Source organism: Panthera onca, chromosome X (genome assembly GCF_046562875.1).
Source record: "Panthera onca isolate mPanOnc1 chromosome X, mPanOnc1 haplotype 2, whole genome shotgun sequence".
Taxonomy (NCBI): Eukaryota; Metazoa; Chordata; class Mammalia; order Carnivora; family Felidae; genus Panthera; species Panthera onca.
The window spans coordinates 119,382,486-119,494,335 of NC_138357.1; the positions used below are offsets into that span (position 1 = coordinate 119,382,486).

At 46.9% G+C, this 111,850-nt stretch overlaps 4 protein-coding genes and 1 long non-coding RNA gene across 17 annotated transcripts; 1 reads left to right on the top strand and 4 right to left on the bottom strand.

The window, feature by feature from the left end:
- Positions 1 to 297: 297 nt before the first annotated feature.
- Positions 298 to 42,218, bottom strand: OFD1 (OFD1 centriole and centriolar satellite protein). Of its 4 annotated transcripts, XM_081794180.1 has the most exons (23): positions 41,846 to 42,218; positions 41,562 to 41,660; positions 37,450 to 37,650; positions 35,374 to 35,442; positions 35,256 to 35,286; positions 27,625 to 27,732; positions 25,524 to 25,660; positions 24,844 to 25,017; positions 22,694 to 22,800; positions 20,815 to 20,934; positions 18,805 to 18,878; positions 17,449 to 17,540; positions 16,160 to 16,349; positions 14,884 to 15,014; positions 14,222 to 14,333; positions 13,095 to 13,688; positions 12,480 to 12,603; positions 8,378 to 8,478; positions 7,347 to 7,466; positions 4,072 to 4,229; positions 1,314 to 1,466; positions 739 to 803; positions 298 to 443 (listed from the first exon to the last, which is right to left on the bottom strand). In XM_081794180.1, exons 1-23 carry the CDS (start codon positions 41,966 to 41,968, stop codon positions 401 to 403), a joined length of 3,126 nt encoding a protein of 1,041 aa, XP_081650306.1. In that variant the 5' UTR covers positions 41,969 to 42,218; the 3' UTR covers positions 298 to 400. The 4 variants fall into 4 exon arrangements, with proteins under 4 accessions (XP_081650306.1, XP_081650307.1, XP_081650309.1 ...); XM_081794181.1 differs by lacking the exon at positions 7,347 to 7,466 and having other exon boundaries at positions 41,846 to 42,215; XM_081794183.1 differs by lacking the exons at positions 35,256 to 35,286; positions 35,374 to 35,442; positions 37,450 to 37,650; positions 41,846 to 42,218.
- Positions 42,219 to 42,308: 90 nt separating this feature from the next.
- TRAPPC2 (trafficking protein particle complex subunit 2) lies at positions 42,309 to 53,617 on the top strand. 3 transcript variants are annotated; one of them, XM_081794194.1, is made up of 6 exons: positions 42,366 to 42,440; positions 44,874 to 44,941; positions 48,078 to 48,187; positions 50,617 to 50,760; positions 51,192 to 51,278; positions 52,514 to 53,617. In XM_081794194.1, the coding sequence occupies exons 3-6, from the start codon at positions 48,095 to 48,097 to the stop codon at positions 52,610 to 52,612; spliced, it is 423 nt and encodes a 140-aa protein (XP_081650320.1). In that variant the 5' UTR covers positions 42,366 to 42,440; positions 44,874 to 44,941; positions 48,078 to 48,094; the 3' UTR covers positions 52,613 to 53,617. The 3 variants fall into 3 exon arrangements, with proteins under 3 accessions (XP_081650318.1, XP_081650320.1, XP_081650319.1); XM_081794192.1 differs by lacking the exon at positions 44,874 to 44,941 and having other exon boundaries at positions 42,309 to 42,440; XM_081794193.1 differs by lacking the exon at positions 42,366 to 42,440 and having other exon boundaries at positions 44,923 to 45,010.
- Positions 53,618 to 57,496: 3,879 nt separating this feature from the next.
- On the bottom strand, positions 57,497 to 80,027 carry RAB9A (RAB9A, member RAS oncogene family). Of its 8 annotated transcripts, XM_081794187.1 has the most exons (4): positions 64,373 to 64,432; positions 63,869 to 63,896; positions 63,250 to 63,374; positions 57,497 to 58,605 (listed from the first exon to the last, which is right to left on the bottom strand). In XM_081794187.1, the coding sequence occupies exon 4, from the start codon at positions 58,572 to 58,574 to the stop codon at positions 57,969 to 57,971; it is 606 nt and encodes a 201-aa protein (XP_081650313.1). In that variant the 5' UTR covers positions 58,575 to 58,605; positions 63,250 to 63,374; positions 63,869 to 63,896; positions 64,373 to 64,432; the 3' UTR covers positions 57,497 to 57,968. The 8 variants fall into 8 exon arrangements, with proteins under 8 accessions (XP_081650313.1, XP_081650311.1, XP_081650312.1 ...); XM_081794185.1 differs by lacking the exon at positions 63,869 to 63,896 and having other exon boundaries at positions 64,373 to 64,465; XM_081794186.1 differs by lacking the exons at positions 63,250 to 63,374; positions 63,869 to 63,896 and adding an exon at positions 63,414 to 63,444 and having other exon boundaries at positions 64,373 to 64,454.
- An 18,027-nt stretch (positions 80,028 to 98,054) lies between these two features.
- Positions 98,055 to 99,112, bottom strand: TCEANC (transcription elongation factor A N-terminal and central domain containing; the record flags this gene model as incomplete). Its single annotated transcript, XM_081793928.1, is given in 4 exon segments — positions 98,055 to 98,267; positions 98,270 to 98,435; positions 98,437 to 98,878; positions 98,880 to 99,112. Coding segments are annotated over 4 exon segments (1,026 nt in total), but the record flags the coding sequence as incomplete, so codon positions are not given.
- A 2,271-nt stretch (positions 99,113 to 101,383) lies between these two features.
- LOC145714428 (uncharacterized) lies at positions 101,384 to 108,889 on the bottom strand. Its single transcript, XR_014136862.1, has 3 exons — positions 108,771 to 108,889; positions 103,585 to 103,862; positions 101,384 to 102,969 (listed from the first exon to the last, which is right to left on the bottom strand). It is a non-coding gene; the product is annotated as an uncharacterized LOC145714428 (long non-coding RNA).
- Between the last annotated feature and the right edge of the window lie 2,961 nt (positions 108,890 to 111,850).

Sequence of the window (111,850 nt, forward strand, 5' to 3'; positions counted from 1 at the left end):
GTGTCTATTTCCAGCGCCAGATCAGAAGGAGAGCGTGGGGAAGATGGCCTCCTGTTTGGCAGGGGGTAGGCAGCCCAACTCTGGAGAGGAAAGCAACAGAGGAGACTTCCAAAATGTAGGTCCGGAACTTGGCCAGTAAGTTTTCGAATACAGATCACACAAGACAAAAATGGGGAGGTGAAAACAAACCTACCACCCCCAGCTCCTTCTAGCGTCATACAAAGCCTGAAGAGGTGTTGCCAGACTAGATGATTTTTCGTTTATAACCCAAATAAAATTATGAAAAACACAATCACATGGGATTTCACGTAAGATTTTTATTGAGGATTTTGTGTCGTTACAGAAAATCAACAGGCCTCAAGTCACATTACATGGGTAAGGCAGTCAGCAGCAAACATGGTTACCAGAAGTCATCTGGCCCTTCGGGAGAAAAGCCTGTGAAACTAAAGGAAAAATAAAATATTTTTATTAAATTTTTGTTAAATTTATTCAGGGATCTTTATCATGTTCTCATTCTTTCCCTGTGGGCTTTGTGCCCTTGCTTACTATTTATTTCAGAACCAATTTCACAAATTAAAAGATGCTGTATGTTTTTTTTTTTTTTTTTTGAAGTCCCTAAATTTTGATTGTTTCACTCATTTCTCACAGACAGACTCAAACATCTGAACACTTCCCTTGGCTGACACAAGCCCCCACGCGATGGTTTGTGCAGGCAACGTCACGTTGGGGGAACCATACCTTTCGTCTTTGTTGCTAGATGGCAGTGTTTCCACTTGGGAGCCTTCTCTGACCACCTTTGAACTCTGATACCAAGAGGGAAAAAGAATTTTGAAATTACACATGTAGGAATTTTATTCAATACTTTGATGTCTCTAACAACTCTGAGATAAAGGTCATTTAAGAAACTGAAAAAGAGGTGACTTCTAAACATCAAATTTAGTAGGTGTATCAAAATAAACCACCTGCTACCCATTCTCAACACCTAGTGTCTGAGACTTAAGTATTTAGGTCTCAGCACTAATGCCTTTTTTATTCATGAATACACCTTTCATTTTTTCTTTCTTGTTCTTAAAATAATGAGACACAGGTCAACTTTTATCAAATTTGACACATCGAGATCTCTTCCATCTTTACCCAAACAAAAGTGTTGAAATTTGGCCAAGAGATTCAAGGCTCTATTTGAACTTTGCATCTTCTACGCCTCTACTTTTGGTCTCCGATGGAGAAGGCAGATTCTCATCCTAAGGTCTTCAAACAAACCAAAGCATCCCCCGGCACCCCTTCCACAGACAGCCGGTCCAAAGCATCAGCACCTTATCTGCAGACTCCTGGTCTTGATGTTGCTGAAGAATTCTTATGTACTTCTCTAAAGGATTTTCACCACAGACAGGCTGGTCTTTCGTTTCTTCAACAGTCATTTCCATTTCTTTTTCCATTTCAATCTTCAATGATTCTTCAATCATCCTCTGTGGAATACATAGGCACCAGCATAGGAAACACAAATACATCACAACAACTTTTAAACGTTTAAAAATGCATAGTAATATAATCCTGATCCTTTAAGTACAACCTGCATGCCAAAGAACAATTTCCTTAACTGAAGTCATTGCCATGCAAGAGAAACCAAACAAGCCATCTCAATGAAGGAGGGGATTAATTCGCCTCACGTGTCCTGTGCTTTAGGCCAAATTAACCAGGAGTCCAAGAACATCCATATGGAAGATTTCAAGAAGACTCAGCAGGCGTGTAAAGTGACAAGAGTAATCCACACGCCTGGAACCACAATCAGGACCAAGAAGGCCAGAACAAACCCAGAGGAAGGAGGAGGACGAGGGAGCCCCAGGAAGGCACCGGTGACCAGCAGTCACTTCCCCTGGGTTACTCTCATCCCACCTAGCTGACCTCGGAAGCTTTCTTTAAACCCCATTTAAAGAAGGCAAGATCTAGGGGCGCCTGGGTGGCTCGGTGGGTTAAAGCGTCTGACTCTTGGTTTTGGCTCAGGTCATGATCTCATGGGAGTTCAAGTCCCGAGGTGGGCTCTGTGCCGGCAGTGCAGAGCCTGCTTGGGCTTCTGGCTCTCTGCCCCTCCTCCCCCGCTCATGGGCGTGTCCTCTCTCCCTCCCACCCTCTCTCACAAATAAACTTTATTTATGGCTTATTTCCAGGACCAGAGGAGAATGCATGCCAATGAGCTCGTAAAAGCTCCTCTTTGTTGTGAAACTCCTAAGGTCTATGTTATACACAACCTCTCTCAGTCTTTTAAAGGAAAGGAGAAGATTGGGACGCCTAAAGCAGGTTTTTAGTAATACTAAACCTACTAATACTAAGATTTGTATGGAACCGTAAAAGACCCAATAGCCAAAAACAATCTTAAACAGCAAAGCCGGAGGTATCACAATCCCACATTTCAAGATAGACTATGAAGCTGTAGTAATCCAAACGGCATGGCACTGGCACAAACAGACACACCGATTAATGGAACAGAATAAAAAGCCCCAAAATAAACGCACACTAATATGGTCAATTAATCTACAACAGAAGAGGCAAGAATATACAGTAGGGAAAAGACAGTCTCTTCAATAAATGGTGCTGGGGAAATTGGACCACGTTATTATGTTTATTTTGAGAGGGGGGGGGCAGGCAGAGACAGAGTACGAGTGGGGGAGGGGCAGAGAGAGAGACACACACACACACACACGCACAGAATCTGTAACAGGCTCCAGGCTCTGAGCTGTCAGCACAGAGCTCGGTGCGGGGCTTGAACCCTGAGCATGAGATCATGACCTGAGCCGAAGTCGGATGCTCAACCGACTGAGCCACCCAGGTGCGCCTGGACCACATTCTTAAAAACAAGCTCAAAAAGATTCAAGACATCAAGGTGAGAACTGAAACCATAAAACTCCTAGAAGAAAGCATAGGTAGTCATCAGACATTGGCCTTTGACATTTTTCTAGATAGATCTCCTGAGGCAAGGGAAACAAAAGCAACAATAAACCATTGGGACTACATCAAGATACAAGTTTCAGCACAGCAAAGGAAACCATCAACAAAATGAAACAACAACCTACCGAATGAGAGAACATTTTTGTAAGTGATATATCCAATGAAAGGTTATCCAAAATATATGGAGAACTTACACAATACCAAAACAGGAAAAAAACAAAACCCCAAACAATCCAATCAAAAATGGGCAGAAGACCTGAATAAACATTTTTCCAAATACATTCAGATGACCAGCAGAGATATGAAAATATGCTCAACATCAATCATCAGGAAAATGCAAATCAAAGCAACCAGATAGGACGTCACACCCATCAGAATGGCCAAAATTGAAAAGGCAAGAAACAACCAACCCACGCTGGCGAGGATGTGGAGGAGTCATCACTGGTGCAGCCACTCTGAGGAACAGAATGAAGGTTCCTCAAAAGATTGAGAATACCATTACCACAGGATCCAGTGAATCCGTAACCGGGTCTTTATACAAAAAAGCCCCAAAACGTTCATTTGATAAGATATATGCACCTCTCTGTTTATAGCAACTTGATTTACCATGGCCAAGATATGGAAGCAACTGACCGTCCGTCCAAAGACGAATGGATAAAAGAAATGTAGTATATACAGACAACGGAGTGTTAGTCATAGAAAGGAGGAGATCTTGGCATTTGCGACAAAAGATGGACCTAGAGGGTAGGAGGCTAAGTGAAGTCAGAGAAAGATACCCCATGATTTCACTTCTATGTGCCATCTAAAAAACAAACCAATAACACCCAGGCTCAAATACAGAAGACTGGTGCTTGCCAGCAGGATAGGTGGGTGGCGGATGGGTGAAATAAAGGGGGTTGAGAGGTACAAACGTCCAGTTATAAGTTACAGAGACGTCAAGTACTGCATAGAGAACACAGTCCGTAATACTGCAAGAATGTTGTATGGTAGAAAACCAAAACCAGACAAAGTTGCCGCCACTCCTAGGACTTTGGGACACAGCAAGGACCTCCCTCCCTGAGAGCAAGGGACTCAGGAAGGGCACCGTGCCAACGCCGGTAGAGAGAATTGGGTTGCACTGATCGTTACCCGCTCTTGATCCAGCTTCTCTAGTTCTCTTCGTTCCCTTTCTAAAGCTTCTTGCAGTTCACTCTTCCTTATGTCTTCTCTTTGCTTTTGTTCTGTCATGTGCTGTTCCCATATTTTTTCTTCTTCCTTCTGTTCTCCCATTGGTTTCTGATCTACACCTGATGGGACAGAAAATAAAGAGCAAGTCGTTTCCAGCATCAGATTTTTCAGATGTAAGCAGGACTGCTTCGCAGGGGCCCTTCCCAAGCCTCAGGAAGAATCTGCCGGGTTCTCAGAGGGCTCTTGGCCTGTTCCATCTGTGAGCCCCCAAACCCACTCCGAGCACCGCACCCCGCCTTTACTTGGCTGAGATGCAGATAAGCCACCCTGACCACGATGACTTTAGCTGCCTCCCACGCCCCCCCATCACATCTTCTCCCCGTCTTTGCCCACCTCCTCACTGCTTCCCCAGGCAAGCCCTACCTTTCCACTTCTGCCTCCGGTTAGGAGCCTCCCCCCATCTCTAGGATTCAGACTTAACCGTTAGTCCCTATTCATTTACACAGCCCCCACCCCCCCCTTTTTTTTTTTTTTTTAAGTATACTTATTTGAGAGACAGAACGCAAACGTGTGTGTGCACAAGTGGGGAAGGGTCAGAGAGAAGGGGAGAGACAGAATCCCAAGCAGACTCTGTGCGGTTAGGACAGAGCCCCACGTGGGCTCAAACCCACACAGGAGATCATGACCAGAGCGGAAACCCAGAGTCGGATACTTACCTGATTGAGCCCCGCCCCCCAGGCGCCCAGACACAGCCCTCTTGTAACTCCCCGCCTTGCTCCCGTGCAGGGGTGCTGCAGTCTCTCCTGCACCTCCCATGGGACACCACCACACCCTCCCCCTGGTCTAGCCAAGTAACTGCCGCCGCCCACCTCCGCCGGGCTGATCCCCCACCTTTCCCACACCTCCCTCTCCGGTCCTGACCTCTCTCCATGTTTGCTCACACCCATGTTTCTACCGGGCTCCCTGCCATCGACACAGGAGATCCTGCAGCCCTGGCTTCCTAGCTGAACTCCTCATCCTTGTCCCTGGAGTCATGCTCTTGGCCACACCACGTCCACTCGGTCACCAGGGCTTACACTTTCCTCTTCCTCCTCCTGCTGCAGTTCAGGTCCTCATCACCGTTCACCCAGGTGGCCGACATCACTTGGTCGAGGGTCTCCGTGACCAAGGTCTCTCCAGGCAGCCCACCTTCACCTGCGTGAGCACCAGTCACTTCCGGATGTGCTGTGCACACGCTCCGCTCCGGTGGAATCCAAACCCGTGGCGGTCGAGTGCCAAACTGCCTTTTCCCTTCCTGCCTGACCTCCTGGATCACCTGAACGTTCACGTCCGAAACCTCCCGTCTAGGCGCCGGCACGCACACGGGTGCCCGAGTACAGCGCCGTCTGCCCTGCTACCCGCTCGCACGTCCTCCTCAAGCAGATGTGCTCCCTTCCCCCAAGCCCCACCCAGGATGCCAGCCCTCACCTGAATGCCACATCTTCTGTGAGCTCCTCATTCCTACAGTGACAAGTGGCCACTTCGGCGCCATATTCACACAGTACCTTGTCCCTGCCTTGTCAAGACCCATAAGCACCCGTCTCCCTACTTCTGTCCCTTCCGGCCAAGGTCCGGGTTTGAATCGCCTGTTCTCTAGGCTGCCAACACACGTCCCCACGCCTCACGTGTTTAACTTGATCTCAGTTCCACAGAGGACTACGCTGACCTCTCTCCTCCAGCTCTGGTCCAGAACCTCAGCTTTCCCAGCAAGGCTAACACACAGACAAGCACAGATTCACGACGGGACTTCCAGCCTCGTGGCTGTGCTCTAGTCACCAACCAAAAGTTAGCGTCTCCCACAGGAGAGCGGCAGCAGTCTCCACTTGATCCTGGTCATGAAATTCGAACCCCAGAGGCGGCCGCTGGCCACTTGCACAGGCAAAAACGCAGCCTCCTCGCTGGAGGCACGTCACTCGTACGGAGTGGCGACCTCAGGGCGAGGATGCCGTTTGGGGGAAGATTTCAAGAGACAATGAGGAAAGGGCTCCTTCGCTGCGAGGTGTACTTGGTGGCTCCAGAGTGGCAGAGGGAAACCTTTTCGGATGGAAGAGCCAAGAAAAGCACGGTTTCCACTGGCACAAAGATAGTAAGTTTTAGGCTTTACCTCCCTTGGCGCCCAGACGAAGACGTGAAACAACAACAGACCTGAGAGTTCCTCAACGATCAAAACGTAACCCCACCGTTTAAGAGTAATTTAAGAAGCCATTTATTGTAACGTACAGTACCTGTCACAAACAGAAGGCCCGTCAACTCAGTTCGTGTCCCTTATTCTATTGCATTATTTCTATTCTCTACTCACTCCAGTGTCTGCCCATCAGAGCTGCTCTAGGGCACCACTGTCCCCATCAGCTTCCTATCGGATGCCATCAGCCATGGCCTGCTGACTGTCCTGCTAGAAGCTGCATGAAGCAGGGGCAGCTTCCAGAAAAGCATCCAATATGCAAAAGGCTCTTGATTGAGTCTGAGTGAGCACTTTCCAGAAATGACTTGCTCTGGAATCAGCAAAAACCAACCCTCTTGCTCCTTTCAGTGATTCCTCATATTCTCAACCGCGCCTGAAACCAACAGACTGGTTTCAAGAAGCATCCCATGGGTTTTAGGGATGATGCTCTGCCGATGTTTGGGAAGGACCTACGGGTGGTTTTACTTGAGGCATTTCCTTTCACCTCTGAGGCTAAAACACTCTGGTTCAAGGAGAAAAGGACACGCCTGTCGGCTGAGCCCTGGGGCAGAGCTCAAATGTCTCCACTGGGGAGGGAAGCAGGCGGTCTGGAGAAGGGAAGAGGAAAGACCAGGTGGGCCAGGCCAGACAAGTCTGATACCCAGTTCTCCTCCAATGTCATCAGCTTCCCTGAAGATTGAAGTAGATCAACTTTAAAAAAAGAAAAACCTTTATGTATTTTGAGAGAGAGTGTGTGAGGTGAGGGACGATGCAGGGGGACCAGAGAATGCCAAGCAGGCTCCAGTTTTCAGAGCAGACCCCGATGCAGAGCTGGAACCCACAAAGCAGGACATCGTGACCCGGGTGGGAATCAAGAGTCAGACGCTCAACCTACTGAGACCCCCCAGGCGCCCCGGGAAGGTTTTTCTTGTCCGACTTTAATGCATGGAAGAAGCAAATAACTAGAAAACGAAGTAGTATTAACTATCACTAACTCGTTAATTTATTTTGTGAGTACAAACAAAGCAAAACTTGCCGGGGTGGCAGCAAGCGAGAGGTCCGGCAGACACCGCGGCGGCGGTGGCACCCACGTGAGGCACGTCGCCAGCAGGATGGAGGCCATCCACCTCAAACTGCCTCGGCGTGCTCCCTGCATCTGCAAGAGGTGTGAACGCGAGTCCTCAGGAACCACAGCGAGGGAAGGGCGTGCGGCGCGGCGGGGGAACCGCTCGCTCCCGAGCATCAAGTCTCGGCCAGAGCAGCCGGGCCAGCTCTAGAGTCTGCATCACAGCCGCCTGTCTGCCCGTGTTCACGTCTGCAAGTGTTCTTTAGCTTTGAGAATCACGTTCATTCACACGATCAAATCCGTCACCCAACAGGAAAATCAGCTGAGTCCCAGAACTCACCTGGTTGCTGCTAATCGTTTGAACTGTATTTAAAATCATGATTTAACGAGCCTAACAAGGGGGAGTCACAGGGATTTTGAAAAGTTTACTAAGCCATTTAAATGTTCAAAATATTCTACCTTTCACACTTAGCGATGAAGCTCACGAAACACGATGACAGCTTATATACAAAGTGGGGCCATGGCCAGGATACCATTTCTAGACTCTTTAAGCTTGTAGTATTTTACCTCTATTCTTTAATCAAACAATGGGCTTTCTAAATCTGAGGCAGTCAATGGAATCAGTGTAATTCAAACAAATCTAACTTAGCATGCTCGTGTTCCATAAAAGGAGAAACAAACAAAAAAAATCATTTTAAATCTGAGGCAATCCCAAAAGTGGTAAACTGAATTGAGGATTCAATTAGAGGCTTAGCTCCCACTCTGAAATGGTGAACTATCCAGAAACATTTAACGAACAGAACTCCGAACAACCCCCCACCCCCCGAAAATCTTTGTGATTTAAAAATGAGGCAGTATGTTAATATCTGTGGTTTTACCACAAAAATCAAAATGTCCTAATCTGTAACAGCTTCGCTTTTTATGACCGTGGTTATGTTTCACCAGAACTAAGCTTTCTACATTCTTAACTTCTAAAAACCAGGACTCCTATTTGAACTTACATTCAAAAGATGATCCAAATTCCTCATTGTCCTTAAAAGGTGGCTTGTCTGGATCTGAAAGTTCTCCTTGTTCTTCAAGTTCTGTCTGTCTTTGATGAAGACTGGATTGGAAGAATAAAATTCAAGGATGTCACGTTGAAGGAATATAAAACCCCAGAGCGCAGGATGACGCAAACTCTTTGGGACTCAAGAAACTGTTGCAGAAGAGCAGTTTTCCTTGGACTCACAGACAACAAGGGCTACGCTGCAGTGGGCACCCCCCACGCACTGGCTGGGAGAGAAGTGCTACCCTCATCACCATGCTGTTCCCGGGAGCAGTTCATTTCTTAAAGAACCCGAAAGCGTTTTGAAAACAATTGTGCACACCGCCAGCACGTGCCGGCTAAGAGTGCTACACTCCAAGCCCCCTGTAAACTAAACAGCCCTCCCTCAGCACACGTGTCTCGTCTTTCTTTTTGGCTTTATTACAAGAGTGATCTAAAAACCATTAACACGATTTAGGATAATAGGCACACGTGGCAATTTTCAACTCTGTACAAGAAAATGGAATCCACATGCAGAAGCCCAGAACGAAGGAGTCAGCATCTCCTGCTATGGGGACTAGGCATCAACAAGGGTCCCACAGGAGACCCGAATCCCAGACTGAGCCACCCACCCCTGTGCTCCTGAACACACCCACCCACGTCTGCTTAAGCAGTCGTACCCCAGGACCCACTACCAATTGAGGGTTTACTTCCATTATATGCAAATTGGAACTTCTTAAGATCAGGAACAAGCCAAGGAGGTCCACTCTTCCCACTTTGACTCAACATAGTACCAGAAGTCCTAGCCACAGCAATCAGATGAGAAAAGGCATCCATGGGGCACCTGGGGGGCTAAATCAGTTAAGCAGCTGACTTTGGCTCAGGTCATGAGCTCATGGTTCGTGAGTTCAGGCCCCGCGTCGGGCTCTGTGCTGACAGCTCAGAGCCTGGAGCCTGCTTCAGATTCTGTGTCTCCCTCTCTCTCTCTCTCTCTGTCCCTCCCCGACTTGCACACATGCTCTTTCTCGGTCTCTCTCAAAAACAAACAAAAGGCATCCACATTGGAAAGGAAGAAGTCAACGGTCACTCTCTGCAGACAACATGATCCTATACATAGAAAACCCTAGAGACTCCACCAAAAAACTATTAGAATAAATGGATTCAGTGAAGTTGCAGGATAGAAAAATACCCAGAAATCAGTTGCATTTATGTACCCTATTAATGAAGTAGTACAAAAATATAACTCCATTTACGATTGCACCCAAAATAGTAAAATACCTAGAAATAAATCTAACCAAGGAGCTGAAAGACCTGTACTTGGAAAACTATACAACACTGATAAAAGAAACTGAAGAGGACACCAACAGAAAGCCAGTCCATGCTCATGGATTGTGAGAAGTAACGTTGTTCAAATGTCCCTGCTACCCCAAGCAATCTACAGATTCAATGCAATCCCTATCGAAATACAAACAGCATTTTAAAAATAATCTTATAATGTTTATTTTTGAGAGAATGAGAAAGAATCCAAAGCAGGCTCCAGGCTCTGAACTGTGTGCACAGAGCCCGACATGCGGCTGCAACCCACAAACTGTGAGATCATGACACAAGCCAAAGTCGGATGCTCAACCGATTGAGCCCCCAGGTGCCCCCCCAACAGCATCTTTAATAGAACTCGAACAAATACTAAGATTTGTATGGAACCACAGAAGACCCCAAAGGGCCAAAGCAATCTTGAGAAAGAAGATCAAAGCTGGTGGGATCACAATCCCAGATTTCAAGATATGCTGGAAAGCTATAGTAATCAAAACCATATGGCACTGACAGAAATAGACACGTCCATCAAACAGAATAGAGAGCCCAAAAAGAAATTCACACTAATATGGCCAATTAATCTGACACATGAGGCAACAATATACAATGGGGAAAGACAGCCTCTTTAGTAAATGATGCTGGCAAAACTGGACAGCTACATGCAAAACAAAGAAACTAGACCACTTTCTTATACCCAACACAAAAATCAACTCAAAAGAAGCTAAGGACCTAAACCTTAGACCTGAATCCATAGAAATCCTCAAAGCAAGCACAGGCAGGAATTTCTGTGACAGCAGCCTTCGCAACATTTTTCTAGGTAGGTCTCTTGAGGCAAGAGAAAAAAAAACCACTGGGACTACATCAAAATAAAAAGCTTCTCCACAGCTTAAAAAAAAAGCCATCACCAAACAAAAGGCATCCTACCGAATGGGAGAAGAGATTTGTAAATGATAAATCCAATGATGTCCAAAACACGTAGGGGCACCTGGCTGGCTCAGTCCGTTAAGTATCAGGACTCTTGCTTTTGGCTCAGGTCATGATGTCACAGTCGTGAGATCAAGCCCTGTGTAGGGCTCTGTGCTGGCACGGAACCCGCTTAAGATTCTCTCTCCCTCTTCCTCTGCCCCTCTCCTACTCTCTCAAAAAAGAAAACTAAAATATGTAAAGCACTTATACAACTCAACACCAATAATCCAAATAACCCTACCAAAAAGGCCGGACTACCTGAAGAGACAGCTCCCAGAGACGACACGCAGATGGCAAAAAGACACAGGAAAAGATGCCCAACATCACTCATCATCAGGAAAACGCAAATTAAAACTACAAGGAGAGATCAGGTGACATGTGTCAGAATGGCTAGAATCAAAACACCGAGTACCACCAAGTGTTGGTGAGGGTGTAGAGAGAAAGGAACCCTCCAGCACTGTTGGTGGGAAAGCCAAGTGGTGCAGCGACTGAAAAACGATACGGAGCTTCCTCAAACGATTAAAAATACAATTACCAGATCATCTAGGAATTCCACTCTTGGGTATTTATGCAAAGACAACAAATACTAATTTGCAGACATCTATGCACCCCTCTATTCACAGCAGCATTACTTACAATAGCCAAGATCAGAAGCAACCCGAGTATCTACTGACTGAAGAATGGATAAAGAAACGTGGGCGTGTAAGCATGTATACACGCACCTATACCTAACGGGATATTAGCCATAATTAAGGATGCGATTTTTGCCATTTGCAACAACGCGCATGGACCTAGAGGGCATGATGCTAAATGAAATAAGTCGGACTGAGAAAGACAAATACCCTATGATTTCACTTCTATGTGGCATCTCAAGAATAAGTGAATAAGAAAGAGTAAGACCTCTAAATACAGAAAACAAACTGACAGTTGGGAGAGGGAGTGGAGGGGTGGGCAGAAGGGTGAAGGTGGGTGGGAAGTAAAGGCTTCCACTTAGGAAACGAGGAAGCCACGGGTATGAAAGGTACAGCACAGGGAATTCGCTCAAGGGGAGTCTAACAATACTGCGTAGCAGCTACACTCGTGGGGAGCACAGCATAACGTCCAGAGTCCAATCACTATCCTGTACACCTGAAACGAATCCAACATCGTGAGTCAACTATACTCGGGTCCAAAAAAAAAAAAATTAGAACGTTGTTTATATTTTAAATGCCGAAATATTTTTGAGTGACTAACAATGTGTGAAAATGTTTTCAACTTTTTTAAAATATTTTTTAGAGAGTCAGAGACACAGAATGAGCAGGGGAGGGGCAGAGAGAGCAGGAGACCCAGAATCCGAAGCAGGCTCCAGGCTCCCAAGCTGTCAGCACAGAGCCCGACACGAGGCTCAAACTCAAACCGTGAGATCATGACCTGAGCCGAAGTCAGACACTTAACCGACTGAGCCCTCCAGGGGACCCAAAAATTGTTTTCAACTGCATTTGTTTTTGCATGTTTTGTACATTGGTTTTATCTTTATAAACTGAGTCTACTCTTGCAACTATGAAGATGTTTATTGACCCCATCATCTCTATTCTACACGCCAAGCTTGGCAAACCAGTAGAAATTACTTACTTGCTAAAAGGAGTTATTTTCTCCAAGCAGGTTATTTAGAGGATTCTCAAAGATCGTACGTCATCTTACAATTTGATTACAAATTCTGTACTGCTACGTGGTCTTTCATATCCCCCAAACCCCCAACAAGTCCAGCGTGAGACCAGTGAGGCTACCCAGAGTGGGTGTGGCCGAGGGGAAGGCGGGGTTACCTGGCCTGCTCCGGAGGGCTGGGCAGCAGGTGGAGGGAAGGGCTGTGCCCGGACTCAGAGGGTGATGGCTGGGGCGTTGTCTCAGGACCAGGAATGCAGCCAGCAGCACGGGATCTGTCCCCACCTAAGGGGCAGAAAGCTTGACCATTACAAATTGCAAGGAGAAGGTAGCAACGTCGTTTCTGAACAGTTCTGTTACCTTGAAAAAGCTAACATTACCCTTGCAAACAGTTGGGTAGGACACATAGATGATCTACCAAACGGATGATTCAAGCACCTAAATACAACTACAGCAGTGACAAACATATGCAACTCACCAGAGGTAAAGGGAAAGCCGCCGGTCACTCAGCACAGGTCTGCCCGCCGAGGAAAATGCTAAAATGGGACACTACCCCACTACCTCCCTCGGCATCCCCGCCCCGTGTGGGAGATGCCACCGTCAGCCAGACAAGGCAGGTTGAGACCGAGGACATGACTGCTGGAGCTCGGGCCCTGCCAGGCTCAGCTCCTGCTCCTTCCTGCCGTCCCAGGCTGCACTCTCACTCGGTTCAGAGGCCCTCTGAGCACCAGAAGCTTCCAAATGCAGAGCACCCCGCAACCCTCTTGGCAGCTCACCTTCCAGATACACTTTAGCAAGGAGGCTCCTCTTGGCCTTGGGCAGGGAAGTGGAGGAGAGGCGTCTGGAGGGCGTGCCCTTGCGCGGCCGCGCCTCAGAAGCCGAAGCGCTGCTCCTGTCCTCCTCGGGTGTGCCTGCCAGAGGCTGCTCAGGGACAGCCGCGTCCTCTGCGGAAGTACGTCTTCCAGGGAAGCCGGAAGTGGTCTTTTTGAGCGTTCCTGTCGCATGCAGGGGTGGCGGGCTCTTGGCTGAAGACCTTCCCGTGGGGCGTGGATGAACTCTTGGATGGTAAGTTCGGAAAGCTTTCTCCAAACGTTCGGCCTCTTGCTCTAGCTCTTTCACCCTTGCCTTGGTCTTGGCTACAAACTCCAGGTCAGAATCGGGGGAACTACTCCTGGCGCTCACACTTGGGTCACTTGCGATCCTCGACAGAAGCATGCCTGCCATCAGCCTTTCCAGTCCGAAAGCATCTTTCAAGAAATCCCCGTTCAGGTCACCGTTGTGAGGTACCACCACGTTGCCACCCATTAATCCGCTGATGGGCCGATCAAGCAGAGAGTTCTTTGGGTTGCGGTACACCTCGTTCTCTAGGGCTATGGGTTACAAAACGACAGTGTGAGAAAGGATGGGAAAAGGTGGAGGATAGAGTTAAAAGAGATCAAGAGCATTATTTTGCAAAAATCAAAGTATTCAGGACAAACTCGCACATTCAACACTTTCTGAAGCTGCAGTCATGATCAACATTTATCAAGAGAGTGCATGTACCAGCTATGGCTTCACAGGCCTGCTTTCTTCACGCAGAGCGGGGAGGGGGAGATACAGAATCCTAAGCAGGCTCCAGGCTGAGCTGTCGGCACAGAGCCTAACATGGGGCTCAATCCCACAACAGCAAGGTCATGACCTGAGCTGAAGTCGGACGCTTAACTGACTAAGCCACCCGGGTGCCCCAAGACAAGAGTTTTACTTCTAAGGTGACACATTTCTATAGCTGTTCCCTACTGTGAGAATTACAACTTCACTGAAGCATCATCATTACATGTTCACAAGCATCAGAAGCTGCTCGCATTCTCTCTCCCACGTGTGCACCCACACACCCACCCACACACAAGTTAAAGAGGTGTCTAACCCGTCTGGGTTTGTGTCAGTTGCAATTTCAAATCGGCCACCTCTCTCGTTAATTTCTTTACGGAATCTTCATAATCGAGGATCTGGGCCTTCAGCTGTGTAGAACGTTCAATCTGCCAAGATTTAGAGAAGGAAAAGAAATCAATGTAAAACCAATCACACAGCATACTTCCAAAGGCACAATTCTCTCATCGGGCTGATGTTCTTTGTCGATTTGGCCAATTCTCAGCAGCCAGACACCCATCACCCCCGGGGTCCAGATGAAACAACAACAGAACCCACTAGCAAGTTCCACAGCTCCTTTTTCACTCCTCTCCAACAACAGCTACTCCAGCACAAGAGGCAGACGTCAGAAAGAGCATCGATACTGTTGCATCACAGGGGGGGAATCAGGTACTTTTACCAGGGAGCACCAACAGGGATTCGAAAACTGCGTGTTCAGGGGGGTTTACTTTCCTCTCGGTTTTATTACTATGGGGAACCTAAGGTCACACAACAGCTTGAGAGTTTTCTCCAAGGACAAAGAACACTGGGGGAGTAATCAGCAGACTGGGGGCTCATTTCTGATGCCACCGGCTGACTGGTGCCGGTGTGGCACACACCGAGTCCCCAGGCCCACAGAGCGGCCCGCCCAGATGCCTGGGTGAGCCAGGCAGTACTCACTTCACTTTGCAGCTGCTTTTGCAGGGCCTGCCTGTGGGTCTCGAACTCCTTATGCTCACACACGATAGCGTTCTCTGCTTTCTTTAGTTCTTTCTGAAAAGCCACCAGCTCTGGAGAAGGCTGAGCCAGGTCTGTGAAGGTAAAAAAGCCTGCTCGTCACCAGCCTCACGTTTTCTCGTTTCACCTAACAAAAGCAGCTCAAGAGGCTTTACGTTGTTCTTCCCTTTGTACATGATAGTAATTAAGGAGACTAAGAGCCATCTCGACTCACCAACTTCCCAAAGAATTACTTTAAAAAAAGTTTAAGTTTACTTATTTTGAGAGAGAGGCCGAGCACGCGTACGCACGCAAGCACTGAGGGACAGAGACAGGGAGAAAGAAAGAATCCCAAACAGGCTCCGCGCTGTCAGTGCGGAGCCCGGCGCAGGGCCTCCAACTCATGAACTGCAAGATCATGACCTGAGCCGAAATCAAGAGTTAGTCACTTAACCGACTGAGCCACCCAGACGCCCCAAGAGAATTTAATGCACATGACTGCACACTTTACAGCTCTCCAGGATTGTACTCCCAGTAAAAGAATTCTTTCAAATCCAGAAATTAACATGCAAGCCCACCTATCTGCCCTGTCAGAACCTGCCAACGACTGCCCCGAGGTCCAGTCCGACCTGGGCATCTGTCAGTGGCACTTAGGGTCCAGGCAGAAAGCAGATGGTATCCCCAGTTCGGGTCACCAGAAGATCCTTCAATAAAGGGACTCACATCGGGTAGCCACGAAGGACAGTGTAGTTTCCCGGGCTACCGGGGCCCTGTTGTCAACACTCCTAGGGCCTGGAGGGTCAGGAGGGGAGGAATTCCCAGACCCGGAGACCGTGAGCAGGTACAGAGCCCTGAAAAGCCAAGGCCTGGGCTCCTGCCTGGCTGAGGCCCACGGCCCGCCCCGGCCTACCGCACGGGAGGAGACGCAGAAGGGATCACAGCCACCTCGACCTCACTCTTTTCTCTCCCTCCAAGCACAGGAGTGTGTCCCCGCTGGCCAAACCCAACCAGCATTCAGAGGAAAGGAGAGCCGAGGGCCACCCAGAGAGGCATATTTATACAGTTGAAAACTTGTTAGTGATGCAATTTCGTGGCAGCGAGTGAAAAGAATGTACCTTCAATCCACGAAATTTGAGAAAATCTTCTCAACTGAAGCCTCCCTTACAGGACAGAGCAGTTTCGGAATACTGAGCCAGTGTCAATCACAAAGTCACGCCAATCCGGACAAGACAAGACTTACGGTTTAGAAGACGCAAGTTCTCACTTCTGGTCTCTTCCAGCTGTTGTTTAAGTAATTTATTTTGCGCCTGAAGCTCCTGTTTCCCTTGTTTCAGTAGCGAATAGTCACTCATTTCTTTCACCTTTTCTCTCAGCAGGTGGTTTTGCTTGCTTATCGCCAAAGACTGGGTTCTGACCGACTCTAACTCCAGCTGGAATCGAAACAGCAACACCTGTGTGTGAACAGTGGGTGGCTACAGTCCCGCCTACGTCCAGGCTGCCAAGCTGCCTGAGGCTGGGCGCCACGATTTAATGAAGGTCATCTGACCCAAGTCTGTTTCTCTGCAAGGAGACGCGAACCACAGTAGAAGTCCTCTCCTCCAGAGGCAACTAAGGGCCCCCCAAATCAACCCCAGATTGCAGCAAGGCATTTAAGTATCAAAGGGGGAGATCTCACTAACGTACTGTGGGGTGCTTTCCTCTTAGTAGTACAATACAGCTCAAGTGTGGTTACAGAAGCCTACAGAGTTCTCTAATACACAAGTCCTTACAAACTATGTTCTCTAAAATGCTACAAAACAAGCTACAAAAATAGGTTCTGTGCCTAACATTTTATGTACCTCAAGTTCCACCTCTGTCCTTCACATAGCACAGAAGTTTTTATTTTTTTTGAGAGAGGCAGAAAAAAGAGCGAGAGAGGGAGACACAGAATCCAAAGCAGACTCCAGGCTCCAAGCTGTCACCACACAGCCAGACGCAGGACTCGAACCCACGAACTGTGAGATCACAACCTGAGCCGAAGTTGGACGCTGTAAACGACTGAGCCACCCAGGTGCCCCGCAAACACACAGCTTAATCCAAGTGAAGTAACAGTGGCATGTGACAAGCGCATCTCATCGGGTTTTAAGCTGGGAGATCCTGACATCCTGACAGGAAGTTTTCCTGCCCTTGATGGGAAGGGAGAAGAGGCTGAGGTAGAAGCTAGTGCATACAAGCCGCATACGACGTGCAAAACTTAGCTCCCCGAACTCCCTCCACAACCACGCATGGCGGGAACATCCCAGAGTTTACACAGGAGTCGTCTGAGGTCACAGAGCTTGCCCCAAGGCACACATGCAGAACGGGAGAGACACAGGATTCAGGCAGGGATCTAGGCCCCAAAGGACATCCTCTTGCTGTGCTTTCCCAGGAGACTAAGATGGAAACAAGTCCCAACATGTCAAGAGGACAACGTAAGATAAATCACGCAGGACTAAAGCTCTAGGTTCATATATTGCCTCATGTCGATTTCAAAACACAAGACTTCATTACCTCGAGCTCTTTGACACGTTTTACAGAATGACCAAATTCTTCCTTTTTCGCATTAATAGCTGTGAGCTCCTCTTGCAAATGTATAGCTTTTTCTGAAAGAAAAGAGCCAACCAATTAACATCATTAAGTTTTCCTAGTGAATACAAGTCGTTTAATAACTTATGGCCACTGTGTCACACCTAATGACCATTATTTCATTATCTGAATAGCAGATGTCAAGGTCAAAACAAATCAGCAGCCAAGTAAGAAACAAGCCCCGTTACTCAACATGTGACGGCAAGTAACAGTCAAATACGCGGCAAGCCTAGTCCTGCTGCACAAAAGTCACCACTTACACCATCGGCTCTGAGCACAGGGCCCGCACGCCGTCAGGTCGGAACTTCCTTAAAGACAGATTTGTCTGTTGGGATTCTGTATTTACGATTTTGTCATTTTCACTTCATCTCACACGGTCTATGGAGATGTAACATCAAAACCCTGATTTGCCGAACGCGTGACAGCACATAGAAGTATCAGCCTCCATGGGCTAGCTGCGAGCAGATGTACACGGGGTGACCTCGCCGGTCAGCATCAAGTGCTTAGCCCTGGTTTACTCCCAAGAGTCCATTTGAAATCGCCACTAGAAGTTTAACTTCTTTTCATCGACAAATTCCCGGAAATATATTAAGATGTCAAGTATCCCAAAGACTAAAAAATTATCCAGCTTTCCTACTCTTGGGCTAATGTATTCAAGAATTTAAGGGATTATAGGTCAAGTAGGGACACCTGGGTCACTCTGTTGGTTAAGCATCCGGCTCTTGGTTTTGGGTCAGATCGTCATCTCACAGTTCCAGGAGTTTGATCCCCGCATCGGGCTCTGCACTGACAGTGTGGAGCCTACTTGGGGTTCCTTTCTCTCTCAAATAAAAAAAACTTACCCAAAAAAGATTCTATGTCACGTGAAAATATCATGAAGCATACGAATACATTAGAAGTAGAAGAAATAAACTAGATCACAGGGACAGAGAAGTTACAATTTTCCGGAAGTAAAAATTGTAGTGTCTCGTGGTTAAGAGTAGTATTTACCCGATGGCAAAAAGTCGCTGCCACTTTCTTGATAGTCACATCTATCAAAATACACTGAAAGAAAGTTGGATAAAATCCTGCTTGTGAATCGCTAACCTTTGCGAATATATGAAAGGTTAAATGTGAAGATTCACAAAAATGTATTAAAAAACCAATTTTGTAAGATTAATAAAAACCATGTACTTTTTGCAGTAACACCAGGTGTAAACGCTAGGTTTTTTAGAATACAGAACAGGCACTCGCAAGCTAATAGCCTCTGTCACAGTGAACACAGCTTGTCCCCAGAGTCACCTTTATTCTTCCTTTCATCTTCTATCAGCCTGTGAGTTCTAGCGATATAGTTGTCCTGGAGTTCAAGTTGATACCTGCAGGTCAGAAAAACTAAAATGAGCTTGTCATTCTCCTGGATGGACTATCAATACCCGAGCTTATCTACGGGACCGGGGCACTGAAAGTGACCACGTGCAAACCTCAGACTCTCTCAAGAAGAGAGCCAAGGATCTGAATTCCAAACGTGAAAGGTCTGGAGAACTGTTGTGATCCTGTAAATTTGGTCCCCAAACTCAATCACACAAAACGAAGGGTCCTGTTGTTGCGAGGTCACCAAGCACAATTATTTCTCCCTTGGTCTCGACCGACACCAAGAAGTCAATTAAGTTAAACTTCCGGTGTGCGTGACGGGCCCTAAATCCCAAATGATAACCAAGTCGGTCACTTGCAATTCACCCGTCCCGTCTCTCTTCCCTCAGAGAGGAACTTTTGCCCTTAGGGGCTGAGCACAGTCCTGACGGCCGACCGCCAACAGCGTGAGATCTGAATTAGAGACACCCAAAGGCTCATCTTACGGGGTTTCAGCCACCTCCACCAGCTGTTGCCAACTGACTTTGCGGTTCAGAGGTCAGAGAAAACAGAGAGGCACTCCCATGATGTCCCCCCAAATTCAACACTGGCTGAAACCATAGAAGGACACCCGAGGCCTCCAAGGACACACCAAGACAAACGATACCCAACAGTTCTCTGTATCCACGGCTATGCTGAATTCACATGTACGTGTTTCATTTATTCTGCATTTAATGACTAGAGCTACTTCAGTGTTCACTAGTAGGTTAGAGGAGTGGACATAAAATACGTACTAAAATCCATTGTTTCAAAAGTCATACAATGAAAATGGTGTTTAAGTTTTGTTTTTAATTAGACAGAGACAGAGACAGACAGAATCCCTAACAGGCTCCACACTGTCCGCGCAGAGCCCGACGTGGTGCTCAAACTTACCAACCATGAGATCATGAACTGAGCCGAAGTCAGACGCTTAACCGACTGAGCCACCCAGACGCCGCCTACTTATCTTTAACAGCAGTGTTTAAAAACAACCTCCAGGGGAGCCTGGGTGGCTCAGTTGATTGAGCATCTGACTTTGGCTCCGGTCATGGTCTCATGGTTCATGAGTTTGAGCCCCATGTCAGGCTCTGTGCCGACAGCTCAGAGCCTGGAGCCTGCTTCAGATTCTGGGTCTGTCTGTCTCCGTCTCCATCTCTCTCTCTCTCTCTCTGCCCCCTCCCCTGCTTGTCCTCATTCTCTCAAAAGTAAAATAGCCTCCAGAAACCCTTGCAGGTATGATGTAATGGCACAATGACAAATTAAGAGCAAGGCAATAAAAATGAGGTCAATTACTAATAAATACCCTGAGAAGCTGAGTTGAATCCTCTCTTCGCTACACATGCATTTACTATTAACTGAGCACTTATTAATTTCAATGTTATGACTTCTTGGCTGTGCAAACTGAGCAAGTCGTAAAGTGCCCTAACAACTTAAAACAAACAAACCACAGGCACTCAGAAAGTGTCAGAGAAGCTAGGAGTAAGAATGAGAGATGCCTGGGTGGGCTCAGTGTGTTGAGTGTCCAACTTTGGCTTCGGTCATGACCTTGTGGTTCAGGAGTTTGAGCCCTGTGTTGGGCTCTGAGCTGACAGTTCAGAGCCTGGAGCCTGCTTTGGATTCCGGGTCCCCCCTCTCTGCTGCTCCTCCTGCTTGCACTCTGTCTTGCTTTCTCAAAAACAAATGTTAAAAACAATTTTTTTTTTTTTTTTTTTTTGTCAAATGAGCAGAGCAGGCTATTCTCTGTACCTTTTTAAACCCATCTTAAATGCTCACAGGAAAGGCTGGGCTACCAATGACAACATAGATGTTTTTCAACCCTCAATTTTGCCATCAACCATCGGCTCTATCTACTTCATCAGAGTGGCCATGTTTCCAGCAGCTTAATTCAAACACGGGATTTCTTTAACAAGGCCAAGCAATTACTTGAGCAGCTCATTCTTGAGCTTTTGGTCATAGGTCTCCTCGATATTCTGGACATTCAACTCCCGTTTCCTAAGGGCGCCAGTTGCTCTTTTATTTTTTTCTTCTTGTAGCCGCTGAGCCCTGCAATTAGCCAAAGAGAAAGAAAGCAGGTAAGAAAACCCCAACATCTGAAGTAACACATTCAGAGGGAAAGAGACGCCTTGTGTTTTTAGCTCCGGAGTAAAACCTTTACAAGGCTTCCCTGCTGGGAAGTGAACTGAAAGAGCCAGAAGTCCCTCTACTTTACCAACTTCAGCTCATCAGCTAGCAGATGGCACCTGGCTAAGGGGAGTGTCAATGTGTGGTGACCAAAGTGGTTTCTTACTTTTCTACACTTACAGGAGAAAACCCACACTCAAAACGGGGGTACAGGGGATCAAGGGCCACAATCAACTGAGGGGTCAAAGAAGGATGCTTTTAGTCACAAAGCCACAAAGCCAACTTTAGTGTACCTTAAGTGTTTGTTTCTTCTAGAATATTATTTCTAACTGTGAGACTTAACTGATTGGCCCCTAACAATTAGAGGTACAAGATTCGTTTTTGGCATTCAATCATCTATTGACTGAAGAGGCCGAAAACGGAAGATGGGTCCATCAGAACCTCCACATTCGAAGAACGGAGTGCTTTTCGTGGGGAGACCTTCAAACACCTACAAAACCAATTCCAGAGCCAGGAATCAGGTTCACAGGCACTTAGACCAAACCACAGGGATGGGAGGGCTCCCAGCCAAGCATAAAGGCTTGGTGTTAGAGCTCCCTCTGCTGCCCCATCTGTACAGCAAAGGACGAGTAAATCCATTCACTTCACTTAAATGTGCTTACAAGAGAGAAGCAGGGCAAACAGAGGTTAAAGAAGTGGTTACATAATCATGATTATACAATCCAGAATCTGCCCAAACTTTGTCCCTTTTCTTTTCTCTCACATTAGCAAACTGCCACTTGAGAATTTCCAAAGAGAGTAAGGTAGGAAGAAATCAAATGAACGGAACCTACGTAAATAAAAAACATTAAGACAAAGACAAACCTCTTAAATAAAATAGGGTTCCTGGAATATTTCGAGTTTCAAGACGCCAAATGGGAAAGAAAGCTTAATTCCACCCACCACAGACTGGGGAGCTTGCTCTTAATCCCAGCTGAGATTTGAAGGATACATATGTGAGCACTTAGGGAAAGGAACACACACACCAAGAGAAATGGTCTCACCCAGGGGTGCCTGGGTGGCTCAGCGTGCGGCTAAGCGTCCGACTTTGGCTCAGGTCCTAACCGTGCGGTTCAGGAGTTCAAGCCCCTGGTCAGGCTCTGTGCTGACAGCCAAGAGCCCGGAGCCTGCTTCAGATTCTGTCTCCCTCTCTCTCTGCCCCTCCGCAATTGGTACTAAGAAGAAAAAAAAAAAAAAAAAACCACCACCAGTAGTTTCTTCGCCCAGTAGGAGTTGAGTCGGAGCCACCGTCTTCCCCCTCCCCCGACAGCAGCAGTGCAGGAGAGGGCGGCAGGTCCAGGTATCTGGAATTGTTACTTTGCACACATGCAGCTACTGGATGCGAATGACCAGATGTAAATGAGAAACATGGCATTTGTTCAAGCATTATCAGCTTCTTCAAGTCACGTGTCTGGTCACACTGTAGCCCGATGATGGCGTCTCACTCTGCTTTTCATTCTAATGTGTACCAGTTCATAAGTGAAACCCTAGTCTTTCTCTTCTTTTGTGCCTTTTAAAGCTAGGTGGGATCCCCTTTACAAGTGAACACTCTATTTGGCAGTTAACATCAGACTATTAAGACGCGTATTTAGTTCTTGTGAATCGTCATTCTGAATATCCCAGACGAACACACGTTACTCACAATTCAAAAGCTTCCATTCTTTGTTTCAGCTCTGCTTCTCTGCCTCTTAGCATGTCTATATCTTTGAGGAGAAGTTGTCTCTGAGCATAAATCTCCTTGGTTTCAATCTGTGTACAGAAGCATTAGTTTTCAGCAAGCAAGCTAAAGAAGATACAACAGATCCGAACTAATATAGTGCTTCCTCGATTCCAGAGAACTACAGATACTTAGGGTTACAATTTCACTTTCAAGAGGTTCCAATTCAGCATACTCTTTTTGCCTATTTAGCCACCCAAACATGCATTCCCTCCTTCGATGACTGGCCCCATTAGCATATATTCCTAACACCTCTGCTCTGTTTAATCTACCTAACTGACATCTCCCAGACACTTAACATTTCGACAAGTGCGTCAGCAAGAAAAGGACACGAAATGTGCATGTAGCGATAAAAGTTCCAAAGAATAGAATGCCCCTGGTTCTGTCGTCTCAAAGTTTCAGTTCATAGGTCATTCTGACTCGGTTAACAAGCTGAATGAACGGGCCACGCTTCCATTTGTGTGTTCGCTGAGCAAGGCTTCACGGAGTACCTGGCATGTGTCTAACAGCACACTCAGAACTAGAGAAAGACGAACAGGTAGAGTTCCCATCTTTCCAAAAGTCAGTGTAGTCAAGGAAAGCGAAATGACACACTAGGATGTGATGACTTTTCTAACTAAAATACTTCAGGACTGTGGCAGGAACAGGACCTGAGGGAGTCAGTCAGGGAAGGCATTACAAGGAAGGGACACAGAAGCTGGATTGGAAGGCCAAGAGGGTTTCATCGGGGGCACAAGAAGGGCATTGCAGGTAGCGGAATAAAGCCAGGATGCTTGGCATGAGGATGGCCATCTTGTCCAGAGCCTTAAGAGAATCAGCGAACTCAATGAATATTCTGGTCTGGTAACTGATCTGAACTAGTCAGTCACCCGTCTTGAGGATGCAGTTGTTAACGTAAACATCCAATCGTCTCAAAGACAGTGGCTCCAACATTGATTTTTTTCTAAGAGCCCCATCACCAGAAACGGTACACGAAATCATAGGACATGACTGGGTCTTTCTGAGCAGCTGTAATCAAGGGTGGGCGCTGGGAGGGAGCCCTCCAACTTTCGAGGTCACATAGCAGCGCTTCTGGCTGGACACGGCAAACAGTGTCCCGAATCCAGGCTCGTCTAAGACAGCCCCTTGGGAAAGGAACCAGTTTTTCCTCAAAGAGTGGACCCCATCCCTCCTGCCACTCCTCACCCTTTCCACTTCCTGTCCAGTCACTTTCCGGGAGAAATCTAATGACCACCTTCCACAATCCTAGACTCCACAATTCCAGGGACCCTCAACCCCTGTGACCCAAGGGCATCATACTGCATTTTGTTTCTAGTCTTCACGCGACATCTCAACCCGCAGCCCTGTCCTATGGGCCCACGCTTACTCTTCCATCCATCAGTGTCCCGACATCTTGTCCTGGATGCCTCCGAGAACACCACACAGCCCTGTCTCCCACCCCCACCCCAAGCCCCCCTGGGGTAGTAGCCACCCACCATCCCCTCCGGCCCCTTTCACCACCCCACTGAACCCCAATGTCCTCAAGAGGCTGCCCTTCTCAAGCCAAGTAAACTCAGCTCCGTCAGGTCCACTGCCCAAGCGCCTTGATCTTCCCGCCCTCGCTAACCTGACTGTACCACACCAACTGCCTACAAGCACCTGGTTGGGTCCACTTCGGCTGCGGGATGCCCGTGTCACGACCAGGGCCTCCACACAGCTCCGCCAGTCCGGCCTGCTTCGGAGGGCTGCTCCGCCCCCACCCCCACGCAGCCATTCCACACCGATCCTCTCCTTGAGGCTGCCCCCCAACCCTCCCATCTGCCCGAGAGGAGGGAGCGTATTCAGCGGGGAGTTTCGCCCGCTCCCAACATGGAAGCTAGCACCCTCAGTCCCTTCCTCCCGGCGCTCTCGGGGGAGGAAGTCTCCATAACCTTTTTAAGGCCAGTCCTACCACTTGTGCTCTTGACCTCCATCCCTCATACACCTGTAGGGCTTGATCTTGGCTAACCAACTGTCACAACCCACTCTAGGGCCTGAAGCCCATCTACAAACAGCCGTAGGAAGTAGACACCTGGCAAAGAATTGTAAAGTCTTACCTCTTGGTGCTTCTGAATTCTCTCAAAAGCCAACTTCTCCCGAGAAATAAGGGCGTCAGATTTTGCTCGACAAGCTCTCTCCAATTCGTTCCGGAACTCAGCCAATTCCCTCTCAGACTTTCTTTTCTCTTCCATCTTAATTTTTGCTACTTCAGTATCTTTAAAATACTTTAACTGCCAATCGATCACCAATTATTGTAAATACCAAAACTACACTAAGAAAATAACTTCTCTCTTCAGGGTTAGGTTTAACACTAATGCTCTGATATACTTAGTTTAACTCATTTTTACTTTCATCTCATTCATTGTACCTGTAGGATTCACTCAAAAGGCATAAAAAATGACATCAGTTGGAAAGAAAAATCACGCGTAACAGTGTATCACATTTGTTAATAGAAATTCTCTATTTTTCCCCCCCATACCCAAGATGAAGACATCACAGGACACCTGGGTGGCTCAGTTGGTGAAACGCCTGACTTCTTGATTTCAGCTCAGTTCATGATCTCATGGTTCTTGAGCTCGAGCCCTGAGTCAGGTTCTATGCTGACAGCGTGGAGCCTGCTAAGGATTCTCTCTCCCCTTCTCTCAGCCCCTCCCCTGCTTACATTTGCTCTTAAACCTTTTTTTTTTTTTTTTTTTAAAGACATTCAAGACAAGCACAGCAACAAGATACAGCTCACCTTTTGACACATTTCTGCCCGAAGCTGCTGTTCTATTTCTCTTTTATATTCATTTAACTTTACTTCTAAGGATTCTAACTTTGGACGCTGAGGGTAAGCACCTGCAAACTGATCATCAATAAGCTGAAGCTTCTCCACTGTTAAAACAACAACATAGGAAGTTAGCATAGGGAACTGCTGTCAGTTGAGCAAGAGGCTGGAGCTCTGTTCAAAAGCACAGAGTATACTTAGGGGCAACGGGAAGGATGTCTGCAATTTACTTTGAAACGCCACAAAATTAAGATGGATTAATGGATGGGTCGGATAAGCGATCAGGCAAGGAGGACACAAATTTACCGGGTAAGTCTAGGTACACAAGTGTTCACTGTACAACCGTTTCCACCATTCCTTACATCGGAAATTCTCACCATCCAATGTCAGGGGGAAAGAAAGCCAAGAGTGCAACTTAAGTCAGAAAACACTGGCATCTCTTCCCAGTCCCTAAGTGCCAAGGCAGAGAGTGCTTTTATTGGACTGTGGTTAAAGTCGACTGACACGTTCAAAACACGGACCTTAAAATAAATTAAAGATCACGTATTTTGACTCCTCTGCTTTGCAGAGAAGGAAGCAGATGCCCATATAGTTTAAGTGAGTCCCAGAGGGCTAAGCAACTGTGTAAGGGCAGGATTGGGGCTGCAAGCTCGTCTGTTGCTGGGCTGTCGTTCTAGTGCTCTCTCCAGTAGACCCACAGCCCCCACAACAGCTGCGGGCCAGCAACAACCGACCACAAACCCTGACTTGCAGGATGAGCTCAATCGTGGAGAACACCACCCGCCAAAAAGGATGCACCGGACAAGGCGGCTGACACAAGTGGTTTGAAGAGATTGGCAGCGTCCGTCTTTTTAGAGAATTTAACAGGTTTTCCATTTACTTTTCTGGGTTTTCCAAATGCTTTACAATTGTGTCGTCCAATACAGGACTCTCTAGCCACACGTGGCCATGGAGTACATGAAGTGGGACCAGTTCAAATTGAGAGGTGCTTTAAGTGTAAAAGACACACCAGGTTTCAAGGATGGAGTATGGAAATTTTATATAGAATAATCTCATGTACGTTTTCTGGATCAATTACATGTTGGAATATTTTGGACATACTGGGTTAAATAAATTATATTAAAATAAATTCACCTGTCTCCCCCCCCCCCCCATGGCTACTAGAAAATTAACAGTTACACATGTGGCTATTTTTGGACAGTACTTCTCTAGAATAAGCATATACCATGCTCCCAATGGAATAAAACCTAGGCCAAAATGAAGGCCTCATCATATAGCTTATGTTTTACTAATAACAGACTTCTCTTTTTACTAGTTAAAAGTATTATTCTCCTTAAGACTCAGGAGGTGCCAAGAAACTGATTAATCATGTAATTTTAGAAAAATTTGGACTCTAGGGGTGCCTGGGTGGCTCAGTTGGTTAAGCGTCCAACTTCGGCTCAGGTCACAATCTCCCGGTTTAGGAGTTTGATCCCCGCGTCGTCATGCTCTGTGCGGATAGCTCCAAGCCTGGGGCCTGCTTCAGATTCTGTGTCTCCCTTCCTCTGCCTATCTCCTGCTCATGCTCCCTCCCCCTCCCTCCCCCTCTCTCTCAAAAATAAGTTTTTAAAAATTAAAAAAAAAAAAAAATTTGGATTCTACTATCCGTTCTGACCCAGAAGGAACGTTTCCAAGTTGTGCTTCCTCTGGGGACCCCCATTTCCTCAGCTCTAAACCAAAGGGATACGCCACTGACTTCTCTAGTTTTCTCCACAAGGCACGCAGTCAAGGATTTCCTCACTTAGTGGCCATAAATTCAAGTTAGAGGAAACCTAGAGAAGAACCTCCCAGTTATGAGAGGTTGAACCCAACACACAGAGGAGCACGTGGGCCTTCAGAGAGGGGAGGGTGGCGCGGGCGAGCGGTCCTGGCCGCCTCCCGCGAGGCTTCCGGAGGAAGCAGGCACCTGTGCCCCCTGCGGCTTGCACCCCTCCCAGTCAAGGAACAGACCCATAGTACAGCACATCAGGTCCTTTCCTTCACTCGAGGAGAAGACAGAAACGTTAAAATTCTGAAGGGGAGCCACAGTTACCAAGTGAGTCTTGGCCAGGCAACGTGGAACTTGTCTGAGTTCCCACATCACAGCTCGCTCTGGACTGATGATACTCTGCCACTTCTTTTAAAAACTCCATGAGAAAACCTACAAGACACAAAGTGCATAATACAGTTTCGGCGTGTAACTTTTTTCCATTCAACCATTGCATCAACCCTGTTTCTAAGATCTTGGCTTTTAAACATTATCCTTTCTTACATTCTAGATCTTCTGAGAATAATTTCTAAGGAAAGGACTTTGCAAACATGACACACAACCTAGAAGCAATAACGAGCAGTATCAATCTCACAACATAAGAATTAGAAACCTAGATGGCACGAAATCAAGTCAAAAGACAAGTGATAGACTGCAACAAAGTACTCGCGAGGATGTGGAGACAGGAGTAATTTTCATAATATCAAAGAGCTGTTACAAGTCAAAAAAAATGGAGAAATTAGACAAGACATGGACCAAGTTTATACAAAAAAAAGTCAGATCAACAGGATATAAACCAACAAACATTGCACTGCTGGTGGGAATGCACACTGGTGCAGCTGCTCTGGAGGACAGTGTGGAGGTTCCTCAAAAAACTAAAAATTAAACTACCCCATGACCCACCAATTCCAATACTAGGTATTTATCCAAAGGACACAAAAATGCTGATTCACAGGGGCACACGCACCCCAATGTTTATAGCAGCGCTATCACCAACAGCCCAATTATGTAAAGAGCCCAAAGGTCCATCAACTGACAAAGACGGTGGGGTGTGTGTGTGTGTGTGTGTGTATGTAATATTACACACAATGGAATATTACTTGGTGATCAAACAAGAATCAAATCTTTCCGTTTCCAACAACGTGGATGAAACTAGAGCGTATTATGGAAAGAGCCTAAATGTCCATCAACTGATGAATGGGTAAAGAGGTTGTGGTTTGTATGTACAATAGAATACTACTTGGAAACGACAAAGAATGAAATCTGGCCTTTTGTAGCAACGTGGATGGAACTGGAGTGTTATGCTAAGTGAAGTAAGTCATACAGAGAAAGACAGAGACCGTATGTTTTCACTCTCATGTGGATCCTGAGAAACTTGACAGAAGACCATGGGGGAAGGGAAGGAAAAAAAAAAAGTTAGGGAGGGAGCCGAATCATAAGAGACTGAAAAACTGAGAATAAAGTGAGGGGTGGGAGGGAGGGGAAAGTGGGTGATGGGCATTCAGGAAGGCACCTGTTGGGATGAGCACTGGGTGTTGTATGGAAACCAATTTGACAATAAATTTTGTATCAAAAAAATAAAAAAACTAGAGTGTATTATGCTAAGCAAAATAATCAGTCAGAGAAAGACCAATACATGATCTCACACACATGGAATTTAAGAAACACATGAACAAAGGGGAAGGGAAGGAGAAAGAAAATAAAAACACAAGGAGGCAAACCATCAGAGTGTTGGGTTTTTTTGTTTTTTTTTAAGTTTCTTTGGAGAGACAAAGTGCAAGTGGTGGCACAGAGACAGTGAGAGAGAACTTCCAGCAGGCCCCACGCTGTCAGTGCAGACCCAGATGCGGGGCTCGAACTCACAAACCTAAGATTATGACTGGAGCTAAAACTAAGAGTCAGATGCTTAACCAACTGACAGAGCCACCCAGGTGCCCCAAGATTTTTTTTTTTAATGTCTATTTTTGAGAAAGAGAAACATGGCACAAGTGAGGTGAGGGGCACAGAGAGGAAGTCAGAATCCCGAACAGGTTCTGCGCCATCAGCACAGAGCCCAATGCGGGGCTTGATCTCATGACAGTGACATCCTGACCTTAGCTAAAACCCAGAGTTGGACACTTAACCGAATGAGCCACCCAAGCACCCCACCATAAGGGATTCTTCAAGACAGAGAACGGAGGGTGGCTGGAGGGGAGGTGGGTGGGGAGATGGGCTAAATGAGCGACGGGCATGAAGGAGGACACTTGTTGGGATGAGCATTAGGTGTTGTGTGTTAAGTGATGCATCACTGGGTTCTACTCCTGAAATCAGTATTACACTCTCGGTTAACTAACTTCAATTCAAATAAAGTTAAAAAAAAATAATAAAGGCCATAGATAAAAAACAGCTAACCTCATACTCAATGTATGTAAACAACTGAGCGCTTCTAAGATCAGGAAAAACAAGGATGTCCTCTCTCACCACTTTGATTCAACATAGTACTCAAAGTCCTTGCCACAGCCATTGGACAAAAAAACATCCAAATTGGTAAGAAGTAAAACTGTCACTATTTACAGATGTCATGATAGCATACACAGAAAACTTCAAAGACTCCACCAAAAAAGACACTAGCACCGATAAATGAATTCAGTGATGTCACAGGATACAAAGTTAACATACAGAAATCTGTTGCACCTCTATACAGTAATAATCAAGTAGCAAAAAAATGCCATTTACCATTGCACCAAAAAAAAAAAAAAATTATATATATATACACACACACACACACCTGTAAGTAAACCTAACCAAGGAGCTGAAAGACCTACACTATGAAAACCCTAAAACACGGATGAAAGAATCGAAGATGACACCAACAGAAAATATTCTGTGCTCAGGGACTCAGAGAACCAGTATTGTTAACATGTCAATGTTACCCAAAGCAATTTACAGACACCATGCAATCTCGGTCAAAATACCAACAGCGTTTTTCACAGAACTGGACTACCACTAAAATTTGTATGGAACCACGAAAGACTCCTGAAGAGCCAAAACAACCTTGAGGTAAAAGAACAAAGCTGGAGATACCACAATTCCTGATTGCAAGATGTACCTCAAAGCTGTCGTAATCAAAACAGTAACGCAGTGGCACGACAACAGGCACATAGATGAACAGAGAGCCCAGAAATAAACCCACGCACGTATGGTCAAATAATCTACAACAAAGGAGGCAAGAGTATACACCAGGGGGATAAAGCAGTCTCTTCAGCAAATGGTGTTGGGGAAACTGGATGGCTACATGCAAAACAATAAAAGTGGACCACTTTTCTTACACCACAAATAAAAATAAGCTCAAAATGAATTAAAGTCCTAAATGTGAGAGCTGCAATCACAAAATTCCTAGAAAACATAGGCAGTAATATCTTTGACATCAACTGTAGCTAAGTGTTTTTCTAGATAGTTCTTGCTTCCTTCGCCTGAAGAGACCTATCAGGACTACAAAATAGTGAGCTTTGGCACAGCAAAGAAAACCCTCGACAAAACAAAAAAGCAACCTACTGAATGGCAGAAGATATTTGTAAATGATCTATCCAGTAAGGAGTTAATATCCAAGATATATAAAGGACTCCTACAATCCAACACAAAAACCAATCAACAAACGAGTCAAGGACCTGAATACACACTTTTCCAAAGATATTCAGATGGCCAACAGACTCACGAAAAAAAGGCTCAACATCACTCACCATTAGGGAAATGCAAATCAAAACCACAGTGAGAGATCAATCACCTCACACCTATCAGAACAGCTAAAACCAAAAAACACAAGAAACTAATGCTGGTGAGGATGTGGAGAAAAAGGAGTCCTCTTGCACTGCTGGTGGGAATGCAAACTGGTACAGCCACTGTGGAAAACAGTATGGAGGTTCCTCAAAAAGTTAAAAATAGGAGTGCCTGGGTGGCTCAGTTAAAGAACGTCCGACTCGATCTCAGCTCAGGTCATGATCTCATAGTTGTGAGATCGAGCCTCCTGTTGGGCTCCACACTGGGTGTGGAGCCTACTTGGGATTCTCTCTCCCCCTGTTCCTCCCCTGCTCACATGCATGTGCTCTACGCAAAGGAAAAAAAAAAAAGTTAAAAATAGAATTACCATATGTTCCAGTAATTCCACTACTGGGTATTTGTGCAAAGAAAACGAACACTAACTTGAAAAGACATATGCATCCCTAGGTTAACAGCAGCATTGTTTACAACGGATAGATGTGGTATGTAAGTGTGTGTGCACACACGCACAGACGGGGGGACACACACAGTGGAATTATCACTCAGCCATAAGAACAAAATTGGGGTGCCTGGGTGGCTCCGTCGGTTAAGTGTCCAACTTTGGCTTAGGTAATGATGGGTCTGTGGGTTGAAGCCTCAAGTCAGGCTCTGTGGTGACAGCTCGGAGCCTGCTTCAGATTCTGTGTGTCCCTCTCTCTCTGCCCCTCCCCCGCTCATGCTGTGTCTGTCGCTCTCGAAAATAAATACACATTAAATGAACAATTAGGAGCTTTAGGATCTTCCAACAGTTGAAAGGACTCAGCTTCTGCATGAACGAAGGTAAAGGCCTCCCACCTCCCTTTTCCCCAAGATTTCCAAGTCTGGTTTTCACTTCCTCTCATTAGACATACACTTGCAATTCGTCTCTGGCTCATCCGCTCATCCTCTCTTGCCCGTTTCTCTTCCCCCCCCACCCCCAGTCAGCTCGTTCTCTCCTCACACCTTCCTGCTACTCTTATGCTCAGGCACGCCTGCTCTGCCTCTGGAGACAAGGTAGACATGCCGCAGGAACTTTCTCGGAGATGCTGCAGTAGGGTCATCTTTCCAGAGGTGCTCCTCCCCCTCGCTCACTGTAACGGTCATCACCGTTTCCCAGGTCTGCAGGGCTTCTCATGGGTCCTAACTGGTTCCACTTCCCCTCTCCCCTCCCCGTATGCATACCCCTCTGAGAAGGATTGCTCTGGTCTCCCCATTTATTCAACTGTTCTAGCTTTGGCCCTTAGGAGCTCCTTCACAGTGCCTTTTTTCCCCCCCCTTATTAAGCATTTCCCTATGTCTAGCATTAGACAACACTCCGGGCTCCTCTTGTACCTTCTCTGCCCCAGTCCTACAATCAGTCATCGCTCCGGGGAGCCCTGGTTCCTATTATGGAATGGTCTTCGAAACCCTATCAGTGTTCCAAACCGGGCACTAGGCGTGCACACAGTTACTAGGGTGTCCTTGCTTCTAGGCCCTCTCAGCCTGCACAACGAAAGTTGAGTGTTCTACGAACCCGTGCAGATACATCGATCTATAGAGATCCTCTGCATATGTATGAAGCTAAACCTGAGCTCACAGTGAGGGGTCTAACAAACCCACTATCACACACATCATTCTAGCCTCCTCCCCTTACCCAACTGTAAAATCACACTCTAACAGGGAGAAACTTGGCTCTCGCCCTCTACTATCCATTGCGTTAGTTGTCCAAATCCAGCATCCATGTACAATGGTTTCAGAGCAGTTAACCAGTACCCCCATGAGCCAGCTATCACTCCACATCCAGGGCCTATATACAGTTTCATTTGCCTTTAGTCATAAAATCTTCATTTCCAGTGTTGAGGAGCTCAGCATCGTTTCTTCTCCTTGGGGGGGGGCGGGGGGACTGGGGTTAGGACAGACCATTTTGTCACTGTCTGCAATCCATCCTGGGGCACCTGACCTCCTAAAATTGCATACATAGGGGCGCCTGGGTGGCGCAGTCGGTTAAGCGTCCGACTTCAGCCAGGTCACGATCTCGCGGTCCGTGAGTTCGAGCCCCGCGTCAGGCTCTGGGCTGATGGCTCGGAGCCTGGAGCCTGTTTCCGATTCTGTGTCTCCCTCTCTCTCTGCCCCTCCCCCGTTCATGCTCTGTCTCTCTCTGTCCCAAGAATAAATAAAAAAACGTTGAAAAAAAAAAAAATTAAAAAAAAAAAAAATTGCATACATTAAGCTTCACCCTTTGTGCCAGGAGGTTCTACAGGCTCTGACCACTATAGTGCTATATAGATCCTACCACGATCATAGGAAACACACTCGCTTAAGAAATTCCCTGTGCTTCACCTATTCAACCTTCCACACCCCCATTCCGCCAAATCCCCGGCAACCACCGATCCATTCAGCAGCTCTACACTTATGCCTTTTTCAGAAAATCATATATGAAATCACACAATATGTACCCTTTACGGACCGGCCCCTTTCCCTAACAAAATGCATTTAAAGGTAGTTTGTTTTTGCGTGGATTAACAGTGCAAAATACCGTCACCAAAATCCTCATTAGTATTCCCTTGTCTAGATGCACCTCAGTTTCTTTATCCACCCCTCTTAGTGACATTTTGATTGCTCCCCATTTCTGGCCATCACTATCAAGTACCACAAACATTCCTATCCGGGATCTACGTGGACCTAAGTTTTCGAGTCAGTTGGGTAAATACCTAGGAGCATCACTGTTGGATGGGAAGAGTATGCTTAGCTTTGTGAGAAAACACCCATCTGTCAGAGTGGTTATACCATTTCTTAAGATCCCTTCAGGCCCCAAGTTTCCTTCCCACAGAGTTAAGCTACAGATACCCACTATATACCTGAGGCCCGTGCTATCCAATATGACCACTATGCACGTGTGGCTACTGCAACTTAACAGTCAGTTCGTTAGCCACGCCAGCCACATTTCAACCCTTCAACTGCCACACGTGGCTAGCTCTATCAGATGGCACAGGGAGAGCCATTTCCATGACTACAGAAAATTTACATGGAACAGTACTGCCTCGGCATATAGAATACAGGATCACTTACCATACTCAACTTCAGTATGGATGCCCTACTTTGCAGGCACTCTAGGAGGTCTTGTGATCTGATTCACTCATCCTCTGCTGACATCACTCCCAAGAGACTAGGCAATTCAGTCACAGACTAATAGTTGGCAGAAGGTAAATACTCAAATGTTTGCCGAATGCTAAATTTGAAAAGAACGCCCGACTGGGGAGGATAGCAATGCCGGCGACAGACAAAACCCAGGGGCACACCAACACGAAAGGGCCGTTACATAACATTACGGGTTATTCAAAAGACCTAAAGACTATGTATTACAGGCAAGTTACCAGCTGAAGTTCATGCTACGAAGTCCGTAGGCAAGTCCAGCCCACAGTCTGTACCCGTGGCAGTTACAGAATGGCCTCTAGGATGGTTCTTATCAAGGCCAAAATTAAAGCAGTTTACCAGGCCCATATCAACAGTTAATAAATATTTATGTAACACTACTAACCAGTTATTTCATTCTTTAAGCAATTAATTTTTAAGTTGTACTTTATAGACATGTACTTTATCAAGGAGGAGGTCTAGGATACAAAGCCTTAACACTGTCTAGAGCCTTAACACTGTCTGGGTGTGGGGCAATGTTCCCAACAGTGGGTATGTTTACAAAAAGTACCTTGCAGATCATTTGTGGGGCTGTATCAACTACTGTCTACAGTGGGTTTTTTGTGTGCGAGTATCTAAGAGTAATTAAGAGGACTGAAATTTGGAGAAGTGATGTACATTGGTCAAATTAGATTTTTTTTTTTTTTTTTTTTTTTTTTTTCCTAAAGCTAGGGTATTGGGGCACCTGGCTGGCTCAGATGGTGGGAGCGTGCCACTCCCGCTGTCAGGGTTTTAAGTTCAAGCCCCATGTTAGGGGAAGAGATTACTTAAAAAAATAAAATCTGTAAAAAAACAAAAAAAAGCAAAAAACAAAAAACAAACCAAATAAATAACAAGGTATTGTCACAGCAGGGAAAATCAAATTCCAATTCAATTCCCTACTCTTACCCCTCAAGATTACTTTCAGAGTTTTACAGGATAAAGTACATGACAAAAATGTTGCTATTTTCTACATATATGAAGGCTCCTACCTTTTTTCTTTTTGTTATCAAATCCTGACATCTGTTAAAAGAAAATATTTTACCTTTATTCAACTGTTCAGTTACAATTAACAGACCAAGGCAGATTATAACAACTCAACAATCCTACCAGTGATTTGTAGAGACCGGATTCAGGGTAGATTTTGAGGAGTTCTAACAGATCTTGCATAGTAAATACCTTAAAGAAAAAAAAATTAAGTTGACATTTTACACTGATGTTTAAGCGATAAATTAGGATGTTCCTAAAGTTTAAGAATCACACTAACAACGTAAAACTGAAGCGCTTTCTTATACTATTGATAACCTATTCAAGTCACAAGGATAAAATATTTTTCCCCATCACAGAATTAACCTCCAAATACTTCACAAAGATAATGGGTCTAACAAATGGTTAATGCCTTACAGATTACACTCAAGTATCTGATGAACCAACGAATACACGTGTGAATCCCAGGGTCTTTCAATGGTAATCAAGTTTTTAAAATACTACTGGTTCAAAATACCAAGTTTTACCGTCTTTTTTTTTTTTTTTTTTTTTTTTTTTTTTTTTCAAGTTTTACCGTCTTTACAACCATGACTGACAAAAGCCTATCTAAAATAGTTTTAAACATTTTGGGTGGCTATTCTTAATCTGTATTTCTACTACAACACGCATCATGTACTAGGACTTCCCTCGGAACACTGACAGGGTTTTCCTTTCAGGAAAATATTCTGCACGGCATTTTATAGTAAACACCTTTAAGTATATAAGCAGGTTAACTATTGCTGGAACAGCTATGTAACTGCCTATTACTCATGCAACATGCCCAACTGGGTCATGTAATTAGAAACTTCAGGGCACCTGGCTGGCTCAGTCGGTAGAACACGTGACTCTTGTTCTGGGGTCTTGAGTTCAAGCCCCACGTTAGGCACAGAGCTTCCTTTAAACAAACAACAGGGGCTCCCGAGTGGCTCGGTCTGTTAAGCATCTGACTTCGGCTCAGGTCATGAGGTCACAGTGCCTGGGTTCGAGCCCCGTGTCAGGCTTTGTGCTGACAGCCCGGAGTGTGCTGGGGATTCTCGATCTTCCTCTGTCCCTCCCCAGCTTGTGTGTGCACGCGTGCTCTCTCATGCTCTCTCAGACATAAACTTTAAAAAGTAACAAAAAAACAAAAAAGCTTAAAGATTGAGGGACCCAAAAAGAACTCCTAATGTTAATAAAATTTGGTCGTTAATAAAGCATATTAAGATTCTCAAATACTAACACTGTTCTTATTTTGTTAAAACCTCTTAATAGGAAGCTTTTGGACAATTATAGACAAGATCAAGAGTAAAAACACAGAGACAACACCAACCGTTAAACTATGGACTTCAGTGAAGATGTGACCATGTAGGTCCCACTGTGGAAATGTATCTAGTTATGTTGCTAGTAGGGGAGGCTGTGCACGAGTGGGAGCAAGGAGCACATGGGGTACCTTCCTTTCTGCTCAATTTTGCTCTGAACCTCAACTGCTCTAAAAAAATTAAGTCTATTAAAAAAAATAGGCAGTTTGCTGTATCAACCCTTAATATCAAGCAGGGCTAGATTTCTCTACCATTCCCATTGAACAGAAAGTCATTAGGAAAGTGGTAAAAACAGGTGTTTTAGTATTTGAGCATGCCACATATTTTTATAAATGATTGTACCCTTCACTTCTCTAGTGTAATCCCAAGGAATGTAAGTATCTGCAGAGACTTAGTAAAAAGAGCATGTTTTAGAGATCTAGATTTACTGCCCAGCATCGTTATTTACAAATCACGTGACCTTGAGCAAACTACTTCACCTCTCCAGAGGCTGGTTCCTCCTCCACAATGCAGAGGATACCTGTGGTGTCGCCACGACGGTGACAAGCTTCCAACCGTCAACATAAATGGCAACTCTGCGTCTTAGACTACACAGATCGGGAGACCAATTCTAGCTCCAAAACTTAGTGACTGCACATCATGATTTTACCCAAGACTAACGGAGCTTCCATGGAATTGGTAACGATATACCATCTAGTACAGTACTCCTTTGTTCCTTTACAGAATGTAGGACGGGAACTCAAAGATGAGGGAGAAATGGACGTAGCTAGCCAAGGAACACTCGGCTATTACGCAGCACTTACTATTACCTAGAAAGAAGCTGTTAACAGAAAATTCAAAAACAGAAGACTCAACACTTTACCTTTTCTTTGGCCACACCAGTTTCCGGAAAGAAAACAGAAAGCGAATACTCATAGCCACATCTCTTCAAGTGATCTGCCACCAGAGAGTTAGAGGTGCCTATCAGGAGGGCACTCCCTTCCACTGGAACGGACTGGGGCTGCACCTCTTCGTTCACGACAGGGTGCATCAATTCGTGAATCAGCTGCTTCCGGAGTTGTGTCTAGCTCAAACAACCAAAACCAAACAGGAGGGAAAACGTTTTGAGCAGAATCGCTCAACTGGAGTTATACAGGATTGACCCATGCGTTAGAGTCCTCATTTCCAGTATGGTTCTAGGTCCAGGACCCAAAGTCAGGAGCCTTCCCCTGTGACACAAGTAGCCCACGGGGTTCTGAAAAAGAAACTTGTTTCACAGCTTCTGAGCTCAACTGGTGGTCAGCCCAACGCAGGCAGATTCTAACTTCACTTCCCCAGGAGCCCATCTCAGCAGTTTTTAAATCAGGCTATCAAGTAGAGGAGACAATTCTGCCCATTTCTCACCTCTGTGGACTGTTGGAACGTACGAAAATATCGGGCATATTGGTTAGTTAAAATAAGGTTGAGTTCCCATAAGGGAAATCACATATGCAAGTGAATGAAATGAGTCAACCCCAAAACTTACTAAGATGTACTTTCCCATCGAGTATTTACATCTCAAGACACTCAAGTACAGGAATTCTCACTTTGTGAGAAAGTTAGGGTTCAAAAGCAGGTCAGTTTCTCAAGGTTTTAACACTAACGTTATTCATTTGGGCTTTAACAAAATTCCCTAGGTTACTCAGACTACTGGTATTTGTTCTCCTGTTTTGCATATCATCTGGAAACGTACAATTGGACTGAGCTTAAGAGTATGCTGCCTGGGGCGGGGGGATGGGCTAAATGGGTAAGGGGCACTAAGCAATCTACTCCTATAATCATTGTTGCACTATATGTTAACTAATTTGGACGTAAATTTTAAAAAATAAAAATTACAAAAAAAGTACGCTGCCTGGGGGGGCGCCTGGTAGCTCAGTCGGTTAAGCGTCCGACTTCAGCTCAGGTCATGATCTCATGGTTCCTGACTTCGAGCCCCATGTCGGGCTCTGTGCTGACAGCTGAGCCTGAAGCCTGCTTCGGATTCTGTCTCTCCCTCTCTCTCTGCCCCTCCCCCACTCACGCTCTGTGGCTCTCAAAAATAAACATTACAAAAAGATAGTTAAAAAAAAAAAAAAAAAAAGTATGCCACCTAGACTTGTGGGATTCAGCAGTAGATATTCCCTAATCAACTCATATTAATAGAATCCAAGAAACCAATTGAGTTCTTGTACCTCTTTTATCCTTCAGCTCAAGGGTAGAACGGTAGGTCATTACCAGTATAGAACAGGACTTAGTACACACCTCAAGTCCCACAGTAAAACAAGACATTTTTACTCAGAGTACACATGCCCTGCTTCATCTAGTGTAGCTCAGTAACAGAAATAGAACGAGAAATTATAGCATCCTCCACCAGTTAAATTTAGAGGTGATTTAATGAGATTTATAACATACTGAGTAACCTATTTAGACCCAGCTTCATTAATATAATGATTTAGGGGGTCTTGCACACAAGTACTAAAATAGGATAACATTTAGAGAAGGGATAGAAGCAGAAAGTAAAATTAAGGTGGGGGGGGGTAGAAGAGGGCATTACAGATGAATCCCCAACTCAACAAACACAAAAGCACGCCAACCAGCCCTTGCTGGAAGAATTGCAAAACTGGCCGGGAGCTCTCCAGCAGCCAATGAGAAGAGGGAAATCCATTCAGAATTCATGTTCCTACAACAGAAGTAAGTACAATTATTGTGGGTGAGGAAGAGTAGGGACTTGTGGATCCTCAGTATATCTGCCTCACAAGTTAACAGTAGACTCAAAGTAAGGAACAAGAGTTGATAAAGCCCATTTAAGAGATCCAACTTTGTACTTCACCGCAAATACAAATTCTTTTCAAATACCCAAAGGGAATGTGAATTAGGCCGCTAAAAAAATCAGTGGGTTTTAAGAATTAAAACTCACTCAGGCCACAGTCATTGAATGCAGAAAATAAAAATGACCTTAGACTTAGGAGGTAAAAATCTGTCTTGCCATTGCTTAGGCTGGAATAGAACCTGACAGCCAGCTGCAAAAAAGTAAACAGTAGGTCTCCAGCAGATACACTCCATTTGTAAAGTGAACAAGGCTAGCATAATCCTGATACCAAACCCAAACCGGGACAGCTTAAAAAGGTTCAGGACAGATTAGTATCAGTTGTGACTCTAGATCTGAAATAAAACACCCTCAAATCAAATCCAGAAGTAGCATTAAGAGAAAATATGGCTTGGCCAGGAATCCAAGGACCATGCCATATTAGAAAGCGTATTAACGCATCATATATGACAATTCCAAGTGGGTTAAAGATTTAACAGTTTAAAAAAAAAGGGGGCTCTTTAAAAACTTAAGAGGTGAACATCCATTTTAGTGGAGAAGAACTGAGAATAATCAGCAAAAAAAATAAATAAATAACAGATTTGGCCATATTAAAAATATAACATCAGGATTTTTAGAACCAAGTTAAAATTGAACACCGAGATAATGTATTGCTGCAAAACTGGAACACAGGTTAAGTTTCTATTAAAAGAAAACGCCCCGGGGGGGGGATGGGCAAGGAACAGAAGCTGCCAATCCACAAAAAAACATGAATATCCAGAAAATATGTGCAACCTCAATAATCAAAGGAATATTAAAATAAGGGTTTTCTGGGGCACCTGGGTGGCTGCGGTGGTTGGGCATCCAACTTTGATTCAAGTCATGATCGCACCATTCCCAGGTTTGAGCCCCAAGTCAGGCTCTGTGCTGAAGGCTCAGAGCCTGGAACCGATTTTAGATTTTGTCTCTGTCTGCCCCTCGCCCGCTCAAAAATAAGCATTAAAGAAGACTTTTAAAATAAGGGTTTTCCAATGTTTAAAAAAAAGTCATTGTAGCATTCAAGAAATAAGCATTACCAAGTTGCTGGTGAAATATATACTATTACTACCTTTCTAGAAAAAGACTCCTACCAAGAGCCTTAAAACTGCTCATCCTTTTGAGTCAGTAATGCCACTTAACCTATCCTAGACCAAAAAAAGACAATTGAAGGAATGTGTACACCTGGGTAGAAGGTACATCTTCAACAGGGGCCTGCTCCATAAATTACCCACACATTCAGACAGGCCTGTTATCATTGAAAATGAGGATTTCAAGGAACTTTCGAGGACACAGGAAAATGTTCACTACATAACATTAAAAAGGAGGGGTGCCTGGCAGGCTCAGTCAGAGCGTGGGACTCCGAGTCTCCGGTTTGTGGGTTCGAGCCCTGCATCGGGTATAGAGATTACTTAAAAATAAAGTCTTTAAAAAACAAAACCACAATTAGCGGTTGTGTTACAGATGACGTTCCTCCATGTTTTTCTCTCTCAGGTGAATCTAAAGCTTGAGGTTACCAAAACAATGAGGGAGAAAGATTTTTTAAGAAGCTCACTTTTCCCTAGTTTGACTTTTTAAATATAAAATATACTTTTGAAATGTATACAATGAAAACACGTGAGCTAATCCTACTCCTTGCTGTTCATACAATGTGTACTAATATTTGCCGCCCAAATAGTAATACATTTCAATCCACCTTAAGGAAGAAATTTCTCATTCCCTAAATTATTCTATGGTAAACAGTACACTTAACGTTTCCTGTAGAATGCCAATATCCCTCATTCAAAAGGGAGTACTATTACAAAACCACTTAGCCATTCAGGACTTGCAAGCTAGATTTATAAACCAAGTCCAACTTTACCAAAATGTGTTCCTTTTATAGTTACCTACCATTACCTTAATGTCAGTCCGGTAAAGCTATTATTTGAATAAGCCCTTTTAAGACGGCTCAAACTCTACACCATCTTCAAGACTTCTGTTCCAGAACAAAGAGTTTTGCAGGAACGTACAAAGGTAACTCACCAATACAATCTATGTCCTATTTTTAAAACCCAAAAGCTGGATAGGTTTAAATGGGGACTACCGGTTACACGATTACACTCGTCAAAGTTATGTGACAGGCCCAAAACGGATACCTTGAGCATGTCCAGTATACCCCGATCCTTAAACGTCTGGTATAGCTTTTTTCGCAGTTCATCTTGACTCAACACGTCAGATGTGGGGGGCATGGCGAACTGGAAGAAAGAATGGTTACGGGTTACCCGGCGGGAGGAGGAACCATGAATTTCTGACGACAGACCAGTGGCCTCCGGGGAAACCCTAAGAGGCCAAGCGGGGAGGAGGAGAGAAGAAGCTATAAAGAAAGCAAACAAGAGGCCACGTTTCCTCTGGTCCCCGAGGAGGAGGCCAGTGTAGGTACCTGAGACATCAGATGCCGGCTTCCCCGCGAAGCCCCCTCCAGCCCAGGCTGCCTAGGCCCAAGTTGACAGCCAGCCCCAGCTGCAGGCCCAGGACGAGGCGAATCCCTGCCTTCGGAGCCCATGCTCTGCCTGGGTGCGGGGGAAAAAGGAAGGCAGTCGGGAACGACAAAAACGTTCAACGGTTTAATCGGCCTCCAGCTCTGAACCAGGAACTCCGGCAAACACGCACTTCCTTTCCCCCGAGGTTCTCACGGGTGGGAGGGGCCGCGGTTCACGCGCGGCTTTCCCACGCAGCTGGAGGGCGGGGACCGGTAGTGAGGCAACGAGAGAAAACGAGGTACTACCAGGGTTCGCCCGGCTCAGCGCTGATCCCGCCCCTCCCCGACGCTGCCAAGCCCAACGGCCGTTGCCAGGAGGACCACGGCGCACGCGCGTTGCGGCGCGGTCCTCTGGCCGGAAGTCCCTCCCACTTCTCGTGAGACCTCAACCGCACAGTCTCGCGAGCATTGCCTAGGGAGTTCCCATAGAGGCTGCCGAGCGCGGGTCTGCGGCAGGAGCGGAGTGGCGGTTTCCGTCGTCAGCTTCTCCCAGCAGGTAGGGGATGGAGTAAGTAGGGGGCGGGAGCTCCCAAGGACGTTTCGGGGCCCGCGTGACGCGGGTCTTGGCCTGGTCCCTCCACCCCGCCCGCGGGCAGCCGGGACGGATCTGGTCAGCCCCGGGGCGGCTGAGCTTATCACAGGCCGCCCGGCCAGGGCACATCGCGTTTCGGCCTGCAGGCGTCGGCCAGCTCAGGAGCTTGGCTTCATCTTGCCTTTTTGTAGGTCATTCAGCTAATCGGATTTGGTTTTGTTTACGAGGGTACGGTTGTCGTTTGGAGCTGGAAAATTCATCGTGGGCCCTGTCCTGTGAGAGGAAGGGTTTAGTCCTCTCAAAGGCAGCCTGGTAGTTCTATTTTAATTGTTGGAAAGTGCTTAGTAACATTGACCCAAAGGAGTTTCCACTTGGCCTCAAAGGAGCAGCCCAAGACTCGGCCTCCGGAGCGATTTGAAAGAGGTGTTTAGTCCAGAGTTAAGTACGTGGCACTCTCGTAGCGTACTGCCCTTTCCCAAACCCCAGAAGATGTGGATCATCGATCACAGCTAGCTTTCGTGCTAGAACTTTGTCTCCATGTTAAATCAGCACCAGGTCCTGGCACTCACTACTGGTTAATGAGAGCCGCACCAGCAGGGGCCAATTTGCCATCCCTAGTCAAATCTTTGCTTTGAGATGGCATATATTCTATTTGATGGTAAGATCCTGCTCTTTCTCACTCCCCCCCCCCCCCCCAGCTTAAACATCCTCTGTTCCTGCACTAGCTCTTTCCCGAGCATTCCTTCCAACCCAGTTCAGAGTTAAGTTTTTAGAGGAAGACTGCACTAGTGGGGAGGAGCTGAGAGAGGGAGACAAAAATTCCAAGCAGGCTCCGCACGGTCAGCAGAGCCCGATCCCATGAAACCACGGGATTGTGATCTGAGCCAAAGTCAAGAGTCAGAGGCTTAACCGACTGAGCCACCCGGCAGCCTCTTTAAAAAAAAACAAAAAACATGCTTTGGGGGGCGCCCAAGTGGCTCAGTCAGTTAAGCTACTGACTCTGGATTTAGGTGCAGCTCATCATCCCAGGGTCTTGAGCTCTAGCCCCATGCCAGAGGTCGGGCTTTGCGCAGGGTGTGGAGCTTGCCTAACGTTTTCTCTGTGCCCCTCCCCTGCGTGCAGGCACATTCTAGAGACAGACAGACAGACAGACACACACACACACACACACACACACACACACACAGGTTGAAAATCATGCTGATTCAGCAGACCTGCATCTTGTTACTTCTGTACCAGGTGACCTTTCTTCCGTTTTCCTGATGGTAGTGTAAGGTGACTTTTGTTTTTCTAACCGGACACATTTCCATTCGTTTTGTGCTTCTGCCCTTCTGATGCCAGCCTCACAGATTTGTGGTCTCATTTTTATATTAAAAAAGGGCTGGGGGCCCCCGGGTGGCTCAGTCGGTTGTGTGTCCGACTTCGGCTCAGGTCATGATCTCACGGTCCGTGGGTTTGAGCCCCACATTGGGCTCTGTGCTAACAGCCCAGAGCCTGCTTCGGATTTTGTCTCCCGCTCTCTGCCCCTCCCCCCCCCACCCCACTCATGCGGTCTCTCAAAAAAAATGAACGTTAAAAAAAAGAAAAGTTAAAAAGAAAGGCGTGGGAGGGGGCACTAAGGTTTAGATAAGCTGTACACCTAGCTTGGGACTTGAACTCACAACCTTGAGATGAAGAGTCGCTCCTCCGGCCGAGCCAGCCAGGCGCCCCATCATCGCCCTAGTTCTTCCATCACGTAGACACCCTCTCTCCGTTCAAGGTAGTGCGGAGCTTTTTGTTATCACTACATTAATTTTAGTTGTCCGTCTCCGAAGCAGCTCAGGTCAGCATAGCCATCAGTGACGGCTGCTGTTCACACCCCAGGGAGAGTCCAGTCTCTGGTCATGGAGGGTTTCTTCACGAGCGCCTCAACTTCAGCTTCATACAAAGGTGCAGTTATTTCATCACAGACTTCTATTAGGCCTCTAGGACCAGGAGGGGCTCAGCACTAGAACATTCAGGAGATTCTTTGCTGCGTCGAGGCTAGTTAATCCCGGCCTGCCTCTCGTTCTCGTGTTTTCAGCTTTGCCCGACCGCTCGCAGCTGTTGTCCCTACCCGCGCAGCTCCCCCCCTGCAGGCGTGGAGCCCTTCCTACGTGCCGGGCTCCCCTGCAGGCGTGAGGGATGGGTGCTGGGAGACAGACACAGCCTCCGTTCTCTACGTCATCGTCCCCCAGCTGCCTAAGTAGCTTCCCCTTGCCGCACCCCGGCCCCTCATTCCCCTCCCTTGGGCCTTTCCTACAGTGCTTTGAAAGCTTCCTCCCGTGGTAAGCGAACTCCCTCCGTCCTCAGTCTCCCCATAGAACGCACCTACCTTCTGCTAGTACTTCAAGTATTTCCTTTTTTTCATTCCTGCAGGTTTTTCAGCCTCGACGGCTGTTTTCTGCTCCTGAACAAATCCTCCCCAGTTGAGCGGCTTCGCCAACGTGAATTTATTCTTCCAGTTCCGTAGCAGCCTAGAAACCCAGCACGGGCCTCCCCGGGCTGGAATCCAGGTATCCGCAGGGCCGTGCTCCCCTCTGGAGCAGGAAGCGTGGCTCTCTTTGTGCTTTCCAACTTCTCGAGGCCGCGCGCGTTCCTTGGCTCCCGGCTCTTTCTTCTATCTTCAGCCCCCGCCAGCGTGGCGTCTTTGTGACCCTCCTTCTGACTTTGCGCGTGGGCCTCTCTCTTCCACTTTTAAAGAGCGTGGTAATTATATTGGGCCCACTTGGCTCGTGCAGGCTCCTTTCCCGATCTTGAAGTCAGCTGACGAGCGCCCTCAGTTCCACCTGCAGCTTTCATTCCCCTCTGCCCGTACGTTAGCACTCGAAGATTTTCGAGACTAGGATGTGGACACCGCGGGGCGTGCTGTTCTGCCTGCCACCACATGTTTAGAAGCGACGTGTTCGTTTCATCCCTCTTTTTTCCCTTTCCTATTTCCTTTCTTGGCGAATCGACTCATCTTGATATTCTGCTTGATCATCTCAGGCAGGCATTTGGGAACATCCTTGGTTCTTGCTGCTTCCTCAGTTCCCCAGTTTAATCCGTTGCCAAGTTCCGTGTAGCCATTTCCTCCACACCCCGAGACCTAGTCGTCCTTGGAGATGCTTGAAGGGCCCCTGTTTTGGGTGATGGGAAAATCGAGCAGACACATACACACACACACACACGGCAGTTGCTTTATTTGTATTACATACTGTAGCTCTAAGTAATACTTGCTTTGCGGATGGAGGGAAGGTTGAAGAGGTTGGAAGCTTTAAAAACGTTTCAAATCACTGTTCTAGAGCTGCACCGTCCAATACAGAAGCCACTAACCACATGTGGCCTTTTCAATTAATGAAAATTAAATGAAGTTCCAGATTCAGTCTTGCAGACACAGTAGCCACCAGCGGCTACCACATCGGACGGTGCAAACATAAAACATCCACCCCGCCGCCGGCCCCCCCCCCCCCGAAACTTGAGTGTATCAGCACAGAATTCTAAAGTGCGTCTCCCTTTTGCCTACCACCTGGGCATAATAAGCCTCAAATACTAAAGGAGTAACCTTCCAGTTTTTCCCCATAGAATCCGGTAATTACAGTACTCCTTCAGCTGCTGTGAAATTCTTGGCAGTTCAAGTTCTGCCCAGCGGGACGGTTTGTGACATAACCTTTATGTGGTTATGGTTCCTTCGGTCCCCTTTCTGTTTATCCTCACCCTGTACTGACACTCTGCAGGTATAGGAATGAGGCTTAGCTTCCTTCTACGTGTATAGTGTGCTGCTGCTGCTTAAGTGTTCGTACCGAACGAATTAAGCCCTTCCCTTGGCACACTCTAGCCGTGAAACCTATTGCAATTAATGAGATCATTGTCGACTTTGTTGACATTTCCAGCTCCCATCCCCCTTCCCCTTGAGAATTTCTTTCTTTTGAGAATCACTGCTGATTCTCCTGGTTCTGCGTAGCTTTTATAGCATTCCTGCTTGTGTTTGTTACTCAGTTTTACCGTTTGGGCCTTTTTCTCATCTTCCCCCTCAGACTTTTCTGTAAAGGGTCGGATGGTCTCTGTCGGAGCTGCCCCACTCTGCCGTTCTGTTGTCGGGCAAAGGCAGCCTTAGACCGTAACGAAAGGGTGGACAAGGCCAGATTTGGCCTGCGGGCTGTGGTGTGCCAACACCTGCCCCAAATAACGTTTGAAGTCCTCTTGGCCTCATCGTGCCCAAAGAATGTTCCCATCTGCTTTGTCTTCCAGTCGTGGGCCTTCCAAATCCAGAGGTAGAAGTGCCAGCTGTCCCTCGATTTCCTTAACAAAGGTTGTACTGGTTAGGAAATACGTTTCAGGTGTTCTGATGTTCTCTGTGAATGAGCAGGAGTCCCAGTGTGGCTCGATGAGCCCCGGGCTCTGACATGTGTCACCGTACACTCCGTGAGACTGTATACTCTCAGGTAACCAGATTGCTGCCCCGTGTGGAGGCCGTAAGGGTCCACACACCTCCATGTGCGTACGCTCCTCCATGCTGTTCTAGATCACATTTGCTGAGCACCTCCCGTGAGCCAGATGTTGTTGTGCCTGGTGCTTCGCACCCCCGATGTTGGGGTGGTGAGTTCAAGCCCCAGGTTGGGTATAGAGATTATTTAAAAATAAAATCTTAAAAAAAAGAAAAAAAAACAAAGGAAGACACAATTTTATATTCTAGAAAAGATGGAAGAAATCATAATCCAAAAGGAAAGACATCTGAGGCATTAAGAAGTCTTAGAACTAGGATTAACAGGTTTGCTGAAGAAATAAAATGAAGACAAGGTCAGGGGGGAAGCAGTCGCAGGGGAGGATCCGTGCTTCTGTGGCTTTTAGCATCATCAAAATCTGCATGGACGGACAGATGGGCGGAAGGATTTCTGTATGTATTTTTAGCACAGGGTCTCTGGAATCAGACAAAGCTAGGTTCAGGTCTCGCTCTGCCACTTACTGATGATGTGACCACAGGCATGGACCTTAACCTCCCAATGTCCGTTTCCTTCTGGTGGAAGAAACAGAACGATGATGGATCCCTTAGAGGGACCTTGAGGATTACACAGCATCGGGAGTTGCACGCTCCGTGGACTGAGCCAGCCGGGGGCCCCATGTCTTCCTTTCTTATGAATATTGCCGGAGGAGGAGGCATATCCTAGGCTCCTGTATTTGCAGAGACTTAGATTTGTAGTATACATACTTCAGGTAGGAAGAGGACAAAATCACCCTTTATTCGTTTTTCCCATTGTTCGTGCTAATAATGCTAACTGGTCCAGTCCAAGTTTGGCCCAGCTTACTCTGAATATTCTAAACTCTCGGGTCACGAGGATGTTGTTGTTATGATTTGGTATCAGCGGTCTTCCAGGTTCCCTGTGAAAACTCAAGTACTGGCTTCTACAGGACATATCCCAGGCATGTAATCTGTATAGTCCAAAAGCCAAATGTCTATGGCAGTAGAGTGGAAAGCACGACAAGCTTTGTGGTCCCTGCTGCAATGTCAAGTTTAAGGAAAAAATTGAATTCTAGACTTCTTGTTAAACCTTTTTGGTTTTCAGTATGGAGTACTAAAAGTGTGTGTTATTTTCATTTAATTAGGAGCTATATTGAAGACAATGTCTGGAAGCTTCTACTTTGTAATTGTTGGCCACCATGATAATCCAGTTTTTGAAATGGAGTTTTTGCCAGCTGGAAAAGCAGAATCCAAAGTGCGTAAGGAAACATAAACAATTTCGTAAGCGTGATTTATGCTGTTGCAATTATAAGGGTGTGGTGTGATTTTACAGCCGGGGGAGGTCTGGACCCGGGAGGTAGCTGGAATCCACCACGGTTACATGAGGCTTGCTCCCCAGTCCCACAGGGTGATAGAAGCCACCGAGGGACCGTCCTCTGAGTCGTCGACTCACCCTTACATTCAGCACACCCTTGGCACGGACGAGCAGGAGGCCCTGGGTCTCTTCTCTGACGCGTGCTTCCCCGTGCCCCCCCGTTCTGAAAAGCTGCTCCGTGAGCGCGTAGAAACACACTTCCAGCTGCTGTGGGGCTGGAGGAACAGTTGCTACTGACCGGAAATGCCACGGAAGCGCATTCCGCCCAAGTGCCATTTCCATCAGGACCTACGCGGCAGGTCCATTTACACCTGGGAGGGTTGAAGGACCCTTGCCTCCGTGTCCCCCCGCTGCCCCTGAGACTGGCGCGGTTTGCAGGGACCTTCTGCACCACCCACTGACTGGGTGCCCGCATGCCGTCCTCCCCGGCGACGCCACCCGACTTCCTTGTTGCCGTTCAGAGTAAACGTAGGGTCTGCAGAATCCCTGGGGGCCTCCCGTCTCTCTGTACTCGTCTGTGTTGCTGGTGAACTGCCGGCAGGTTATGCTGTGTCTCTCCCAGCTTCCAGAATAAGCTTTCACGTCCTTCAAGACAAGAACTGAGTTTTGAAATGAATCGTAACGCGTGATGTCCAGCGTATGATGCTTTTCAGCTACTTAAATCTTGCCACTCAAATGCGTAGGAATTTGTGTTCTCTGCCAGGTGCTCTGTCGCCCCAGTATTTTCCCACATCCACGTGAGCGCGCGGCTCATTACGACTCTGTGTCGGGGTGTCTCCGTACAACGGTTGCCCTGTGGCACAGGGCTGCTTATGTGGTTTCTCGGGCACGTAAAAACACTTTGTGGCGTGACTTGACCTTAGCCCTTCTGTTACCACTCACCTTCTTGAGGCAGTTCTGCGTTTTTCTTCTGACCTCGTGACTGGTCATCCACGTAAAGTGAGGGAAACACGGCGGTAAGCCGGACACCAAATAATCTCTTTCTCTAAGGAGTAAATTCACTTCGTCACGGTGACGTGCGCGAGGTAAACCTGCCTGGCTGCGCGGGGGATCCCGAGGCAACTGGCGGCCCTCCCCCAGCCCGGTCCAGGAACCGCATCCTCAGCAAGCAGGTCATATTAAGGTGCCTCTCCCAGGGCCCACCCGACCGAGCACCGCGGACCGGGCAGCCTAGAGTGACCGAAGCTCGCGGCCTCGCGGGTCCGAGCACGAGGCGGGGGCAGGGCCAGCGCCCTCCGAACGTGCCAGGGAAGGCCTGTTCCAGGCCCCTCTCCTAGCTTCCGTAGCCCCTGGGCTTGTGGCGGCCTGCTCCCCACGCGCGCGTCTGTCTCTAAACTGCCTGTTTTAGAAAGGCACCAGGGATCCCGGGTTAGGGGCTGTCGTGCCCTAGCATGCCGACCACGTCTGCAGTGACCCTCTTTCCAAATAAGGCCACGTTCTGAGGTACCGGGGACGGGGGGTAGGACTTCGGCATAAGAATTCAGTTCAGCCCATAAGAAGTGTGCTTTGAAAAATCTATCTGGAAATAGAGAATTCCACGGGAGTAAGACCATTCCAGGTTGAGAATTCCCGCTCCGCACTGTGGTGGGACAGTCCCGCCTCTCCCAGTGAAGCCCACGTGAAGGACGCTCCGCTCTGACGGGACCGTGTCCTGCCGCTGAGACAGGTGCCGGCTCACAGCCGAGGCGGAGCGTGGCCTCCCGCCGCTCCCGGGTCCCCTGTCACGTGAGCTCCGTCCGCCTGAAAGAGGCCTGTGCCAGGCCTTCGAGAGCCCCACCTCAGCTGTCTCGTGTCCCTGCGCTTGCCCTGTGTCCCCCGCCCCCCGCTGACCCTGAGACCCAAGCCAAGGTCACCTCTAGCTCTCCACCTCCTCGGCTCCAGCCTACCTAAACTGCCCTCCTTTATCCATAACCACTTACGTATTTTTTCGCGTCTTCCTCTAAAAAGATGTGAATGTCTTTTTTTTTCTTTTTAACCTCCTCTTTCTTCACATGCTTCAGTGGTTACTGAATTTGGTAACTTCTTTCTTGCAGAATTAGAAAAATAATCTGTATAATTTGTTGAGCACATTCCATTTATTAGTGGGTTGGCTGTTCCTACTCGTTGACTTTTAGCTACCAAATTAAAAAGCAGACTGTGAGATGAAAACACTTAAGATCTTTTGTAAGTCCCATGACAGTAATAAATGAAGTAAAAGCAGAAAATGCTCCCCCACCCCCGAAAACTGCGTAGAATTTACAGAATGAGATGGTGGCGTTCTCGATGCTGTCTGCAAATATTAATCTGCTGCTACTCACACTTTCGTCTAGGATGATCATCGTCACCTGAACCAGTTCATAGCTCATGCTGCTCTCGACCTCGTGGACGAGAACATGTGGCTGTCGAACAACATGTACTTGAAAACCGTGGACAAGTTCAACGAGTGGTTTGTTTCAGCGTTTGTCACTGCAGGTCATATCCTTACCTTTGTAACGAAGGTCTCCAAAGGTTGGGGTGACGAACTAGAACAACATGGGACCTCGATGCCAGACTACGAGTCTGGGGACTTCAGAGTGTCGGGTAGAAATTGCCATTTAGGGGGCTACTTTTATTTTTTTTAACAGGAAAAAAACCCCACATTTTGTTTAACGGATAATTTTAAAACCAAGTCTCCTATAAAACTAAGGTTAATCTGAACGATATGGTTGATTTTACTTTATTTTATAGTTATTTTCTAACTTTAAAAATTATGTTTTCTTTAAGATAAAACCTAACTTCAGACCCAGTTTACGTATTTTGCTTTTCCGTCACAGAATAATACAGTGCGTGTGACTAATTGGAAGGGTATCCTATCACCTGAGTACTTTTCATTTTTCATTTCTAAGATTATGCCTTAATTATTTTACATATGAGATTCATTATGCTTCATGACATAAGGCAAGAAGATGGAATAAAGAACTTCTTTACCGATGTCTACGATTTATACATAAAGGTATGGTGTGTTCTGTTTTCAAATCCGATTGTAGAAAGGGATTGCAACTGTGACCGGAAACTGGCCCGTGGCAGCAACTCCCTTATATACGGTGGTTTCCAGCTCAGACTAGCTCTGCCCCCGTCAGAAGTAGCCCTTGGTAACTCCCCTGTCGGGCATGTCTTCCCCGCCAGGCTAACGTGTGCTTAGGACAGAACTCGTGCTGGTTATTTTTAAATTGGTTTCAGTTTCCCCCTTTTGGCACAGAGTTTTGATTTTATCAGGGAATCCTAAAAAGGAAGGAAGCAGGCTACATGCATAAGGGAAATTGCTTCGTAATTTTAATCTAAAATGTTCTCCATCTGCTTTACAAGTAAGTTACAATGCAGTGACTATATAGATCATAAACTGGTGGGAAGTTTACCAGTCACTCAAGGAGAATGATGCCACTCGCCTATCTTGAAGCTTAATTAGAAAAAATAAAATATTACTAGGACGTCGGTGGTTAAACTGCACTGCCAGAAGTATGTTCTTAGTAATTTAAGTGTTCTGTACTTCGACAGGATTTTTTTTTGCATATCAGCACAGTTAATATTCCTAGTGAGAAGTAGCAGATAAGAATCTTTAGCCCTCTTATAAAGATGGACAACATCAAGTGATTTAAGCTGGAAAAACTGGTTAACTCCTTTTCCTTATTAGTGATTCCATTTAACAGTTTTCTCCCATATATTATGATATAGTCACTACACTGTTTGAGAAACTGATCACTTAGCCATGTGTTAAAGGACAGTATTGAAAACCAGATTGTTGAAGAAATTACATGAGAGTAACATAATAGCAATGTGGTATAACTTCTTTTCTTTACCTGTGAGCATATGGTAGATTTTCGTTTCATGGCCAAAGGGCCTTACTGATTAATCCATATATTTATAATGAATGTGAGAAGATCAGTATTTCAGACGCAGGGTGAATCCTGAAAGTTTGTTTAGCTTCCATGGGCAACACTTATCCTACCACCATTAGTTTGCCATAAGTACTCCTCAAAACTAAAACCCCAAGGCAAAAATTTCCCCAAGGGGGTGTTACTGTTAACAATGGAACGTTTTCGTGCAACTTGAAAACATGATCTTCAGACTTTCGTTTTGGGATGTCTTTGATGATTTTATTTAAAACGTTAAAGTAATTTCCTTCTAGAGATCTGTGATTTGTCAGCCTTTTTACTTTGACAAGCTCACTGATGCCTTCGTCTTTCCTAGTTCGCGATGAATCCGTTTTATGAACCCAATTCTCCTATTCGATCGAGCGCCTTTGACAGAAAAGTTCAGTTTCTTGGGAAGAAACACCTTTTAAGTTGAATGCAGAACAATTTGGAAATAAACAACGTCACTACAATGGGGTATTCTCAGGAATGTGTACATTGTAAGTAACTTGAGTAAATAGCCTGGAAAAGTTTTACCTGTGGTCTAAATTTATCTAAACCTAATGAAAATCCTTATATATTTCAAAACAGTACATTCAGTTTCTTAACGATTGTCAATCGATCGATATTTGCTTGGGAACAGTGTTATTTATAAACTCTTTATAACCTTGAAAATACCTTTATTCTAAAAATTAAGAATGAGCTTTTGACTTGACTCATTCAGATAGCTCGATCTTGATGTCGCGATCCGGAACCAAATGTCATTGTCAGGATTTGGTAGACAGATTTAAAGCTAAGCTTCTGCAGCAGGGAGTGAAGCTGACGGCACGCACATGGGCCTCCATACGTGTAGAGATGTTGTTACGAAACCGCACAGGCGGCACACGTAGCGCTGCCCAGGAAGCCGGAGCGGTTTTCACGGTGCCAGATGCCACACGCCTGCCTCGGTCGACGACCGGGGATAGTGATTGTGCTATACATCTAGAATCCCGGGTCCGGGTCTGTAAAATGGGGGGCCGGGACCAAAGTAACAGGTTATGTTCTCATACTGCCTTTCCCTCAGACGGTAAACTAAAGATTAAGTGAACCGGTGGATAGTTCGACTAGTAACAAATTGTATCTGTCAAACTGTTAACAAAGAAACGTTTACATTGCGTTAACGTTGGCATTCTTTGCTTTTTAGGCTGTACGCCAAGGGGGAGGGGAGAGCTCTGCTGCGATAAGTGGGATCTTACTGTAAGCTGGTAAATGTCCACTTAAATACAAGTAGTGTGACCACATCTGTTCCGTGCAGATGGCGAGCACTGGCAGAATTGTGTTCCATCCCGAGTAACTTGGGCGAGTACTTCTGTTTGGTCTCATACCCTTGTGTGAAGCTGGTGCCGTAATTGCTTGCCCCATCCGTCTCTTTGGTTTCTTCAATAAAGGTGTTTGTCCGAGAGCGTGGAGTCTCGTAAGCGCCGCTCACCCGCCACCGCTGCTGCTGTGGTCCTCTTTCCCCCAGTGAAGGTCCGCAAACCGTATCTTAACCCATTTTGCAGAGTTCGGAGCGCCTCGGACCGGGTGCGGGAGCGGAGCTGTGGGAGCGGGGGGGACCCCGCTGACCGGCTGCCGGCCGGAGCCCGTGGGGACCTGCTGCGCCCTTAATTAGCCCGGAGCGTGCGGGGAGGGGAGCGGCGCCTTGGCCGCAGGGGCTCGCGGGGCACCCCGCACACAGGGTCCTTCCCTCCAGGCTGTGAGGCGGGGCTGGGGACAAGGAGCGGGAGCCCCGTGGGAGCGGGTTACCGTAGTCCGGTGTGTCCGCCTGTGCGCGTGACTGCCTTCGAAGGGGAGGGGACGTGGGCCTCGAAGGCGCGGAGAGAAGCGGCGCCGGGACCCGGGGCAGGGGCAGGCCATCTGGCAGGGGAGCCGGCAGCGCTTAGGTGTGGTGGGAGGGGAGGTCACGCTGAAGGCTCGGGAACAGAACACAACGGCCACGGGTGACGTGAGTGGCGCCCTACCGAGCAGAGGAGGTCAGCACTAGACCTGTCGCGTGTGTGAGCGCTCCCAGGGCGCCCCGAAGGGAGCCCGCAAGTCTGCCGTCCGGCCGTCCTTCCCCGGGCCCGCGGACGTGCGCGTCCACTGGGGCTCGGCGGCCCTTCCTGCTTGCCGGCCGCGGCGGGGACTTCTCCGCGCCCCCTGACGGTACAAGGGCCGCTTTCCTCCCCGCGCTCACTGCCCACGAGCCACTGGTATTGTGAGAGAGGTGGCGTCGCGGGGTCACGATCCTGAAGGGAAAGCGTAACACGCGTTTCCACAGAAATGTCCAACTCGAGGTTTTCTCAAGAGGAGGACCGTCTAGGGGCGCCTGGGGGGCGCTCGGTAGGTTAAGCGTCCGACTCGATTTCGGCTCGGGTCATGATCTCACGGGTTCACGAGTTCGAGCCCCACATCGGGGCCCCGTGCTGACCGTGCAGAGCCTGCTTGGGATTCTCTCTCTGCCCCTCCCCCGCGCCCTCGCTCACATTAATTTAAAAAAATGAACATCTAGGATATTTTAACTTCAACTAGGGAAGTCTTCACAAGGCGGTGACAAAAACGTTACCCCATCGACGCAATCGTACGTGTCCAGCCTCCACACCGCACACTGCGTTTGCTACACCGGCTTCAAACGTCCATTTGCCCATTCTCCAGGTTCCGTTTTGCCCTCTAGCGATGACCGGCCTCAAAGACGTCCCACCAGAAGACACAGAAGCGCGGGTGCCCGCCGCCGTGTGGCGAGCAGCGGCACTGCAGCGCCGCCCGCCCCCACCGGGCCCCCCTCCCCGGACCGGCCGCGCGCACAGTCCCTCCCAGCCGCCCGCTTGGGGGCTCCGCAGCTGCTTCCACCAGTCCGGCCGCCCGGCCGTCTCGCCTGCCCCGCCGGGGTCACCCGCTGCTTTGTTCCCCAACTCTCGTTTCAGTATTTCTCGTCTTTGTTTAAGCAACACCAATCAAAGGACCTTTTCCTTCCTTCAAACGAATCAGATCTGCCTTTTGCTCCTTGTTAAAGAGCTTTACCATCAGCTCCTTCTATTTCTGTTTGAAGACTGAAGACATCGGGTCAGGTTTAGTTCCTCCTCTTAGTTGTCACATGTCAGTACTGTGCTCGGTCGGGCAGCCCCCGGATCCCTTTAAGTCACGGTGTTAAACTGAATTACTCTCCCTTCCCACCCGCCGGTCTTCACACGCGTGAAGATCTGTTCCCTGGCCCATTTTTTGCTTCCCAGCTCTAGACCCCTTGACCAACTAATCCCCGAATATTCTGCTCAAAAAAGGTTACAGAAAAGCTGTAGTTTTTTAAAAACCTCTACAAGTATCAAAACCATACACCATGTAAATACCTACACACATATATATGTATTATGGGGGGAACTGTGTCCCCCTCAAAATTCGTATGTTGCAGCCTCAGTCCCTCAGAACGAGACCGTATTTGGAGACGGGGCGCTGTAAGAGGCGATCAAGTTAAAATGAGCCCGTTAGGGTGGGCCCTAAATCCAATCTGACCGGTGTCCTTGTAAGAGGAGGAAACTTGCACAGAGAGACATGGGGGGTGTGGGGGGAAAGAGTACTGCACACAGGGTAAGGTTATCTGCAAGCCACGGAGACACTAGGAGAAACTTAACCTACCAACACCTTGATCGTGGACTTGTAGCCCCCAGAACTGTGAGAAAAATTCCCACTGTTTAGGCCACCCAGAATGCATTTCGTTATGGCAGCCCCAGCAAACTAATAACAATATGCTTTCCTCACATACTAAATAGCTTGATACCCAAGAAACTGACACGTGCCGCCTCCAAGGACAGGAACTGGGTGGCAAGGTTAGAGATCTCTGTCCCTTATGCCTTGTGATTTTGAAACCCTTATGCCTTATGATTCTGACACACGTGACTCATCTATTCAAAAAATGAACAAGGGGTGCCTGGCGGGCTCAGTCGGTAGAGCATGCGACTCTTGATCTTGGGGTTATAAGTTCAAGCCCCACGTTGGGAGTAGAGACTACTTAAAAATAAAATCTTTTTAAAAAGGGACAAAAAACTTACTCCTAATACCCAATGTTGAACAAGTGATATTGATAGATACTAGATATCAATAGAGAATGGTTTCTGTACAGCTGATAAATGAGGTGGGTGTAGTATAATGGAAATATATCCACATATACTGAGAGAAAACAGCAAATCACAAGACAACGGGTACACTTTTAACTGAAGAAAAAAAAAAAAAAAAAAAAAAAAAAAGCAAATCCCCCAGAGAAAAAACAAAAGGAAGAAAGTATCATAGGCACTAATTTATTAATGGTGGATTCCTTAGTTTTTTAATGGAGGGTTAGTTTGGGGAGGGGAGGATGTTTTTCAAGAACACCTTTTTTTTTTTTTTTTTAATGTTTATTTTTGAGACAGAGTGGGAGCAAGGGAGGGACAGAGAGGGAGACACAGAATCCAAAGCAGGCTTCAGGCTGTGAGCTGTCAGCACAGAGCCCAACGTGGGGTTCAAACTCATGAACCAGGAGTCCGTGACCTGAGCCCAAATCAGGGCGCTTAACCGACTAGGCCACCCGACTAGGCCACCCAGGCACCCGGGGCGGCGGGGGGAGGGAATGCATTTTTTATAGATAAAAAAAAGAAACTACAACTCTGTCTGACCTGAGAACATTATCCCCCCAAACTCAACGTGTTAAAATGTTTTGCTTAGAGCCAATTTGTTAGGAAATTAGACTTTCAAAAGCTTAGCTTACTGAATGATGATGGTAACGCTTTTTCGGTGGCTCCCAATGAGTAGCGCACGACAGCCCCGCCCGGGCAGGTCCCCTGATGACCCCCAGCGGGTGAGCTGGCCTCCGGAGGACGGCAGAGGCACCAACGGCGCAGCATATGAACTTTATCCACGGAAGACTGCGAGCCGCTCGATCAGTAAGTCTGAGGATGAAAAAATCTCCTTGAGAGCAAATCCCTACAGAACGTTCAATGATGGAGAAGGCACTAAATACGCGACCGAACAAAAGATGTCTTCATTTTCCCTCACACAAAGGACAAACAAGGCTTAGGATTTCCTCCAAGAGTGACAAAGTGCGCTTCTGTGTTGGGGTGGGGTTGGGGGCACACATGTGGCACGCAAATGACGAGTGGTTGGTTACCAGCGAGCCCGACTGTGATGTGGAGAAGGAACATGTGAAACACTTAACCATTACTGCGCTAGATGTTCACTGACTTGGATTTAAATAAAATTTAAAAAATAATAAAAATATGAACACCTCAGTGATTTTAAAGAGAATGAAGAAGTCATGAAATAACTGCAACGCAAATGCATTTGATTTTCATCTTTAATACTGAACATTATTGCTTTAGGGAATATTTCTCCCTCAACCAGGAATTGACTGCTAATTACATAAAATATACATAAAAAAGTAGTTCTCCATTTTCCCAGGGGGGGGAAAAAAAACACCAGTAACTTCTAGAATATTCAAGTGTTTTGTTTTAATCATAATTAAAGTCTCGATCATCTCATTTATTAGCTCTGTAACTTACGTATTTAAATTAAACGTTATTAGACAACCATTACCAATTACAAGTGTAAGGTGCCACTACTGAGTAAATTGATTCTTCCAGGAGTGGATGGATCGATCCCTCCTCCCACCCACTAACGAGGCAGCAACATGGTTAGTTTAATTTTGTAAGTGGATGGTCCGTTGCTGCAAACGCTAATTCTCGTCCCCAGCCCGTGTTTTCGTGTACGTGCGGGAGTTGGTTACACCGCACGGGCGACCTCCCGAACGATCAACAGCAGGACGAGCTAGGCTTGGGCTTGCGGTGCAGACTGACGGTGTCGGTCTGGATCAGGTGGTCTGACCTATCCTCGGTCGCAAGCACTCTTCGAACTGCTTCCTCAAAGGCTGCCGCGACATTCGTGGCATCTTTTGCACTTGTTTCAAAGTAAGGATAGTCGCCGTTGTCCTTGCACCAGGCTTGGGCTTCCTCGGTGGACACCTGCCGTTCGCTTATGTCAATCTTGTTGCCCAAAATCACAAAAGGAAAGCTTTCGGGCTCTTTCACGTCTGCGTAGTAGATGAATTCTTTCTTCCAGTTACTCAAGTTCTGGAAGCTTTGAGAATCATCGACACTAAAAGTGAGCAGGCAACAGTCAGAACCTCGGTAAAACGGCGTCCTCAGGCTTCTGAATCGCTCTTGACCGGCCGTGTCCCAAATCTGCATGGTAACAAAATGTCCATCCACCTCCAAATCTTTATTTAAAAATTCCACGCCTATTGTATGGAAGAGCTGGGTATCAAATTTATTGGTCACGTATCTGTTCATCAGAGAGCTCTTCCCAACTCCACCATCTCCAAGGAGAATCACTTTAAAAAGCGACGATTTTCCTGCCATTATGACTCTCAAGATCTTTGACTTTAGAACCCTGTAAAATAAAAAGGCACCATTACATTCCTTCCGACCCGCACGTTGCCACGCACGAGCGGACAGATGTCCGCGCGAGGGAAACAGAACGCAGAGTCCCCACTCCCTTCTGCACAGAAAGTCATCGGGTAGCAAGAGCGGTCACGTACTGAGCGCTCAAGCGCGTAGCAGGCACAGCCCTACTGCCGGTCCCTACGGCGGTGAGGACTCGTTCTTCCCCGCCCCCTCAGGTCGCAGCTGACCGAGGTGGGCACTCGAAGCCAACGGCCACCCCGAAGACCTTGCTCTCAACCATTCCCCTCTCCTCACTTTAAGCCCTGCCACCGCGTGTTAGATGCAGGAGGAGACCGAAGCAGGCAGGTGTCCGTGACAACTTCAAAGGGCCCTCTGCTGGCACAGTGACGGTTTCGCCGATGGCTTTCGTCTTGTGCCAGGGGTTTCCTCAATGACCTCCCCTTTCTCTCTTCCAATGCTATCACCATAGAAGCCGGTAACCAGGAGACCAGAGACAGAAGCGGACTGATCTGGCTGTGAACAAAAATAAGCCATCGACCGAGTAAATGGACTCCATTCTCTTCATTAGGAACGCTATTTGGAGTTTGCTAACATTAATGTCAGCAGGAATGTTTTTTTTTTTAAGTTTTTTATTTTGAGAGAGACAGAGACAGTGCAAGTGGGGGAAGGGCAGAGAGAGAGGGAGAAAGAGAGAATCCCAAGCAGGCTCCTTGTTGCCAGCCAAGAGCCTGACGCAGGGCTCGAACTCACGAAACTGTGAGTCTAAGATCATGACCTGACCCAAAACCAAGAGTTGGACGCTTAACTGACTGAGCCACTCAGGCACCCCAGCAGCAATGGAATTTTTTTTGGAGAGAGAGAGAGAAAGAAGGCGTAAGTGGGCAAGAGGCAGAGAAAAAGGGAGAGGGAGAGAGAGAGAATCCCACGAAGGGCAGAGAGAGGAAGAGAGACAGAGGGGAAGGGAGGGAGGGAGAGAGAGACAGAGGGCGAGAGAGAGACAGCGGGGCTCGAGCTCACCCAATGTGGGACTCGAACGCATGAACCGTGAGATCATGACCTGAGCCAAAGTCAGATGTTCAATGAGTGAGCCACCCAGGCGCCCTGGAATTTTTTCACTTTTTTTATTTATTTGTTTTGAGAGAGAGGGAGAGAAAGAACGAGCTAGGGAGAGGGAGAGGGAGAATCCAATGCAGGCTCCACGCTGTCAACACGGAGAGTGAGTGACACAGGGCTCGATCCCATGAACCATGAGTTCATGACCTGAGTTGAAATCAAGAGTCAGACGCTTATATGCTAACTAATTTGGATATACATTAAAAAAATAAAATTAATACATAAAAAAAGAGACACTTAACCGACTGAGGCACCCAGGCGCCCGCAGCAATAGAATTTTTAATAGCATATCGTCATCTAGCACATTCTGCCCACAAGACTCATTTGGGCAGTTCCAACTCCTAATAAATGTGAACCTGGGCTGTCACTCGTGTGTTCTGAGAGGGAATGAAATAAACCTTAAACAAAAATGTGGTGCTCTGCACACCCTTCTGGGGAAGCCCAGGTTCAGGACTAAAGCTCTCCCAGCAGCCTGTGTGGGGTGGGATTTCAGATGCCCATTTACAGATGGCTACTTTTTTTACATTTTTTTTTTAACATTTATTCATTTTTTGAGAGACAGAGTGAGACACAGAGTATGAGCGGGAGACGGGAAGAAAGAGGAGACACAGAATCCAAAGCAGGCTCCAGGCTCTGAGCTGTCGGCAGAGCCCGACGCGGGGCCCGAACTCCCCAACCGTGAGATCATGACCTGAGCCGAAGTCGGACGCTCAACTGACCGAACCACCCAGGCGCCCCTACAGATGGCTACTTTTAAGTGCTGCCAGAAGCACTGTTCCTATTAAGGGCTGTTTTCATTCTTTATTATGGAAAATTTCAAACATACACAAAATTTCTGAATAATGAGAATATAAATGAAACTCTGTGGATCCTAAACCTAGCTTCACCAATTATCAACTTACGGCAAATACTGTTTCTTCCAAAACTCCCCAATATCATTTAATCTGTAAATATTTTACTATTACATAGATTTTAAGTATATATATATATACATATATATATATATATATATATTTTAATGTTTATTTCTTTTTGAGAGAGAGAGATAGAGAACAAGCAGGGGAGGGGTAGAGAGAGGGGGACAGAGGATCGGAAGCAGGCTCTGTGCTGACAGCAACAAGCCAGACGCAGGGCTCGAACTCACGAACCGCGAGATCATGACCCGAGCCGGAGTCTGATGCTCAACCAACCGAGCCACCCAGGCGCCCCGTGGCTTTTAAGTATATTAAAATTCGTGAAAGAAGACCACCTATGAAGCAGCACTAACAAATCTTCTTCCATCTGCACCATCCAGTACGGCAGCCACTAGCCACGTGTGGCCACTGAGCACTTGCCGTGTGGCTGAAGGGAATGAGGAACTGAATTTTAATTTTTTAAAATTTTTTATTAAAAAAAATGTTTAAATTGTTTTATTTTTGGAGGGGGGAGAGGGAGAGGGGGAGGGAGAGGGGGGAGGGGAGAGGGGAGGGGAGAGGGGGAGGGAGAGGGGGAGGGGAGAGGGGGAAAGGGGGAGAGGAGGAGAGGGACGGGGGAAGGGGAGGGGGGAGAAGGGGAGAGGGACAGGGGGAGGGGGAGGGGGGGAAGGGGAGAGGGGGGAGGGGAGAGGGGGGAGGGGGAGAGGGGGAGAGAGGGAGACCAAATCTAAAGCAGGCTCCAGGCTCTGAGCCGTCAGCACAGAGCCCAACGTGGGGCTCAAACTCACGAACCGTGAGATCACAAACTGAACCGAAGTCACACGCCCAACCGACTGAGCCACCGAGGTGCCCAGAATTTTAATTTTTTTTTTAAATTGTAACTGATTTGAATAGCCACATTTAAAGACACAATGACTGTAGTGGCCAGTACAGTTCTGGAGCAAAAATGGTCACTAACATGAAAGTGGATACTGGGAATCCCTCGACGGGAAGGCAATGAAGCCATGAACAATAATGGTTAAACTGACTAGGATGAATCTGCAAAATCAGTGCAGTAAACATTATCTGGCTATCTCCTGGTTATGTGCAAACGTGAGCCGGTATTATGAAATTAAACGCTTCCTGTAATGTGTAAGAATTCTGCGCTCCCAACTACATGTTACACGATCCTGGTAAAACCTGTAGCAACCTGTCCCTCTTACTGGTTCTTTTACATTTCTACTAATTACCACTATAACTGATACAATTTAAACCGGCCAACAAAACTGTGAGGCAATCGAAGCACATACCTCTTGGAGACGTTTTTGACTTCAATGGATCACTCTGCTCAAAGCGCAAACTAGGTTGGTGTTAGAGGGGAAACTGAGACAGTCTCAAGGCCCGCCGCCCACCCCCCCACCCCCGACACATGTATGAATCGGTCCCTTGGCTTAATTCTTTGCAATCCTGCCTGAACGGTTTCGATTTACAGAAAAAAGACTAACAAAACCAAAAATGCACACCGGCTATTCTGACATGGGGAAAGCGTTGGGCTAATGCCCCATCCTTAACGTTCCTCGGTGGTTCTCCAGACATTCGGATCGGAGTCCAACTTCTAAGACAAGACACCTAGCCTGGCTCCCCATCTTTGGCTTCAGTCATCTGGAAACGCACGGTCGGGTGGAACTGAAATTCCATTCCACTCGCTCGGCTCCCAGGCTCTCCCTTGCCTCTCGCCCCGGCTCACGCTGCTTCCTCTGCTGGTGACCCTGCCCCACTTCACCCCAACCACCTCGGAACCACGCGGCACCGCCACCACCTACACTGAGAACCTTCCCCGGAGGCCCCCATCCCGACCGAGGTTGTTCCTTTCACAAGATTTTCAAGATACGTGAACACAAAAGTCCCATGCTGTGGTATGGGGACGTAGAGATGTGCGTGATTCCCAAAGACCATTCATCCCAGTATTCGAGTAAGTCTCCAATTATCTTACCAGACACAAAGTTTTACCGCACGGCACTCACTGAATTGTTAGGATCTCCACATCGAATTACAAACCAGACGGTGCAATCTAACAACCTCCACCCCGGTGACCGGTTGCACGTATCTACCAAGTTAAGCCTTAGAAATTCCTTGCGATTTGCCATTTATCATTTTATCAGCATACTCTGACACAGTTCTTTTCTTTTTTTGTAATAATGTAGGATCTCCTAGTTTGTGCCATTACTCTGATTAAACAAATTTGGGGGATGCTGGACCCACGCACCAGGAAGGAGGGTACGATTCTGTACATTTCCCATGTATGATTTGGGGCCTCCCGGACATCCTATTTGCAAGTACGCTGGCATTCGCTAAAACAACTAAGCTATATACAACCATTTCTGATTCTCACTGTACAGTTGTCTACAGGCACACACGTGATACAGATAATTATAAAAACTATTTTCTTTCCCACTGAATCGAACAAAAGCTAGCTTCAGACAAGCTACACAAGAACATAACCATAATTGGCTTACAGACCCTAAAAATGTCCCTTTTCTTTTCCAAAAATAGTAAAATGCTTTGAAACTTCAGTATAAGCTGAATGAATAAAGGTATACTGTTATGTTATTTTCAGAACTCACCTGAAAACGTAATGTGAAGTCTTTTATACGTCCCAGTTTGGAATGACTGCCCCAGGGCAATAATAATAATCCTCACCAAGGTTAAAACATGACTTTAACAATTCAGCTAAATTCGATAAAGAAACCTGAATAAGAAAGCATATTACATAGGTCATAAATGTTACCTTAATTGTTCAGTTCAAGCAGCATCATTATCTGCAACGAAAAAATTAGGAAGCTCACCTTAGCAATGCACTTTCAATTTGCTTTCATAGTTTTAAGAGTAAAAACAAAAACTAAAATGTAAATAAATATCTGGCTGTATTAGCAGCTAGATTCTTCATTTAAAAGGAAGACCAGCAGTGGGGTGCCTGGGTGGCTCAGTCGATTAGGCGTCTGACTTCGGCTCAGGTCATGATCTCACGGCTTGTTGAGTTCGAGCCCCGCGTCGGGCTCTGTGCTGACAGCTCGGAGCCTGGAGCCTGCTTCAGATTCTGTGTCTCTCCCTCTCTCTCTACCCCTCCCGGCTCACACTGTTTCTCTCTCTCCAAAATAAATAAACATAAAAAGAATTTTTTAAAGAGCCTACATCTAACTAAAATAAAATAAAATATAAAATAAAATAAAAGGAAAACCACACCTGAAAGCTGTCCATGACCTTTCTCAGCCTAAAAAAAAAAATCCTAGAATCAATATTACACTTTACTCATCATTCTTTCAAGAAGTTTTTTTGCCTACCCACCCTTCTTTTCAAAGTTTCACACTCAGACAACCATAAAATTTTATTAGGATGAAAATGTAAAATATTTCACTCATTCTTCAAAACTTGCCCAAATTTTGAGGGGCTTAGAATATAACCCTATTTCAAAGAATTAAATAAACTGAGCACAAACAAGGGAAAAAAAAGGGTCTCGAGGGGGAGGCGCACCAATGCGACACAGGCAATGCTGGGCTAAGGCTAAGGCAGCGCATTGTCCAGAAGCTTCTGGACAGCCAAGGCAGAGGGGAAAACTTTCCCGCGACAGAATCTAGCCCACCGTCAGAACGGAGAACAGTTCCTGGCACAGAGGCCAAGGGTACACACCCCGGGCCAAGCTACGTGCCCTCCTGAAGCTCACGGGACAATGGCCACAACAGTACCCACCTCCTAGGACCGTTGGGAAGAGTCACTGGGACATGGACAAGGGAAAGGCGTTTCACCAAAGTGCCAGGCTCATGATAGGAGCGCAGGAAGTTTCTGTGGAACAAACACAAGAAGAAGTCTTCACAGGCGGTTTTAAGGAAAGGTTGGTTTCTTTCACGACCATCTCTCACATCAAATTGCACTAAAAGCCCCGGGCAGAACAAATAAAGAGGATTATGCAGGCAAACACGAGGAAGCCCTGGAGACCAAATTCAATGTGAAGGTTTCGGAGTGACGGCCTGCCTATGCGAAGCTGGGCTAGCGCACCAGCCTCTCTTGATCTAAACCAAAAGTTTTACACCCCCCACACACATCTTTTTTAAGCACAGGGCATCTTTGTGGAACTTACAGACAGCAGCTCGTAACTTATAAATGCCATCAACAAATAAATGAGACTCTACAAAATGCTGACATCTGGGGTTCAAGATACACTAACGACAGCAACAACAAGCACAACAGCTACCACGGACGAAGCGCGTAAGCCATTTACTCCGCTTCACCGCATCCATTCTCAAGTGTCTCCCTATGCCTACATCACAGACTAGGACACCGACTCAGAGAGGTCTACGACCTTGCTTGAGGTCACACAGGTAGGAAAAGGTGGGGAGGGAGATCTCAAGGCAGCTGACTTACTCACCCCTTAGGTACAGCTGCCTTTGCAGTTATTTGCGAGGGTTTCCTGTTAGCTGTTGGAATGTTAGCTGCAGGTGGAATGAAAATAAGCAGCTGCAGAGCTAAGGGTCTTTCACCTGTTTGCTTTATTTCAACAGCTGCACAAAAACAACTTAACCTGGGCGCGGCGGGGGGGGGGGGGGGGGGGGGGGGGGTGTCAGTCGGTTGAGCGTCCCTCTTGATCTCGGCTCAGGTCGTGATCTCATGGTTCATGGGATCGAGCCCCGTGTCGGGTTCCGTGCTGACGGCATGGAGCCCGCTTGGGATTCTCTCCCTCCCTCTCCGCCCCTCCCCCGCCCCCACACGTGCACACTCTCAAAATAAACAAACCTTAGAACAAAACAGGTTAACCTGACAGACTAGGAGTATTCAATCCATTAGCATGTGATATAAATAAAGCGCATCTAACTGTGGCTAAGTTTTAACAGTTTCAGTAGTTTAATCATGTTTTGAACGACATGTCTGCAGAACTCTGAAGCATCTCCCCAGAAGCCCAGAAGTTCCACGGAACGAGCGGGAAAGCAGTTTTTCAGCAAGCACTTAGTGGGGCCTCCCGCGTGCCAGACACTGAGGATGGGGCCACACCTAGTCGCTGCCTTGTGCAACCGGGGTTGGGGGAAGTGACAGCCTGCACGCAAACCCGTATGCGTTACAACGTGGCAAGACCCACAAATGAAAGGTACGTGGCAGACAGTGCAAGTGTTCCTCCTCAACCAAAAACCGAAGCCCAGCTTAGTGCGGGGGGTTCTGCCCAGAGTCCCCCTCGGTGGGGGGCACGCCGTGTGCACACCTGTGGCTCCCTCAGGCCCAGGCCCCACGTGTGGCATGTCAGGGGGCCCCACGTGATCCCAGGCGCTGGGGGACTTCATTTCCGTACACCACCATCCTGTGATGCCGCCAGCTGCGTCGCCCGCTGCTCAGAGGCTCAAGGCCAGAGGGAAAGTTGTGTGTTCAAGTGTGTTAGAGCCTCCCCGCCAGTTTCCAGGGTGAGCTCTTCCCGAGCCACGTCTCAGTGATCGTTTTGGCCACATGCTGGTCCTCAGAGCGCAGCCTCACCACGCCCTGATTCTGCCGCAGGGGGATCTGATCCAGGGTAAGTGGGTCTGATCACAGGCTAAGCTCAGCAGCAGGAGGAGAACACTCCAGAAAGGTGGAGGGGGCCGCGGGGCCGAGGCAGCCTGGCCCAGTGGCTCCAGGCAGGGCCTGGGAAGGCTTTCTGCCGCCACCCTCACAGCGACGACAGCACCGAGACAGCTCCGGCAGCGGGCCACCTGATGGGACATGGAGTCCACAAAGGTAAGTGGCTGAGGGGAGGGGAAGAGGACGGCCTCGGGTAGAGCTTCAGTGGATGCCCTTAGATCCCTCGACTACCGATGGCACCGGCCGGCTCTGGGACTGCAAACTGGCTTTCGTGCCTTGCGGGGGATCCTGTAGCAAAACGTTCACACCGAGGCTTTGCGCCTCACCTCGCTCCCTCTGAACTCTTCCTCTTGCTCCTTAAGTCGTGCTCACCCCTGTAGACGCAGCTGATCCCCCACCGAAGCCGCCTCCCCCACATTCCTAAGACCCTGCACAAACCTCCAAGTGCAGAGGTAACGATGCTGAGATCGCCATGCCCACATGCCTAATAAAAAGGAATCACGCTCTCTAAAACAGTTCGGTTTTGTGGAAACGCATTATACCATCATAAAAATGCCCATACTTTCCCCCGAGTTATCAATTTTCTCAACTATAGCAAAAAATATATCCCTATACTCTTCTCAAATCATCTCAAAAAGAAAAAAAAACTTGCAAAAATGTGAATGATAGGGCAAATGCCGATGCCCTAAACGCCTAACTGGGGGTGTCCTGCAGCCCCGAGGAAGCACGGGGACGCGGGACGGTTAGAAACGGGCTACTGCCGAGAGAGAGAAAATAGCACGCGCACCGCCATCACACCATATAGAAGCTTACAGTTTATACGAAAGTCTGCAAGAAAACCCAGACCATCAATACTGAGTTCAAGCTTCAAAGTTTCGATTTGATTGCAAAGTCACTTTTGTTTATCAAAAGTATTTTTTTAAAGCTTCATTTTCCCTTAAAGCCTAACCTTGACGGTATGCTGCGATTAAAATGAAACGGAAATCATTTTCTTTTAAATTTTCTTCAAATACTGCTATCCACCAGACCTCAAGTACAATGGCTTCCTAAATTTTTCTGTAATTCAGGTTATATTAAAAAATAACTCGATGACACAAAAAACAAAAGGAAAAAAGATAAACTGAACTTCACCAAAATTAAACTTTTTAATTTGTTTTTTAAAGCAGGCTTTATGGCCAGCGTGGAGCCCAAAACAGGGCTTGACCTCATGACCATGAGATCAAGACCTGAACTGACGTCATGAGTCGGGTGCTTACCTGACTGAGCCACCCAGGCACCCCTCAAAATTTAACATTTTTGTGCTTCAAAGGACACTATCCAGAAAGTGAAGACAACCCACAGAATGGGAGAAAACATTTGCAAACCACGTACCTTATAAGAGACTTGTATCCAGAATATATAAAGAACTCTTACAACTCATCAAAAAAAAAAAAAAAAAAAAAAAAAAATTTTTTTTTAAACAGGCAAAAAACGGTCAACATCATTAGCCAGTAGGGAAATGCCAATCAAAACTACAATGAGACATCACTTCATACCACCAGGATGGCCACAATCAAAGAGACAGACAATAACGAGTGTTGAGGAGGAGGATGTGGAGAAACTGGAACCCTCATACACTGCTGGTGGGAACGTAAAATGGTGCAATAATGGAAAACAGACCAGCAGTTCCTCAAAAAGTTAAACATAAAGTGGGGCACCTGGGTGGCTCAGTCAGTTGAGCATCCGACTTCGGTTCGGGTCATGATCTAGTAGTTCAAGAGTTCGAGCCCCACCTCCGGCTCTGTGCGGACAGCTCGGAGCCTGGAGCCTGCTTCAGGGTCTGTGTCTCCCTCTCTCTCTGCCCCTCCCCTGCTCGTGAAATGAAAACATAGTCCACACCAAGACCTGTACATGAAGGTTCACAGCAACATTATTCATAATAGCCAAAAAGTGGAAACCATTCAAATGGCCCTCAACTGAATGGATAGTAAAGTGTGGTGTATCCATACAATGGAAGATTAACCAGCCATAAAAGTGAAGTACTGATACAGACAACAATGTGGATGAACCTCAAAAACATTATAATAAGTGAAAGAAGCCAGACACAAAAGGCCTCGTATTACATGATTCCATTTATGTGTCACGCTCACAATAGGTAAATCCATGGACAGAAAGCAGATTCGTGGTTCCAGGAAATGGGAGTGGAGAGGTAAATGGGGAGTGACTGCTAATGGTACGGGGATTCTTTTTTTTTTTTTTTGGGGGGGGGGGGGTGGATATCCCGGAATTAGTGGTGAGAGCTGCACAAGTTTGTGAATATACTAAAAGCCAAGGAATTGTATACATTAAAAGGGTAAATTGTATGCTATGTGAGTTATATCTAAAGAATAGTTAACTAGAATTGAAATAAGAATTTGGAAGAAAAACAAACTATAGTATGCATATGGCCTAAGAATTAGCAATAAGACCCTAAAATCAGATTTATGCAAAGCCACAAAGGATCTTTGTCCCTTCAGCAGTGTCCTTTTAAAGAAACCAGTTATGCACACAATAGGTCCCTTAGGGCTACAATACCATGTACTGGCACAAACACACTTGTATACAGCACACATTACTCTGAATGGGAAAATGGAGAAGTAGGTCATGGCAGGAAAGAAAATGAACCATGTTTTTGGAAGAGCCCTCAAAACTAAAGGTAAAAAGAGAGCTTTGTATGTCAACCCTTTTCTTTTTACAACACGATTTTTCCCATTTTTCTGCTGTGTACTTTCTTATCTTAACTATCAGTTGTTTATTAAGGGCAGTTTATCGGCAGTACCATTTTCGCTGGCCTGTCCCAATCCCTTGCTGGTTTCCGAAGCCATATACTACAATAAACGGGGGGGGGGGGGGGGGGGGGGGTGTCAGATCCAAGCCCGGAGAATATCTAAATCTCCACTAGGAATACCTGCAGGGATTAAAGGCAGACATGTTTTTTATTGTTTGTAGATCTAACTGCCTCCATTCTAGACAGAGAACTAACTCCATTTATTTCCTCATTATTATTATTAAAGGTTTTGAGCATGGCATCCACAGTGCCATCCAACCTCACTTACAAGCATGTCCCAGTTATATGCCTACAAGTCACTGTCCCCACACCCTTCAGAGGCATTTGCAGTTTACCTTGCCTGGGAGTTCCCTCCCTACACCTACAGAGCTATGAAAATCCTAGTCACGCAAAGGCTTCGTTCAGATCACCTCACCCAAAAAGCCCGCTGTGGCCCCAAAAGCCTAATGGTTCTCTTCTCTTCGCCATCCCCACCGGATTACAGCTTTCACTCACACCCTAACCACTGTCAGTCGCGCATCTGTCTCTTTCCTAACTCCAAACTCAACTCCCTGGGAGGGACACACAACACCTAATTCCATCCATTCATTTGTCCTTTCTTGGTTCTGCAACATCTCGTACAAAACTTTACATGGGGTGAGGTAGCAAATAAAGGCAAAATCGAGAACAAAGAGTAAATTACTTCCTCCTTTATTCTCGTTATTCTATTCTTATTCTTCTAATCGTACTTTCCACACTTAACAATTCTTTGTTTCTCTATTCAATCAGTTTTTCCCCCATTCTATTTTTGAAGTCTGTTACACTGTGTGGGAAGGGACCAAAAAATTGATTCTTACTTGCAAGTCTAACAAAAACGCCACTTTAAAATAAGTACTTCTGACTGCAACAGGGAGCTGGTGAACATTAAAAAACAACGTTCCTCTAATAAGCGGCCAAAAGGAGAGTAGGCTGGGTTTGTGAACTGCTCTTCTCAAAATTTCAGATTTGGAACACATAACACATACTTTGTAACCCCTTGACTAGTTCTCACTTCCAAACACTCAAATTGAATTTATCACTCTTGGTTTAAATTTAGGAACATTTTTTTCCCTCTCAAACTCACACATTCCTTTTGCATTTACCCTGAATGTCCTACTTAGACACATACCACTTACTCTGAGGCTGAAAGGAACTAACCCAGGAAACAAAAGCACGGATGATCCCTGAATGATGTCTATTGTCGCTTAGAGCTGTGATCGTTTCCTTGTGGTTTAATATCGGTGTGTCTCACTTAACAGCCTAATTAATCAGTTCCACTCTGTTCCCAGTCTTCCTGGGTTGTCTTGCTGAAATGCATGAGCAAGAAGCAAGCCAAGGAAGTCTCTAAGTCTAATGGGTGCTCTAGCTCTACAGCAACAGGTCGAGACGCGCGCGCGCGCACACACACACACGGAAGAATTAAGCAAAATACCATAGGAAGAGACCAACTTGGAGGCATAACTTGCCAACTGAAATAAATTACCTAGCCGACCACTGAGCCGACCACTGAGCCCAGAGAAAGTGAGAAGGAAAAAACTGTAAACCAAACTACACTATCACGATGCCAGAGCAGCACACCCTGTTCAAAGAACTCGTTTCAATAAGCACTCTTTTTTGAAGATAAGTCCTCTAATTAAACTTCTAAGAAACACATACTCACAATTTTGTTTACAACAAGGCACCCCTGTAGTTAGCTATACAAACTAATCATTAACAGTGGTGGAGAGAGAGTGGAGGGGAAAGAGAGGTTAAGGAACAAGTCTTCTTAAACCATCCTGAGAACACAGAGCACCGCGGTCGGACGTAACTTTCTGCAGTGGGAATACTCTAGAAGTGCACCATCTAATCTGGTGATCATCAAGCACACGTGGCTACTGACCACTTGAAATGGGACTGGTCTGAGGAACTGAACTTGCCATTTTATTTCATTTTAATTGGTTTAAATTTAAATTGCTACATGAGTACTGGACGGCGCGGGTACAGACTGCTTACTTGGGAGCCCATGAAGGAGCTGCAGGGGGAAAACGCACCTTCTAGAATGACACGTGAAAATAAGGATGAGTGTGTGGACTCAAGCGTGTGCTTCAGCTTTTCTCCGGAAAGAGTACAAAGGGTTTCATCTGACTGTTAAAGGGATCTGGAACGATCAATACATGTCCAGATCATTTGTGTGCGCTTTTACGTTATATCTATACATATATATGCATATGTATCTCTCTGTATGTATATGTACCTATCTATAGATATATTGATATATTGTTTTAAGGTAAACTCTACCCTCAGTGTGGGGCTCAAACTCACAACCCTGAGGTCAAGAGTCACATGCTCTACTGACTGAGCCAGCCAGACACCCCCACATCATTTGTATATCATGTGTGATCCATTTGTGTAACTCCTAACACCCTCCAGACTTTCGTCTTTACTTGGCATCACCATTTCCCCATGCTCCCCCTCACCTGCGAGACTTTATTAATATTACACTTTGACCATGAACTGTGACAGTTCAGTGAACAGATTTACTCATGGGAAACTGTTAATCCTGGAAGTGAGGATTCTGTTTTGTTCTGTTTAATGAGGTCCTGAAAAGGAACACGCGTAAATCAACCTGTAATAAGACACTGACCTGTGAAAGGCACTTAAAGTGCTTAATAATAAAGAAAAGAGTAGGGATAGTTGAAGGTTGCACTATGAGGGGCAGAATTCAAAGACAAAGAAACGGATAAAGGTCACAAGATAGAAATACTGGAAATTCTGGCTAGGTATTTCCGGAAGGAGACTGCATTGTGAAAGAAATGAACTTAAATATGCATGTTAGAAAAATGCATTAAAGCAGCAAAACACAAATTAAATGTGATCTGCAATGATCTGCTGTAACTGAAGAGAACACTGACTGCCTCCTCAAGTCAGATAAGAAACCAGGGGTCTGTAATTTGGAGCAGAAAAGGGTAAGGGCTGGAGAACTCGCCTAGAAGCCCAGGGAAGAGTGAGTACACAAACAATGCCCACAAGACGTGAAACCACAGCGAAGTAAAACTTCTTGGCTGTTAAGAAATTAAGTAAGAGGAACGGGGATTTCCCAAGATGTATTTCAAGAGGACAGCTATATGTCTAGCATGTAGGACTCAACTAGACTAGACGCTCCCATTCTGCGGGGTAGTTGGCACCAGGTCAAAAGCAGAAGAAATGGAAGAGCACTGCAGGCGGCTTTCGGGAAAGTTCACTTCATCCCACTTCTCCATCAATCATGCCCGTTTGCCCCAACCAAGGTACCGAAGCGGACTTGGCTTACGAACAGGCTCCCGAGCCCAAACTCACTCTGCCATCAGTATCTGTTTCACCTCGACACGTGACCGCCCCTCTACTCCGCTCCCCCCACACAGGCTGCCAACTTCTCCATCCCCATGAGTGGCAGCAGAAGTGACCAGAGACCTCCTAAATGCCAGTCCAAGGGCTTCTCCTCAGTCATCATCCAAACGCCCTAAGGTACATGCAGCCCTAAAGCAAAGAGAAAAGTGCTTCTCTTAGGACTTGGCTATGCACGCTTCCAGAAAACACCTTCACAGTTGACCAGTGTTCCCACGGGAAGCCCACCTAGTAAGCAATGAATTCTCTCAGACGTAGCCACTTGTCTGGATGTACGGGACATAAAATCTCAAAGGGTACTCAAGACTTTGTTTTTAAACAAATAAGGGACCGGAGGCCCAACTGGGAAAGGGTCTTAGGAAGTATCACACCTCTAGCTGGAGGCATAGGTGGGACCCGCAAGTGTTAACCAGGACTCCATTACTGCCTCTGTAAGGTCTACACAGCCTGGCAGCGACCTTGAAAATACTTGCTATTTAATGGTCCATAAAACGCCCCTTAGCTTTCTGCAACTTAGATGGCTCCCTCTCCCAACAAGCTCTCAAAGCAGGTCTGTGGCAAGGCGGAAGCCCTTACCTCTTCCCAAACCACTTCTTCCCGGTTATAAAACCCAGTGATTCCTGAAGCCCCCCTCCTCAGGACAAGAATTCCAACCCCTTTTATAGTATGTTCACCTGGTACGCTGATGGCAGTTCAAATTCAACATCTACAAAACCAAGCGAGTTATTTCCCCCACTTCGAAAAATCTTTCTTCTTTTGTCTTCTCCGTTCACCCACACAAGAAAGCGTCTACTTCCTCCCCACCTACCGCCATTGTCGTTTGCTCAAATAACCAATGCTACGACCATAATATCATTCGCCACCACTATTTGCTGAGTATCTACCAGGTACCTGGCATACGGCACCTTCAAATCACCTGCAAGTTGATTTTTTTATCTCAATATTTTATGTCTCGATAAACACAAGTTCACAAAGATTAAGTAACCTCCCCCAGTCTACTTGAACGGGGCGGGTCTACCACGTGTTCCCTTCACTCCCACCGAATGACAGAAAACATCTAAAAAACATACTAATCCAAAAAGACAAGAGGGAACAACTGTAGACGAGAGCAATGAAATTGGGTGGGAAGCACATGTTCCAGTAAATGCCAAACTGAAGAGGCAAGGAACCCTAACTGTGGGAGAAGCATCTAGCAATGAGAAAGCCCATTCCTGGGGCAGACTCCAAGAGGCACAGGCCGGAGAGAAGCATGCTGGCACTGTGGACGCTTACCGAGACAGGCTGGCCGGGCTGGAAGCACAAGGGTTTGTCCTGAAAGGCCGCAGAGCCCACGGCCACCCGCTCCACACCTGGCGGTTCCCTTCTCCACTAAAGAAGCATGTGCAGCAGAAGATGGGGATAAAGGCATAGGGACAGGGGAGGGAGGGTCAAGGGACAGTCCGCATGGCAACAGGGGCAGGGCAGGCTCTTCTCAATTTCTGCAGGAACCACCGAAGAGCTGAGTGTCTGCAAGGCACCACGCAAACCGGCGCCCGAGGGGGTTCACGGTTTCCACGTTAGATCGGACATTCCGGTCGAGGACGCTGCTAGCTTTGCAAAGCTGGGTTTTCCAGGGCTGGTGTGATAAAAATCAAGTACTGCTCAAATATTAATGTGGAACAGGATATGAGGGTGGCAGCTGTTTGCTCCAAAACAACAACTTAGGAAACCTCACTTCAGAATACTAGTACTCAGGGGCGCCTGGGCGGCTCAGGTCATAATCTTGCAGTTCGTGAGTTCGAGCCCTGCGTCGGGCTCTGTGCTGACGGCTCGGAGCCTGGAGGCTGCTTCAGATTCTGTCTCTCCCTCTCTCTCTGCCCCTCCCCAACTTGCTATCTGTCTGTCTCTCTCGCAAAAATAAATTAACATTTAAAAATTGAAATGAGAGGGGCGCCTGGGTGGCTCAGTCGGTTGAGCGTCCGACTTCGGCTCAGGGCACGATCTCACGGTCCGTGAGTTCCAGCCCCGTGTCGGGCTCTGTGCTGATGGCTCAGAGCCTGGAGCCTGTTTCGGATTCTGTGTCTGCCTCTCTCTCTGACCCTCCCCCGTTCATACTCTGTCTCTCTCTGTCTCAAAAATAAATACAAAACGTTAAAAAAAAATTTTTTTTAATTGAAATGAGAATACTAGAACTCATTCCAGATGTCCTGCATTCACCAACGTGTGGTCCTCAAGCAGTTCTTCCACTGTTCTGTTCTGACTTCCGACTAAACCAAGTAGCTATTTTCCAGTATGTCCATCCCATCACAGCGCTGATGAAATACACACGTGTGAAACTGCAGACCATAGCAGCCGCCTAGCTGCACACGGCAGCCCAATGAGTTCTGACTTTCCTGAACCTGTTACGTCATTTCAACACTCCTCTAAGTGTTCTACACAGCGAGTTCTGGAAAGAGAAATCTGTAAGGCTTTTTCCAGGCTTCTCGAACACTGATGATGCAACCACTCTTCCGAAAACTACGTTCTGAAAACTACCTTGGACTCTGTACCCAAAAACCGGGTCCAATTCGCAAGAACTTGGAATTAAGGCAGTTTAGTTTACATTGAACTGCCAGTTCAGTTTGTTGGCTCACACCGCTCCGCCGTCCCCCACACCTGGATAATGAATGTGGCCATGGAATGAAGACGTCAAGTTGTTCCACGCCGATTCTCCGGCCGCGGCCAAACAACAGCATGGACTCGTAAGGCACCGGGCCTTAGACGAAAGTGGCGTCTGTGTCCAGACTCGCCACCCTGAAACGAGCTGGCTTCGGTGAGGCCGGGATGTGAAACCTCGACTGCCTGTTTCATGTCTAGCTTTCTTTCAAAATACGAAGCCACGTGTCTCACGCGGTCACCTTACTTACGCCCATTTACTTCTGGCTGTCCTCTCTATGTTCACCACAGGCAACAGGATTCTAAACCCTGAGTCCGCCGTGGTCACAAATTAACAAACAGTAACGGAAGAATACAGAATGTGGACATACCCAGAGTTCAACTTTCACAACCGTACCATATCAAGATTCACTTTGGGAACCAGATTTCTCGCCCCCCCCCCCCCCCCCCCCGCAGGCCTCACCTCTCCCAGCAGGAGGCAGCCAGGCCTCCCCCACCTACTTACACAGCCGGGAGTCCCAGGCCCCCTCCCTCAGGCATCCTGACCTTACATCTGCATCACAGCATTCCAAACTCCCGGAGGCGTTTTATGACCTCACACCCCACCCCCCAAATCCCCGAATAAATGTTCTCTCTTGATGACCTACTTAGTCACAAGCCCTGTTTTCCGGCCCTCGGTTTTGACTGACCAATTTATTACCTAGCTAGCTTTCAAGTGAGACGCGTCTCCCAAACGCACGCACACTTCCATTTGCCTGATTTCCTCCCGCTGCTTAACTAGCAAATTGCCTGAAGCAGAACCACTTGGAAGCCAATCATCTGGTGTCTCCGCTCGGGTGTCCTATAATCTCACAGAGGTTATAAAGCACAACCATCTCATTTCACGAAGAAAGAAATGGGGTGACCTAGCTGGGGCAGAGCGGCGGGCCAACTACAGATGGAGCAAGACTCGTCGGAGGCCGAATGGATGTTCTTCCTGCACCGATTCCTCTTGACCCTTCCCAGAATAAGAGCCCTGCGCTCAGGAAAGAACGCGGATCCCGGTGTCAGAGCCCGTGTGATAGCAATCACTTTGAGCTGAACACTTCAGCATCCCCTCTGCCCCACTGGAGACAACTCCTGTTAAGAGGCAGGGAAATATACTAACAAAGAACACACTGTCCAGCAGCACGGAGTCAAAAGCAAAGCTACGCACAAAAGACACACGCTGACTGCATGAATAACACTTTCACAGTGATTCCGAAAAGGAGAGCCCAGCCTGTGTGACTCCTCCTCTCAATCACTTACCCCCAAAGTTCACCCAGTAGTTACATCCACCACCAAAATGAAGAGGTATATACTGAAGGGCCCGGTCTTAGACACGTATGTGAAAATGGCTGGAAGACACCAGAAAGAAAACGATGCAAAAGCCATTTTTAAAAATGTCATCATTCCTTTCTGGATTTCAACGATAAAAACGCACGTATAACTGTTGTCTACCAAGGCTAAATCTACGGCAGAATTTTATGCCCAACAAGAATGGCTTCTCGATTGGATTCTTGTAAATATTCACACGCGGTCAACCTAAAAACCTATCAAAAACGCATCAACTCTTCCCCATTTCATGTAGGTCCACCCCACGATAAATGCCCTTCAGGTACCTGTGTGTGGGTGTGTAGCTATTTTGTTGTTTTTTTTTTGTTTTTTTTTTTTTTTTGACACCTAGCCCCACCCTCAGGAGCCCAGGCAATAAATTTTGTTCTAGGACAAAGTGAGAACCTGCTCTTACGCTTGTGATTAGACTGTAAGCTTCGCTGAGTTGGGCACTGCCTACTGCCCTTCATATCACCAGCACCTCCGTATCAGTGCCCGACAGATTGCCCATAAACAGACTGTTTACTGACAATTGCAGTAATACGGAAACCAAACCCCTCAGTCTGTTTCAACAGCTCTGAATTGTTCTCAAGTCCTTTTTGACACTTCTGCCTTAAAAAGAAAAGATTCTGCTATCAGAAATTATTTGCTCACAGGGCGCCTGGGTAGCTCAATCAGTTAAGCGTCGGACTCTTGTTATCAGCTCAGGTCGTGATCTCCCGGTTATGAGATAGAGCCCTGTGTAAGATACAACATGGAGCCTGCTTGTGACTCTCTCTTCCTGTCCCTCCCCCGCTTGCATTCGCACTCTCTCTCTTTCAACATAAATAAATAAACGTTTAAAAAAAAAAGGGGGGGTGGGGGTTGGGGCACTTGGGTGGCTCAGTGGGTTAAGCGTCTCACTCTTGGTTTCGCACTCAGGTTTGTGAGTTTGAGCCCCACATTGGGCTCCATGATGACAGTGAGAAGCCTGCTTGGGATTCTTTCTCTCTCTCTCTCTCTCTCTCTCAAAAATAAACTAAAAAAAAAAAAAAAAAAAAAAAAGAATATTTTAAAAAAGGGGGAGGGGGGCACTGGGTGGCTCAGTCGGTTAACCGTTCGATTTCAGCTCAGGTCATGATCTCACGGTTCGTAGGTTCGAGCCCTGCTTTGCCAGCTTCCAATTCTGTGTCTCCCTCTCTCTGCCCCTCCCCCACTCATGTGGGTGCGCGCTCTCTCCCCCGCCTCTAAATAAATAAGTAAACATTAAAAAAATCTTTTAAAAAAGGAATTATTTGCTCACTCCTTAATCTTTCAAATGAATGAATAAGCCTCTTGGTCAAGGGAAATCTCTCCAAGTTCTCAAACCTTCCCTACTGCTCTTTCTTAAAATCACGAGGAAGTATCCTCAACAGGAAAATGACACTGCATTGGAAGAACTACAGAAGCGCTGGAACGTGAGCCCCAGGGTTACACAGACTGCTGCAAAGCAGGGTTTCTCACCCCTAGCACTAGTGACATTTGGGGCCAGACCACTGTGTCGCCGAGGGCTGTGCTACGCCCTGCAGGACACTGGGCAGCACCCGGGCCTGTACCCACTAGATGCCAGCCTCTCTCCCTCTCGGGGGAGAACCAAAAATGCCTCCAGGCACCGTCACATGTCCCCTGGAGTTAGAACTCACTATGGCTGGCTTTGGATCTTGCCCTGCCCTCTCACTGCCTGCGTGACCCGGGGAAACAGACCTAACTAACCCTCCTCCACCTCCCAGCAAATTCATCAGTAAAATGGAGCTGACACCACAGAAACGTTGGGAGAATGAAATAAAATGAAGTACGAACACGATTTATACGCATATAACATTCAGTGCCAGAGTGACTGCCTGAGCAGTGTAAGAAATGAGGGGAGGCTAAAAATCAGCTTCTAGAACCAAAGGAACTTGGCCTCAGGCCTCCAGAGTACTGTAGCCCCCATGGGAGGAGTGGCGGGGTTAGGAAGAAACGGAAGAGACAAGCGAGGATGGAAAAGAGGAAGGGCACTAAACTATTTCCCCAACTTCCAAGGGAGTCGAGGCCAATGACGTTCTTAGTTTTTCTCTGGTCTACTCTCTCTGACCTCACAAACGACAAACCCCAAATATCCCCAAATCAGAACACTCTCCAAAATAAGTCACCAAGCCAGAAAGCGTTTCGTATAAAGCAAGAGGCATTTACTTCGGTGTCTGCACAGAAATACTGAAAGCACCCAGCGTTCTTCGCTTTGGGAATCTACAGACCATAGGGAGAGTTACAGACAAGTCGCGATGATCAATTTCAACAGAAGCTTCTGAAAGAGAAACTACTCACACCCTTCTTAAAAGTCCCCCGATTGAACAGTTCTCCGTTTCCTTCATCTCTACAGTTTGGCTCCACGGAACAGTTTTTGAGATCACAGACAAGTTAGGGATTTTCCATCACGACGGGGCCAGAGACAGACAAACGTGTGAAAAGTTTCTTTTATTTGAAAAAAAGCAATCAAATGCTACTGATTTTTCTCGGCTCGCTGAAATATTATATAAAGAGCCCGTGGTCACATGACATTTTGGAAACTAGCAGAAAAGTCATTCCTCAAAGGAACCGTGGTCACGGGATGTATCGTCACTTAAAAGGAAAAACAACAACAAAAAGGCGACTAATACCTCCCCAACGATTTGGCCGGCGCTTTAAATTCTCATCTCGCCTCTCGACATACAAGGTTGGAAGAAAGGAACACGATTCTGAAACCTTAGTTTGGCGTCGCCATCAGATAACGCCCCAAACTGCCTCCAGCCCCTAGAAGTGGCTTTATAAACACTGCAAAGCCCTCACCGGACTGGTCTTAACAGCAGGGCAAATGTTCACCGAGGCAGCATGGCAGAGGTCGCCAAATCAAACCGCGCGAGCGCCTTTGCTTCGTCTACATTAATCCTTCGGGGTACGGTTTGGTCTTGCGTGGCGTGGGGTGTGTTGTGTGCACGGGTGTCCCCGAAGGGTCGGGGGAAAGGCTGGCGTTCTGTTGTGTGTCCCCGGAGGACTGGGCGTATTTCTCCGCGCGCGCGCGTCTCCCCACAGGTTGTGTGTGCGCCCGTCTCCCCCCCCCCCCCCCACTCCCCCGGCCCCGGGTACGTGTGTACGTGTCTCTCTCCCTGGCTGTTTGGGTCCGTGTGCGCCCCGGGTGTTTGTGGATCGCTCTTGCCCCGGGTGTGTGTGCGTGTGTCCCCGTGCGTCTTCCAGATGTTTGCGCGTCTCTCCGTGGGTCCCCGCGCGCTAGGGTATGTGTCCCTCTCCCCGGGTCGTGTGGGTGTGGGAACTCGTCTTTTCTCCTGCGTCAGTCCACTAGGAGCCAGGAGGCAAAAAGCCGTCCCCGTCCCGGGACCGACGCCCGCCCCGCGGCTCCGCTCAGCGCGCGCCCCAGCTGCCCGAGGGCCAGGCCGCACTCGGGGCGCACGGGCCCCCCCCGCCCCGGACCCTGACGCGGGCGCCCCCGGCCCCCGGCCCCCGCCCCGAGGGGCGTCCGCGCTCCGCTCACCTCGTGGCCACGCAGAGGACGCCCGGGAGCTCGCGGCCGGCCCGTCCAGATGCAACGAGGAGGGAAAGTCGGGGACGGGCGGGCAGGAGGCGGCGGCGCTGCCCGGGTCCGACTCCGGCGGCTCACGTCCAGCACCAAGGGAACAACATGGCGGCGGGCCGGGGCGGGGCCCGGGGAGGCGGGGCCTCGAGGCCGCGGTACGCCCCGCCCTCACCTTCGCTCCTAGACCGCCTGTCCCCTGGCTCAACCGTGGTTTCCCCCGCCCCCCCTCCGGGATCGGCCGCTCCTCGTGTGCTCGGCTGCGTTCCAGCGAGAGAGGGCACGGAATCCTAGTTATCTTTAGAAGTTTACTAACGTGGGCATAAACAGATCGCATCAGCACAATCGGGCTTTTGTGATTACCATAAGAAAACGAGTGTGCAAACGGCTGGATGGAAAATGGAAACAGCTGTGATATTGTGGCCTAACAGGCATCGTTAAAATTAAATTTAAAACTTCTCCGTAATCTTGTTAAAATGCTGCCTCTGTTAGCTCTAAATATAAAGCAGCAGTGGGCAAAGGCTGTATTGGAAAAGCTTCTTCTCAGTTCCTCACTTTATATATGGAGTTGAGTGCATCGCTCTTATGATACATGTCCCTGGAGACCCGAGGGACCTTTCAGTGACCTCTCAATATATTTCGTGGGGTGGATTTAGTTTGTTTATATCGCAAGAGAAGGGCCTCACTTTTATGATTTGCTGGGCCCACAATCATGAAATAACCTCTGGCTTTTTAGGGAGTCACTTCCAGGTAAAGGATCTAATGTAGTCTTTTCATTCAGCAGTAGAAAAAGTATATTTAGGAGAGTTTCTTGCAAGTATAAAACACAATTTTAGAATACCTGTGAAAATGTAATAAAGATTGAGTTCTAGATTGAGCTTAGATGAATTTTTCTTTTATTAAAAAAATCTATTTGGGGCGCCTGGGTGGCTCAGTTGGTTGAGCATCCCAACTCTTGATTTCAGCTCAGGTCATGATACGAGGGTCATGGGTTTGAGCTTCATGGTGAGCATGGGGCCTACTTAAGATTCTCTCTCTCTCTCTCTCTCTCTCTCTCTCTCTCTCCCTCCCCTGCCCTTCTCCCCTGCTAGCGTGCTCTCTCTCAAATAAAAATTTTTTAAAAATCTATTTTTTATCCATGCAGAATTTTTCCCCAAGGAAATATGAGCAAAGTTTTATAAAATACAAATCTGTTGAAAGTAGGTAGGAGAAAGAGATATTCATTATCTTATTTTAAACACAAAATAATGAAAACTACAAAAAGGGGCACCTGGGTGGTTCAGTTGGTTGAGCATCTGACTTTGGCTCAGGTCATGATCTCACGGTTATGTGTCCAACTTTGGCTCAGGTCGTGAATCTCAAAGTCCGTGAGCTCCAGCCCCGCGTCGGGCTCTGTGCTGATGGCTCGGAGCCTGGAACCTGCTTTGGATTCTGTGTCTCCCTCTCTCTCTGCCCCCCCATCCCCCAGCTTGTTCTCTCTCAAAAAATCAGTAAACATTTAAAAAATAAATAAAGTAAGCCTTGGGAAATCCAAGAGTTTTCAAAAAAAAAAAAAAAGTTCTAAGAAGGTTCTACAAGTTATTCATACGCTGTTCCAAAATGTAAGCAAGGCAGAGTGTAGCTTATACTCAGCACCTGAAGAATGAGTTACTTTTTCTGAAATAACTATTACTTAGACACTAGACAACTGACACTTAAGAATATTCATGCATTCTGGGGCACCAGGGTGGCTCAGTCAGTTGAGCGTCCAACTTTGGCCCAGGTCTTGATCTCAGGAGTTGGAGCCCCACAGTGGGCTTGCTGCTGTACAGAGCCCACTTCAGATCCTCTGCTCTGTCCCCCCCCCCCCACCCCCGCCCCTCTCCCACTCATGCTCTCTCTCTCTCAAAAAATAAACACTAAAAAAAAAAATACTCATATTCTGGTCTCTCCCACCATTCACTTCTTTACCTAATTGATTGACAGTGCAACAGTAGGGTGGGTCAAAAGATTTTTCCCTGAAGGGCAAGTTTGGGGGATTTTTGTTGTTGGATGTGTGTGGTTGGCAAGCTGACACAAGTTAGATACGTGGTCTCTCTCTCTCTTGTTCCATGAACTTGTTTACTGATGAAAAACATTTAAAAGCTGACCTCATTTGGGGCGCCTGGGTGGCTCGGTCGGTTGAGCGTTTGGCTTCAGCTCAGGTCATGATCTCACAGTTTGTGAGTTTGAGCCCCGCTTCGGGCTCTGTGCTGACGGCTCAGAGCCTGGAGCCTGTTTCGGATTCTGTGTCTCCTTCTGTCTCTGTTCCTCCCCCGCTCGTGCTCTGACTCTCTCTCTCTCTCTCTCTCTCTCTCTCTCTCAAAAATAAATAAACATTAAAAAAAAAGTTGACCTCATTTGACTCACTTCATCTAATTAACATTTTTGTCTTTCTATTCTGTCAACATCCACTGTGTCACTCATGGAGGAAAAAGAGGTCAAGGCTGCTAAGCATTAATGATTTCTTTCATTAAATGACACCTACTTATTACTGTGAGCACTGCGAGTTAGTACCCCATTTCCAGCTGGAGTCTGAAAAAAAATCATCTCTGGAATCTCTGAAGAAAAACTATAAATAAGTGGGTCCCAGACTCAAGTATCATAAATATTGATGTAATTAAATCGACCATACTTCTCACATACAAGGAAAAACACAGAACTCAATGGTAGGCAATTTGACCATTAAATGACGTATCTAAATAATCAGAAATTTTATATTTTCCCTAAACCATCACCAAAATAAGAGATCTGTTCTCAATATTACATAGATGTACTTGTATAGCTGTACTAAGAAGAGAGAAAAGCATAAAAAGTAATTTGAAATCCATTATATTTGGCTTTAAAGTCAGAGGGAACATAAGCAACAACATCCAATAAGTGAAAAAGAATATTATCAAATATTATATGAAGGAAAGAATCCCACTTTGGTGGAGGAAACATTTCTTATATAAGTTCAGTAAATATTCAAAGATTCATCTAATCATTATTTACTTATATTTATACATTTATATGACACATACATTTTCAATATTCCAAACCAACGTCACACCCATCCTATTTGCCGAGAAACTAAATTCCGCGTGTTTCTTACGCTAATGCAAACTTTTTATCCTGATCCTTAAGTCAGATCAAAAACTATGAGAAAATACCAGAAATCTGATTTCTTCCCTGCTTAGCTTAAAAAGGAAGACTAAATCAAAAAACAAAGAGTAGCATCGTCCTTAATCTGTATATCGTCAGCGAGAAACTTTCAGAATTTGCGATCTTCAGATTGAAGCGATCAAGTGGAAAGTCTGACTCGCAGCCGTGACGGAACGTATGTTCTTTCATGGGTCCCATGATTTCTGTATAGTGGTTGGTGTTCAACGGTTACCCGGGAATCAAGAGCCCCCAACATACTTCGTTCCATCGGCCTGCCCACTGTCAGAAGAGGGGGCATAAGAGTCAGGAGCCAACGCAACTGGCACGTTCCCAGTCTGTGGGTCACCACCACACCAGCCCAAACCCTTCCAATGCCCGCGGTATAGACACACATCTACTCCCTTCCCTTGGGTGGTCTTCGGATTTTGCGGGAAATGCAAAGTCATTTCATGCTAATACTTGGTGATTCGGCAAATATGTAGTGAGGGCCCACGCTGCTCCAGGTGCTGAGAATACGACGGTGGGACAAGCTGCAGAAGAATTCAAGGGGTGTCCCCAAGCACCCCTGCATCTTCGCTGCTGTCTCCCAGCTGTGTTGACATCATATGCACTTACCTTCGTGAAGAGAAGAGACATTCAATAAGGAACGAAACGAACGTGCAGTTACAAATTGGATTAAGGGCCTTGAAGAAAATAAACGAGGTGCAGTTGGGAATGCAGGGGGATGGTATCAGAGGAGGCATGAAGGCGGTGACGTGTGCTGAGCCCTAAAGACAAGCAAACAGCAGTGGGAAGGGTGTGGACAGGTGATACTGGTTGAGAGAACAACAGTCTATTAAGAACCTAGAACACAGTAGCACTCAATACAACTCTAAAGAAAAGAGGCAAACTATTAGAAAATCTTCATAATTGATGGGAGAACCGAAATTAGAGTCGTTTCTCTAGCCACGCTTAGATCTAAAGTATTCTCTTAAAAAATATTAGGTGCATTTGGAATAGTGATCTTTCTCTACCACATTCTAAACATAGCTTCACTCAGGTAATTACAGACGGCAGAACGGAGCAGGCATTGCGATTCTGGAATGTAGGGGGGAATCTGATCCCTTTGCTGATTGCCTGATGAATGTGAGTCATAAATGAACTTTGCCTTTAAAGGCAGGAGAAGGGAAATTCCGGGGACACCATGGCTACATGATATAAAAAGTATATTTGTGTGTGTGTGCCTGTGTGTCTGTGTGTGTTTGTGGGTGTTTCTGCATATGAGTGTTTATTTAAAAAAAGAATGGCAAGCAACAAGGAAAATCAAAACAGTTGAATCACTGGGGCAGCAGGATTCTGGGTAATTTTTATTTAAATTTTGAATTCCATGTTACAGTACTTTTTTCAGCAATAAGTAGGTTATTGGGGGGGGGGAGGGGCAAAGGGAGAGGAAATGAGAATCTTAAGCAGGCTCCATGCCCAACGCAAGGAGGGGCTCGATCTCACAACCGTGAGGTCATGACCTGAGTGGAAATCAAGAGTGGGATGCTTAACCGACTGAGCCACCCAGGCGCCCCAGGGAGCCAACTATTTTGTGAGTCTTTTCATTATAGAAGCTCTAAAGGCCAGACACTTAGATACTCGCCCTTCCAGAACCCTGGCAACAAGGATACAGGCATGAGACCCAAGGCCAATCAGATACTCTCTTTGAAGATCTGAATCTTAGGCAGGGAACACAGAGATGCTGGAATAGTTCAAAGTTCATTCCGGCACGTGTAGTGGCGGCCTCTGGTATCTCGTGACCACAGATGGTGCCAGAGGTGACGATGCCAGGGGCAGCACCTTCCGCCCAGCAGTGACCGCATCTTGATCAGGCCATTCGTGTTGTGGATTCCCATTGTTCCTGTCCAAACTCCATACTCCAGCCTTGCCTCTAAGAACTACTCCATATCTCCCTGAGAAATCCCTTCTCTAAGTTAGAAGGATTTGATGTCTTTATTTGAAACCACAGTCGATACTTGAACAACATGGGGGTTAGGAGCACTGACTCCCATGCAGTCAAAAATCTGTATAAAACTCTGACTCCCCCAAAACTACTAACAGCCTACTGTGGTCAGAGGCCTTACCAATAGTATAAACAGTCAATTAACACATATTTTGTATATGTATTATATACTGTACTCTTATAATAAAATCATACAATAAATATATATGTGTGTGTGTATACATATACTTAAAATCCACGTATAAATGGACCTGAGCAGTTCAAATCTGTGCTGTTCAAGGGTCAACTGTACAAACTCCGAGTGGTACAAAGTTAGAATGTATCTTCTGGATCATCCAGTACAAATTTACCGTGATTCATAATATAAATTCAGGTAACTGGAATGATACCTCTCAGCACTTTTGTATTGACCAGCTTAGGCTCAGCCATGCTGTGGTAAAAAAGATGACCTCCCCCACCCCCACCAACTCTCAGGGGCTTGTTCTAGGTCATGCTCCCTCTGGACCCAAGCTGATGAACCTGAGCTAAAGGAGAAGCCCCTGTCAGATACAGATACCAGATACTGCTGGCTCTTCGAAAGCTTCTGCCTGGAAGTGACAGGCATCATTTCCACCCATGTGTCCTTGGCCAAAGCAAGTCGCGAATTAGGATATACAATCCTTCTAAAGGGAGGGACGGGATGCTGCAAGTCACGTGGCAAATCTGATGTCAGTAGTATGGTATTCTAGAACTGTCTCCCTGGGAAGGTCATCAAATACTTGAGCAATAACACAGTCTAACACGGCTCTTATGACTCAGGGCTTTGTGTGATCGATTTGGTAAGTTTCAAATGCCGTAACATGAATGAAATAGATTTATTTCAAATAATTTGGTTTTTTTTTTTTTTGGATATTGGGTTTGAAACACTAACAACAGTCACATTTGATCCACTTTATTAAAGTTAGATGCGGTCCTTCCAAAGTGTGGGGTGGCATATGTAGAACAGAAATACATATGAATGATTGAAATTCCACTCTAAGTAAAAACCTATTTCACAACATTGAATTAAGCCATCTACCACACCCAGAGTTAATCTTGGGGCTTTGAGGGATACAAACATCACTAAGATGGGCACAGGAATTTAATGGGCAGTTAGAGGAGGGGAAAAAAAAAAACATGTCCCCAAATAACATGAAGCAGTGAGAAAATAGAGGAGAGATAGGTTGGAGAGAATTCACGGGAGGAGCTAAGTGTGAAATCTCTCAGTCTAGAGACACAATGGAATTGTGTGAGGAACAGACTGCCTTATAGCAAGCCACATAATTCTTTTTTTGGGAAGTCATAGATTGCAAATGCACAATAATTTTATACCGCACGGTATGTGTGTTTGGAAGAAGGCATGCAGGGGAGAAAAAACCGATCCAACATGTGGCTAGGAATTCCTAACTTTGCTCCTTACTAAACAATGGCTACAAGTCTTTACTAAAGACAATGGTTGTAGTGATGAAATCAGACTGAACTCAACTTGGCCAATGACAGTAAGTAACTAGGGGAAAATATCATTTCCCTTTTCTTAAAGAAAAAAAAAATCTTGTGACCTTTATCTTGTAGATAAGTGGGGTTTTTTTTTTTTTGTCTTTCAAAATGTCAAGTTTTTTTAAAATGTTTATTTATTTCTGAGACAGAGACAAAGCATGAGTTGGGGAGGGGCAGAGAGAGAGGGGGAGACACAGAATCCGAAACAGGCTCCAGGCTCCAAGCCGTCAGCACAGAGCCCGACGCAGGGCTCGAACTCACAAACCGCGAGATTATGACCTGAGCCGAAGTGGGTCACCCAACCGACTGAGCCACCCAGGCACCCTCAAAATGTCAAGTTTTAACATGTGATTACCAAAAATTACTGACATAAAAATGTGGAGAAGTGCAATTATGACAGATGTAAATGTTAATTTATTTATGTAAATTCAGTTAAAGCTGCACTTTAAATAAAGGCCAGTTCAGTTCCTTTGGTTAGTAAAATATGATTTGCTTCTTGAGTTAAAAAACAAAACAAAACAAAAAACCCCCCAAAATGCACATGTGAAACAAGTCAGACACAAAGTCACATATTACATGATTCCACTGATAGGAAATGTCCAGGGTAGGCAAATCCATAGAGACAAAAAGTAGATGAGTGGTTCCCAGGGGCTCGGCAGAGGGCAGAATGGGAAGTGATTGCTAATGGGTTTAAGGTGTTTTTCGGGGGCGGTGATGGAAATGTTCTGGAATTAGATGATGGTGATGGTGGTACAATTTTGTGACTATACTAGAAACGAGTGAAAAAAACCTCGTAAGTGGCAGATAGTGTTCATATAATGTGATTTGGGGATGATTATTTTCAAAGAGGCACTTTCAGAATTACTGACATATATCTAGCCAAGCACATTCTGTAATACAGACAAAAAATCAACAGCAACAAAATCACCAAACGACTTTTTCTTTTTTTATTTTAGAGAGAGAGAGAGCGCGCACATGTGAGCAGGGGAGAGGGGCAGAGCGAGAGGGGCAGAGGCAGAGAGAGAGAATCATAAGTGGGCTCCATGCTGGGCACAGAGCATGACGCGGGGTTGATCCCACCACCCTGGGATCATGACCTGAGCCGAAATCAAGAGTTGGACGCTCAACTCACTGAGCCACCCAGGCGCCCCACAACTCTTTCAACTATGTTCCTTACCTAAGATTTGCAGGGTCTTCTGGGAACTAAAATGATGAACATACAGAACTTTTTTTTTTTACCTCCTTTTCCTTTTTCATTTCTGATGACAGTGCTATTGAACACTAAAATGGAAAACAACGTACAAAGAAGGCAACCGGACAATTATCTATTATCTACGGTGGCAGAGAACATAATACAGTCAGATTCTAGATGTTTATAACAGCTTCACTGAGGTGTAATTTACATACAGCAAAATTCACTCATCTTAAGTACACAGTTCAATGATTTTTAGAGCGTCTGTGCAGAGTTTTCCAGAGTTGTGCAGCCATCACCGCAAACCAACTTTAAAATATTTTAAAGACCCCCATTAGCAGTCACTCCCCAGGCCAACCCCCAGCCCCCGGCCACTACGCATCTACCTCTGTCCTTACGGATTTGCCTATTCTGGGCATTTCATGTAACCGAAGTCACAGAAAGTGCGGCCTTTTATGACTGGCTTCTTGCCCTTAGTAAATGTATGTTTTTAATGGACAGACCATCATTTGTCTGTCCATTCACCGGTTGATGAACAGCTGGGTTGTTACACTTTTTGCCTATCGTGAATGATGCGGCTGTGAACTCTCCCATACAAGTCTTTGTGGGGACTTACGTTTTCATTTCTCTTGCGTAGGTACCAAGGTGTGAAATTACTGGGTTGTATAGTAAAATTGCATTTAACTTGTTGAGAAACTGCCAAACTGTTTTCCAAAGTGGCTGCACCATTTTACATCCCCACCATCAAAGCACAGATTTCCGATCTCTCTACATCCCCGCCAACCCTCGTTATTTTCCAGTTTTTTGATTAGAGCCACCATAGCGGGCACAAAGTGGTGTCTCATGGCCGTCTTAATTGGCATTTTCCCACGACTAATGATGTTAAACATCTTTTCATGTGCTTATTGGACATGACTGTATCTCCTTTGATCTTCTTTGCTGGAATGTCTATTTAAATCTTTTGCCCATTTTTATTTTTATTTACTTATTTATTTTATTTATTTTTTGTTAAAAAAATTTTTTTTAAGTGTTTATTTATTTTTGAGAGAGACAAAGACAGAATGCGAGTGGGTTGGGGCAGAGAGAGAGGGAGGCACAGAATCCGAAGCGGGCTCCAGGCTCCGAGCTGTCAGCACAGAGCCTGATGCGGGGCTCGAACTCACGAGCTGTGAGATCATGACCTGAGCCTGAGTCGGACGCTCAAACGATTGAGCCACCCAAGAGCCCCACTTTTGCCCATTTTAAAAAATTTGTTTGTTTATTTATTTATTTATTTATTTATTTTTAGAGAGAGTGTGAGTGAAGGAGAGGGGAGGAGGGAGAGAGAGAATTTATTTTTTTAGGTTTATTTATTTGAGCAAGAGAGAGGGAGAGGGAGAGAGAGAACATACATATGCACAAGTGGGAGAAGAACAGGGGCTGGGTGGGGGTGGGGGGTGGGGAGAGAATCCCAAGCAGGCTCCACACTGTCAGGGTGAACCTGATGCGGGGCTCGATCCCACAACCCTGGGATCATGACCTGAGCCCAAATCAAGAGTTGGACGCTCAACCACCCAGATGCCCCAAATCTTCTGCCCGTTTTTAAGTTGGCCTTCTTATTCTTTGGAATACAGCCAAGAGGATTTGCTGATTGATTGGAAGCTTAATACGAGAGAAAGAAAGGAGTCGATCATCCCTGCCTGGTTTCTAGCTTAAGTTATGCAAGTGTGGAGTTGCTATTAAGTGGAGAAGTCGTGTTGGAGAGAAGGTCAGAAGCTTGAGTTTAGGGGCGCCCGCGTGGCTCGGTCGGTTGAGCGTCCGACTCTCGGTTTCAGCTCAGGTCGTGATCTCATGGTCTCTGTATCTCTCAAAAACAAATACATAAACTTAAAGAAAGATAGACAAAGTCTGAGACGCTTTAGACATCCAAGTAGGGTTCTCAAGGAGGCTGTTAGATTTGGGGGCCTGGAATTCAGAGGAGAGACACAAGCTGAACCATAAAGAGGGGGAGTCATTCGCACATAGACGGTACGGAATGAATGTAGATACAGAAGGTGTCCGATTAGGAAACTCTGGACACTCCAAAGTTAAGAGGTTAGGAAAGTCGCGAGGAACCAACAAACAACATTGAGACAGAGTGGCCACAACCCACTGCCAGCCACGTGACAAGCGTGCCCGAGAAGGAAGCGAGCGTGTCGAGTGGGGCTGAGAGTTGTCCCCTACATGTAGCAGTGTGGACGGTGGAGGTGGTTCGTGGCCAAGATGAGAGTTGAGAGACCCGTGTTAGCTAGAAACTCGGGCATCTCATCCCCAAGCAGAAGCCGGAAGGCGGAGTTCCCAGGCCCACTTGCTGCGGTCAGGAGAGCGTGCGCAGACGGTAACACGCTTTGTGAGGAGTCACCGAGGGCTTGGCGACAATGTACATTCCGATCCAACGGGTCTAAACGGTTTGGTACTCGCTCCCAGGTCTGACTGCCCAGGGCCTCACTGCGAGGCGGCGGGAGTGGCGCGCTGAATTCATCTGCCGTTTCTTCTCTGAGTGCAGATCTAACCGGGCACGCGAATGGCACTGCTCTAAGATTTTCTGTGTTCTAGGGGCTTGATGTCACTGACACAGTGCAGCTCAGGTCTGTGGCCTGACAAGCGGGGAAGAAACGCAAGGAGCCATGACGGTGGGTGGAAACTTTAGCCCTGTTTGTTTCGTGAAAGCGGGAGGGGCCTTCTACGCACAAATGCAAAGGCTGGGGCCCAGCCAACTGCCTGGACAGAGGCCTCTCTCTCTCTCTCTCTCAGTGCAAACTGGCAGGGGAGCCTCCCGCAAGGCCCCTTTGAGGAAGACTGCCATTATTTCTCCATTACACGCGGAATATACTAAAGGTTCACAATGACTCGCTGAGATAAATATCCAAGAGAGGTCCTATGTCTCATTCCCTCCCTCAGTTCGTTTGATTTTTTTCCAACAGCTTTATTTACTGAGATCTCAGTCACAGACCACACAGTTCGCCCGTGTCAAGTGCATAATTCGATGGTGCTTAGCATATTCACAGTCGTGAACCATCACCACCGCCAATTTCTGAACATCCTCATCGTCCTGGAAAGAAACCCCCAGGCCCTTTAGCCACCGGCTCGTTTTGAAATGATATTGAAATCCACTAACATGCCTGGAAACTTTCTGCTCAGCAACTTGTGAGATGTCACAAAGCTGGGGGGAGGGGGGAATGCATCTGTTGCATGAAAAGAGCTGTAGAGATGGAAGTCCTCGGTGTGAGACGACATGACAGGCGAGACCCCCCCGGTGGACTCACAGCCACTTAAACCTGGGGGTTCTCTCCGGTCAGATGTGGGTGACCACCCCCTTCAGCTGGCCCGACAGACGCGCGCTTGGGTCCCCTGCCATGGGCCAGAGCCAAGTGGAGCAGGGCTTGCGTGGACAAGTTCTGGCTATGCTGTGGTTGGGGACAGCTCTCGGTGCACTAGGCGGACCTGGCCGGAGGACCCCACCGGGCAAACTTGGAAACGTCTTAATTGTTTCCATCCACAAGGGTGAATTTAGCAAATTAGGATGCCATTTTGATGATTTCAAAGCAGCAGCTGGGGAGCTCTCTCGATGTTTGTTACACTTTTTGAAAATGAACAGCGTCTAAAAATAGTCAAGTGTTTGAATGGGCAATATTTTCTTTAATAATTAGATCTGTAACTTTCCCATGGCCGTTTTAGGTTTTGTAAAAAATATGTGTCATCACAAAGATCATATGACTTCACTCATATGAGTCCTTTAAGAGACAAAACAGATGAACATAAGGGAAGGGAAGCAAAAATAACATAAAAACAGGGAGGGGGACAAAACAGAAGAGACTCTTAAATATGGAGAACAAACTGAGGGTTCCTGGAGGGGGTGTGGGAGGGGCGATGGGCTAACTGGGTAAGGGGCACTATAAGGAATCTACTCCTGAAATCATTGTTGCACCATATGCTAAGTAACTTGGATGTAAATTTTTTAAAAATGAATAAATAAAAGTAAATAAAAAATAAATGTTAAAAATCTTAAAAAAATGTGTCATCATTTGAAAAAGATTAATGACTCCTATTTGTACCTTGTTTATATTTTAAAAGAAAGCAAGAATATGTCCAACAAATTTAATTCTTTTTTTAAAAAATTGTCCTGCAGGATGCTTGCAATAATTTAACAAAGGATAGAAAACAGCTTGGTTACTTTGTCATAATTGACTGTTATCTTTGTTATATAGTTTCCCTATGTCACACAGAGAATGAAGATATTAACGCCACTATATTTTAGAGGAAATGATATTTGAAGCTGCATTTATACACTTATAGTCTTCAAATTAAAAAAATATATATATAAACATATCAATGTCCCTTTCAAATCTCCATGTTTTTCTGGGTTCTTTTTTAAATGTTTATTTATTTTTGAGAGAGAAAGAGAATGCGTGTGCACGAGTGGGGAAGGGGCAGAGAGAGAGGGAGACACAGAATCCGAAGCAGGCTCCAGGCTCCGAGCTGTCAGCCCGGAGCCCGATGCAGGGCTGGAACTCACGAACCCTGAGATCATGACCTGAGCCGAAGTCAGACACTTACCCTATTGAGCCACCCAGGTGCCCCTAAAAGCTATATGTTTTTCTGCTTTAAAATTTAAGTATTTTAAAAATCACTTGCTTTTCAGAAAGCCGGATAAACCGCATGGACGCCACAAGGTTTGGGAAGGGTCCCGTGTCAGGAGCCCCAGCATGGGTGGCCGGTGCCCCCGGCTGATCTCTCCATCAGAGGGAGGAATGCACAGCACTGGAGCAAGGTGGAATCTATAAATCACACACTCTTGTCATTGAAAAAACAAGCCACAACTAAAAAACAGTGGTACCTTGGGTGGAATTAACAGGAAGTCAGGATGTTTCTGGAAGCGAACGGATATGCAAGAAAAAAAGCCCCCAAACAGCACCCTACCTGGTTTTGTCGCTGTGTGCCTCCTGCGCAAGTCACTTAATCTGTCTCTGCCTCAGTTTCCTCATCTCTAAAATGCCGGCAGGGTAGTCGTGAAGATGAAAGGAGATGCTGTATATAAAGGGCCAGGAATCTAGCAAATATGGTGGTGGGATCCCCTTCCCTCTTCCTCTGCCTGGCTAACTGCATCTCCAGATTTACCCTAAGGGTCACAGCCTCCACGAAGCCCTCCCTGATTCTTCCCGGTACCCTGCAGCCCTGCCGGGTCCGTCAGTCAGTCCATGCCTCGCTCGTGGCTCTGCAACTGGAAAATGATAGCCAGCTACATCACGCTGTGGATCCCCGAGCCCTGGGTTGGCTCCTGATCGTCTCATTGCCCCCAGCACCCGGCAACGCAGCCCTGTGTAATCACTACCGCACAGCGTTTCCGATAACGTACAGCAACATCTCTGCAAACCTCATTTTCAAGAATCACGCCAAGGGGATTGCACGAAGCTGTCCTCCCCTCTCCTTTTGATTTGTGCGCTGTGCTGAAAGCAAGACGAACGCCTGCTATAATGTAGGTACATACAATAAATACCCCGGCGAGGTAGGAAAGTATTTTTGTAAACTCTTTTGCATCTACTGGGAAGTCATAAAGAAAGCGATCTGACCTGAGAGATGAAGCGGGGCCCCCGGCGGCGAAGGCAGCTGCCAGCTGCGGCTTCCTGGCTGGTGTTTAGAAATGGTAATAGCGCGTGAAAGGGGCCTCTCAGCCGGGGAAGCGGGGAAGCGCTGGGGAAAGACACAGAGCCGCAATTGTATCCAACTTTTTTTATCTAAAAAAAGTAACAGGGACAAAAGGAGAGTGATGTGGGCCAAGTCCCAAAGAGCCCTTCCGCATTCAGGTGTAACAGCTGATGCTTCGGGCCCTTTGCAGGGACTGCCGGAACCGCGGCAACGAGATCCAGGCTCCACGCGCCGCGCCGGGGGCTGCGTTTCCGTGCTGTTAGCTGATTTGTATTGCGGGCCCGCGCGGCGAGGGGATGTGGGGTGGGTTGGAGCTGATGAAACGTCCATTTGCCAAACTGCCAACATAAGGAAGGAAGAGGGATCTTTTTTCTTCTACCCCCATCTAGGCTCTCGGCTGGGGCTCTGTGACAAAAGGCAGATTAAGGAGAGGAAAGAAAGCGGTCACGTGTATGTAAGTTAAGTTTTAACGGGACACAGGAGCCTTCGGAAGGAAAGGAAGCCCCCAAGAGGCAGTTAAGCCGGTGGGATTTGTCTTCTGGGTTTTGGTTTTTGTTTTTTTTTTTTTTTGGTGTGCTTTTATACTCGGCCTGAGAAAGAGTGAAGCATCACGGAGAAACGGGATAGGACAGAAGGGCACGAGCTAAGGGGGAAACCTAGAAAGTCCTCTTCGTTCGGATTCCCCTCCGTGTCCCCGCCTCCGCTCTTGCCCGCTGAACCGGGAGGGCACCTCTCCCTGGAGGGTCTTGGGACCTGCCTCAGGGGAGAAGGGAGGGGCAGAGGGTCACTCGGATTCCTTCAGCTTATTCAATGCGCCAAGGTCCCGTATTTTGGAGTACCGCGTCCCCGAACCCTGTCACCAAGGACTTAGTCCACTATAAAGATGCAGGGAGACCAGCCTTGGTGTTTGAAACCAGTTACATGACATTTGGACCATTGCTATGGCCACCTAACTGGGTGGTCCGCATCCCTTCTTGCTTCCCCCCCACCCACCTAACTTGACGAGGCACAGGGACCTTTCCCAGAGGCCATTCAAACGGTGTCACTACCAGCTCCCTGGCCTCAGTGGCTTCCCATTGGGCTGGGGAAAAAAGCCCAAAGTCCTTGTCGTGATTGACAAGGGCCTTAACGAACCCAATGGCTCTTAGACGTCACCTCTCATCCTTCTTCCTCTTGCCACGGCTCCTCGGCCCCGGTGGACTCCTGCTCTACCTGGTCTGTGTCAGCTGCCCCCCACCTCGGGGCCCCTGCACTTGCCGTTCCTGTAAACACGACTTCAAATTAAATGAAAGCTCCTTGGGGTGCCTGCGTGGCTCAGTCACTTAAGTGTCCGATGTTTGATTTCAGCTCAGGTCATGATCTCACGGTTCCTGAGTTCAAGCTCTGTGCTGACAGTGCGGAACCAGCTCGGGAGTCTCGTCTCCCCCTCCCTCTCTGCCCTTCCCCCATGCACTCTCTCTCGCTCAAAAATAAACATAAAAAAATAAATGAAAGCTCCTTTCTCCCACGAGCAATTTTAAAGAAAAACACCTTTTTTTTTTTTTTTTTTTTTTTTTAGCGGCTAAGACAGAGAATGTGAAGGAATGATTATACTTTAAAATGTAATGCTGTCTCATTGGCTAAAAGAAAAAAACCCACATTACATTACAAAGTTGATAGGAAATGAGAAAGACTACCCAGATTTTTACATGTTAGGGGAGTAAAGGAATTGCCATTTCAAATGCTTCTGTCTGCAAATTAAGTTTGCACAATTCCAGTACAAAAAAAACCCCAAAAAACCGCACACACAAAACAAACACGGCACGAACACTTGGTTTTCATGTGATGTGCTCTTTTATAACCGCTGAATAGTTTTTAAGATCACTCCAAGTCACATGAAACCAGTTTGTGAAACTTGAAATTTTGGGTGACTCTGCAAGTTTCTCTTTACAAGACTAGCATGTTACATCACAACGAGCATTCCTGGGTAGCCACAGGGAGAAAAGATATCAAAATAGAATTCCTATGTGGTGGCCTCAAGCCATTTGAAGACACAAACGTATTTGAGTTTTATGCACATTTGGGGGAATTCGGGCAGGAGGCAGGTAAGCTGTATGTGTGGTTAGGCCTTCAAAGCTCTGGTTCAGAAGTTAGGAGCGGTGGGGGAAAGAACTGGTGAAAATACGTAGGCTTGGAGAGAACTTACAAGTGAACTTATTAAAAATGTAACCATTGGGGCGCCTGGGTGGCTCAGTTGGTTAAGCGTCCGACTCTTGGTTTTGGCTCAGGTCATGATCTCACAGTTTGTGAGTTCGAGCCCTGCAGAGGGCTCTGCACTGACAGCGTGGAGCCTGCTTGGGATTCGTTCTCTCTCTCTCTCTCTCTCTCAAGAAAAAAAACTGTAACCATTAATGCCCTCTAAGTTCTTAAAAGAGAACACAACCAGCTGTAATCATATGGAAGGCAGGTTGTGCTGAAAGGATCGCACAGACTGGTTAAACACTGCAAAAAAAGCCTTAAAGAACTGACTTCCTCTTCATGATTCATTCATTCGAGAAATATCGGTAGATCCAAAGGCTGAGGCAATGGACCGCCTCTGACAGATGAAGGCCTGTTTTTACATAAGCAGAATTGGAATTTCAGACCTAACAGGGTTCAAAATATGTGGTCCCCAGATACGCCACGCTGGCATAAGGATCATCCTGTGCTGAGAGCAAAAGAGAAAGGGCAGACACGGAATGAGCTCTCCGCCTTCCACCTACCTGCCTGAAAGTACAACATAAAACCCCCTTGTGAATCCCGTACCCGGAAGGAGGTAACAATCTTATCGCTGGAGATGGGAGGGCACGGAGAAGAGTCTACACAAACAAACCTTCCTAAATAAACATTATCTGCCATCAGCACCCCCGTATTTTACCCTCCCATAGTTTGCTGCCCCTAAAAGCCTAAAGCCCTTTTCCTTTGTCTCATTTCTCTACAAACGTACACTTCTTTAAGGTTCTACTATACAAGCCCAAGTTCTAACCACCCCTTTGAGTTCTTCATCACGGAGTTTCTCCTGCAGGTATTTCGCTGCACATGTTAATAAGCTGTTTTTCTCGTTAATCTGTCTTTGGTCATGCTAATTTGCAGAGTCCCACCTATACAGCCTATGGGAGCTTTTTTCCTCCCTACAGATCTTTTTTTTTTTTCCCCAGTAGGCTTCATGCCCAGCACGGAACCCAACTCACAAACCTGAGATCAAGACCTGAGCTGGGATCAAGAGTTGGACGCTTAACTGACTGAGCCACCCAGGCGCCTCCAGCTCCTCCAGATCTAAACTCACACGCCCTTGAGAACATGAAGGCTCTCTAACAACAGAAACCAAATTTTATAAACGGTTTATAGACTCTTGAGAACTTGGGCAAAACCCCCCCCCCCAAAAACAAAACACACACACACACACACACACACCTCCTCTAAGCAAGAGGACTTGAAACAAAATTCTAACTGTGGGATTAGTTACAGGAGAACTTTCATGGTTCAAGGGAGAGACCAGTAATGTGAGAAAAGACAGGGAACAGTAACAAAGCTCTAGCTGTCCAATGTTAGGGCCTAAAGACACATCTCCAGGAATACATTTCTCAGAAGTTAATGGTGAGACGGTCTTGGACAGTGAATTTGGAAGACCAATGTGGGAGCAGTTTGAGTTGGGCTAGTTAAGGTTGCATGGCTCGGCCAAGTCACAGCACCTCCGTGGACCTGTTTCTTCATCTGTAAAGTGTATAGTGACATTCTTTCCTGAGAGCCGTGAGACAATCAAGTGAGAGCCTGTGTGTGAATAGTTCTCAACTCTGCATCTTAAAATAACTTGAGGAATTAAAAAAGAAATACTAATGGGGCACCTGGGTGGCTCAGTCAGTTGAGCGCCCAACTTCGGCTCAGCTCACGATCTCACGGTTCATGGGTTCGAGCCCCGCGTCGGGCTCTGTGCTGACAGCTCAGAGTCTGGGGCCTGTTTCGGATTCTGGGTCTCCCTCTCTCTCTGCCCCTCCCCCGCTTGTACTCTCTCAAAAATAGATGAAAATGTTAAAAAAAATTTTTAAAAGAAATGCTGATGCCTGGATCAGATCCCATGCATTCAGATTTCATTGTCCTAGGGAGGGCCCTGAGCACCAGTGGGTTTTCAAAGCTCCCCAGACGATTCTCCTATGCAGCCACTGCCGAGAACTGTACGCCTACTGCAAAAGCAGCACTTCTCAAACTACCTTGAACAGGACCGCTCCGGGATCCTGCCGAAATGCAGAGTCAGACTCAGCAGCACGAGGCCTAGGACTCTGCATTTCTAACAGGCTCTAGGGTGTGCTGAGCTGCTCTCAACCACCCTCTTGAGTCCAGCAAAGTACTAAGTGGCCACAAAGCACAGGGCCAACAGTCATCCACTCTCTTCCCAAGCTGTCAACTTTTAGCGACGGTGGTGTGAGCCTCAACGAATGACTTTCCTTCCTTCTTCTTAGGGTTGTTTTGAGAATAGTGTGTACAAGATTTTAAGACCAAGCATAAAAGGGTGGTACCAAAAAAAAAAAAAAAAAAAAAAAAAAAAAAAGGCATCACTCCGGCTCTTTGTGAAGAGAACATTTATTTGCAATTACAGGCACACCCACCTGCTGTGGTACCACTGCTCCCCACACTCGTTACAGATCACAGTGGTCATCGTGTCTTCGTCTGGATTTGAGTTCTGCACCCAGCCTGGAAGGAAAAGTGCTCCTCTGGTGATTACGGTGACCTTGCAATTGAACTTCTCACAGCTTCCGCATTTTATTTTGTCTGTGCGCCCCCCACCACTCGGGGAAAGTGGTGTTCCTGGATGCGAGATTCCGTGTATGCGGCTCTCAACCGCTTCAGGTCCTCGTGTGCCATTTCCACGACAGTCGTTTCGGCAAATTCTCTCGGCGACATGGTCCCAGAGAGCAAGCTTTGTTGTAAGTGAGAATTTGGGGGGGGGGGGGTTCTTCAGATTGGTGACTTTGCTTCTAACACAAGTTTTGTATTTTTTGAGGTTCTTTAAATAGAGGGTAAGAATGTCTCTTGCGAAGTTGTGCCACATATCGGCTTTGGGCTGCTGGTCCGTGGAAGAACTCGTTAAAGCTTCATAAAGAAGCTCTGTGCCTTTAGCTCTCACAGGTACTGTGGGATCTGGCAACTCACTGGATCGCTCATCAGCGGATTGAGGGGCACCGCCCGTGAAATGCTTTTTCTCAGGTTCCACTGGACTAGTGCCGTTTTCAGGCGCAGTCATTTCAATGGCTTCTGCAACATCGTGGCATGATGAATGAGAACCGGACCCACCCCGTATCTTAACCCAACTTGGGTCATGAGAAAGTCCTGGCTTTTCTTCACTTCCCCCCATAGGGAATGATTTCGGGCTGTCCGTTGAAGCGGAGGTCCTTACAGACAGCTTTCCATTCTGACAATAGACGCTTGGCTTTCTTTTTCCAAGCCACCGTGGGGCAATTTTTGAGGACTCCGTACACGACCCTGACCACAATGGTCCCCTGGAAGTGCTCTTGAGTCACACGAAGAGTTTCTGGCTCAGTAAGGTGGTTGCCAAGATCCTCAAAATTCCTTCTAGACATCAAATGCTCAATAAGGGAAGCTGTGGTTCTCGTCAGACATCTTTACAGCGGCAAAGAAAAAAGAAGGTTCCCTTTTTTTTAGGCTTGTGCTTGCCAATCGCAGCGACCTAATAGCAGCACAGCACTTTCTGCCAGTTACCTGTGTGTTTTCTGAAAGAGTTATGTAACAAAAAGGGGTGTGACATGTTAGAAAACGGCATCTGCAATGTGCTATCGTTGCAGTTTCAAAAGTCTGAGTCCCAGTAGCAGGGGGAAAAAAAAGCAGCAATGCAACCAGCTTCTGCATTCCCAGTCACTTAAAAGAAGCTTGCTGGAAGAACTCTAGAACTTTGTCCATCTCAAGTTGGACAAATCCGTGATCTTTCCGGATCCGGATTGGCCAACTGCTTTGGATGGGATTTGGCGGTCCTGTTGGGCATGAAATCATGCCAGTGTCAGCATCAACAGGGAAGTCTGGGCAAGGCGGGACCATTTCCCCCCCTCTTCAGCCACATCGCTGAACTACTTGCTGATTTTATCATCTTTACATGGTACTGTTCTGAATATGAAAGAATGAGAAACAGAACAATAAGGGGATGCTGTTTAGACGTCCCAAGGACATCTGAAGAAATCGTGAGATAGCACAGGTCGGGAGGCAGCCGCAGACAGGCCTGGTGGACCCCAAGGGTCAAAAGGCATTGTGCTGACAACTGAGTCTTCTGAACAACAGGGTAAGGGTTCAGACTAAGCAATCTGGACAAGTGATGACTTTGGACCAAACCAGTCCCCAGGCCAGTTTGGTTCCATTAATTTTGTAACTTCGAGGTGCAAAAAGTTGTTTGATGATTGTATCTGCGTGAACCTCATCCTGGGCAGGCAAATGTTTCCTTTATCCAACCAGTCCATTTTTCTCTCCACGTAAGGTACATAACCTTGCTACCTAATACCTTTGGACCTACGTCTGCCCATCATGTCTACACGTAGACATATGCATCTTGATGGTAGGGACCTGTCTGATAAGAAACTCACGGGCTTCCATTTCACAGGACCTGATATCAAATGCCCATCACTAAGCACACAGGCTGACACTAGAGTGCAGAGAGAATCTATGCAGTCTTCTTAGAAACCATCCGACAAGTTCTGTAAAATGCAACGTCCTTGTCAGTGATTCGACTTCTGCAAGTTTACATTAGGGAAACGAGAGATGGGGAAGGTGTGTATGTAAGAATGTTGTCAAACTTCAGACAAACTAGAAGGTCTCAAATGGTTAAAGTTGCATGCAGATGTTCACAGCAGCACTATTCTTAATGACCCCCAATTGGAAACAACCCAAATGCCTGCCAACTGATGGATAAGCAAAATGTAGCATATCCATACAATGGAGTGGTATGTGGCAATAGAAATATGAAATTCTGACATATACAACATGCATGAGCCTTACAAACACTATGCTGGGTTAAAAACACAGAAGACCACAGATTGTACGATTCCATTTATATGAAATGCCCAGAATAGGCAAATCTAGAGACAGAAAATGGATTAGTGGTTGACTAGGGCTGGGGTGGACGGATGGGGAGGGGGGGGGGGGGACCCAGGGGGGTAGAATGAAAGGGGGTGGCTACCAATGGGTGTAGTTTTTCTTGGGGAAAGTGGAAAATCTTCTCTAAAGTGGACTGTGATGATGAACTGCACAGTAGAAAATACACTTAAAACCACTGAAGTGTATACACTTTAAGGAAGTTAACTGTATGGTGTATAAATTATATCTGAATAAAGTTATTTAACATTTTTAATGTTTATTTTTAAATTTTTTGGGGGCGCCTGGGTGGCTTGGTTGGTTAAGGGTCCGACTTCGGCTCAGGTCATGATCTCATGGTCCGGGAGTTCGAGCCCCGCGTCGGGCTCTGTGCTGACAGCTCAGAGCCTGGAGCCTGTTTTGGATTCTGTGTCTCCCTCTCTCTCTGCTCCTCCCCTGTTCATGCTCTGTCTCTCTCTGTCTCAAAAATAAATAAACGTTAAAAAAAAATTTTTTTAAAGATGGTTTTTACATTAAAAATTTTTTTTTAATGTTTATTTTTGAGAGAGAGAAGGGAAGAGAGAGAAAGAGAAAGAGAGAGAGAGAGAGAGAGAGAGAGAGAGATTGAGAGCATGAGCAGAGGAGGGGCAGAAAGAGAGGGAGACACAGAATCCGAAGCAGGCTCCAGGCTCTGAGCTGTCAGCACAGAGCCCAATGCGGGGTTCAAACCCATGAACCATGAAATCATGACCTGGGCTGAAGTCAAATGCTTAACTGACTGAGCCACCCAGGTGCCCTTATTTTTTTTATTTTTGAGAGAGAGAGTGAGACAGAATGTGAGTAGGGAGCGGCAGAGAGGGAGAGAGGGAGACACAGAATCGGAAGCAGGCTCCAGGCTCCGAGCTATTAGCACAGAGCCCGATATGGGGCTCGAATTCATGAACCACACCATCATGACCTGAGCCAAAATTGGACGTTTAACTAAGTGATCCACCCAGGCACCCCCTGAATAAAGTTATTTAAAAACAGTATATAGAGTCTGATCCAAATTTTATTTAAAAATCACATGTTTGTTTGGGAAGACCTTTATCTCTCCTTCTAGTCTAAATGACAGACTTGTTGGATAAAGGATTCTCGGCTGCATTTTTTTTCTGTTCATCATATTGAAGATCTCCTGCCTTTCCTTTCTGGCCTGCCAAGTTTCAGTAGACTGAACCGTCACGAGTCTTATCGGTCTCCCTTTATATGTTAGAGCACGTTTATCCCTAGCTGCTTTCAGAATTCTCTCCTTATCCTTGTATTTTGCCAGTTTCACTATGATATGTCGAGGAGAAGATCGATTCAAGTTACGTCTGAAGGGAGTTCTCTGTGCCTCTTGGATTTCAATGCCTTTTTCCTTCCCCAGATCAGGGAAGTTCTCAGCTATTATTTCTTCAAGTACACCTTCAGCACCTTTCCCTCTCTCTTCCTCCTCTGGAATCCCTATTATACGGATATTGTTGTGTTTCATTGCATCACTTGGTTCTCTAATTCTCCCCTCACGCTCCTGGATTTTTTTATCTCTCTTTTTCTCAGCTTTCTCTTTTTCCATAATTTTATCTTCTGATTCACCTATTCTCTCCCCTGCCTTTTCAATCCGAGCTGTGGTTGCCTCCATTTTATTTTGCAGCTCATTTATAGCATTTTTTAGCTCCTCCTGATCCTTTCTTAGTCCCTTAATCTCTGTAGTAATAGATTCTCTGCTGTCCTCTATACGTTTCTCAAGCCCAGCGATTAATTTTATAAATATTATTTTAAATTCTTGCGCCGTTATATTGCTTAAATCGTTTTTGATTAGTTCATTAGCTGTCGCTACTTCCTGGAGTTTCTTTTGAGGAGAATTCTTCCGTTTCGTCATTCTGGATAGTCCCTGGGGTGGCGCGGAACTGCAGGGCTCTTCCCCTGTGCTGTCAGGAGTAACTTGCGTTGGTGGGCGGGGCCGCAGTCAGACCCGATGTCTGCCCCCAGCCCACCGCTGGGGCCACAGTCAGACTGGTGTCTACCTCCTCTTCCCCGCTCCCAGGGGCAGGACTCACCGTGGAGTGGGGTGGCCTCTGTCTGGGCTGCTTGCACACTGCCAGGCTCGTGGCGCTGCTTCGATGGGATCTGGCGTATTAGCCGGGGTGGATCCGCAAGGTGCACGGGGGCGGGAGGGGCAGGCTCAGCTCGCCTTGCCTTTGGTGGTCTGTTTCGGGAGGGGCCCCTCTTCCGTGGGCCTCTCGTCTACGCTTGGCTCCAGACAGTCCGTTCTGCTAGTCTTCTGGCGGTTTTCTGGGCAAATTAGGCAGATGTGGGTGGAATCTAAGTGATCAGCAGGACGAGCTGAGCCCAGCGTCCTCCTATGCCGCCATCTTCCCCTCGAACACTAAAAATCACACGTGAAGAGAAAAGGTTGAAAATAAATACACAAAATTTTAGACAGTGACATTTTCTGAACGGTAAGATTTTAGGTGATTTTTGTTCGTTCTTTTACTCCTTCCTGTATTTTGTATGAGTATGTATTATTTTCACAACCAGAAAAGTAACTAGTCCAACATAATTTCATGGTAAACATGTATTTATAATATTTGCAAATTGGACACGGTCGGCGGATCAGTCTTCTACCTTCTCTTGGAATCAGAGTATCATACAGGTGTTACAGGACCTGTGGCTTTGCCTTCAGACCAGCAGTCAGAATGAAGTCTATTACTGAGTCTAAACCAGATGAATCTCCCCTCAAATACGAACGGTTACGTACCCTTGGTCACAGCTATGATGTTCCTACTCAAGTTCTCCCTGTGGGGCCAGCTCAAGAATGACCAAGATTGCGAGTCTGGCATTTTTGCCGTGGGAGGGAGTTGGAATGAAGGCAACCTGGGTGGTCTTTTTTTTTTTTTTTTTTTTTTTTAAATTATTTAAGACTCAGTGGGCCAGCAATTCAGGATCTTAAGTGGCTATACTTCTCCTTAGCAAGAATCAGTACTTCAAGATCTTGTTTTACCTTTTTAAAATTCCACTTTGAAACACTGGAAACAGTGAAAGAGGTCTTCCTGAGAATCAAAGGCTCACTGGGGCACCTGGCTGGCTCAGTTGGTTAAGCGGTTGAGCGTTCCACTCTGGATTTCGGCTGAGGTCATCATCTAGCGGCTCACGGGACTCAGGCCTGTGTCGCGTTCTGCGCGGACGGCGCTGATAGCCTGCAGCCTCCTTGGAATTCTCTCTCTCCCTCTTCCTCTGTCCTCTCCACCTAGTGCACGTGTGCAATCTCTCTCTTTCTCCCTCTCTGTGTCAAAAAAGAAAAGAAAAGAAAAGAAAAAGGCTCAGTGCACAAAGAACAGGCAAGATAACACAGAAAAATAAAAAAATACTTGCCTTCAATGGCTGAACATTTCTCCGAACCGTCTGCCTGAGATCCTGGGATCTGGAGGATGCCTAGGAGCCCACGTCACGGTAAGGTCTCAAGCTGCTTAATACACTTGAACCCTCCCCACCAGCTTGTTGGCAAGTTGCCCGACAAAGAAAGAACACTCACCTGGCCTGCATTCCACATTTAGTTTTTTTCTTTTTTTTTTTTAATTTTTTTTAACGTTTTATTTATTTTTGAGACAGAGAGAGACAGAGCATGAACGGGGGAGGGGCAGAGAGAGAGGGAGACACAGAATCGGAAGCAGGCTCCAGGCTCCGAGCCATCAGCCCAGAGCCCGACGCGGGGCTCGAACTCACGGACCGCGAGATCGTGACCTGAGCCGAAGTCGGACGCCCAACCGACTGAGCCACCCAGGAGCCCCCCACATTTAGTTTATATGCATCGCTACCAAAGGGATTGGGATTGAAGTTTGCCACATGTCAGCAAGGTGGTTAATAACAGACAGGCCTACAGTGCCCATGTGGAGGCTGGACAATATTTAACTCAGGCCAGAATTTCTCAACCAAGGGTCAGAGTCTCCAGGAGATTCTGAAGGAATGCATGTCCTTTTATTTACCTCTCATTTCCTTCTTTTTCAGTTTTGATTGTGAAAAAACACACATACCCCAAGACTTAGCATCTTAGCCATTTTTCAGCGAACAGTGAAGTGACAGTAAGTACGTTCATGTTGTTGTGCAACCAACGCCCAGAGTTCTTTGCATCTTGCAAAACAAACTTTGTACCCATTAAACAACTGCCCATTCCTTCCCCCTGCGTGGCCCTTGGCCACCATCACCCTACTGTCTCTGAATGTGACTACAGGCCGCATTGAACTGGAATCATACAGCAGGTGGCCTCTTGTGTCTGGCTCATTTCACTTAGCATAACGTCCTCAAGGCTCACCTGCATGGTAGCACGTGTCCTGGCACGTGTGGTCTATACATGCAATGGAACCTTATTAAGATTGAATCATATTCCATTGTACGCATAAAGCACATTTTACTTATCTGCTCATCTGCCAGTGGACACATGGGCTGCTTCTACCTTTTGGCCAGTGTGACTAACGCTGCCGGGAACCTGGATGTACAAATCTCTCTTCAAGACCCTGCTTTCGATGCTTTTGGGTAAATACCCAGGAGTGCGATTGCTGGGTCATATGGGAATTCTATTTCCAATTTTTCGAGGAACCGCCATACTGTTTTCCATTCTCCTCTATATTTTTAACAGCATTTACATCCTGTCAAACTTTCTATACCCTCTGTGGGACAATGATGCGGATATAAAGCATTTACTGCCCTAGGACGGTATACTGTGAAAGCAACCGAGATATAAAATTTTGAGAAGTGCCACAAGGAGACAAAGTAAGCTGTGGGTCCAGTTTGGAGTTCCACAGAGCTCATTTAATAAATATTTATCACAGGGGCACCTGGCTGGCTCTGTCAGTAGACCATGAGACTCTTGATCGCGGGGTTTTGTGTTTGAGCCGCACGGTGGGGGTAGAAATGAAATACTACGGATCTCTCCAAGACATTCCCTCATGTTCCCGGCCCTCCAGAGGTTTCCCTCTGCCCTCAGAACGGAGCCCGAGGTCCCCCGCCAGGCGATAAAAAGCCCCCTGCCCGCCCCCCCCAGGAGCCTCCTCTGAGACCTCAGAACCATTCACAGGCCCCGCCTATTTCACAACTCTGTGCTTCACCTCCGTAGCTCCCTGAGCCCAGCCTGATCCACACCGCGAGCGCTTCTCAGTCCTGCCTATAAACCGGAGTCATCTGGAGAAATGAGCAAAAACAAAACCGAGGCCAGGGCCCTGTCCCAGGCACACTGGATCAGGATCCCTGAGGGTAGGCCTAGGTGCTTTCCCAGCCATCCAGGGGACTCTGAGCTGCTGCCACTGCTCTGTACATGGGCACAGGGCCCTCCCTCAATGGGACCGGCTCAGTTCCGCTGCCATCAGCCCAAAGACAGCTCCTGTCCTGTTCCTGGACTGAATGTACAGAACCGCTCTGGTTTTGGGTTTTGCTGGACGAGCCCCCTCAGGACGTGTTAAAAACACTTGCCGGGCACGGCGGTTGCGATGTTGCAAGTGTCACGATGCCCCCGACTGCCCATACTCATTCCCTCCCTTACCTCTCCGCGGCAGAAGGCACCCAGTAGGGTTACTGAACAACTCTACGTGCCGTACGCGCTCCCGTCATCTCAAGCCTCACGACAACCCCGAGACAAGCATGTGGCTTATCTCCATCTCCATCACAGATGAGTGAGACCTGTTCAAAAACTGCAAATATTGGCAGTGGTTTTTCATGGCGTGTATTGCACTGAAAAAATGGTTTATTGTCTGCCTTGCCCACAAGACCATAAAAGAATGATGTCTGTTTCATTCACGGAGAATGCCTGGAAAACACCTGGCCAGTGCTTTACTATTTCTCAACAAATAGGGTTTTTATTAAAGGAGAAAAGAGCACCCAGGCTGCGCCCTCTCCTCTCTGCTTGCGCGCTCCCTTCTATGGAACCGCTTGCTTGTACCCACTTCCCCCAAGCCCAGTGCCTCTCAGCTGCTTCCACACGAGACCCAACGTCACCTCAATTCTAGTTTAAAAAGTCATATAAAAGAAAAAAAACAAAACGCAGCAGCACGGTGCCCACTAGGGGCTAATCGAATAGACTCCCAGTGTCAAACATTTGGGGATAAGGAGGGTCAGGAGGGTGCAATTTCCAGAAGGGAGGGGTGTTGAGCACATCTGGCATGTTTCTTGACGATTTTGTGCCTCGATTTCCTCATCTACAAAATCAAGGAAATCCCACATCCTAGGATTAATACGGGAAATAAATGACATAGTCCTTATAAAGTCCTTAGACCCGTGCCTGTCACACAGTAGGCCTGACAATTAACACAGGACTCTAATTAAAAAGCTCACATGACATGTATCTACCATAGCAGGCATTGTTTTGCAGCAAGGGGTCAGCAAATCTTTTTCTGTAAAAGGCCAGATAGGAAATATTTGAGGCTGTGCAGGCCATCCAATCTCTGTATGAACTCCTCAACTCTGCCGCAGACAATACATAAAAGAATGAGTAAGGCTTTGCTCCAACAAATCTTTTTTTTCAAAGACAGGCAGGCTGGATTTAGCTGCAGGCCACAGTTTGCTGACCCCTTTCTAAAGCAGTACTGTCCGATAGGAATATAATGCAAGCCACAGATAGAATTTAAAATTTTCTAGTAACCACTTTATTTTTTAAAAAAATTTTTTTTTTTTTTAACGTTTATTTATTTTTGAGACAGAGAGAGACAGAGCATGAACGGGGGAGGGGCAGAGAGAGAGGGAGACACAGAATCGGAAGCAGGCTCCAGGCTCTGAGCCATCAGCCCAGAGCCCGACGCGGGGCTCGAACTCACTGACCGCGAGATCGTGACCTGAGCTGAAGTCGGACGCTTAACCGACTGAGCCACCCAGGCGCCCCTCTAGTAACCACTTTAAAAAATAAACAGGTGCTCCTCATCTATTTTTTAAAGTGGTTACACAAAATAATTAAAACTACAAAATAGGGGCACCTGGGTGGCTCAGTCGGTTAAGTGTCCGACTTCGGCTCAGGTCATGATCTCTCAGTCTGTGAGTTGGAGCCCCACATTGGGTTCTGTGCTGACAGCCTGGAGCCTGCTTAGGATTCTGTGAATCCCTCTGTCTCTGCCCCTCCCCCACTCAAACTCCGTCTCTCTCTAAAATAAACATTAAAAAAATTTTTTTTTAAATACACAGATGAAATTAATAACATTTTGCCTCACCAGGGTATCCAAAAACACTGCCATTTCAACATGTAATTGGTAAAAACAAATGATGGATATTTTAATTCTTTTTCATACTAGCTCTCCCAAATTCGCTGTTTTACACTACCACACATCTCAATTAGGACTGGGAACATATCAAGTGCTCATTATCCTATGTAGCTAGTGGCAACCATAGTGAACAACACAGTTCTAGAGCATATGCTAATATAGATAATGCCTACATACACACCTATAACTCCTACCTTCTGAATACGTATCGATAAGAGTTTATATAGGGCCGGCCAATAGTTGGTCCCATACATCTGTTGACTACGTGCATAAAAAAGCTTGTAAATGTTAACTAACATTTACATGGGCAAGGTGCCCACATGTGCACATTTCTGGCCTAAACCCCGGGGAGAGGGGAGATTAAAGACAAATTTCTAAAAGCCGGTAGGTAACAAATCAGCAGTAACTCAATTCTGTTTAAGTCTTTAGACCTAACATCTAGAGAAGAATTCTGTTTCTAGCCATAACCCACATACACCTCTCCACATACACAGGGAGCCCCTTCCTCTATGGAGAGAACTGACGCCAAATATTCGGTAGGGGCGTCGCAGTTTCGGAACAGCCACTCAACACTGCGCTAGCGCCCTTTATCACGTTGGGATGATCCCTAGCACGGGTGCAGCGAGGGGAAGGGACCAGCCCGAAGGCCCGCTGTGGCCCGGGTTCGGGGTTCGGGGTTCGGGGTTCGGGGTCCGGGGGGTGGAGCGGGGCGACAAGCAAAGCCGGCTGCAAGCCGTCCCAGTGTGCCAGCCTGGCACCCAGCACAGAAGCGGCGGCGGCCCCGAGAGATCTGCCCACCCCGGCGACTTCGGGGGGGAGGGGGAGGAGAGGACAGGATAGGGCCTACCCGACCCAGGACGCACCGAGGGCCCACCCCCACCCCGAGCAGTCACCGGCTTCTCTGAGCACCGGCGTGCAGACACCCCGGCGAACCTAGAGCTTTGCTCACCGAGAAACCGTGAAATTCCGGACACCTCCGCGCCCAGAGACGGCTACCGCACACCTCCGCGCCCAGAGAGAGCTTCCGGACACCTCCGCGCCCAGAGCTTCCGGTACGTGGGCGGGACCACCAAAGCTCAACCAATCCAAGCTCGCAGACTTAGAGAACACCGCCCCTGCCCCTAGCGCCTGCGTGCTAGGTGAATGGCGCCTGCGCAGAGCGACGCGCGGCTGTGAAGCCGCGCCCCCCGCCCCCTGCCGGAGGGCTGATTTGCCTGGGCGACTGTGGGGTAGCGGGGCCTGGATTGAAAGAAACGAGCCCCAGTGATGTTTTTCAGCAGCAACGTTGGTTGAACTACTCTGCAACGCACGCTTTCCGCTTCCATTCAAGGCATTGCTGAGCTAAATGTTCACAGAACTTTGGCCAAACGTGCGATTTATTTAATGCAGTAATTAATACAAGTATTTATTGCACCCTCTAGCATACATCAGTTGATATGAAAGTAGTAAACGTTCATTAAGCAGCCGTGGGTGTATCCTGCACTTCTCACCTGTACACATTCTTTCCCTGCAAGGGTCCAATAAAATCAAAGTGATGGTAAAACTAGAGACTTTAGTTTCAAAGGGCTGTCGCTCTAAGATTGTTTCTATTACAAGAACAAAGTGAGACACCTATACATCTAATTTATTGAGTAGGCTGGGCTCCATAGGGTATAAGAAGAAATCTATTTTTTCTCACCATTGCTTTGAAACCAGCTCTGTTCACTCTCTCTCTCCCGCCCCTTGGCTGCTCCTGGGCTGGAGCTTGAGGTTTGAGCAAATCCCACAGCTTTTTCAGTCACTTTCAGGTATAAAGAAACAATCTGATCAGTGTTGTGGTTTGAATATTATTACCCCCCCGCAACCACCCCAACCAAGATAGATATGTTTACCTCCTAACCCCTGAACCCTGTGAATGCAACCTTACTTGGCAAAAAAAGGGGGGCTTTGTAGGATCTGGAGACTACACTTGAGCCAAGCAAGGGCCAGAGCTTGGAATTGGATGAGTGCCTGAAGTTTCAATATTAGCTTAGGCTGGACTTTCTAACCATCTAAAGATAAGATAAGGGGGTGCCTGGGTGGCTCAGTCAGTTGGCGTCTGACTTCGGCTCAGGTCATGATCTCACGGTTTGTGGGTTTGAGCCCTGCATCGGGCTCTGTGCTGACAGCTCAGAGCCTAGAGCCTGCTTCAGATTCTGTCTCCCTCTTTCTCTCTGCCCCTCCCCCACTCTCTCTCTGTCAATAATAAACATTTAAAAATTTTTTAAGAATTAAAAAATAAAGAAAAATGAAAAATAAAAATAAGATAAGCTTCTGGAATTCTAACAGCTCTCTTCCACTCTTGCCTTAAAGCTGAAGAGGGGTGACGGACCACGGGGGGCAGAAAGTAGTGTTGGGCTCTCCATTCGGTGAGCCCCGCACAGATGGTCTAACGTGTCTCTTTATTTTATTATTATTATTTTTAATGTTTATTTTTCTAGAGGGAGAGAGAGAGAGAGACAGAGCGTGAGCAAGGGAGGGGCAGAGAGAGAGGGAGACACAGAATCCAAAGCAGGCTCCAGGCTCTGAGCTGTCAGCACAGAGCCTGATGCGGGACTTGAACCCACAAACCGTGAGATCATGACCTGATCCGAAGTCAGACGCTTAATCGACTGAGCCACCCCGGCACCCCTACCATGTCTCTTTAGAACCAGAGGGCACTTACACACGATGCGCAGCTCTGGGGCCCTGGGCAAAACTCTGAGTCAAGAAAAGTCTCATTTAACATCCCCTTGCACCTGTCATAATCTGTAGGTCGTTTCCATATCACTTATTCTTCTCCACGCCATTTGTCCATTTTGCCCATTTTTCTAGAATTATTCTACCGTAGATTTGTGACAACAGATTAGCAGGGAAACCAAAGACCAGTGCGTATGGCTTCAATCACTTGGTGGTGCATATCACAGGATGGAAATTCAGAGGCAAAGAAACATTTTATACTACTTTGTTACTAGGGACGCCTCAAAATTCCATTTAATCAGGAAAATAGAGATAAGGTACAAAAAAAAAAAAATGGGAAGAAAGGATGCTAATGCTACGCAAAGACCTCTGCCTGCCTGCTCAGCTGCCTGTGGCATTTCTGCTAAGAAATCTGAGCCGCCACCTGGGATTTCATTCTGTCAGAGTTGCTTGTTGCCCGAAGGAATACAGTCCGCTATCCTGATGTTTGGACGGCACTGTGAAGTGCCTCGCCTCGCTTTGGCTCTCAGGTTTTTTCATTTAAAGGGAGGTCTCTTGGGGCGCCTGGGTGGCTCAGTTGGTTAAGCCTCCGACCTCGGCTCAGGTTGTGATCTCACGGTACGTGGGTCTGAGCCCCACATCAGGGCTCTGTGCTGACAGTGTGGGGCCTGCTTGGGATTCTCTCTCTCTCCCTCTCTCTCTGCGCCCCCCCCCAAATAAATAAACTTGAAATTAAAAAAAACCCGCGACAATATAAAGGATAACATGCTTATTCCAGGTCTTCTGAATCTTCAGGCGGAGACACATTGGGCCAGATGTGAGCCACCCAGGCGCGCCTGGAATGTGAATTCTGAGTAATGTGGAGACCAGTGCGGTGACAGTGATGTGGGCAGGCTGATCAGCAAGGGCTTTTTTCCCATAGCTCTGCTTCCGGCCTTAAAGCCCATTTCCAAAGTTGGATTGCTGGTTTTCCCACGCGCCTGCACGCTCCTGTCTCCTTGCCGTAACTCCCCTTAATGCAGCCGTGTGACTTGAGGGCCACCTACTACCTGACAGCAGATGGTGCCGAAACTGCCTTATTCCTCGTCCCTTGTATCGAAGCATAGGCAGAGACCAGCAGCCTGGGGCAGGACAAGTACACAGGGGTGAGATGGGAAAGAATGAAAGGTCTGCAAGATTGGCTTCTTCAAGATCTCAGGGGTGACCGGACTGGAAGGTTCTAGGCCCCCAGAAAGAGGCACGGGTTCGCAAGACGCCGGGGAGGGGAGACATGGAGCAGAGAGGCAGCAGGAGATACTGAAGACGGCCCTCTTTGCGGTTTGCCCCCGCAGC

Bases quoted from the DNA above. Each gene is read 5' to 3' on its own strand.
- TRAPPC2 (XM_081794192.1), top strand. From the start codon at position 48,095: ATGTCTGGAAGCTTCTACTTTGTAATTGTTGGCCACCATGATAATCCA. The intron at 48,188-50,616 runs GTGCGTAAGGAA...ACTTTCGTCTAG, and splicing joins CTGGAAAAGCAGAATCCAAA to GATGATCATCGTCACCTGAA. The intron at 51,279-52,513 runs GTATGGTGTGTT...CGTCTTTCCTAG, and splicing joins TCTACGATTTATACATAAAG to TTCGCGATGAATCCGTTTTA.
- OFD1 (XM_081794180.1), bottom strand. From the start codon at position 41,968: ATGGGCTCCGAAGGCAGGGATTCGCCTCGTCCTGGGCCTGCAGCTGGG. The intron at 12,604-13,094 runs GTGAGCTGCCAA...TCTGCCCCTTAG, and splicing joins TGCTAAAGTGTATCTGGAAG to GTGGGGACAGATCCCGTGCT. The intron at 804-1,313 runs GTGCTGATGCTT...TCTTGGTATCAG, and splicing joins ACCAGGAGTCTGCAGATAAG to AGTTCAAAGGTGGTCAGAGA.
- RAB9A (XM_081794184.1), bottom strand. From the start codon at position 59,086: ATGGTGATAGCATTGGAAGAGAGAAAGGGGAGGTCATTGAGGAAACCC. The intron at 58,606-58,913 runs GTGAGGAGAGGG...TTTATTTTACAG, and splicing joins ACGCGGTGGCAGGGCTTAAA to GGTTCTAAAGTCAAAGATCT.